Genomic DNA, 144179 nt, shown 5'->3' with positions numbered 1-144179 from the left:
TGATTCTTGAGTTTGCTGTGGATTTCTTGTTACTCTTGGGTGTTTCCCGACGCCCTAGACGGCTTGGAGCAGCGGTGGTGTTGAGCTCGTGATTGGAGATTGTTTCGAGCCTCACCAAGTGATTTGTGAGGGGTTCTTGAGCCTTCCCCGCGGGAGATCGCAATTGGCTACTCTAGTGGATTGCTCGTGGCTTGGAGGATCCCCATCTTGTGAGTGGATGTGCGGCACTCGCTGAGGGTTTGGCTTTGGATTGCCAATTAGCTCGTGATCCATCAAGTGGGTGTATCGCCACAACGAGGAGTAGCTTGCCGGGAAGCAAGTGAACCTCGGTAAAAAATCTTGTGTCATCTCTTGCTGAGGTCTCTCTTGTGATTGTGCACGTGATTGATTGAATATATTTCTACTCTACAACGTCGGTATAACAATCACTCCCCTCTTCTTTACCTTTGTGCATACATTGCTAGTTGTGTAGCTTGTTTAGCTTAGCTATCTTGTTTAGGAGTGTAGCAAGCTTCTAGTTGTGCTTTCTTGTTGTAACTAGTGTTTAGCTTTCTTGCTAGACTTGTGTAGGTGGCTTGCATAGCTTAGTTGTGCTAGTGCTAGAATAGCTTCGCCTTTTGTTTTACTAATCAACTTCTCTAGTTGAAGTTTGTAGAATTTTTTAAATAGGCTATTCACCCCCCCCCTCTAGCCATTTGGACCTTTCAAGTGGTATCGGAGCAGAGGCACCGTTTATTTGAGTCTTAACAACCTACGGTGAAGAAATGGCTCTTAGTTTGCATATCAACAACACAAAGAAGGCACCTTACTTTGATGGCACCAATTATGCATATTGGAAGTCCAAGATGACCGCTCATCTCAGGTCAATCAATAGAGAGGTTTGGAAGGTGACCGAAACAAAGTTTGAGGTTGCAAATGAAAATGCACCAACACCGGTCGAAGAAAAGAAGCTACAATGCAATGATATTGCCATTAGTGCTCTTCATGAAGCTCTTGATGACAAGACCTTTGAGCAAATTAAGAACATTGAGATTGCTCATGATGCATGGGCAAAATTAGAAGAAACATTTGAGGGCACCAAGGGAACCAAGACCGCCAAAGCATACATCCTCCAAGAAAAGTTCTCAAGCTTCAAGATGCAAGAAGATGAAAGTGTGCCGGAGATGTTTCACCAGTTGCAAGTCATTGTGAATGAGCTCAAGGCACTTGGGGAAGAAGTGAAAGATAGTCAATTCTCTATGAAATTCTTGAGAAGTTTGCCCAAGAGATTTGACACATTGATCACCGTGCTAGTCAAGACAACACTTAGTGAATCAACTCCCCAACAAGTGTTCCAAGAAGTAATGACCGATGATGCTTATAGAGAAGATGATGAGAAGGATGAGTTGGTCAAGAAAAGGAAGAAGGAAGGTGAAAAGAGGGATGATGAGAAGAAGAAGAGCGTGGCATTCAAGGCCTCCACATCCAAGGGCAAAGCTAAGCAAGAATCATCAAGTGAAGAAGAAGCAAGCTCTTATGATAGTGATGATGATGAGGAGATGGCTCTTCTTGTCAAAAGATTTGGAAAGTTCATGAAGAAGAAGGGCTATCGGGCAAGGAGAAAGAAGAACTCCTCTAAGAAGAATGATTACTCCATGAGGTGCTTTAGATGCCATAGCAAGGATCATCTCATCGCCAAGTGTCCTTATGATAGTGATGATGAAGATGCTATCAAGAAGGAAAGAAAGAAGCAAAAGAAGAAGCAAGAAAAGAAGGAAGGATCAAACAAGAAGAAGGGTGATGCCCATGTTGCAACTTGGGATAGTGATGACTCCTCAAGTGATGATGAGAGCACCAAGAAGAAGGCGCATGCTAGCATTGCAATTCAAGAAAAGAGCTCCATCTTTGACACTCCATCATGCTTCATGACTAAGGCCACTAAGGTATCATCTGATGATGAGAGTGACCATGCTAGTGATAGTGATAGTGATAGTGATAGTGATAGTGATAGTGATGATGATGAACCAACTAAAGATGAACTAATCACTATGCTAGAAGATTGCACTCATCACTATAAAGAAACTAGAATGGAGTGCAAGGCCTTGCTTAAGGATAAGAAAACCCTTGAGCAAGAACTTGATGAGCTTAGAGCATCTTATGAGAGTCTAAAGGAAGACCATAAGAAGCTTCAAAAGGCTCACACTAAGCTTGAAGAAGCTCGTTCCTCTCTAGTTAACAAGTGTGAAAATGAGCCTTCTAAAATGGTGAAAGCTAAAACTTGCAACATAGGCCTAACATGTGATATCTTAAGTAAGCCTATTGTTGTTGCTTCTACTAACCCTTCATGTAGCACATCTACATCATCCTCATCTAGTAGTGATGGTTTCACATGTGACACCACACTAAAAGTTGAGAATGAAATTCTCAAGAAGGAGGTGAAGGAGCTCAATCACACCTTAGCCAAGGCTTATGGTGGTGAGGACCGCTTGCTTATGTGCTTGGGTAGCCAATGAGCTTCTCTCTATAAAGAGGGATTAGGCTATAAGCCCAAGAAAGGCAAGGCCGCTTTTGCTCCTCACAAGACTAGTTTTGTGAAGAACAATGGCCGGTATTGCAAAGCTTGCAAGCAAGTTGGTCACCTAGAGCAACAATGCATGAACAAGAAACCCAAAGCTCATGTATCCTCAATTAAGCTAAATTCTTTTTATGTGCTTACCAAGGATACAAAAGGTGTTCATGCTAAGTTCATTGGTGCACCATGGATGGGCTCAAAGAAGAAAGCCATTTGGGTACCAAAGAGCTTAGTTGCTAACCTTGGAGGACCCAATCAAGTTTGGGTACCTAAAAGGAATTGATCTTGTTTTGTAGGTCAATTACAAAGTCGGAGAAAGGCATTGGGTGCTTGATAGTGGGTGCACTCAACATATGACCGGAGAGTCTTGTATGTTCAAATCAATTGATACAAATCAAAATGGTGGCTTTGATTCTATCACTTTCGGCAACAACAAGAAAGGCAAGGTCAAAGGACTTGGTAAAATTGCTATCTCAAATGACATGAGCATATCAAATGTGTTGCTAGTTGAGAGCCTTGATTTCAATCTCTTGTCAATTCACAACTTTGTGACCTTGGTTTCAAGTGCATCTTTGGTAGTGATGATGTTGAGGTGGTTAGTGTTGATGGATCAAACTTGATATTCAAAGGATTTAGGCATGGTAGCTTATACTTGGTTGATTTCAATGATAGTGACACTCAATTGACATCGTGCCTAATTAGCAAATCAAGTTTGGGTTGGTTGTGGCATAGAAGGCTTGGTCATGTTGGAATGAAATAATTAAACAAACTTTTGAGGCATGACTTAGTTAGAGGTTTGAAGGATGTCACCTTTGAGAAGGATAAACCATGTAGTGCTTGTCAAGCCGGAAAGCAAGTTGGAAATGCACATCCTAAGAAAAGTGAAATGAGCACATCAAAGGCATTTGAGCTATTACACATGGATTTATTTGGGCCAACAACATACACTAGCATTGGTGGCAACAAGTATGGATTTGTGATAGTAGATGACTACACTAGATACACTTGGGTGTTCTTCCTCTATGACAAGAGTGATGTTTGTGATCTATTCAAGTCTTTTGTCAAGAGGGTGCAAAATGAGTTTGAAACCACTATCAAGAAGATTAGAAGTGACAATGGTAGTGAATTCAAGAACACAAGAATTGAGGAATTGTGTGATGATCTTGGCATTGGACATCAATTCTCTCCAACATATACTCCTCAATCCAATGGTGTAGTTGAAAGGAAGAACAGAACCTTGATTGATATGGATAGATCAATGCTTAGTGAATACAATGTTAGTCATTCATTTTGGAGTGAAGCTATCAACACGGCTTGCTATTGTAGCAACCGTCTCTATTGCCATGGGAAGCTTGGGAAGACACCATATGAGCTATTAAATGGAAGAAAGCCCAACATTGCATACTTTAGAGTGTTTGGTTGCAAATGCTACATTCTCAAGAAAGGCACTAGATTGAGCAAGTTTGAGAAGAAATGTGATGAAGGGTTGGTTATTCCACCACAAGCAAGGCATATAGAGTTTGGAACTTGGCAAGTGGCATATTGGAAGAAGTCCATGATGTAGAGTTTGATGAAACCGAAGGATCTCAAAGTGAAGCTCAAAATCTTGATGATGTGAGAGGAGATCAATTGGCTAATGCAATGAAAAACATGGATGTTGGTGACATAAGGCCGATGCAAGTTGATGATGACAATGACATTCACATGATCAATCAAGAAGTGCAAATTGATACAAATCAAGCAAGTACTAGTGGCTCTCATGATGATGATCAAAATCAAAATCAAGCTAGTGGAAGCAATCAACTCCCAATACTCCAACCTACAAGCATAGCAAGAGATCATCCATTGGATCAAGTCATTGGTGGTATTCAAAGTGGTGTTCAAACAAGATCAAGACTAGCATCCTTTTGTGAGCACTACTCATTTGTCTCATTTGAGGAACCAAAGAAGATAGAAGATGCATTGAGAGATTCTGATTGGGTAAATGCCATGCATGAAGAATTGAACAACTTCACAAGAAATCAAGTGTGGGAGCTTGTTGAGAGGCCAAAGAACTACAATGTGATTGGTACCAAGTGGGTCTTTAGAAACAAGCAAGATCAAGATGGTGTGGTTGTGAGAAACAAAGCAAGATTAGTAGCACAAGGCTACACTCAAGTTGAAGGTCTTGACTTTGGAGAAACATACGCACCGGTTGCAAGATTGGAGGCAATTAGAATATTATTAGCCTATTCTTGTGCCCACAACATCAAGCTCTATCAAATGGATGTGAAGAGTGCATTTCTCAATGGATACATAAATGAGTTGGTTTATGTTGAACAACCTCCCGGTTTTGAAGATGACAAGAAACCCAACCATGTTTACAAGCTCAAGAAGGCATTGTATGGTTTGAAGCAAGCACCTAGAGCATGGTACGAGAGATTGAGAGATTTCCTTCTCTCTAAAGGGTTCAAGATGGGAAAGGTTGACACTACCCTCTTCACCAAAAAGCTAGGCAATGACTTGTTTGTGTTGCAAATCTATGTTGATGATATCATCTTTGGATCAACCAATCAAGACTTTTGTGAAGAGTTTGGAAAAATGATGGCAAATGAATTTGAGATGTCCATGATTGGAGAGCTTAGTTACTTCCTTGGTCTTCAAATCAAGCAAATGAAGAATGGCACTTTAGTGAGTCAAGGAAAGTACATCAAGGACATGATCAAGAAGTTTGGGTTGCAAGAAGCTAAACCAATGAGCACACCTATGGACACAAATGATCAATTAGGTAGTGATGCAAGTGGCAACATGGTAGATCAAAAGCTATACCGATCTATGATTGGAAGTTTGCTCTATGTCACCGCATCAAGGCCGGATGTGATGTTTAGTGTGTGCAAGTGTGCAAGATACCAAGCTTCACCTAGAGAGAGTCACTTGAAGGCAACCAAGAGGATATTGAGGTATCTTAAGGGCACTCATGATGTTGGATTATGGTATCCCAAGGGGTCTAACTTTGAATTGATTGGATATTCAGACTCCGACTATGGTGGATGCAATATTGATAGAATGAGCACAAGTGGCACTTGTCAATTGCTAGGAAGGTCTCTAGTTTCATGGTCATCAAAGAAACAAAATAGTGTTGCACTATCAACCACCGAAGCCGAATACATTAGTGCCGGTAGTTGTTGTGCACAATCTCTTTGGATGAAAGCTACCTTGAATGACTTTGGAATCAAATTCAAGAATGTGCCATTGCTATGTGACAATGAGAGTGCAATCAAGATGACACAAAATCCGGTTCAACATTCAAGAACCAAGCACATTGACATAAGGCACCATTTCATAAGAGATCATCAACAAAAGGGTGATATTAGCATTGAAAGCATTGGCACCGAAGATCAACTAGCCGACACCTTCACAAAGCCACTTGATGAGAAGAGATTTTGCAAGTTGAGGAATGAATTGAACATACTTGACTTCTCCAACTTGAGATGAGTGCACCCCACATTTCTATATGACATGCCTCTCCTCCAACAAAGCAAGGTAAAGTTGGTTGACATAGCATTCATCCTTTGCTAAGGACATGATTAGAACATATAGACATGTTTGCATGACAATAGGCTCATTCATGAAAATTAAAAGAATTTGATGTATGTATGGTACCACTATTGTTTCTATGATTGATTGATCTAGTGGTAGCATATGACATGTTGGTGAGCTTGCAAGCCTAGTGTTGAATCTAGAATATGAGCTTATGATGTGTAATTCAACATGGTCAAGATAACCCTTATACTTCATGAGGTGTGAAAAAGCTTGTCCTTGGATCAAACCAAATTACATGATCTAGGCAAGTGATCTAGATTGAACCATAATTTGACCCTTGTTGACAGTCCTTAAGTATCAAATTTAATTATCAAATAAATAAAGAAAAGGATCCAAATGAAATCAACATCTAGACTTAGGGTTTTATCTGACAGAATTCCACGAGTTTTGGTGTTTGTCTATTTCTGCAGGGGGTTATCAGGAAATACGGAAGAAAGGCCCACACGTCGGGATTACATAGAGATATTAACAAGCCGCACAATTATCTTACATCTAGAAGACTCCAGAAGCCACGAGACCGAAGCGGAGGCAAAACGGGGCCAGAGGCAGGGCGCCCGCCCTCCTGCCCTGGGCGCCCGCCCCCTCTGAGAGTCCAATCAGGACTCTGCTTCGTGGGAGATCTCCACCGACCTAAAGGATCAAGGATAACCGTTCAATCAAAGTCGGTTTGATCCAACGGCCCATATTCACTTGAAGGGACTATAAAACCAGACCCCCTGGCCCCTGGAGGAGAGAGCCTCTCAACCCTAATTCATTATTCCTCAAGGGAGAAGAAGCCTCTGATCAAGATTAGAGCCACCACATCAATTAGATATCTAGATTAGCATAGCTACATAGGATTAGAACTAGAAGGAGTCAATCTTCGATTGGTTTCCGGATCTGTCAAGAGGATTCTTGGTAATTCTCTAATTGTGCTTCTAATTGCTTTCTAATTATCTTTGTTCTTCAATATTATGAATATGACTTTGTTCTACTTCAATATATTGCTTATGACTTTGCTCTACTTGCTTATATTCAAGATTATATTGTTCTTAGTTTATCATAGTTATGTACTTGGCTTAGTTAGATTGGATCTATATACATGTTTAGGATCGTATAGCGTTTATCCATCGGATCCATGGGTAAATGATAGATATTGTGTAGGCGTGGTGCTTATATCGTATTTATCTGCGATTGTACCCAATATGCCAGATCGTGGGGTAGTTCGTGATAATGACAGCTTCATTGATTCTTATATAGTCCCCCTCTCGTGTATTGGGATGGCAGAGCAACATTATTACAGGGGAGTGATTGCTATGTTTCTTATTTACCTTGCTAATATCACTATGCATGGGCGTAGTCTTGTCTCGCAATGATTGCTAAGTATGCTTGCACTAATTATGATAATGCTAAACTATATAGTTGAGAATAACTTAGGAAATATTCTTGTAGTTTGTTCTAATTCCATGCTAATGACTTTCTAGAGTATCTAATTGAGGTGCTTATCATATTTATATGTGCCTGATCAGATTAATTATCTTTGTCACTATTCATTATTTCATATATCTTTTATGTGACACTTACCCCTGTATGAAAGAGTTAGATAAATGTTCTCAATTATACATGCAATGATAGATACTCAATCTCATATTCTATTCTGTAATCAATAGTGATGATTGTTAATCCCTTCCCAGTGGTAAAAATATAAATAACGATACTGGAATACTTCCCGGTTAAAATGCTACATCGGTATTAATCTGTGCGCTTGCAGATCCCATTCATTATTTATTTAGAAGAGCAATTGCATATTTCAATACCGTGTCTCTCATATCATGCTAGGGATGACAACTTGGCTTAAGTGGTGTCAGGGATAGGTTTGGCATTTTTGGCACCGTTACTAGATTTAGAGAACTTAGTCTACTTTTGGTAATGATGTTAAGAATACCCAACAACCCTCATATTGATTGACTTAATTCTCACTAAAATTTGAACCTTTGTGGTCATTGATGACAAAGGGGGAGAGAAACAAAGATAAAGTCATAAAGAGGGAGAAAAGTGCTTAAGGGGGAGAGATAACTTTTGGAAAATTAAATTAAAACTTGAGCACACAAAAAGGGGGAGCAAGCTCATGAACCATTTGTTGCATTTGAATGTGCACTAACATAATGAAGTGTTGCATTGCAAACTTAAAAATACTACTCTTGTTTGTTTGGTGCTTGCTAGAAATAAGAACTTGAATGGTGCTTTGAATTCTAGCATAAAGTTTTATTTTCTTGTACTATCTAGACATATAATGTGATCTCATGAGGTATCTTGAGTTTTTGATGTATGTCTAGCTACATTGGTGCTAAGGATGGTTTATTGGCAACTCTGATTAGTATCACGCTTCAAAGGTCCATTCTATATACCTTAGCATCATTTTGGTAGTAATAAATCTCCCAAAACTCTAATTCATGCATATGTGCAAACTTGAACCAAACTCTTGGAAGCACATATGTAGGGGAAGCTAGTACTACCAAAACCGAAATTGAAATGTTTGTCCAACCTTGTCTCATGATAAAAATGTTTTGGACAAGCAATTCAAGTTCATTATGATTTCATTTCATATCTTTGTGATGGTTGTCATCAATTACCAAAAAGGGGGAGATTGAAAGCCCAAGTTTGGTTTTGGTAATTAATGACACCAAGTTGCTAATGCCTTGTGTTTAAGTGATGTGAGTTAGGCATAGCAACACATGTGATGAAGGTGCATGGTGGCATGGAAAGGTGGCCACATGACTATAAAGAGATGAAGCTTGATGTGGAGATCATGATGATAGACGAGGAGCAAAGTTATCAAGGCAAAGGTATAAACATAGGGTTTTACTTTTGCCGGTCTAAGATGAGTAGAGAAGTGATTGACCGGGTTTAGGATAGATAGCCGACTATCAAGAGGGGAAATCATGGTCATCTCTCGAATCAAGTGATACTAGGTCCATATCTTGAGCATATGCATTAGGATCTAGTAAAGTGCTAACTTAACTCCTTTGGGAAAATGTTTGTGAAAAGCTAACACACATGCACTTTGGTGGTGGACACTTGTTGGTGTTAGCACATTTGCAAAGGAGGTGGAGTTCCTAGGGTTGAGAAGGATTCGGCGCTTTTGAGAAAAATAAGTGTATATTTTCTATTGCGCCGGTGGGAAATTTAGAGAAGTCGCGGGAGTGTTTTCTCGCTAAGAAACACTCACCGGACGCTGAGTGCAGAGGCACCGGACACTGGCCTCAGAGTCCTGTGTGCTTGACCCTGCTAGGGTTAAGCACCGGACGCTCTCTGAGTGCGTCCGGTGGTTAGCGTCCGGTGTGAGGGGTTTTTGCAACCCTCTCTGCGCACGAGTCTGGTGAGCACCGGACCGTCTGGTGACCAGCGTCCGGTGAGGTCGCGAGTTTAACAAACTCTCTGCGCATGAGTCCGGTGTGGACCTGCAGAGCGTCCGGTGATCCGTAGGTGACCGTTAGGATCTGACACGCGAGATTCAGGATGGACACGTGGCCTACCCCTGAGCACCGGACGTTGGGGGTCGAGCGTCCGGTGACCACTTAGTAGCGTCCGGTGCCCCCGATTTCAGCCCAGTGAAAACAGCCAACGGCTAGTTTCTTTGAGGGGCTTATAAATAGAAGGTGGCCAGCTTTGGGAGGCTCTCTCTTGCACATTTGATTATTTGAGACATACATTGAGCTAGAGAACACTCCTTCCACTCATCTCCTTGCTTGATTGCTCATCGTAGTGAGATTGAGTGAGATTCAAGTGCATTGCTTTGAGAGTTGCATTTAGTGGCACTTGATTCTTGAGTTTGCTGTGGATTTCTTGTTACTCTTGGGTGTTTCCCGACGCCCTAGATGGCTTGGAGCAGCGGTGGTGTTGAGCTCGTGATTGGAGATTGTTTCGAGCCTCACCAAGTGATTTGTGAGGGTTCTTGAGCCTTCCCCGCGGGAGATCGCAATTGGCTACTCTAGTGGATTGCTCGTGGCTTGGAGGATCCCCATCTTGTGAGTGGATGTGCGGCACCCGCTGAGGGTTTGGCTTTGGATTGCCAATTAGCTCGTGATCCATCAAGTGGGTGTATCGCCACAACGAGGAGTAGCTTGCTGGGAAGCAAGTGAACCTCGGTAAAAAATCTTGTGTTATATCTTGCCGAAGTCTCTCTTATGATTGTGCACGTGATTGATTGAATATATTTCTACTCTACAACGTCGGTATAACAATCACTCCCCTCTCCTCTACCTTTGTGCATACCTTGCTAGTTGTGTAGCTTGTTTAGCTTAGCTATCTTGTTTAGGAGTGTAGCAAGCTTCTAGTTGTGCTTTCTTGTTGTAACTAGTGTTTAGCTTTCTTGCTAGACTTGTGTAGGTGGCTTGCATAGCTTAGTTGTGCTAGTGCTAAAATAGCTTCGCCTTTTGTTTTACTAATCAACTTGTCTAGTTGAAGTTTGTAGAATTTTTTAAATAGGCTATTCACCCCCCACCCCCTCTAGCCATTTGGACGTTTCAATAACTTTTGCTCCTCATCTATCACCATGATCTTCACTTTATGCTTCACCCCTTTGTGATCATGTGGCCACCTTTCCATGCCACCATGCACCTTCATCACATTTGTTGCTATGCCTAACTCAAATCACTTAACCAAAAGGCATTAGCAACTTGGTGTCATTAATTACCAAAACCAAACTCGGGCTTTCACTTGGCTATGTGCCGACCAAGAGTGTACTCCTTGTATGAAATCACGTTTGGAATTAGGCCAGTTTGCAATGCATATGGACAATACCACAGTCCCTTCAGCTCTAAAAAGTTTTACATAGGATTTGGCTGCTACCTCACATTTAGGTTACTCCAAGCTGATCAGGTTTCGTTCTCGTCTTCAACGATGATACCCAGGTAGGCTAGCGTATGCAACTCTTTTGCGTTGAGTTAACACAGGACCATGAAAGCATTGGAATGTCACTTCACTAAAAGCGATGACATATCAAGACAGCACCAGATATAAAAAAGCCATTTACCCCTAATTTTAGAGACCTTTGCCGTAAAGAACTGTAAATAAAAAAATATTGTATGTAAATTAATATGCCTAAGACAAAGGCAGAGAGTTCACTTGACAACTGGATCTTCTAGACCAATCCGATTGAATAATAGTACATAAGATTTTATGAAGCCTAGTACATCATAGGAACTCTTTTTATAATGGTTGTAAAAGTACCATTGGTACTTTAAGTACTTTTAATTTTCTATTTGCTAGCTTATTCCGGAGGCTATATTGGTAACTCTCTCTTGGTCTCTCTCATAGTAGGCAGTTAGGCACCACCACACGGAGTCCACAGCATGGGGCACGTCAGTTTTTTCAGATTTCTGAACCCGATCACCAAACTTAAGCATGTCATCGATCAGAACCCATTGAATCAATCAAGGTGAGAGGTCAAGAATAATTTTTATTTCTAAATGAACCAAAGTTGCTAATTATAACTTCAAAAATATTTACTACAAAAATATATTTTATAATTAATCGATTGACTTATTTGATATCATAAATCTTTGCAATTTTTATATATTTTGATTCAATTTGAAACTATTTGACTCATTTGAAAAGTGAGGATTACTTTTTTGGACTGAGAGAATATGCGTGGAGTGTAGATGACTAGACGTCACTCCGCTAGTTGTTTAGGCATCGTCTCTTAGACAAACAAATTAAAAAAATGTAACATGTCATCTCAAACGTCACCCACTCCTTCGCAAAGTGCACAAGAGCCTTGGTATGCTGGTGCGTGGGGACAGGCTACTCGTGCAGGACGAGTACGTGCACAACACTTGGGGACCAAGCAATGGACATGTCAGTTAGTCTATGACCACGCCATTAGCATAGACCTCCACTTAAGGGTGGGCATAATTAAGCAAATCCTCAAAACCGAACCAAAAGAATAGGAAGCAACGTTTAATTTCAGAAAACTGAAACCAGACTTTTTTTGGTTATTTGGGTTCATATTCTCGGTTAACTAAATTAATTGAAATAATCAAATTACATGAATTGTACTTCGGTTATTTGCATTTTGTAAGACTATTTGATTTATATGTGATGTCTCATATTTGAACTATAAGTACATGAGTACAAACATAAACAATCTTTTAAGAAATAAACTTTCAAACTATAAGTACAAAGCTCTCAACTCCCAAACTTTTGTGTTAATGGCAAATTCAAATTGATGCAAACAATCCAACTTTTAAGAGACAAACTTTCAGATTATAAGTACAAAGCTCTCAACGATTTATACTTTTTTTGACTAAAAAGACTATGGGGGAGATCCCCATGGTACTGCAAAATTTTATAAATTATAAGGAAAAAGGAGTTCTTACATGGGAGTTAACTGAAGGCATCAATCCAAGCACAAAAGGATGATCTCAGGTCTCCTTTGAGGTGGTTGTGTCTGAGGTGCTATCAGCCCACCACCTTATCAGTCCAAACGCGTGCACATGACATCCCGAATAAACCTCATTAAAATAACTTTTGTAGTTTGGTAATGATACAATAAGGATCTCCGTCACGTGACTCTCCCCCAGACGCCCTTGAAAAAAGGGGGGAAATCCCTGTGCTCGTTCCACTCCCTGCGACACCTCCATCACGTGCATCTCCCGCAGCGCCTCCACGTGCAATCAGTCGCTGTGCCTACCACCGACCCCTTTTCCTACACCCACTTGGCTAGTGGCAGTCGCCTGCACATATAGCTAGCCCTTCCTCTAGCCAGAGCCTGGTGATGGCCTATGCCATCATTGGCCCGTCCCTCTCCCTTCCCCTCCGCCCACCGACGGTGGCGATAACCCGCATTCCAGACAAAGCTCGTCAATGGCATGTCCCCGCCACCCCTCCGCTCGCCTCCAGAAGGGGCCACGATGGCATTGCCCTCCGCCTACCATCTCCCGCTTGTGCTACTGCTGCATCGTACGGAAGAAGGGTGGAAAACACATGTTGCAAACCTATGTTTTAGGTGTCTCAGATGTTTCGTTGATATATGTTGCAATGTTTCATAAGGATGTTGTAAAAGTATATCGAGATATGCTACAATGGTTGTACACATATGTTGCAAGCTTCTGTTCCCAATGTGTTTCATCTGTTTTTCAAATGTATGTGCAAGTGTGTTTATTTGGATGTTGCATATGTTTCACACATATATTACAAGTGTTTTATTTGGATGTTACGTATGTTTTACAATGGTTTTGAGGTGTTTTTGCAAGTGTTTTAGATATATATTTCAAGTGTTTCATCTATCTTCAAATGTATGTTGTAAATGTTACATTTGGATGTTTCAACAACAGATGGAGTGTTGCATCTCACTCCTTCCTCGCCTTCGGCTGCCTTTGAATCGGTGTCTCCACCTTTTGTCGTGCTGGTTGGGCACCCGAACCAAAGGCGCAGGCGAGTGCTGCCCCCCCCTTCTTCTCGATGCTAGCGACGCAGCGTGGCATGGCAGGCGCTCCTTCTGTTATGCTATTTCCATGGTTCCATAGATGATCTGAACGGTAATTACGTCGGCTAACAAACCCTCTAACCCATGAGGATGAGAGTATATAAATCAGGGGCATGTGCATCATTTTCATTAGCTCGAGGTTACCCAACCTAGAAACTTGAGTGACAATTAAGTAATAATATGGTAGCACTAGAAATAGAAAAAGAAATGTGTTAGCTAGATGATATTCCCTATGTCCCAAGTATAAGTCATTTGAAGAATCTTGGAGAGTCAAAGCATCTAAAGTTTAACCAAAATTATACAGAGAACTACAAAGATTTATGGGTATTACTATGAAAATATAATTAATGAAGAATTTAATGATATTTAGTTGGTATCATAAATTTTATTATTTTATTATATAAATTTAGTCAAACTTGAGATGTTTTAACTCTCTAATTAGATAGTTGGTTATAATTTGGGGTGGATGGAGTAGGAGAGAGAAACCAGATGATTAGGCAAAAATAATCCATTTTAAAAATTGTTCATTGAGTGTAATACCCTATTAGGGACAAAATCAGATATGCACCATAGGTGAGTTTTAGAAGTCAAACCTCACATATGCTACAAATAAGGGGTAATATCAAAAGACAATGCATAAATATATAACGTACTTAGTATAAAAGAGATAACCTTTGATAGCAAACAGCGGATAGACAACTTCAAACTTCGGGTATTAACTTCACTCTACAGGACCCAACTGACTGGTTGATCACAAGCCTAAACTTCTCCTGAGATTTGGGGGAAATAGCAAGAGTGAGTCCATGTCGAACTCCACAAGTATAGCAACTAGATTGTATAGATCCCACAATCTCATGATCAATATGACATAAATAACGTAAAGCATTAAACAATAAATAATGAGTATTTTAACACAACAAAAATCATCACCTTTAATGCAAGAATCCCCAAGGCCGCTCTTGACTGTGAGCACGGCTAGTATACCAGTTTTAACACTCTGCCGAGGTTGCACATCTTTACCCATGAGTCATGATTTACCCTTTCGCCCGAGGTCGCGAGTCTCTTAACCCCCTTCATAGGGAGGCCGCAAGGATCACTATGAAGCCTTTCAAAAGTTCGTCTAACATATTAGGGCCGCAAGGTTTCCTGGGCGAGCAGATGTAGATAACCCCCGTTCCGAATGGCACAATGACGCGCAACCTATACACATAGGGACAGGGGCTCGCACTATACCCGTGTCGGTTAAGCCCCTCTAGCGCCCTTACAGGTAACCTCTAACAAGCTAGAAAAGGTCTTCATACTGAGCTAAAGCCAGAGCCATTATAGCCCTCATGGTTGCACTATTGTTCCAGTTATCACTTACAGATAAATCATCAAGTTGCTAAAAATTATTTTTATCATTTATTACTTAACATTAATCTAGTCACAGGATTATGATCACAGAATTAAAACTCAAATGTTATACTTGCCTTGATCCAAATGCTCTTGTTGATCTTGCTAGTCTTACTAGATGTCCAAGGCTCTGATCTTGATCACTGAAGTACTCTTGTTCACCACGAATTATTCACCGTCTAAACTCGATCACCAATCATCGACACACAAGCAATCGACACCAAACATATACGAAGCAAACAAAGCTACAATTAGAATAGTACACCACCAATAAAAACAGTATGAAAAGTTTATAAAATGATTCTACGCGTCGCTACGATTCCACGAACGTAAAGATCACGAAAATCGGAGCTAAAACGTAGAAGATATGAGTTTTCTAAGATTTTCTTTAGAAAAGTAATTAATTAAATAGGGTCTTGAAAAATAAAAAGTTTCAAACTGAAGAACCAAGTTTACTAACGCGTAGATCTTTCAAATACGAAACCAAACGGGTCAAATCGGAGTTAAAACGAATATTTTATGAGCAAAAGAAAGTCAGTGGCAATTTTATAAATATAGAAAACGTATTTTGTATTTAACCCGGGAGCTTTTACGTTTTTAGCAGGAGAAAGCGTAACCTTGGAATCTGCTTTGGATCGCGGGTTTAAATCCCAGAAAACCGAGGGACTCTTTAGAAAAGAGGAGAGGTGAGGGGGTATGGTATTCTGGACCTTTGGATTAGGTTTGTGTGGCTTAGATTAGAAACAAGAGGGGAGAGAAGAAGCTGCTGTACAGAACAGGAGTTAGCGCCGCCGAGCTCCATGAACGGCGAGAGCTCACCGGAGCTTCGCCAAACAGCGTTTTTGGCCTCGGTTTAACTCGGTAAAGGCATGGAATGAAAGAGGGGATGGAAGCGGACTCACTAAGGGGTTCTATGCGGACGATGAAGCCTCGGCGGTGTCGTGGGATTCAGCAGGCTAGCTCCGGCTTCCTGCGTACGTTCGGTAGCAGCATGTGAACAGGAGAGAGAGAGAGAGAGAGAGAGAGAGAGAGAGAGAGAGAGAGAGAGAGAGCAAGAGAGACGGAGAGCGTTGGGAGCTTCGTCACCTCGACGTAGTGCTCGACAATGGGTCTCCAATGGTGGCAAAGAGGCAGAGGGTGCTCAGAACGACGACGACCTCCTCTGTTTTTTTTGGCGAGATCCAAACGGGACCGGGCGAAGCAGAGACGATTCGAGGCAGACCTAGATGGAAACCATGGACGGAGCTAGCGGTGGGGCTAGGGGGGCTCCAGCCCCCCCTACCGCTGCTGCGCCAGTGGAGTTTCTAGTGATTTCCTTCCAATTTTAAACATAAATGTATAAGATAGGGTAGGCTGAGATCTTTATTTTTTATGATATATTTTGTGAATCTCATCCTTCATTGATATTTTTAATATAAAACTAATTCAAATTATTATATTTTTTCTATTGTGAAGGATTATAGTAGAGCTAAGTCGATATAGTATTTTTGTTGAGCCCCTCCTATTTTTTTTCCTAGCTTCGTCCCCGATGGAAACTAAATCACGGAGAAGCCCTACGCTCGTTCGGAGCAACGGATCCCGTGAAACCCGGGATTTTGGTTCCCTTCGGTAGTGTCGAGTTCAGCAACGGGAAGAAGAAAGGAAGGAAAGAGAGGACACCGACGAGCGGGCCCAGGGTGCCAGTGACTGGTGGGAGGGAGCTGCGCACGACTTGGGCCAAGTGATATGCTGGGCTGGGCGTTGCCACTGCTCTGTTGGGCCGGCCGTTAAGAGGAAGCAGGCCGAGAGGGAAGGGGTTGGCCTTAACCTGGAGCTGGCCATTGGGCCGAGGCGAGAAGGGAAATGGGAAGGTGCCGAGATGGACCTTAACTGGCTACCAGGCCAAAACAAGGAGGAGAAACTTTCTTCTATTCATTGTTTTTTTTCAAAAGCCTATTTCCAAATCCATTTAAAAATCAATTTGAAATATTTTTAAGTTTTTGTCAAATCCACACATCTCAAAAAAATTAAATGCAAAGGCATGCATGCTCAAACACATTGCTAGCTCCTATGATTATTTTTAACTTAATGAAAAATATTATTTTTCCTATATTTTCATGAGCACAAAAATGCAGAATTAAATTATTTTAGCTCTATTTCCAGGAAACAATTTTAGGGTGTTACATTGAGAATATGATTTTTTTGTGTATTGCCTGTGTATATGACTTTGTAAATATAAAAATTATCTCATACTCCCTCCGTCCCTTTAAATGTGTCGTCCTAGCGTTTGCATTGGTTCATCAAGCATTCAATGAACCTAGCCAGAGAATGAGAGCAGGTGCATGAGCAAGCGAGTGAAGAATCTGGACACTTAACTCACCAGTCCCGGCGACACTTTTCATGGGACAGAGCGAGTAGTTTTAGGTTTGGACTACCCCGAGAATTCCAATGATTTTTTTCTATGACAATCTGGACACTTAACTCACCAGCCCCGGCGACACTTTTCATGGGACAGAGCGAGTAGTTTCAGGTTTGGGCTACCCCGAGAATTCCAATGATTTTTTTCTATGACAAGAGCAGTTTTTAGTGTCAAAATACTTTGAATATGAATGGATTAGTTCTACAAAACGATTAGTTCGAAGGGAAGTTTACGTTCAACATAATTCATGCAGTTCGTGCTCTTAAAAAAACTTGATATGACACATGCAGGAGCCAATGCAAGAAAGCAGCAACACACACATTGCACTTTGTTTGTATTCATTTAATTCCCATTGCTCATACGAAACTCCCACAAATAGGAATTAATTACTCCATACAATATTTCAAGTAACATTAATTCATTTTCTGGCCGGAGCAACGGCTTTTGCACTCACTTAGCTGGGGAGAGCAAAGGGTTTGATCACCGATACAGCAATAACATGGAGAATGATCACCAGGATATTGTCCGTAGGGGTTGCAATCATCAGTTTGCATGCACTGTTCATGTGCACCGAAATTCTGGTCATCCATTTCATCCATGACTACTCGGCCTATTTTTCACATTGGAAAAGCAAATTTGTTAAGTACATGAATAAATACAATGACATTGGAAGCGACATTTCTATTTATATTTCACTTACATTCCGCATGAATGGAAAAGCATCCAAGGAGAAGTAGCAACGAAAGACACACTAGTATGTTATTGTGCAATGTGTGTTTCTCCATGCTCTAAGTTAAAGAATGAATGTTTCGTCTTATATGTTCCTGGCAGACGTGTTCGTATAAATAGACTCTACGTATGCATGATATTTAGCAAAAATTGATCACTGCCATGAATATTGTCCTTTTAAAGTTAATGGAGGAGCCATATTGCCAAATAATTCTATTGCTCTAGTGGATTGATTTCCTTGATATGTGCTTATTTGTTTGGCTGATAAGTCATGACTTGCTAATTTGTTGTGAGATAAAAGTATCTCCAAGAGACTAGATAAATTATATTCTAAACTACAAGATTTAGCCATTGTATAAAATAAAAAAGTCACTCAAAGCATAGAGTTCCAGCTAGTGAGGACGACATGCTATATATAACAAACAAAAGTTTAGGAATAACAAACTTAATATTTTAGCAAACCACATAGCACATCTGTTGGACTTTAAGTTTTGTTTTAAAAATATAAAAATAGTCTAGATAACATGGATAATATATCTGTTAGAGTTGCTCTAAAAACACTGCTGAATAGCTGGTACATTCGGCAGAAAGCTCAAGCGAACATGAAAGTTTGATTATTATTATTATTAAGGCATTGCTGATACTAGAAAACTTTGATATTTAAGTAGATCGACTACTGCGAGAATATGTTTGTTAGTCTTTAATGGGCTAATCAATTTCCTTCTCTCTTACATCTGCCAGAATATAGAATTGATTACTGCATGATATTTTATTTACACCTGCAGGCTGCAGTCTCTTCCATGGAAAAAAAAAATTGCGTGCAGTCTAGCTACACCCACGCTCACTGCAGTCCCTATCCCGATGCTTGCCACGTGGAGATCGGACGCCGCCTAGTTCACCTCGGCACACACGTGGCTCGGTTCGGGAAATGCGACTCGAGCCTTTGGTTTGAGTTTATCATCCGAATCTATCAGTCATTCAGTAATATTTTTCTCTTACAGTAAATCAGAAAATAATATTTTCTAACATGTTTTATCAGTCAAATGAATAGGGTTATGACGACAATGATATCAGAGTGGGTGCAGCCAGACTGCATGTAATTTTTTCCATCCCTCTAGGCGTGGCATGGCGGCCGATGGCGTCCCGTCTCTCAGTTTCCAAGAGAAAACCGGTGTCAAAAGACCATGCATACCACGCACATACAAATGAAGGACTACCTATTTCTTTAACACAGTGATATATACTGCATTCGTGAGTCCTCCTAAGCACCGTAACAAAGCTCTTAAGTTCAACGTAATCCATGCAGTTGCCCTCTTTAAAAATAGATATGAGTATATGACACATTCATGAGCCAATGCAACAATTAAAAAGCAGCAACACACATTGCACTGCGTTTTTATTCATTCATGTAATTCCCATTGCTCATACGCAACTCCCATATAGGAATTAATTACCCCGTACATTATTTCAAGTAACATTAATTCGTTTTCTGCCGCGAGCACATTTTTTCGCACTGGCTTAAGAAGCCAGAGCAACGAGTTCTATCATTGGCACAGCAATAGCACAAAACAACAGGTCCGTGGCAACGTCTTATGTCACTTTGGATGCACCGTCCAGATGCATAGATATTCTGGTTGTCCATTTCGTCCATGACTGCTCGGCCTATTTTCATGCATGAAAAAAAATATATGTTAAGTACCTCCTCTATCGTGTAATATAGTGCATTCTAAAAATTTTAAGATAAATTAAGAGAAAGCATAAAAGACGTATGTATACCCATTTTATTTCCTAAGTACTAGATGCCATCAACGCGATTAATGGTGATTGGTTGATAAACATAAAGTATTTACTACAAAATTGGTTTTATCCTCTATAATGTATTATATTTGACAACGAATTTTAAATGCCAGAATGCAATGTATTACGGGACAGAGGAAGTATATGCATAAACACACAAAATTAATGGCCCTAGAACAGCGTGAAACCGATGTCATGAATCTATGCATTCATCTCTTGGTCAATCTTACAAGAAAGAAAATTAATAGATTGTAGAAATATGTATTTTTGGAAGAATGAGAAAAAATAATAGTTGTTTTATACTAGTAATGAACATTGGAATACATCGACATTCTTGTTTATTCCACTTACATTCCGCATGAATGGAAAAGCATCCGAGGAGTAGAACCAAAAGAAACACTAGTACATCATTGTCCAGCGTGTGTTTCTCCATGCTCTAAAGAATGAATGAATGCTTCGTCTTGTATATGTGTTCTTGGCAGATGTGTTCTGCTCGAATGTGATGCATTAGTCCATAAATTGTTCCTATAAATAGACTCTACACATCCATGATATTTAGCAAAAAATTATGGTTACCAAACAAATCATGAATACTGTCCTTTTTAAGTTAATGAAGGAACCATATTGCCAAAATAATTCCATTGCTCTTGTGGGTTGATTTCCTTGACCCAATTAAGTTTGACAATTATTAAGGCATTCCTAATACTAGAAACTTTGGTATTTAAGCATGAGTCGATTACTGCCAGAATATATTAATTAGTTAGTCTTTATTGAGCTAACCAATTTTCTCCTCTCTTGGCACAATCTTTTCTCGAATACGCAAAAGATTTTAGTATCATTGTAATTAAGAAGAAGAGCTTAACCATATAAACGGCGTGCTTCTAATGAGCGTCCTAAAAAGTCCATGAGATTACAGCTGTAGGCTGGGCTGGCACAATCATCTTAACATGCTAGCAAAACTGGCTGGTTCTAGTTAGGCACCTTAAAAATCTAGAACTATCGCCATCAAAGGCTGCATACTTATGATGGCCAACACATAGCAATGAGAAATTGGTAAATCAGTACATAATTTGTAACCAAGAAAAAATACAAAATTTTGTGTAACTTGCTAGAAATAATAGCTAAAAACAAACAACACGCAATGTAATGGTATATCTATATCTACAACCTAGTTTAATAAAAATGATGAATAGTTGTTATGTTAATCCCTTCTGATGTATGCAACTTGACACTCACACGTGGGTGTGGGGGTATAAACCCCTATACCCTCATGGGCCTATATGGGCCGCACCATCAGAGGTGGCTCGGCCCACAAGATGAAGACGTGCGGCGCACGACTGGTCGGCGTGCACCGCAAGGCTACAAGATTTTGTACCAAATAGGATACTTTGCTTGTAACTCTGTCCCTTCAGGATATATAAGGAGGGACAGGGGTCCCCTAGAGGACAGATCATACATCATATTCTCTCAACACAAATCAATACAACCAGACGCAGGACGTAGGTATTACGCCAACTCGGCGGCCGAACCTGGATAAAAAGCTTGTCCGTGTCTTGCGTCACCATCGAGTTCGTAGTTTGCGCACCGTCTACCGATAAACTACTACCGTGGGTATACCCCAAGGTAGACTGCCGACTAGCTTTCGTCGACAGTGGCGCGCCAGGTAGGGGGTGTGCGTACAGCTCTTCCGACGAACAAGATGGTCATCATCCCTGACTTCGCGGCCATGGCGGGCGACTTCACGTTCACCGTCAGCTTCAACAACTTCACCGCCATGACCACGGAGGAGGTGTAGATCCGATCTGCGCCAACCACTTCTTCATCGACGTCGGCGGCGGCTTCAACCACGCTGGCTACGACTCCGACTACTCCAGCAACGTCTCCGACCACGCCGACAACGCGTCACCCGCTTCCCTGCTACAAAGGGAGGCAGATCGACAACACCGACCTGCTCGGGCCATCGACCAAATTGTTTAGCCTACTTGCTCTGACCACCAGTCGCAATAATAATCGCCGCGAAGAACGACGCTACGACAACAACGACCACCGTCATGACAAGTCGAAAAGCTCGAGGGTCGGACAATTTTGTCGTCACCGACTAGACTTTCATCCAAAGATAAGTACACTTCTAATATCTTATTTATTTTTGGCATAATATTTTTTATTATCCTTCAAAAACAACTTTTTGTTTAGCCACACTAGTTTTTTCTCCTACACGAGCTTTCCAGAGCCGGTACTGTCTCCGACTCCTCCCTACACGTGCACGAGATCCGCCCTCTGCGTTCCGGGTGGTCGGCAGTAGCTCTCTGGCGAGGCTGGCAATCCCACGCGTGTCTAGGTTCCGCACCTCATGCTGATTGTTGGCTAGACCAGAGCTGGTACAAGCTCTAGGATGAATTAACTACTTGTGCTAATTTTATAACAAAAAATCTAAAACTTATCTCAGTACTGATTTTTATCTAAAGTTTATTTATACATCATGTACTACCTATTATTTATATTTCAGGGGTTTGGCCCAGTCGACAAGCTACGCTCGGGGACTCGTCGACTATTCTCTACGCTGTGCCCGGGGACTGCTCCGACCACCGAGCACGTTTACGTTCCCAACCACGCTCGGGGACTTGTCGACTACTCTCTATGCTATGCTCGAAGACTGTGCCGACCACCGAGCACGTTTACGTTCCCAACCACGCTCGGGGACTTGTCCGTCGGTCCCTACGCCGTGCTCGAGGACTGTGCCGACCACCGAGCACTATACGCTCGGGGACTGGTCGACCAGCCCACCAATTTAAGAACTTGGGGACTGCACCGACCACCGAGCACTACATGCTCGGGGACTGGTCGACCAGCCCACCAATTTGAGAATTCGGGGACTGCACCGACCACCGAGCACTATACGCTCAGGGACTGGTCGACCAGCCCACCATGAGAATTCGGTGACTGTACCGACCACCGAGCGTTATATGCTCGGAGACTGGTCGATTAGTCTATTCAATTGCAGACGAGCATGATATGCTCGGGGACTGGTAAATTCAATTTTTTAGACCTTGCTAAAAGGCTCATACTTCGCCTTCCAGCAAGCTCGGGGACTACATCGGTACGATGCATCTGGCGATGCATCTCAGTTTCAGAATTTCTTTAAGAACTTTTCTTTTGACCCTGGCACCACGTGTCTACGTCACCTACTACCAGGCTTGGGGACTAAGTGGGCACACTTCACCTTGCGGTAAATATGCTTGCTATTTTGAGGTCTATACTTTTCAGAAAAGTAAAGTGGGCACACTTCACCAGGAAAGAAATCTTTTTTAATTAAGAGCACCATGCATTCTTCGAACAACCTGCTTCTTCGATGTCAATGTTGATCAACTGTCTTTTGAGTTTGTCAAAATACCGTTGCAACTGTTTGGGCGACTTTCCTACTTATTGAAGACGTCAAGCCTCACTAATTGAAGAAGCTCAAGACGGCGTGTTACATCATAATACATGGTGCTCGGGGACTAGCTGTGGGGTATAAACCCCTATACCCTCATGGGCCTATATGGGCCGCACCATCAGAGGTGGCTCGGCCCACAAGATGAAGACGTGCGGCGCACGACTGGTCGGCGTGCACCACAAGGCTACAAGATTTTGTACCAAATAGGATACTTTGCTTGTAACTCTGTCCCTTCAGGATATATAAGGAGGGGCAGGGGTCCCCTAGAGGACAGATCATACATCATATTCTCTCAACACAAATCAATACAACCAGACGCAGGACGTAGGTATTACGCCAACTCGGCGGCCGAACCTGGATAAAAAGCTTGTCCGTGTCTTGCGTCACCATCGAGTTCGTAGTTTGCGCACCGTCTACCGATAAACTACTACCGTGGGTATACCCCAAGGTAGACTGCCGACTAGCTTTCGTCGACAGTGGGTAGTTGTAATATTCCGCAAATAAACTCCAAATGCAAAATGTGAATTTTTCAAAATTTTCTTCTATTGCTTGATGTTGTGTACATATGGTAACGAAGTAGGTCAAATGTAGTAAAAATTTCAAAACAAATCCACTTGTTTAAAAGGATAAAACATGCACAATTTAAATTAGGATAATATTTTGACTATTCATACACCATAATTATCGTATTCAAGCATTCATGAGTTTGTTCTGCTTCTGTTTCTGTGCTTTTTTGCTAATTTTGAAAGCTTTGAATTAAATTCAATTTCTATTTTAAACCCTAAACCAAATTCTAAGCACAAAAAAAGAAAATAAAGGAAACAAACAAGCCAAAACCAACTCCTCGGCATGGTCCCTCCTACCCCGCACATGCGAGATTGGATAATCGTGGTAACAATCCATCTTTATTTTGAAATTTTAGTTAATATATATAGTGATGTTTTTTCGTCTTGGAATGAACATGACGACTCTTTTTTTTAGTCACATATGAGCCTCCAGACATCTTGTTATTGACATATCGCTTACTATTGAGAAAATAGCGTCATTAAAATCTAAATAAATTTAGAAAAATGTGAGGATCTGTCGTGCCAATGACTTGGATCAGATGAACACATTTTTATCAAAATGTGCATAGCACACGTTTTATTAAGAAGAAGTTAGAAGTTTTACACGTCCAACGTCACATCACCACGAGGTGCCATGAGCGAACCAATTCTATGGTACATGTCAACTATTAGGTAGATCACTTGTCTCATGGTCATCCAAGAAACAAAATAGTGTTGCACTATCAACCGCCGAAGCGGAATACATTGCGGCCGGTAGTTGTTGTGCACAAATTCTATGGATGAAGGCAACATTGAAGGATTTTGGAATCAAATTCAAAGAAGTGCCATTGCTATGTGACAATGAAAGTGCCATGAAGCTCACCAACAATCCGGTTCAACACTCAAGAACAAAGCACATAGATGTCCGCCATCACTTCATAAGAGATCACCAACAAAAAGGGGACATTTGCATTGAGAGTATAGGCACCGATGATCAACTTGCCGATATATTCACCAAGCCACTTGATGAGAAGAGGTTTTGCAAGCTAAGGAATGAATTGAACATACTTGACTTCTCAAATATGTGTTGATGCACCCCCACTTTATGACATGCCTCTCCTTCGAGCAAAGCAAGGTGAAATTGTTTGACATGTCATCCATCTTTGCTAAGGACTTGTTTAGTGCATCTAGTCATTCCTTACATGTCTTAGGATCATTCATAAAAATCAAATGAATTTGATGCTTGTATGGTACCACTATTGCTTCTATATTTGACTTGATCTAGTGGTAGCATATGACATGTTTGTGGGCTTGCAATCCTAGTGTTTGATCTAGAATATGAGCTATAAGTGTTTAACTCAACATGGTACAAGATAACTCTTATTTGGAGGTGTGAAGAAGCTTGTCCTTGGATCAAACCGAGTTAAATATCTTAGGCAAGTAATCTAGATTGAACCAATATAATTTGGGAAAATGATCTCACTTCACATGGTTTCACACTAACCTATCTACAAATTTGAGCTCACCTTTTGTGGTCATTGATGACAAAGGAGGAGAAAATTTTACAAAGATTTAAGATAGGGGAGTAACATGATAAAAGAAGGGGATCAATTAAAATTTTGAAGCACACAAGTAGGGGGAGCAAACTCATAAACTTGTATGTTGCATTTGTATGTGCATCACATATGGTTGATTGCATTTGCATTAGCTTTAGAAGCTTTCTCTCCGATGCCTTGCTTGTGTGGTGTATGCTAGTTGTAGGCTTGATTGATGAAATGAAGAACTAGCATGCATAGATAGTGTAACTAGACTTTTAGTTGTTTCACAAGTGGTACTAGAACCTTGTTTATAATGTTGATCTCATGGGGTGTTCTAGTTTTGTGAATGTCTAGTTACTAATGGTGCTAAGGATGGTATACATTGGCAACTCCGATTGGTATCATGCTTCAAAGGTCCATCCTTTACACCTTAGCATCATTTGGTAGAAATTGACTCCTATGTTTCCTATTCAAAGCATATGTGCAAGCTTTCAAATCCAAACTCTTAGCACATATGTAGGGGGAGCAATTGCTACCAATTTGGGTTTATGAAACTTGTCCATAACCTTTGCACATGGTAAAATGCTTGGGCAAGCAACATGAATCCAAGAAATTTTTTTTGAAAATCTTTGTAAAAAGGGTTATCATCAATTACCAAAAAGGGGGAGATTGAAAGCCCTAGTTTGGTTTTGGATAATTGATGAAACCCTAGTACTAACCTCTTTACTAAGTGTGTGTAGACTTAATGAGGTTGGTACATGCCAAGTGTTGGAGCAAGTGATGATCATGGTGATGATGGTGTTGACCACAAGATGATCAAATGCTCAACTTGGAAAAGAAGAAAGAGAAAAACAAAACCCTATGGAGATCAAGGCAAAGGTATTGCTTAGGGTTTTGGTTTTGGTGATCAAGACACCATAGAGGGTGTGATCATATTTAGGATAGATAGCCGTACTATAAAGAGGGGAATTCTTTGGCTAAGCGGTTATCAAGTGCCACTAGGTGTCATTGTTTATGTGCATGCATTTAGAACCTAGTGAGCTAACTTAACTCCTTCAAAGAAAATGATTGTGAAAATGCTAACACACGTGCACATGTTGGTTTACACATTGTGGTGTTGGCACACTTTGAGAAGGAGGTGGAGTTTGAAGAGTATAGAGAGGATGGGTTCCTCTCTCCCTCCCGCTGAGCTTCGGGAAATTCTCTCCTATCTTTTATCATGTTACTCCCCTATCTTTAATCTTTGGGAAATTCTCTCCCCCTTTGTCATCAAAGACCACAAAAGGTGAGCTCAAATTTTAGAAAGGTTAGTGTGAAACCATGTGAAGTGAGATCATTTCCCCAAATTGGTCCAATCTAGATTACTTGCCTAAGATATTTAACTCGGTTTGATCCAAGGACAAGCTTCTTCACACCTCCAAATAAGAGTTATCTTGTACCATGTTGAGTTAAACACTTATAGCTCATATTCTAGATCAAACACTAGGATTGCAAGCCCACAAACATGTCATATGCTACCACTAGATCAAGTCAAATATAGAAGCAATAGTGGTATCATACAAGCATCAAATTCATTTGATTTTCATGAATGATCCTAAGACATGTAAGGAATGACTAGATGCACTAAACAAGTCCTTAGCAAAGCTGGATGACATGTCAAACAATTTCACCTTGCTTTGCTCGAAGGAGAGGCATGTCATAAAGTGGGGGTGCATCAACACATATTTGAGAAGTCAAGTATGTTCAATTCATTCCTCAGCTTGCAAAACCTCTTCTCATCAAGTGGCTTGGTGAATATATCGGCAAGTTGATCATCGGTGCCTATACTCTCAATGCAAATGTCCCCTTTTTGTTGGTGATCTCTTATGAAATGATGGCGGACATCTATATGCTTTGTTCTTGAGTGTTGAACCGGATGGTTGGTGAGCTTCACGGCACTTTCATTGTCACATAGCAATGGCACTTCTTTGAAATTGATTCCAAAGTCCTTCAATGTTGCCTTCATCCATAGGATTTGTGCACAACAACTACCGGCCGCAATGTACTCCGCTTCGGCGGTTGATAGTGCAACACTATTTTGCTTCTTAGATGACCATGAGACAAGTGATCTTCCCAATAGTTGACATGTGCCTGATGTGCTTCTTCTTTCAACTTTGCATCCCGCATAGTCCGAATCGGAATATCCAACAAGTTCAAACTTTGCACCTTTGGGATACCACAAACCAACATTTTGTGTATGCTTCAAGTACCTCAATATTCTCTTTGTTACTTTCAAGTGACTTTCTCTTGGTGAGGCTTGAAATCTTGCACACATGCATACACTAAACATGACATCCGGTCTTGATGCGGTCACATAGAGTAGGCTTCCAATCATAGACCGATATAACTTTTGATCCACCATATTTCCACTTGTATCATTATCTGGGCTTCCATTTGTTCCCATTGGAGTACTAATTGATTTTGCATCATCCATACCAAACTTCTTGGGCATGTCTTTTATGTACTTGCCTTGACTCACAAATGTGCCATTCTTCAATTGCTTGATTTGAAGCCAAGGAAGTAACTAAGCTCTCCAATCATTGACATCTCAAACTCATTAGCCATCATGTTTCCAAACTCCTCACAAAATTCTTGATTGGTTGAACCAAATATGATATCATCAACATATATTTGCAACACAAACAAGTCCTTGCCAATCTTCTTGGTGAAGAGAGTGGTGTCAACCTTGCCCATCTTGAAACCTTTAGAGAGTAAGAAATCTCTCAATCTCTCATACCATGCTCTTGGTGCTTGCTTCAAACCATACAATGCCTTTCTTAGCTTGTAAACATGGTTGGGTTTCTTGTCATCTTCAAAACCGGGAGGTTGCTCAACATAGACTTCTTCATTGATATAGCCATTGAGAAATGCACTCTTGACATCCATTTGGTATAGCTTGATGTTATGAGCACAAGCATAGGCCAACAAGATCCTAATTGCTTCCAATCTTGCAACCGGGGCATATGTTTCACCAAAGTCAAGACCTTCAACTTGAGTATAGCCTTGTGCTACCAATCTTGCTTTGTTTCTTACAACTATCCCATCTTGATCTTGTTTGTTGCGAAAGACCCATCTAGTACCAATGACATTATGATCACTAGGCCTCTCAACTAATTCCCATACTTGATTTCTTTTGAAGTTGTTAAGCTCTTCATGCATAGCATTAACCCAATCAACATCTCTCAATGCTTCTTCAATCTTCTTTGGATCAATGTGAGACACAAAGGAGAAATGCTCACAAAATGATGCTAATCTTGATCTAGTTTGCACTCCTCTTTGAATGTCACCTATGATATGATCCAATAGATGATCTCTTGCAATATTTGTTGGTTGGAGTATTTGCACTTGATTGCTTGCACTTGGTTGATCATGAGATGATGTACTAGCTTGTTGATCTTGCACTTGTGTACTGTTGATATTTGGTAACGCAATAAGGAATTGATCCGCAAGCGCACAGATATCGGTGAGCATTTCACCCGGGAGGTTTTCCAGAGTATCGTATTTATATTTTTACCACTGGGAGAAAGGGTGCATCTGACTAACCAAATCTATTGCTACTACCCCTTTAGGCTACAAAGAATGATTCTCGATGTGAGTGATGTATGGAGAAGACTGCAACCGTAGTCTCGTTCTAACCTTGGTAAGGATGATCTACTGTTCTATTGGGGAAGCTTACGGAATCTAGACACCACAAAGGATGTTCGACCCGCACCTATAAACCTACCCGTCCTGCTAACAAGATATGGGATACAAAGGTAACTCGGAAATGTCACGTTCCTTGCTACTACCATGGTCCAGCTAGTCAGGGGATATCTATGAGTACCCTAGCCTAAACACCACGTTTATGCTAGCAATGATTACTCTAATACTCAACCGGAAGAGGATTAAAGTAAACTCATAAACCAAAGAACAATAAAACAAGAACTTACTAGAATTAGAAGTCGAATTACTGAAGAATCTTAGAAGCAAGCCTCGAGTTAGGAGACTTGATCCCGCAGGTACAACTCGGAGTAGACACCGACAGGCTGGCCTTCCTCCGATCTACACCTCCACTCTATCTCTCTCAATCTAGTAGAAACTAGAAGATCTATTTCTACTTACATTGGTTGCTAAGCCTAAAAAGAAATATTATTTAGAGAAGAGGTTTTCCTTTGAGGGCACCCCTCAACTCTATGATAACTTCTTGTCTTCTCCAGGGGCCAGGGGGTCTCCTTATATAGTCCTCCTTCTCTATGCGTTTTTGGGTCGGTAGGCGATGTGGTACTACGTTATCCTTGATCCTTTAGGTCGATGGAACATCGTGTGCGAAGAGAGTCCCGAACGGAGTCCAGGTTAGGGCAGGCGCCCAGGGAAGGAGGGCGGGCGCCCTGGGCCTGGCCCCTTTCGGCCTCTGCTTTCTTCCCGTGGCTTCTGGAGTCTTCTAGATGGTAGAAAATTGCGCGGTGCGTTGATATCTCTATGTAATCCCGACATGTGGGCCTTTCTTCCGTATTTCCTGATAACCCCCTGCAGAAATAGACAAACACCAAAACTCGTGGAATTCTGTCAGATAAAACCCTAAGTCTAGGTGTTGGTTGCATTTGGATCCTTTTCTTTATTTATTTGATGATTATATTTGGTACTTAAGGAACGTCAACAACTCCCCCAAGCTTACCTCTTGCTCGTCCCTGAGCAAGGATGAACTCAAGAGTTTCTGCAGTGGTTTCATGCCTTAAAAGTACACACGTATTCAAGCAAGATCTCATCTCTGAGTTAGAATAAACTGTTAAGACTTAAAACTTACTCATTTTACCTTTCACCATGGGGCTTGTAACCGTCACTTGTGTCTTGAGCAGTTAAAAGATAGAACGGTCAAGTTAAGCGCCATGTCTCTTGTTCTTGATCACCTATAGCTCTGGAGTTTTTGCAGATTTTCAAATAAAACTCAGAGATTCCTTATATGACTCTCTCAAATCTCTCTTTTGTGGTATTTCTGGATCCTTACCAGGATAGTAATGATATATGCCTTCTCTCAAAGTATGTAGTATTTGTGGTATGAGGCATAGTGATATTGCCTTCTCTCTCACCCTACTCTAATAAGGTTTTGATATCTGGAGCTCATAGGTGGGAGACAGCTAATACATATTTACAAGACATTTATTGCATAGTCAAACCATGGATCCAGAGAAACAAGTCAATAAGTCAAATCAAGATGTGCATGTGTGGCGAATGAATGGTGTATGGTGATGATGGTGATAATAATGGTGAAAGTCTAATTCTACTTTTGCTCTTTTGAGAGGATACATACCTTTCTTGCACTTTAAAGCTTTTTGGGGAGAATGAGATGCTCTATATTTTCTTTTTCTTTCCTCTCAGGTGGGTATCTTGTACCCCTAATTCTACTGTCGGACACTTGTCCATTTTTACCTCTCGTCTCACTTTTTTTTTCTTCGAGGTTCCGGACACTTGCCCCTTTTTATTTCCTCGTATCCTTTCTCTCTTCTCTTTTTTTTCTTTTTTTTTACTAGAGCACTCATCTCTTGAACTAATATAGCAAGTGGTAGTAACCAAAATAACTGGAGCATTTATTTCACAGGGAATAATCGGGATAGGAAAATGTTTTTGGCTATTCTCTCCCGGATTAGGAGTAGAATAATTTTGGGTGAATCTGGAGATGGAAATGAGTGGATGTATGTGGATGCGTACTTCCAGAGTAGAAGCAGCATGTATGAGTGAACGTGCAAGTGAATCTTGATTTTAACCACATGACAAGCTCCTAAGGGTCTACACAGGTTGACCACACTCAATGCTCATAAGCAGTAAAAAGTAAATGTGTGGCTCAAAGTCTAATAAGCATGTATATATGGCTGTGGTAGGATTTTAAACTCTCATCATACAGGAACTCATCATGTGATATTTTAAAAATTTTTCAAAGATAAAATTCTCCAGAATTCTAGCATCTCTAGGAAGAGATAAACAGCAGCTCAACCTTCCCATATCATATCCATTAACAACTTAGACTTTAGATCAAGTACTCTTCCCACAAGTTCAGGTTTAGAGCAAATCTTACTTGATAACAGTCATGCCTAAACTTGAGAGAGATTTTAATTTTAAGAACTAATCATGGCAGAGCAACTGTTCATCATTTCCATGTGAGAGCTTATCATGAGGGTTCATAGCAAACTTTATTTATTTATTTATTTAGCAAACTAAGCAAAGATATATATATATATAAGCACAAAATCTTTATTTTGGTTTTCATGATTATGCATCTTTTATTATTTGAGTAAAGTATAAACGTGAGTAGAAACACTTAGCTGGATAAATGGGGGTGCTCTCCCCCAAGCTGGATTTTGACGTAATTTCTTCTGATGTAGCTAGCAGGTGGTGGAGGTGTATTTGAAAGTCGGCAGCACCCTGACAGCGATTAGGATGTCCTCCGTCTGCTAGTCTTCTTTGATCCTTGAATTCTGTGGAGCTCAAATAGACAACAAAGCTTTGTGGAACTGGTTAAGTGTTAGCATATAATCTAGCCTTTATCATGTTCAGCCTCCTCAATAAATGTTACTTATTTAGCAGGATCATGCACTTATTATTTTTATATTTTTATTGTAAGATGAAAACTTATTTATTTTATGTCACCACAGTGAATGTACCTATGGGTTTTATGCCATGAGCATACTCACATGGGGCTTACTATTTTTAACATTTTTATTTTCTTTTTAAGATAGCATGAACCTGATTAACTAAGCAAACTATAATTGAATAATTGAAAGGAAAAGGATAACTAACAAGTTTACCTCTTGGCAAGGCGTTCGGTATTTTTAAGTCCTCCGAACGGGACTCTCCGTTTTCTCAGTCGTCCTGGGATTCGCTAGGTGGCGTAGTCGGTGATTCCGGCGGCGCCTCCTCTTCGTGTATAACTATCTTCTCTCTCCACACCTGACTCGGTGCTAAGGTCTCCTCAGGACAGTTCTGTTCAAGCTGTATGTCTTCAGATCTTACCACTTCTCCTTTGTAGTCTGCCCATCCGTCCTTGATGATTTGCCTCCTCTGGTTGCGGTTGCGTTGTCTACTTCTTGTCCTGACCTGCTTAGAGTCTTCAACTATATAGTTAAGGTCAGTAAAATAGCGGCGTACCTTCTGAGAAGGGAAGTACATGTGGACTTCTCCGGTTCCAATATAGATGATGGTTTTGATAGTGTTGAGGAACGGTCTTCCAAGGATGGTGGGTGGATCATACTCGTCTTCTCCCATGTCAATGATCTGAAAATTATCTGGAGCTGAATATATATTGGTTGTAGGGGCATGGTTCCATGCAGGAGCTGATAAGTGACTACGGCCATTATGTTGACGTCAGATCTGGTGTCATAGAGTGTCTTCTGAAAAGAGTATCCATTGATTGTGCACTCGATGCTTGGAACACCAAGATCGTCCTTCTTAATCAAGAAAGGTGACTTGAGTCGACGATCTTGACCTCCTTGAGCTGCAGTGACCATCTTAGCTGACTCAGTCCACATTTGCTTATTCCTGTTCCTCCTGTTGGTCCTCTTCCTGGGTTCATGTCGGGATTGCTCTGAAGTTTGTGTAGTCTTGTTCTTGAAGGAAAGTCTCCTTCTTCCCCTTGATGTAGAAACTGATCTTGGTATCATTAGCGTAGATGACAGCTCTGGTGTTTAGGAATGGCCTCCCTAGGATGATGGGTGCCCTCTCCTCAGTACCAGTCTCTATCACCACGAAGTTTGCTGGAGCGTACAAGGTACCAACAGAGGTTCTTCAATATTTCCTTTAGGAAACTAAGTGTCTGATCTCCATTGTGTTTGTGTTCGTAGATCCTGGTCCTTCACTTGGTGGAGTCTGGGAGTTGTAAAACTCTTCCATGTTTTGTTCGAAGTGTATCTGCTCATAGAGACAAGGCAGAGATCAAGTGCATGGGCCCTGTTGGTGGAAAACACCAACAGAACCAAAAGTGTATTTGTTCTTCTCTAACCTTAAGCATAGTGAGCAAGACAAAGTTGATGCGTGTAGCATTTGTCAGATCAGATGGCTCAACCTAATGGAAAGATAATCTATTTATATTTATGTTTTGTTTATATCTTCCAAAGATTGAATGTGTAACATTTTAGCTTATATGATTAGGAGTGTGGGATCACGAAGGTAGTACTAAGAACAAAGATTAAAGGACTAAACATGTTGAATTAATTGAGTTGGTTAATTTGGAGTTACAGATCATACATGTTTGTCTCTTTATTTTATGTGAACGCCAGAACCAAGGAGAAGCTTATAAAAGTGATAGTCAAGTGCCTAAAAATGTTACCTTAACTGAAGAGTAATGGTATAGTATCACCTTGTGGAAGCTTTCCTTTCTTAGCGGTTGTGCATCGTGTTTGTGGCACCCTCCATAGATCATCTCTTTATGATGAATGAGCTATGTCCTTCTTGTGCAAATTATTAAACTTTATATGTCCCCTTTGTCTCTAATGAGTTTGTATCTCAGGACTTCCCAGGTTGATATTGAAAGTTTTCCTGCAGGGGTTAGTCCGACAAAATATACCAATGTCTACTCAAGCAGTTTTTAGTTCAGTAACCAAACTAGACTCCATGTCTAATCAGATTAAGGAAGGCTATTTAACCTAAGCACCATGCTTAATTTAAATGCCAATGGAAGTATGTCGAGTACTTCCAAACCAACACTTGCTAGTAAATAGACAAAGGTAGCATGACAGCATTTATAGAGATCTACTCAAGTGGAGATGAAGTAGTGTGATTAGTACTTAACAAATTGAGCATCTCTCAAAGGTAGGGACAACCAACATAGCAACATGGCAAAGGATGTTTTTATGTAAAGTACTCCCCCAAGCTTGAATTTTGCGAAATTCAAGTTTGGATGAATTTAATTCAATGTTGTATGATGGTTGGTTGGACATACCTTGTGCTTGTCATTCATCCGATCTTCTTGCTCCAATCCTAGAAAGGTTAGTGGCAAGAATACCCGAAGGAATATTTCTACGATTATCTCAATATGCTCAATACACAAGGCAATGTTGCAAATAATTAGAAGTTCATGTTACGATCTGATAAGTGCTTGTTTAAGGACGCTAAGCTTATCCTTGGGAAACCATCAAGTTATGTTGGTGAAGTGATTTCCCCTCCAACACCTACCTATATCAAGATCAACTCAATGAGATCTGCAATATTTATTATAGACATATGCATCGACAACCGCCCTTTTAAAGTTTTTATAAATAGAAAGGAAGAGGGGGTTGGAGATCTCAAATGTGGTAAGGATGGAGAGACCAATTGATTGGGGAGATGTTTTATATGAGCAAGGACTTGGTAAGGTATTTATGAAATAACTTTCATGCTCACTGTTGTTTCTCTCATTCTCAAACTCCAAGGATGATTCTTCATGAATGCTTAAAATTCCTCTAGGATTGTCTCTCAAGTTTGTTTTATCTATCCATTCAATGGTGATAGCACATGGATTTTTAATGCCCTCTAGCCATTGATGTTGCTCTTCTCGATCCTCCTTCTTATGCATGGGATGTCTAGAGAGATTCATAGGATTATGAGGAGGTTCAAGAGAAAGAGCATAGTAGAAACTATTAAGCTCAAGGATGGGATGGATAGCCGAATCATGGGATTGAAATGTTTGGAAATTGGCTATTGAAACTTCCTTTCCTTGTCTGGGAGATGATTCCTTCTCTATCTCTACGGATTTTTTATGAAGACTAGTGCAAGAAGGATGTCCACAAATGAAGACATACCTTCCTTTACTAACAGATAAAGAAAGAAAGACTCTACCAAAGGTTATATGATTAAGACCAACGTGAAAATATCGAGAAAAAACATGGTCTTGTAGGGCTAGGTGTAAACCAGAATTTATAGAAAGATTAACAGATTCCCTAGGTGTAGCTAAAAGTGCATTATCTTTTTGATTAAAAGATAGGACCTCAGCTATAGAAAAGGGTTGGTTTTGACCTATTGCAATCAACTCCGGACACAGATCATAATTAGGGGTAGGACTTGTTGACTTCCATGGTCTATGGCTGGTCTCCGAAGGTGCAAAGAATTCAATAATAGGTATGGAATTTAAGTTATCCATAAGGATAAAAATAAAAAGATAAAAGAATAAAAGTATAAAAGTATAATACAAGATAATAGCAAGACTTAAAGTTATCTCAGCAAACCGTCTTTCTCCCCAGCAACGGCGCCAGAAATGCTTGTTGATATTTGGTAACGCAATAAGGAATTGATCCGCAAGCGCACGGATATCGGTGAGCATTTCACCCGGGAGGTTTTCTAGAGTATCGTATTTATATTTTTACCACTGGGAGAAAGGGTGCATCTGACTAACCAAATCTATTGCCTAGGGCGTGAGTGAGCTCATCCACCTCTCTCTTGAGAGTCTCATTCTCAACCTTTAGTGATGTATCACAAGTGACACTAACACTAGAAGTAGAGGTAGAGTTGGTGGTGGTGGATGAAGACCTACAAGAAGAGTTAGTGGCAACTACAATAGGTAGGTTGGGTGATTCTTTAATTAAGTCACATGTTGTGCCCACATCACATGATACAACAACCTTTTCCTTGTTCTCTTCTAACAACAAGGAGTGAGCTTTCTCAAGCTTAGTGTGAGCCTTGCCAAGCTTCTCATGGGCTTCCACTAGCCTCTCATGATTAGCATTGAGCTCATCAAAGGATTGCTCAAGAGCTTTTAACTTCTTGGCTAATTCTTTGCACTTCTTGTTTTTAGATTGAATAAGTGAATCAGCTTGTTCTAGCATGTCCATGAGTTGTTCATTAGTGAATTCATTTTCATCATCACTATCACTATCATGTTCATCTTCACTTTCACTTTCACTCTCATCATATTGTACCTTGTGGCCCTTGGCCATGAAGCATGAAGGAGTGTTGAAGAGTGATGGCTTGTTGATAGCAATGCTTGCAAGCGCCTTCTTCTTGGATGACTTGTCATCATCACTTGAATCATCATCCGAAGAGGCATCACTATCCCATGTCACAACATAGGATCCACCCTTCTTCTTCTTCTTCTTCTTGAAGACCATCTTCTTGTCCTTCTTTTCTTTCTTCTCCTTCTTGTTCTTCTTTTCATGCTCATCATGATCACTATTATATGGACAATCTGCCACAATATGATCGGGGCTCTTGCACTTGTAGCATAGCCTCACATATTCCTTGTTCTTGGAGTTGTCCCTTCTCTTTCTTGTATGGTAGCCCTTCTTCTTCAGCATATTGCCAAACTTGCGGACAAAGAGTGCTAATGCTTCATCATCACTATCATCATTGGAGCACTCCTCATCACTTGATTCTTCTTTCTTGGCCTTGCCCTTGTTCTTGCTCTTGGATGAAGAGCTAGCTTTGAATGCTACACTCTTCTTCTTGTCATCCTCATCCTTCTTCATGACCTCATCATCATCATTATCATTGTATTGATCTTCGGTCATGACATCTCCAAGTACCTCATTTGGAGATACACCCATCAATCCACCTCTAAAGATGATTGTTCTCAATGTCTTAAACCTCTTGGGCAAGCACATCAAGAACTTGTGAATGAAGTCCTCATCCTTTACTTTCTCACCAAGGCCCTTGAGATCATTGATGATGACTTGGAGCCTATAGAACATCTCCGGGATTGACTCATCATCCTTCATCTTGAAGTTGGATAGCTTGTCCTTGAGCATGTACAACTTGGCACTTTTTACCGTTGTAGTGCCCTCATATGTTTCTTCTAATCTTGTCCATACTTCACTAGCCTTCTCAAGATCTTTGACTTGTTCAAACACCTTTGAATCAATGCCATTATAGATTGTGTTGAGAGCCATAGTATTGCATTGCTTGTTGGCTCTCTCATTGTCGGTGGGGTTAGCCAGATCAAGAATCACAAAGTCATTTTCGGTGACTTCCCATACTCTATCATTTATTCATCCAAGGTACATTTTCATCTTTCTCTTCCAATAGTCAAAGGAACTTGTGCCATCAAAGAACGGTGGTTTGCCCCCAACATGGTTGAACACTATTTGAGCCATAATTTGAGCACCAAGGTTGTTAAGCCTTCACAAAATGGTGACCACGGCTCTGATACCACTTGAAAGGTCCTAATATGGCTAGAGGGGGGTGAATAGCCTATAAAAAAATCTACAAACTCACTAGAGCAAGAGGTTAGTAAATAACAAAGTGTAGCTTTTTGCTCTAGCTCTAAAAGGGGTGTTTGCAAGCCACCTATCCAACAATTCTAGTTGCTATGATCACTATGCACACAAGTTCTAGGTCTTCTACAAGTTACACTAGTGAGCTTAACTACACAAGTCAAAACTAGCAACTAAAACTAGTTACACAACTTTGCGGTAAGTGAAAGGAGAGGAAAAGATATTTATACCGCCGTGTAGGGGATGAACCAATCATCAAATATATCAACAATCAAGCACCGGGAGAATGCCAATCAATCACAATTGAGACACCGATTTTTCTCCTGAGGTTCACGTGCTTGCCGACACGCTACGTCCCCGTTGTGTCGACCAACACTTGGTGGTTGGGTGGCTAAGAGGTGTAGCATGAACCTCGTCCTCACTAGGACACCACAAGAACCTACCCACAAGTGAGGTAGCTCAATGACACGAGCAATCCACTAATGTTGCCTTTGGCTCTCCGCAGAGGTAGGCACAAACCTCTCACAATCACCGGGAGATGGCCACGAACAATCACCAACTCGTGCCAAAGCTCCTCCGCAGCTCCAAGCCGTCTAGGTGGCGGCAACCACCAAGAGTAACAAGCAAACCCGCTGCTCAACGATCACTAGTGCCACTAGATGCTCAAACTCTAAGCAAATGCAACTAGGATCTCTCCCAATCTCACTTTGGATGAACAAATCTTGAACAAGGTGAGTGGGAAGTGTGGGAGTATGCTCACAAGGTGTATCAACAAGTAAGAGAGTCAAGAGGGTGAGCAAGAACCAGCCAAGGCATATAAATACAAGTCCCAAGCTTCAACTAGCCGTTGGCAGGAAATCCCACTGTCTGTGTTCACACCGGACGTGTCCTAGTTCACACCGGACGCGTCCGGTATGAGCCAGACCAACGTCCGGTGCTCCTGACCGTTAAAAAAGTAGTCGTTGCCTCTGACACTGACAAGGCACCGGACGCTTGCTTTTGAAATACCGGACCCAAACTCAGGGAGCGTCGCAAACTTGAGCCAACACCGGTCGCCACACCGGACGCACACACCGGACGCGTCCGGTGTGCACCGGACTCACACCCAGAGAGCTCTGCAGGAGGAGTTTGCACCGGACGCTAACTCGGACGCGTCCTAGTTCACACCGAACGCGTCCGGTGTGCACCGGACGCAAACTCAGAGAGTTTCACCGAGAAACGAACTCACCGGACGAGGCACACCGGACTCTACGCGAAAACTGTTTCCGCGTCTGGTGCCTCAACTTGGACGCGTCCGACCTCATACCGGACGCGTCCGGCCTGAAAGCACTGCGCGAAAAGTTTCTCAACTTCTACCCTTGCTTCCATGTGCCAACACCAAAGTGTCTCCACACTTGTGCACGTGTGTTAGCATATTTCAAAAACATTTTCTTTGAAGGAGTTAAGTTAGCTCACTAGGTTCTAAATGCATGCACATGAACAATGACACCTAGTGGCACTTGATAACCGCTTAGCCAAAGAATTCCCCTCTTTATAGTACGGCTATCTATCCTAAATGTGATCACACCCTCTATGGTGTCTTAATCACCAAAACTAAAACCCTAAGCAATACCTTTGCCTTGATCTCCATAGGGTTTTGTTTTTCTCTTTCTTCTTTTCTAAGTTGAGCACTTGATCATCTTGTGGTCATCACCATCATCACCATGATCATCACTTGCTCCATCACTTGGCATGTACCAACCTCATTAAGTCTACACACATTTAGTATAGAGGTTAGTACAAGGGTTTCATCAATTATCCAAAACCAAACTAGGGCTTTCAACGCACCACGGAGGGGGCACCACCGGGAGCCGCATTCACGACGTGGAGTTCACCTGCTAGTAGCATCCGCAACGGGGAGCTAGCTTTGGGGAGCAGCTGGTTGTGGAAGCTGGATGCACTACTCCGTGGAGGGCCGACCTGGGAGCTGCGTCGGACAGGGTGGTGGAGGAGGGATACGTCGAAGAAACCACACCAGTCTAACCACGCTACTCCATGGAGGCCGTGGAGGTTGGCTGCGTTACTCTGTGCATAACCCACATCGGACACGGCGGTGGTAGAGAGGTACGCTGGGGAGGCGAACCAATGGCCGAAGATGCGGAGGTCGCACGGAGGTGCGCCGTCGGCTCAGCATGGAGGTGGACGATGGCCAGAGTGGCGGGGAAATATTTGTCCGATGTTGTTACAAGAAAAAAGGAGTAGACAGTGGCAGATATAAGCCTAGGGGCTAGTATGGCCATGGCCCTAGGTGTGAGAAAAAACACTAGAGTAATCCTTTTATTTTTTCCAGATAAATCTGTATATTATCATTACTTTTGTTTATTAACATGTGACCTGATGTTAATAGTTCATAGTGTTGGCCCTAGTCATGAAAGTTTTCCAGCTCCACCACTAGAAGTAGAGTAGGGGACAAATAGAAATAGGGGTGAAAGACAAAAAAAATAAGACAACAAATATGAGGGTGTAGTATAGTATGTACTGCTAGCGCCTCGACGTCCGATCCAGGCGCTAGTGTCCGGACGTTGGTCCTTCGTACACGTCTCCGCCCATCCTTCACACGGACAAGAAAAAAAGTAGAGACGTGAATCTAATCTCGTCAGCCTTTGTACGAAGAAGAAAGGAAACTGGCTCTTCCCCCGCTCGCCACGCCAAGGACACACCCCTGCCCCCCACGCGCACAGATCCGTCCGCCCTCAACCTCGCCAACCCCGAGCACCTCCACCGCCCCTATACAAAGAAGAAATGAAGTTGGCCCTTTCCCTCGCTCGCCACACCAAGGACATGCCACTACCCCCACACGCACAGATCTGCCCGCCCTCAACCTCGCCTACCCTCAGCACCTCCATTTGCCACCAGCTCGTCCCTCATAGCCCATCCACCCGTTGCAACAACGAAAAAAAACTATTTCAACATCGAAAAACATCTAATGCAACAAATGAAAAAAATATGGTGCAACAACAACAAAAAACTGTTGCTACAAACAAAAAAAAGCTATTGCAACATCAAAATAACATCTAATGCAACAACCAAAAAGTATGAACTGCAACATCAAAAAATGCCCACTGCAACATTTAAAAACATCCACTGCAACATCGAAAAATGATGTTGCAACAACGGCAACATCTCAAGCATCACTAGCATAACATCAGAAATCTTCTGTTGCAAAAATTTAAAAGAAAAGTTAAACACCGAAAGCTCACTAGAATCTTAGCCACCATCATATCACTTAAAATCCAAACAAGAGAGGAGGAGGAGGAGGAAGGAGGAGCAACAGGAGAAGGATGAGGAAGGAGGGGCAGGGCTCAAATCTAGATCTAGAGGAGGAAGGAGGTCTCACATCTAGATCCAGAGAAGGAAGGAGACCTCAGATCCAAATCTCTCTGCCACCTACCTCGTCGGAGCCGCCACCATCGTCCTCGTCTCTGGTGTGGTATGTGGAGAGCGCGGTGGCACGAGGAAAGAAGGAAAAAGGCAGCACATGCGACAAGGTTGTGGGAGAGTGCGGTGGCACAAGGGAAGAAGAAGGGGGAAGGCAGCGCAGGCGGCGAGGTTGTGTTTCCAAGCTTGCTAGCGCACGAGCACGGTGACCCTCCATCCTAACGACCAGCGAGTGCGAAGAAGAAAGCGAAGCGCCATACTCGATCGAGTCAGTGGTCCGTCCGACGCGGCCGGACGTCTTAATAGTAGCATTGCCGTTGATGGTACATTTTTTTGGCGCAGCCATGGTCCACGGCCACCGGCCGAGGCCGGGCATGCGCGCACGGCCGACGACGGGCGCTCCGCCCTCAGCTGCTAGTTTTGCGCCGACATGGCATGCAGGCCGCGTTGGCGTGCAGTCCCACCCACGTGCTGGACTCGAGATTTTGCCACTCGGTCCTAGGACGTTGGAGCTTTGGCTTGCCTCCAGAATTTAAAAACTTTTAAGATTTTACGTCAAATCTTTCGGTAAATATAAGAGATACTAGAATTGCACCTTGTTCAAAAACTTCCTTTAATTTGTTCTCCTATACCTAGTGCCCGCATCACACCATATATACGTACGGAGTAAGCAAGTCTCATACGGTGTGAAATGACCATGCATACCATGCGCATAAGCAAATGAAGGACTACCTGTTTTTTTAACACAAAGATAAAAAGGGGTTGAAAACGTAGAGAGTAGAAACGGGAGAAGTTTGGCCAAAAACTTAGTATTCACTGAACGACCAAATTACACCCTTAATTACGTTTAATTTATTCTTCCCACATCATGAGGAATGTAAAAAAAAAATCCACGGGTTCCTTCAAAGCACCGTATCCATGCAGTCGTGCTCTCTTATGAAAAAACAGATATATATGAGTATATATATATATGACACATTCATGAGCCAATGCAAGAAAGCAGCAACACATTGCACTGCGTTTTTATTCATTTAATTCCTATTGTTCATACGCAACTTCCACATAGGAATTATACTCCGTACATTATTTCAAGTAACATTAATTCATCTTGTGGGGCACAATATTTGGCACTCAGGCCTTGTTTAGTTTTAAAATTTTTGGCTTGTTTGCATTTGACAAATATTGTCCAATCATAGACTAACTAGGTTCAAAAGATTCGTCTCGCAAATTACAGACAAACTGTGCAATTAGTTATTTATTTTATCTATATTTAATGTTTCATGCACTACTATAGAATGAGGCATTGGTCGATGCCCAAAATCGCTAAAAACCTCGTCTTTTTGCGGCCCGGGGCTAAAGGCCCCTTTAACATCGATTCGTAACACGAACCGGTGCTAAAGGGTCCTGCCCAACGGCTATTGACAGGTGCTAGCACTGGTTGGTAACACGAACCGGTGCTTAAGGGTCCCCTTTAGCACCGGCCAGTGCCATGAGCCGAGGCAAAGCCTTTAGCACCGGTTTGTAACACGAACCGGTGCTAAAGGGTGACCCTTTAGCATCGGTTTGTGCCCTGAACCGGTGCTAAAGGTCCGGTTTATAGGCCGGCTACCTTCTCCTCTCTGCCCATTCGAAACCGAGAGCACCATTGTTGTTCTTAGAGCTTCCATTTTGTTGTTCTTGCATGGTTCCTTTGTTCTTCATCTTTGACGCCCATCGTTGATCTTCTTCGACTCCGTCATCGTCTCTTCGTGCTTGGAGGTGACTAACTGCATCCTTTCTTGTCTTTGTCATTTTGTTTTTGGCTTGTGATTTTTCCATTATTTTTAGCTCAAATTCACTTTGTTATTTTGAATCATTCACTTGAATTAGTATCCATATATATATCATATTTCATGGTTGACCTAGTATTAATGTAGTTTGCAAGAATAAATTATAGTATCTTTTTATGATCTTAGAAAGTGGGATAGTTCAAATTAATTGGTTTGTTAATATCACTTGATAAGTTTTTATTACTACATAATGTTCATTGTATAATTTAAAAGATTTGTTGAAGTAACTAGACAAATAAAGGATATTATTAGGTTCTTCTTTAATCATACATGTTTACTAGTAAATGTGGAATTTATAATTGTTTAAAAATTGAGTATGGATAGTAGATGGCAACTGTGACCGGGTCTTCGGTCTCTCAACGGGTTCAAAAGCGATACCGGCCGGAACTCCCTCTCATTACTTGTGGCAAGTGTGGGCAGAAGATTGTGATGGAGTACAAAGTGTCGAAAGAGGGAGTAAACAAGGGTCGTATATTCTACAAGTGTCCGGATCATAATGTGAGTTATTTCCAGACATTTGCTTATATATGTGCTTATTTTTTTAATGATATTAATTAAACTTTTGATTCTATCTTTTAATTTCAGTGGGACGGTACCGGTGGATGTACAAGTTGGTACTGGGAGGAAGAATACATTCAACACATCAAGAAATCTTTTGCACAGGTGGTTGAGGCTGAAGGTGATGAGGCAGTGAGCCGGCGAAAGGAGTTCAATGATGTTGATCAAGCGAATGATCTATCTATTATAGTTGGGATCGGATGCGAACTAATTATGTTGATTAAGTGCATTTTAGTTTTGGTTTTTTTAGTGCTAGTTGCGATTGTATTTGTTGTAGCCAAGCTTGCTTGAATTAATCAACTATGTGTGTTAGACATGTTGTGCAATAAGATGAGAAACTATATGTGTGCATGGTTTTCATAATATATATGTTATATTTAATGCAGATGGTAACACGTAATTGGATGTATAATGCCGATCGGCGCTCCGAAGAGTTAATTAATGGTGTGCACTATTTCTTAAGTGTGGCCGAGACAAACAAGAGGGACGGTTTCATGTGTTGTCCATGTGCTGTGTGCAAGAATTTGACGGAATATTCTAACTCAAGAACTCTTCATTTGCACTTATTAAAGTCTAGTTTCGTACCAAATATAGATTTGTTGGACCAAGCATGGAGAAAGCGGGATTATAATGGATGAAGGTGAAGAAGAAGAAGAAGAAGAAGAATTGGACCATGCCAACATTATTGCTCAGTACGGTGGCTTCAATGATGTTGCAATGGGGGGAGATAATGAAGAAGAGGTAGCGGCAGAAGATGATCGGGACGATGATGCTTTTGGTGATGCCATCCGTGATGCACAAAGAGAATGTGAAAGTGATAAAGAGAAAGCCAAGTTCGAGCGCATGCTAGAGGACCACAGGAAATCGCTATATCCGACCGCTGAAGAGGGGCAAAAAAAGCTAGGTACCACACTGGAATTGCTGCAATGGAAGGCAAAGAATGGTACATCTGACAAGGCATTTGGGAAGTTATTGAAGATCATAAAAAAGATGCTTCCGAAAGGCAACAAATTGCCCACCACTACATATGAAGCAAAACAGGTTGTCTGCCCTTTGGGATTAGAAATCCAGAAGATACACGCATGTCCTAATGACTGCATCCTCTACCGTGGGGAGGAATACGAGAATTTGGATGCATGTCTAGTATGTAAGGCATCACGGTATAAGATCAGGTGAGATGATCCTGGCGATGTTGAGGGTGAAGAACGTCATAGGAAGAAAATTCCTGCCAAGGTTATGTGGTATGCTCCGATAATACCATGATTAAAACATCTGTTCAGAAACAAGGATAATGCAAAGTTGTTGCAGTGGCATAAAGAAGACCGTAAGATAGACAATATGCTGAGACACCGTGCCGATGGATCCCAGTGGAGAGCGATAGACACAGAATTCCCAGATTTTGCAAATGATGCTAGAAACTTGCGGTTCACCTTAAGTACAGATGGTATGAATCCTTTCGATGAGCAGAGAAGTAGTCACAGCACTTGGTCAATTACTCTATGTATCTACAACCTTCCTCCATAGCTATGCATGAAGCAGAAGTTTATTATGATGTCGGTGCTTATCCAAGGACCGAAGCAACCTGGCAACGACATAGATGTCTACCTTAGGCCATTAGTTGAGGAACTTCAACTTTTATGGAGCAAACCAGGAGTTCGCGTGTGGGATGAGTACAAACAAGAGCACTTTGACCTGCGAGCATTGCTATTTGTAACAATCAATGATTGGTCAGCTCTGAGTAATCTTTCAGGCCAGTCAAACAAGGGATATAATGCATGCACACATTGTTATAAAGACCTTGACTATGTATTTTTGAAAAAATGTCAAAAGGTCGTGTACCTTGGCCACCGTCGGTTTCTTCCTGTGAACCACCCAGTACGAAAGAAAGGCAAGCATTTCAAAGGCAAAGCAGACCACCGGACCAAGCCTCTCAATCGAACCGGGATGATGTACTCGAAATGGTCAAGGATATAAAAGTGGTATTTGAAAAGAGACGAGGCAGCGAACCTATTCCCAAGGATGCTAAGGGACACGTACCCATGTGGAAGAAGAAATCCATATTTTGGGAGCTACCTTACTGGAATGTCCTAGAGGTCCGCAACGCGATCGACGTGATGCATCTGACAAAGAATCTTTGTGTGAACTTGCTCGGATTCATGGATGTCTATGGGAAGTCTAAGGATTCACTTGAAGCACGGCTAGACTTGCGGCGTATGAAAGAACAAGACAACCTGCATCCAGAAAAGACAGATGATGGACGTCATTACTTAAGCCCTGCTAGCTACACTCTGAGCAAAGAAGAGAACGAAAGCATGTTTGAATGTCTTAGCAGCATCAAGGTCCCATCTGGATTCTCCTCCAATATCAAGGGAATAATTAATGTGCCAGAGAAGAAATTCCTGAACTTAAAGTCCCATGACTGTCACGTTCTAATGACGCAATTGTTGCGGTGGTTTTAAGAGGAATTTTACCTCCACACGTACGTCCAGCCACCGTAAAGCTATGTGCATTCCTCAATACAATTTCTCAGAAGGCAATCAATCCAGAGCAACTAGCTACTCTACAGAATGATGTCGTTCAATGTCTCGTCAGCTTTGAGTTGGTGTTCCCTCCATCCTTCTTCGATATCATGACACACCTCCTAGTTCATCTGATCAAAGAGATTCGTACTCTCGGTCCTGTGTTCCTACACAACATGTTCCCCTTCGAGAGATTCATGGGTGTCCTAAAGAAATATGTTCATAGTCGTTCCCGGCAAGAAGGAAGCATTGCCAAGGGCTACGGAATAGAGGAGGTCATAGAGTTCTGTGTTGACTTTATTCTAGACCTTGACCCAATTGGCATTCCTGAATCTCGACACGAGGGCAGACTCAGCGGAAAGGGAACACTTGGGAAGAAAACATACATTGGTACGGGAGATGATTACTTCAATAGAGCACACTATACACAGTTCTCCAGAACTCCTCATTGGTGGAACCATATGTTGAGGTACACAAAGATTTCCTACGGTCCCAGTGGCCCGGGAAGAATGAAGCTTGGATAATGCGTCAGCACATGGAAACTTTTGGCGATTGGTTGCGCAAAAGATGTCAGGGTGATGAAAACATTGATGAGCAGCTTTATTGGTTGGCTAAGCAACTATCGTGGCATGTCCTCACGTACAAAGGGTATGAGATAAATGGTAACACATTTTACACAGTTGGCCAAGATAAAAGGAGCACCAACCAAAACAGTGGTGTACGCGTGGATGCCACGGATCCAAATGGGAATAGACAAACATATTATGGACACATAGAAGACATATGGGAACTAGAATATGCAGCTAATTTTAAAGTTCCTTTGTTCTGGTGCCAATGGGTGAAGATGACCGGAGGTGGGGTAACAGTCAACAAGGAGTATCGGATGACAACCGTGGACCTTAACAATAGTGGGTTCAAAGACGGACCATTCGTCCTTGCTGCAGATATGAGTCAGGTGTTCTATGTGAAAGACATGTCTATGAAACCAAAGAGAGGAAAAAATGATGACCACTCAATCGTCAATGAGCCAAAGCGCCACATTGTCCTTTCTGGGAAAAGAAACATTGTCGGAATTGAGGACAAGTCAGACATGTCAGGCGATTACGAAAGGGATGATCGAATTCCGCCCTTCATAGTCAACAAAGACCCAAGCATTCTGTTAAACAATGAGGATACTCCATGGTTACGGCAGGATCATAACCAAGGGTCATACGTTAAGAAGAAGTTCACTGTTGTGTCGGCTTAATATAAAGTCATGTTTAATAGTATGTGTTATAAAATGTACGAATTCTCAGAATTATATGAAACTATATTTGAGAATTGTGAATTTTGATGAGTGTAACAAACTATATTCAAAGGGTGTTTTTGTAAAAACCAATGCTTTGACTTTGGTCAAACTTGGTCAAATGACCCATTTGATGACTTCAAATGAAAAACATTTGAATACAAAGTTGTTAGATATCATTAAGATCCACATTTGATATATTGTCCATTTTTCCATTTGGATAAATTTGAGCCAATCCTAAGCACATTTCTTTAAAATCCAATACGGGTTTTGGTCAAACTTGGTCAAATGACAAAATAATTACTTAAAATAAAAAAATTTTGAATACCAAGTTGTTAGATATCATCAAGATCTAAACTTTTTATATACACAATTTTTCCATTTAAGAAAGTTTAAGTTAACAATACCCACCAAATCTTGAATCTCACACAAACTATATGAAACTATATGTGTCAATTGTGGATTTTCAACTACACCTTCCCAAAACTTTGTCAAATGCAAAAATAGTCTATATATTAAATGTAGATTTTGATTAATGGAACAATATTGGTATTCATGACTTTTCTATTCAAGACCATCTAGGGTTCCGAAACCGATGTGTGGCTATGAATTCTTTCAAAATTCAAAATTGAGTGGTTCAAACTTTTCCAAATGAAAAGTTTACCATTAGACCAAATGTAGAACTTGATGAGTGTAACAAACTTTGTATTCATGACTTTTCCATTTGGGACCATCTAGGGTTCGGTCAAAAGGTGTATTCATCAAGATATACATTTTTATATGATAAATAGATTTTTTTTTTATTTGATAAAAACTATACCCTACTAGCATTCTAAGTAATAAATGATAAAAATAAAAAGTTTAACGTCAATATGATGTGAAAATGGATTTCCAGTTGATTGGATATAGTTTTTGTAAATTTATTGGAATAATATATTTTTGCATTAACAAAATACTAAACATTACTTACAAAATTATTGCAAATTAAAAAAATACAGTAAGATATTTAAGGTTAAAAATTTTCATGTGTACATTAAAAAAATTACAATACATATCACTATTTAAAAAATATTATGCAAAATATTTAATTTACTATACAATTTATAGTGTCAAGTGTATATATAAACACTTTAAAAACCATAAACTAAAAAACAAGCCCTTTAGCACCGGCTCATGGTTGGAACCGGTGCTAAAGGGTCCTGAAAATTTCAGGACCCCACCCGAGCCCGCCTAAGGCCCTTTAGCATCGGCCGGTGGTTGGAACCGGTGCTAAAGGGTCCCTTTGCACCGGCTGGTAACACGAGCCCGGTACTAAAGACCCTTTAGCACCGGTTCCAACCACGAATCGGTGCTAAAGGGTCCGCCCCTATATAAGTCATGGGCGCTCTGGATCTGAGCAGTTCATCTTCGTCTTCGTCGAGTAACCATCGTCTCCAACGCCGCTGTCTCCAGCGCCACCGCGGCCACCATCTCCACCAGCGCCGCCATCTAGGCCTCTCCACAGCCCGGCCGCGTCCACACCGTCCTCTACACATGTATATTCCAAAACCGATATATATATATATATATAAACACATTCATGAGCCAATGAAAGAAAGCAGCAACACGTTGCACTGCGTTTTTATTCATTTAATTCCTATTGTTCATACGCAACTTCCACATAGGAATTATACTCTTTACATTATTTCAAGTAATATTAAATTGATCTTGTGGGGCACAATAGTTGGCACTCACTTTTAAAGACAGAGCAAGGAGTTTTATTATGGACTTTATGGACACAGCAATAGCACTTAGGGTCAGAATATGGTCCCTGGCAAACAGTATAGATGCATTGTCCATGTGCAGGAACAATCTTTTTATCCATTTTGACAGCTCGGCCTATTTTTCACACGGGAAAAGAAAATATGTTCAGTACATGCATAAATACACAGAATTAATGGCCCTAGAACAAGCGTAAAATTAAACCAACATCATCTATACATAAATCAGTGTCCCTCTTGGTTAATCTTACAAGAAAGAAAATTAGGTCTTTGTTTAGACGTTATAGTATTCACCTTTCATCCACATGTGTTGAGGTAGAATTTAATTTAAGTTTCACTCTAATTCACTACAATATATGTGGATTTATGCAAATTTGACTGTAACTAAACAAGACCTAACAGATTGTAGAGATAGCAACTATATTTTTATTTATGTCACTTACATTCCGCATGAATGGAAAAGGATCCGATAAAGAGTAGCAACGAGAGAAACAGTAGTACATCATTGCGCAGTGTGTGTTTCTCCATGCTCTGAAAGAATGAATGCTTCGTCCTGTATGTTCTTGGCAGATGTGTTCCGCTCAAATGTACGTGATGCGTTGATCCATAAACTATTCGTATAAATAGACTCTACACATGCATGATATTTAGCAAAAGTTGGTCACTGCCAGGCAAATCATGAATAATGTCCTTTATTAAAAGTTAATGGAGGAGACATATTGCCAGAATAATCCTATTGCTCTTGTGGATTGATTTTCTTGATCCAATTAAGTTTGACAATTATTAAGGCATTGTTGATACTAGAACCTTTGATATTTTAGCATGAATCGATTACTGCCAGAATATGCTGGTTAGTCTTTACTAGGCTAATCAATTTTCTCCTCTCTTGGCACAATCGTCTTAATGCCATCAAAATTGGCTCGTTCTATTTAGGCACTTTAAAAATATAGAATTATATTCATCGAAGGCCACATCTTATGTTGGTTAGAGCATCTCTAAGAATTCTCATATTTTGTTCCTCAAAATATGGTGTTTGTCAACTCTCAAATTAGTATAAGAAGAAAAAAAAATCATCTGCAAGAGTTTTATATATTTTTATCCTTTTTTCTCGACTTTTTCCTCACAAACCAGTCATCAGGAATATGAACTTATTTCTATAGATGTTTAAACCCTTCCACCAGATCTTTCTCTCGTGCATTTCTCATTTGGAACTTTGTCTTTCCTTCTTTTTCTTTTTCCACCTCCTAATTCTCCGGATGCGCGCTCCCAGACCATATGTATATATTGCACGCAGGTGATGACGATTTGCTAAGTGTGGAAAGATGGGAAGATATATGAAAAACTCTTGGAGATGATTTTTTTTCTTCTTTTTCCTAAAAAACATGGATGGGAAAAGAATATGAAGCACTCTTGGAGATGCTCTTACAACGATGAGAAATTGGCAATCAGTACGTCATTTATAAACAAGAAAATCTCACAAATTTGTCACTAGTAGAAATTTATCACTTCTAGAAAACTCACAAATCAATGACAAATTTGGCAGTTGGTATGCCATTTATCCAACCGCAACATGACACCTGTGCTCATAGAAAACTAGCATTTGGAACAATAGGAACTCAACACACAGTGCAGTAAAAACCTGAAACATGCAAGCTTTATTTTTAATTATTGTAGTAATTTCTTTTGCCTTGGACTGAACATGACGAATCTTTTTAAGTCACACTAGCAAAAATGTCCGTGCGTTGCAACGGGAGAAAAAATTATTAAATATTAATAGAAAATAAAGATAGAATATTACATATTTACTTATATTTTACCCTTTCTATAAACATTAAAAGCTACAATTTATCTTACGATGACTATATTACGTGTGCACCTCAAACTAATTGCACAATTTTACTGTAAATTGTAAGACGATTTTTTAAGCTTAATTAGTCTATGATTAGACATAATTGCTATAGTAACCTACATGTACTAATGGCAGATTAATTAGGTTTAATGAATTTATCTCCTATATATATATATATATATATACACAAAATTATCATATATATATATATATAATAATTTTTTTTACTCCCAGTAGTAGTTACTCCCATGTGTATATCTCTAGATTTAGGGCGTATATGATCCGATGAAGTGTATGTAGACGAAGTATATGATCATACTAAACCATCTAAGGTACTATACATGTTAAGTATGCATGCATACATAGAGTATGTGGTTATACTTATTATATATACTACAGTAGTGACATTTTAGTAATATGTTAAAAATATAAATTCCTTTGAAAATTTTTCACATGTTAAGACCTAGAGTATCTTAATATAAATACTCAAACCGATAAACAAGTATGAATACATACGTAATTTGGTTATATATATATATGTATATATATAGAGAGAGAGAATTAGGCCTTGTTTAGTTCGCAAAAATTTTCAAGATTTCCCGTCACATCGAATCTTTGATCGCATGCATGGAGCATTAAATATAGACGAAAATAAAAACTAATTGCACAGTTTACCTGTAATTTGTGAGATGAATCTTTTGAGCCTAGTTACTCTATAATTGGACAATGTTTGTCAAATAAAAACAAAAGTGCTACAGTAGCCAAAAACCTAAATTTTTGCCAACTAAACAAGGCCTAATAGATCTCATTTTGTTGATGCCCACTATAGATCCTGGTCGTTCGATCGATGCCGGCATAGACTGGATGCTTGCCACGCCCACACCCAGAAGCGACCCCGCCGACCATAGCCAGCCTCTGTGGACCCATCAAAGGCTCAAACCACATCCGTCTCCTCTGCCGTCGCTGCACGCGCAGGTGTGTCGCATCGCCACCTCGCATCCTTCGCCTGCCCTTCTTCTCTCTGTCTACAACCTCCACCGCCTGCGATGCCCCGCCGGAGCTCTGCATGACGCCCCCGCATGCGCCCTCCGCCGGCCGCGACGTGGCCCGCAGGACGCCGCTGCGCCGCACCGCACCGGCGCCGCCGGGTACGCTGCAGTCCCCGTACCAGTGTTGGCCTGCCTCCCGTCGCAATGCCCCTCAGCAGCGCAGCCGCGACATGCTCCGGCAACAGCGTGGACCCGCTCCCTGCCATCTCTGGATCTCCTTTCTTTTTGGTTCCTCAAGGTCGCCCATGCTGCTTTCTACCAGCGGCTCCATCCGCGCGCGTTGGAATCCAGCCAATGTCGGATGGGACCACGACCGACGGCGCACAGCGGCGGCGCCCGTTCTAGAGGTGAGATTGATTCTCGGCGAGGTCGCGTAGGTACCGGTCAGTTCTGGGCGCGGGCGACCCGTTCCCGGGTCGTGATCTATTCGATTTCGGATCGAGATGGCTGGGCAGACGAAGATTTGATCCAAACAAAATTTGTGGGCTGAAATTTTGCCTCTCTAGTATTAGATATAGAGGTATAGATTAGGTATAGATTTGATTTAGATTTAGACTTTGATTGAATTGGCTGTATTTGATTTCATGTCTGATTTGGAAGTGATTTCGTGTCTGATTTGAAAGAGGAGATTTTTTTTCGGTCTATGTTGCGTCCGTAGTCCGAATCGAGGCCAGGCGGACTGGTGGTAGAAGAAATCTATAGGGCAGACTGAAATTTTGGCTCTTTATAGATAGGTATAGATATGAGCCTTCAGACGTCTTGTTATTGATAGTCGTATCGCTTGTCGAGAAAATAGTGTCAATAAAATATAAAATAAATTTAGAAATGAGCCTTCAGCGTTGTGGGCCTTGAAACTGGCGAATGCAAAACGTCGTAGCCCATGGCCATGACCATGAGCCGCCGGCCCAGCTGACAACCTTGGCAACAAAAAAATCCCCAAATTCCCAATCCCACCACATCGGATTCCCAGTATCCCACCGACCTGCCAGGCCCAGGCTCGGAGCTCAGGAAATCTTGTGCTCTTTGGGCAACCAACCGAGCAAGCCCACGTGGCGCAGAGAAGAAAAATGGAGAGAGCAGCCGACGACAGCCTCAGGTCAGGCTTCCCTTCCCACGAGGCCACACGTCGAGGCAGATCGCTTGTCTGAAAAAATCGTGGCTACAAATACTGTTTGTTTATTTAGAGCAAATATTATAGTGTGCTGTAAACCGGCTAAATGCTAAGATGGAGAAGAAAAAGGAGGAAAGAGAAGAGAAGCAGACTCACATAAACAAAAAACTTTGTGAGAGAGATAAGTGAGCCATGTATTAACAGTGAATAACTAACTATTATATTGGTGGGCTGCAAGAAGACTATAAGAAACTTTACAGCCAACAAGTAAGCTGTATTATTAAACTTACTCTGTGAAAGAAAAATATTGTTAGCTGATAAAAAAATACGGTTTATAAGATAAACGAACAAACATATCGTTTTGATCTTTGATGGTCTTCATGTCCCCATAGAGAGGTGGCGGCGCATGAGCTATTGTCGGTGGCGGCATCGGTAACCACCTCTGAAAATACTATTTCACTAATTTATTATTAAATTCGACTGATAAACTCAAACAAAACGTGCTAGCCACCGGCTACGGCCGGGTGCTCGTTTCGCACGAGCTACATGTTCGCAAACATGGGTCTTGTTTAGTTCTAAAATATTTTGGGCCAAATGCAAAAATTTTTGCTATTTTGCATTTTGGAAGTAAACATGTCCAAAATATTTTGGCTCTAAACTTTTTGCAAAATTAAATAGGGACATTGGTCTTGTTTAGTTCCAAAAATTTTTGCAAAATGGACAGTGTAGAACTTTCGTTTTGTATTTGACAAATATTATCCAATAATAGAATAATTAGGCTCAAAAAGATTTGTCTCGTAAATTACATATAGACTGTGCAATTAGTTATTTTTTATCTATATTAATACTCTATACATGTGCCACAAGATTCAATATGAAGGGAATCTGAAAAGTTTTGTAAAATTTTTTTGGAAAGTGAACATCAAAACCAAAAAATTTTGGTGTTAAAATTTTGGTGCGAGTCTCAAAATTTTTGTTTTTTGAGCTTTTTGTAAAATACTTCGTGAAGGCCATGGCATGGCAGCCGTTTGGCGTCCCGCACGTCCCACCCCCCATGTGCTGGACTCGAGATTTTGTCACTCGGTCCTAGGACGTTGGAGCTTTGGTTCCTCGGTGTCGTGGCCGTGCACGACCAGGACAATTGCCGGGTGATCTGCAGCTGCGAGTAGTGGTTGAGACCCCCACAGCAAAATCGGCGCACATGCAAATGCAGGAAGCACTCCTAACTGTTGTAGCACAGAGATATGGGGTACCACTAGTAAAAACGGCCGGATTACAAAGCTCGTGTCAATGCAATACTCGCTCCCTTTGTTCTTGCCAAATACCCACAGCACGCACCAAATATACGCACGCACGGGCAAAGGAAGTACTAATCAGTTTGAAGAGAATGTCAGTGTGATTTGTGAAATGGACATCCATATATACCGTACAAGTATAGTATTGTTTTTTTTAGACACAAAGATAAAAACGTGTTGGACAAGCAGTCATGTTCAGTACTCCTACTTCGTTGGACGATCTGTCAACATAGGAGGAAGCCTTCTCCGAAATAGATCAGGAGTTTTCTTTCCATGGAGCTTTAGATAACAAAAAAAAAAGTGAATCTTACTAAATCCCAAAGGTCCACTCATGTCTGCTACTAGTCAAGGTGGATAGAGATGAGTTTGGTCTTGCCTAGACGAAGAAAATTAAACAAATACTCATGCATGTTCATAGTGCCACACCTTAGCTAGGGAGTGTTTGGTTTCACCCCGCCACGCCTTATGCCTTGTTTAGTTCGCAAAAATTTTCAAGATTTCCCGTCACATCGGATCTTTGGTCACATGCATGGAGCATTAAATAAAGATGAAAATAAAAACTAATTACACAGTTTAACTGAAATTTGTGAGATAAATCTTTTGAGCCTAGTTACTCCGTGATTGGACAATATTTGTCAAATAAAAACGAAAGTGCTACAGTAGCCAAAAATCCAAAATTTTGCGAACTAAACAAGGCCTTAGCTATGGAGTATTTGGTTCCACACGTCTTATTTTGCCATGTCATACATGCCGCTCCCCAAAAAGACAATATCTTGTTTGGTCCGCAAGTAAAAACTATGGCACACCATAAGATCCTCAGTTTATTCACGCGTAAAATCTCGCCACAATTGTGGCATCCATTTTCTCTGTGTCGGCGCCACACAATACCAAGGCTGAGAGGGCAGCAGTCACCAAAGCCCTTCTTTCATCGAGAGTAAGGCTAGATAACAATCCGAGTTGGCTCGGCTCACATCAGATCCTTTTGGCTTGTTAGGATAACGAGCCAGGTCAGCTCGTTTCATTATCTTTAATGAGTTAGAAAATTAGCTCGGCTCGGCTCAGCTTGTTACGAGCTCGAGCTGCCTCGTTAAGCACGTGAGCCAGGTATAAAAAGTATATAAAATATATTATTTGCATTTATCTAAAGCTTAATAATAATAATAATAATAATAATAATAATAATAATAATAATAATAATAATAATAATAATAATAATATAAAAATAATATATCCAATAGTCTTAAGTCGAACAAAATATTCATATATCTAACATATCAATCATTTATAAAGTATAAGACATGAAGTAATACAAAACTAATATAAGTTCTATGACTTTTTTTCTGAAATTGTAGCTCGTTTGGCTCGCGAATATAAGTTATATGACTTATTCTGAAATATAAGTTTGGTCATTATAGCTAACGAGCTAAATTTTGAGCTTGTTATGATAACGAGCCGAGCTTAGAGCTGAGCCGAGGTAGTCACGAGCCGAGCGAGCTAACGAGCTTCGAATTTTTCGTCTGCCCTTAATTGAGAGTCATATGGGTTGAGACGAATTAAGTTTTTTGAAAAGAGTAAATCTACATTTCTCTTTTTGAAGTTGTGGTTCACATATTGCTAAGAGCTCTATGTTACGTATGCACTTGATAAATCGTCACGCAATGCTGGAACCGCTCCTACAAAATTGATTTTCTCAGACAACTTAAGTGTTGTTTAGTTCACCCAACACAAAAAACTTTTCAAGATTTCACGTCACATCGAATCTTACGGCACATGCATGCATGAAGCATTAAATATAGATGAAAACAAAAAACTATTTGTATAGTTTGCCTGTAAATCACGAGATAAATCTTTTAAGCATAGTTACTCTATAATTAGACAATATTTGTCAAATAAAAACAAAAATACTACAGTATCAGAATTCTATTTTTTTTTAATCTAAACAAGGCCTTAGTCTATATTCACATGCAGACGCATAACTGGTCTGGCCAAGACCATGCATAGAGGCATAACCCAAATATAATCACCTTGGTAAATCTAGTCTGACACGTTCATAACCCTAGCAGTGTGCTAATGGTAACACCAGCTTCTTTCCATGCGGGAGGACAGAGGCGCTCCCCCTCGTGGGCTTGCACAATGGCGGAGGAGACATTATTCAGTGATGAGCACGCTTAAGCAAGAGTATCAACTACTATCTTCGTTCTAAATTATAATATAATTTGCTTTTCAACATATATTATAGACATATTATATATTTAAATACATAATAAAATTATATATCTAGAAAAACCAAAATGTATTATAATTTAAAATAAAGGAGTAGATTCTACCCGAATTGCCTCGCAGAGGTGAGACACAATTAAGTGAATGTCGTCGTGCTATGTCTTTGTTCTATCAAGGTAATTAGGAAAGAAAAGAGTCAAAATATTAAAATAACTGCTTTTTAAATTAAAATTCTTAATGGACAACGTGAAATGCATCTCGTGATGCCTTAACAATCAAAACAAAACGGAGGGAGTGGTTATCTCATTGTTCTCATGGCCGAACAAGTAAGTAAATTTTGAAATTCTTTAGGTTCTTTTTTCTAAAAAAAAATACATAGGTTCCCTAAAAGGTCGGAACAAGATTTTCTACCCTTAATATTATAGATAGGCACATTTTTATAAAAAAAATTAATGTATCTCAATGTCGTAAAATTCACTGGCTGATTGTTTAGTTCAAAAAAAATTTATAATTTTTTTTTCAGATTCTCCGTCACATCAAATCTTGCAGCACATGTATAAAACATTAAATATAATTTTAAAAAATAATTAATTGTAGAATCTTTTAAACCTAATTAATTTATGGTTGGACAATATTTATCAAATACAAACGAAAGTGCTACTATATACATTTTGGTAAAATTTTTGCATCAAGCAAGGGCCTAGACCAAACCTATCCAACCGTATAGGAAAATAAATAAATTCAAACCCGGAGGCTTTCTGAGACCAGATCCAAAGGACTTTCCGAGACGGAGCAGCAGCGTTTACCAAAGCGGCCAAGCCCGGGCCGCGTCGAAACCGGGCTTTTGACCGGCCCGACCCGGCTTTTGATGATGAGTTGGCGAAACCGCCTTTTTACTGGTCTGCGCGGCTGCGGCCATCCACTTTCCAGAGCGGCAGCTTGAGCTACCGCACGGTCCGGTCCACCACACGCACTGCCCGGAAATGGTAAAGGTCAACAGCGAACAGAGTTTCACCGCCAGTCTCCACCCTCCGGCCCTCCCCCACACAGTCTTCCCCCGGTCTATGCGAGGACTACTACGATTGGGCCCCACACGGTAAAAACGGAGCAGTAGCACCACAGTAAGGCCTTGTTTAGTTCCGAAAAATTTTGGAAATGGATACCGTAGCACTTTCGTTTGTATTTGACAAATATTGTCCAATCATGGACTAACTAGACTTAAAAGATTCGTCTCGTCAATTTCGACCAAACTGTGTAATTAGTTTTTATTTTCGTCTATATTTAATACTTCATACATGCGTCTAAAGATTCGATGTGACGGGAAATGTGAAAAATTTTGCAGAATTTTCTGGGAAGTAAACAAGGCCTTAGTTCCTTCCCGAAATGTTTTCGGGATACTGTAGTATTTTCGTTTGTTTGTGGTAATTATTGTCCAATTATAGACTAACTAGGCTCAAAAGATTCGTCTCGTAAATTTTAACCAAACTGTGCAATTAATTTTTATTTTCGTTTATATTTAATACTCCATGCATACATCTAAAGATTTGATGTGACGGAGAATCTTGAAAAGTTTTTGGATTTTGGGTGGAAGTAAACAAGTCCTAACAAAAAACCAACCACCCCTCCTCCTCCTCCTGCTCCTGGCCTCTCCCATCTTCTCCTTCCTTCTTGACCCGAGCGGAGCCGTGCGGGCGTGCGACTGCGAAACGCAGCAGCAGCAGCAGCTCACGCGCGCGCTCGGCACGGCACACCACCCTCTCGTCTCGCCTCAGCGCCGGCCCACCCCCTATAAATAACGGCGCCACTCTCCCCTTCCCCCGCCTCCGCCTCCGCTCCCGTGTCCTCCTCCTCCTCCCTCCGCCGCTCCCTTCCTCCAGGACGCCTCCGCCGCGCCAATGCGCCACGCCTCGCCGCCGCAGGAGCTCCCCGCCGCCGCCGCCGGGGGCGAGATCCAGGCGGCGCTGTCCCCCGCCACCGCCTCCTCCTCCGCCGCGCGCGCCCGCGGAGGCGGGGGCGGAGGCGGAGGCTCCTTCACGGCGCTGCTGGGACTCCCCACCTCGCAGGCCATGGAGCTGCTCCTCCCCCGCACGGCGCCGCCGCCCGCCCTAGCCCCATCCCCAGCCCCAGCCGCAGCAGCGCCCGCGCCAACCTTCCCCTCCGACCCGCACCTCGTGGACCGCGCCGCGCGCTTCTCCACGTTCGCGCCCCCGTCTCCGTCCCCGTCCTCCCCGTCCCCAGCGCCGCCTCCACCACCCCCTCCCGCCGCCGCTAACGCAGGCAAGCGCAAGGCGGAACCCGTCGACCGCGCCTCCAAGGTAGAGTGCTACTACATCACGCGTCTGCATTTTCCACGAGCTACCTTAGTTCTGATTGCTCCCGTGGCCGTCTGCAGGGGAAGGCGGCGAAGAAGGGGAAGACGGCGGCGGCGGAGGAGAAGCCCACGGGCGGCGACGGCGACGGCGACGACGAGAAGCCGGCGTACGTGCACGTGCGGGCCAGGCGGGGCCAGGCCACGGACAGCCACAGCCTCGCCGAGCGGGTGAGTTCCGCTTCGCCGCGCCGCTAATCGCAGCGCCTCGCTCAGCTTAAGCCAACCTCATGGGAGGATTAGATTCGGTGGTCCGTGAGGGTTTATGCCAATGATTGGGTGATTAGGACGCGGTGACGTCGCCCTTTTCAGGGTCGCTTTCGCCGCTAATCACTTAATTATTCGCTTCCATTCTTTGCTCTCACAGTCTCATCAAAAAGCTGATTATCTTTTCTGTCATTATTATTATTAAAAAAATGTCCACTCATCAGGCGAGACGCGAGAAGATCAATGCGAGGATGGAGCTGCTCAAGGAGCTGGTCCCCGGCTGCAGTAAGGTGCGCCTGCCCTGCCTGCATTTTTTCACCCCGCTCATCTTCGCACGCCCCACCTTCAATTTCAGTCCTGAGCATCGCCTTTGGAAGGAAGCCTAAACAACGCAATATGTCGCCTAGTGTGAGCCGTGTAAAATAAAATTCCGGTTCTACGCCGCCCCCAAGTACACTGCGTTTCCTGCTTTCGGTGGTCTTTTTACTGCTTTTTGATGAGAGGCCATCTCCGAATGGTCCTCCTCCCTTTGCCTCCCTTGTGCAACGCACTGCAGTCGAAAATGCTAGACCCCTCGGTTCGTTGCCGTGGACGTGCAGCATTAGTAGTCCGCCGTCTGCTTGCCTCGCTGGTTGCGAAAAGAACCCATGTATCAACGCGGGAAAGACCTTAAATGCAGCGCGTTCCGAAACGTGGCGGTGCCTGATTATTCCGGCACCGTGCGCCCGACACGTCCATATGGGTCGTGTTGCACGACGGGGTGTGGGATGGGAAAGGGAAATGTGGGGTTGTCGTGGCCGGCCGGCCGCGCCTTCGTCCCCGCGCGCTTGTGGATGATAGATAAGGGATGCATCGTGATCCGGCGCACCTAACTGGGTCTTGGGTGTGATTGTCTGGGCGGAATGTAGCAGCGGCTTTGAAAGGTGCCGGGGGCGGGTAGCTTAATGGGGGGCCGGGCTGGCTTGGTCGAGGCCATGACACTTCCATCCTCCTATCCTGATGGAATGTTGCTATCCTCTTTTGATGCTGCGTTGCGCTCGCAATAATGTTATGGATTATGGGTCGGCATCTTTGGATGTGGAGGCAAGGCTGCGTGCGTGGAGGTGGCTGAATAGAGGCGGCATTGGGGGAGGAATGGCCGATGGTTGTGTTTTCGGTGGTGTGTGGAGTTTATGGGGAATGGTTGGCGTGTGCCATTGCTGCTGCCGTGGTTTGACCATTAGTTTCGTTGCAAGGACAGCAGCAGCTTTTGGTCTCCACTATGGAAGAGTGGTGGTGTAGGTCAAGGTCAATTCCCTGTGAGGTTTCGTGTTGCCTTCAACAAACGTGCAGGGGTTGCCAATGTTGACTGGTAGCTTTGTTGTACTACAATAGTATCTCGACTTTTTATATTCCAACTACTGTTTGTAGCTGGACTGGCTACAAAATAGAACAGTAATTCACTGTTATGAAGCAATGAACAATGTTCTGCTGTCAAAGCTTGTTACTGCTTATTCATGCACGAATTGGTTTAGGCCCTGTTTAGATTGTAGATAAAAAAATTTTGGGTGTCACATCGGATACGTCGGAATGATGTCGGGAGAAGTTTTTAGAAACTAATAAAAAAAACAAATTTCATAGCTCGTATGGAAACTGCAAGACAAATCTATTAAGCATAATTAATCTGTCATTAGCACATGTAGGTTACTGTAGCACTTAGGGCTAATCATGGACTAACTAGGATTAAAAGATTCGTATCGTGATTTTCAACCAAACTGTGTAATTAGTTTATTTTTATATATATATTTAATGTTCCATGCATGTGCCAAAGATTCGATGTGATGGATGAAATTTTTTTGGGTGAGAAACTAAACAGGGCCTTAGAACAAACAGTAATTCCTTTTTATGAAGCAATGAACAATGTTCAGCGGTCAAGCTTGCTTATACATTCATGAATTGGTCTTGTTGATGATGCTACCCACACTCCCAACCTTTTCAATTGTTCTTGCGAAATAGTGTTTACTTCCTTGTCAAAAAAAAAAGTGTTTACTTCCAATTTCTATTTCCAAATTTGGAATGAAGCTTTAGGACGTTTTCCTTTTGATTTTGCTTTCTTTCAAATCTCGAAATGAGATGGAAGAACTGAGGAAAATGAATTAGTTAATTAATGGCTGCTGTTTGCTTTCTGGGCTGTATCAGGTATCAGGAACAGCACTGGTGCTAGATGAGATCATCAATCATGTTCAGTCTCTCCAAAGGCAAGTTGAGGTAACTGTTGATATCCCTTGCACAACCTGAAAAGCTGAAAAGCCCTTTTCGTTTTTAGCCAACATTGCACGCATTATCTTTCTCCTAATCTCACTACTGTTCTGCCATGTCCAGTATTTGTCAATGAGGCTCGCAGCTGTAAACCCAAGGGTCGATTTTGGTGGGCTAGACAGCTTTCTGACCACGGAGGTACTTATGCTGCCATCCTTTTTGTCAGCTTTCTACAAGTTGGGCCTCGTTGATTTACAGAAAAGCTTTCTCCTCAAGCACAATGCCTGATTAATGAAAACCATATTGGGCGTTGTTTAGTTCACCCCGAAATCCAAAAACTTTTCAAGATTCTCCGTCACATCGAATCTTGGGGCACATGCATGAAGCATTAAATATAGATGAAAACAAAAACTAATTACACAGTTTATCTGTAAATCGCGAGATGAATCTTTTGAGCCTAGTTAGTCTATGATTTGATAATATTTGACACAAACAAACGAAAGTGCTACAGTACCGAAATCCGAAATCCGAAATCTTTTCGGAACTAAACAAGGCCTTGATTTATTTTTGAAAAGTTTTCTATCTGTATAGCTTGGTTTCCGCAGAACCTCTGTTAAAACTAGTAGGATACGTCATGCATACTCAAATATGCTGCTGTTATTTCAGGATCTAGCCAAGTTGGGTGCTGTTCTTTCTGGTTCTACCCTACTCCCTCCATTCCAAAAAGAATGTAAATCTTGTTTGTTGACAAGTAAAAAATCTTAAAGTTTGACTAGATTTATAAGGAAAAAATATATATCAATATTTAAAATTTCAGATATACTATTTATTATAAAATATATTCCATGCTTAGTCTATATGCATCATATATATATATATATATATATATATATATATATATATATATATATATATATATATATATTAAATTTGATATTATTTGACTCCTCAGGGAACGAGAGTTATATTCCTTTTGGGATGGAGGGAATAGTTGGAAACAGCTAGTATGAACTGAACCTAGCTGTTGTAAGCAGCCAAACCACTGTAACATGTATGTGTGCAGGTAGAAAGTTTAGTTATACAGGGAAGAAATGGCAAAATGTGTCATTTTCTGATTAATGAGGTTTCCATTTCTCAGAGCTTCTTTGAGTTCTGCCAATGGGAACTTTGATGAAAGTCTACCTTGCAGCCTGTTGGTTTACCATTACTACTCCAGGGTCCCAACTTTAGATTCTCCTTTATAGAGAAAGAACTCTCTGCTAGTAATTAGACAGCTGAACCAAGGTCGATTGCAGATGTGCCCTGAAGTTACTTCAGATTGAAGGATATAGTTTGAACTAACCATATCAATAATGATCAAAAGCTTGCTCTTGTAGATAAATGCATCATTAGAGTATCATGGCTGGCCCACATATAACTTTCAGAACGCTTTGACAATGTTCAAATATGCACACTTGCTGATTTTTAAGCCTTTCATAGGTAGCAAATTCTTTGGAAGAAAATCTGATACCCACCTTGGCTCGATTCAATCCTTTATGCAGTTTAAAGTGTGTAACTTTGTTGCTGGAGAACTCAGTGCTTGACTGCTTGTTCTATTTTAATATTCAAACTGCTAATTGTATGTTACCTACTACTTTTACAGTGTGGAAGGATAGCAGGCTTCAACTGCAAGAACGGAATCGACTTGGAGCAGGTAACCTGGCCAGAAATGGGTGTTCATGGAACAAGGCAGCTGATGCAACTTCAACAGCACTTCTGGCATGGTGATTTAGCACATCCACACCAAGTGGCTTCACAGTGGGAAAAGCGGGGGGATGGCCATCCTCCCGTCTTTGGCAACCCCAGTCCCTCTCTCTTCGGCTATGATCTAACAAGCTCTGGTAAACTTGCACGCATTCCTATATTGCCTTCCTGATTGAATTTAGCTGTTTGTCGCTTACTTAATATATCTCAGCCTGGCTTGCCCCCACAACTTTTGTCTCTTACTTTGTCCCGCTCTCTTGAGAAGAAAATGTACAAATAGGTAAATTTTTAAATATATGGTGTTCCTCAAAACTTGAGGTGAATAGTTACTAGCTAAGGGATATTTCTGAAGTATACCTGCTATTTACAGCCATGACTAAATCTTTGAATATGCTACCATTGCTGTTACATTGGCCCATATAGTAAATAGCATCTATATATTATTGAAGATTATTGAGGAAACACAGGTGAAGCAAAAGACATACAAAAGCATGTGGTGCTACAGTGACCAGGTGTTTTGCATTAGCTAATCAACGTGAAAGCTAGCCACATATCCCAGTAGAAACTCTGCTGTTTGGTTATGGAATTTGGAAACAACATAGATGTCTAATTTGAATTGCTGCGCCGTTTTTGGGAGGAAAACTATTTTTTCCACTGCTTCAGAACTATTTAGCATTAGCTATTTTTCATACTAGCAAAAACCAGATGAGCCCAGGACTTTGCTAGAAAGATGACCAGATTAGAGTGCCATTTCCTGGATCTTGGCCCCTTTTATTTTGTTTGTTCAATCATTATTGGCATCATCGCCATTCTTTGGGGCTGGTAAAGCTAAGGGGCCATGGCGTGTGTTGGTCTGGTGGATCTGTTCTCTCTGGCACAGGCGGACCCAACCGGTTGGTGCTGATGGCCCGAACCAATAAATGCATGTCCAGAACCAGAAACCATATCACCCCCGTCTTTCTGTTTGGGCTTGGCTGCATAAGGCCTTTAGATGCAGATCTGGTCCCTTGGGCCCTTCTGCCCACTCGTACAACTGTGAACGGGCCCACCGTTTCTGTAAGTTGTCCACTACTTGTCTGGGTCTCTCGTGTCCAATTTTTCGTGTTGGAGCTAATAGCCAGCTGGAAACTACTTCAGCCTGAATGCCACTATGTTCAGCCAGTATCAATACTAAGGCCTTGTTTACTTCCGAAAAGATTTCGGATTTCGGTACTGTAGCACTTTCGTTTGTTTGTGATAAATATAATTTAATTATGGACTAACTAGGATCAAAAGATTTGTCTCACGATTTCCAGCTAAACTGTGTAATTAGTTTTTACTTTCGTCTATATTTAATACTTCATGCATGTGCCACAAGATTCGATGTGACGGGGAATCTTGAAAACTTAAGCAAACGCATGAAGTGAGCTACTAGTATTACTTTAATGCTGCCATTTCCACAATGATACACCACGACAAGACCTGCCATTCTACATTTTTATTGCCCTTGTAATAACTAAGGATGTAGGTCAGCACTGGATATGTTGTAGCTAGTATGTATAGTGGAAAAATGGTTGGAGTGTTTGCCTGGTCAGCCTAATTAAGCGTTTTCATAGCTTGTAAAGATGTGTTATAAATGATTGTTAGATCCTAACTAGCTCCATTGATCTATACCTTAGGCTTAGAACACCGCTCCAGCTTTTGCTGCACCAATGAGAGAAACCAAAGAAAAGGCGTAATAAGAGCCGGTGATCTGCCGTTCGGATCTGGGCAACCGATCTGTGCTACGGCCCTGGATCCAAGCAGAGTGCGTTGTGGAGACAGGAGCTATTGGAGGTACAGGCCTAATCATGCAAAGCGTTCAGGAATCATTAAACACCCTGGGGACCCCCTTCTCCTTCCTGACGAGATGAGATATCTGTACTGCATTACGGCTGGCAGAATCTGTTTTTGCCCAGAAATAATTGACAGCTTCTTGCCTGCTCAGCGCTGAGTGGCATACCAGCAGCGCTGTCCGGCAATCCGTCCAGCATCTTTATCACGCGGCCCCCTTCGCAGCTCGCGGTAGCTCTGGAGTCTGGACATGCAGACCTCTTGCTCATGAGCTTGCGTTGAATGACATAAATTGTGTTCAACTGTTCTTTGAATTTTGTGTTCATGAGCTGTGTACAGATGGAAAGTTATTGAAATTCCACACTGACTTTGGCCTCCGTTTTCATGAATTTTCTGCAGGAACGCAACAAACCCCGGCGAGCAAGCTAAAGACCGAGCTTTGAGCGACGATGGTAGATAGCATGTCAGGACAGCAAGCTAAACATTTGCTGTGAGGCGGCAGCAGCGACAGAATTTCATCAATTTGATCAAGCTACAGACGAGCTGCGAATGAATGGCGGCTGTGGCTGTGGTTGTGGATGGTTGATGTCAAGCGCAGCGAAATCAATCAACATTTTCAGAGGGGGGATGTGTACATATAGTGATAGGGATACTATTGGCGTTGAGCTGAAAACGGGGGATGCATGATGGGCCAGGATACCAGCTTTCCTGCCGCTGTCGTTGTAGAGATGGGCAAGCCCTGCTGCTATCGTTGAAGAGATGGGCAAGCGATACTCTGGTTTCGTTGCTGATATTCTTGGTGTATTTCTGATTATAATGGCCCAATCTTAAGGTTATCTGAGCAGCATTTTTTTTTATGAACGAAAACAGAAAGAAATATCATGGGTCATGTACCCTTCTCGATTGCATTTCAACAAGCATTGCAAAAGCTGACATTTTTCTCTTTCTATAAACACGAATGTAACTATATATAAAACATGTGCTTATTACAATCATGCTGTTCCAAGTCATTCTGCGTTTTTTAAGGTACGTAGCTTCTGTCACGCATTTGGATATGTAGTATGTTTAAAACAACTTATCGACCTTGGTTCAATTAAGCTATGTATCTAGAAAATACAAAATGATTTTATAATTTGGAACGAAGGAAGTACTTCAAAGAAAACAAATATACCATAATAAACAAAATAAAATGACGAAAGAAAGATGTGATCAGGCTCACGAGAAAAGTTTTTATCGACCTTGGTTCTTGTTTATGATTTATCACATCTGATTCTCAGGATGTACGGGATTTCGAACAGAGCACAAGATGACTGAATGACAACAAACTGAAGTGGCGGTAAAACCACAAGCTTTGTGTTCTCGCTGAATGCATACTAACCAAGTTGCCAAAAAATTTTGCAAATTTTTTAATTCCCCGTCACATTGAATCTTTAAATGCATGCATAGAGTATTAAATATAGACAAAAATAAAAACTAATTGTACAGTTTGGTCGAAATTAATAAGACGAATCTTTTGAGTTCAGTTAGTCTATGATTGGATAATATTTGTCAAATATAAACGAAAGTGCTGCAGTATCGATTTTCCAAAATTTTTTGGAACTAAACAAGGCCACGAGAGGAGAAGAGGAACTCAATGAATGATCTTCCAGAAATCCCCAACAATTTCACATTTCCCGCGGCCAACTTTAGTTTGCTGTAACAAGTTCTACATTAAACAGCCAAAAAGCGGTGTAAGCGCTCAAAAAATTTGATCCTCAGTTGAACTACTTGTGGAATGCTGCTTCTGCTAAATCTGGGGGTAACCTAATGGGCATTAACATTTTTTTTTTTGGACATTGGTTCCTTTGTTCAGGAACAGTTCTTGTTACAGATGAATTGATGGGATAAGAAGAACAAAGTAAAATGGAACCTTTTAGTAGTCTATGGAGCGGCTCAAGAAAACAAACTGAATTTCCTTTGTGAGTCAAGATTTTGCCCAAATGATGAACCAATCTTAATTGGCTCCTTCCGCCTTCCGAGGGCCTTGTTTAGTTTGCAAAAATTTTGGTTTTTGGCCACTGTAGCACTTTTGTTTTTATTTGACAAACATTATCCAATCACGAAGTAAGTAGGCTCACAAATTACAGGTAAACTGTGCAATTAGTTTTTATTTTCGTTTATATTTAATGCTCCATGCATGCGACCAAATATTCGATGTGACGGAGAATCTTGAAAATTTTTGCGAACTAAACAGGCCTCCAGTTGGATTTGTTTCTGCTCCGTGACCAGGTCACAGTGAAATGGTGACTGGGAAACAATATGAACCATTCTTTTAGGGCGGTTGCACCCTGAGTTAAGGGAGCAATGCAACCTAATATGTGAGAAAGTCAATAGTATGTTTCAATTTTCTCCAGACAGAGATACTATTCACTGAAAATGGGGGAAAATGGCGTGTTCTCCATAAAGTCAACATATAATGCAATAGCAGTGAATGGATCTGTTTTTTCATACAAATATATCTGGAGAAGGAAGCCCCCCCCCCCCCCCACCCACCCACACACAAAGATTTTCTTATGGCTTGTAGAGAATAATGCCATTCTAACAAAGGATAATCTAGTTAAAACAGGCTGGTGATCCCAAATGTACCTTTTGTGACAATGATGAATCCATTTCTCATTCGTTCTTTGAATATTCAGTTGCCAAGGTTATTTGGGGAATAATTGCTACTTGCTTTGGAGCAAATAATGTTCCAACTTCCAAGAAACCTGAATCGAGTTTGGGAGTGGGTTAAAGTTTGGATTCTTAATGGAATTAATGTTCACTCTCTTGGCATTTGCTGGGCTATTTGGAAAGCTAGGAATAGAGTTTGCTTTGAAGATAAATTTGTGCAAAGCCCAGTTGAAATCATGTGCTATGCTTGCGCTCATGCAATTTTGGTCAGGGCTATACATGGAGGACATGCAGGAGCTGATTGCAGATGAGGTTTGCCTTATGTTGCAGGCAGTGTCAACATCAAGATCAGGAAGCCAGGTAGTTCTGGAGATGGAATCACTAGGCTAGATGGTGCAAGCAAAGATCCACAGGATGGGGAAGCCTAAAGTTGACTGGTCGTTGATGGATCGAGAGGCAACTGTTGTGGAACTTGAGAGGCTCTGTAACCCCTCATGAATTCTCTGAGACAGGGGGGTCCCAAAAACTCTAAATGCTTGTATTTCTGTTATCTTGGTAATGGAAATGGGATGATCTCGTGTCAAAAAAGAAGAAAAGCTCTGTAAACAACTGAATATACTGATGTAAATTGCAAACAGCTGAAAGAATGAACATAATAAGTATAACAGTACAAGGCCAGAGGTTTTGCTGTTGATGTACGCTGTTATTCAGATGTCTCCTTTACATTTAAAAAAAAAAAGGAGAACTGCTTTCCAATGGTAGGTGGTTCACTACAAAATGGTCAACTTGATGAATCCACAAAAGGCAATAGCTGACACTGCATTCTATCTTAAACATATTGACAGTAGCTACTGCCTACCATCAATCTTAATCACACGATGATCACTTCCCCAACTTTAGCAGAAAATACAATTTATTGTAGACATCGCTACAATATGTTGGGGTGACCGAGGACATGCATTAAGGTTTCCTGCTACTTCATGTACTGCTACATTTCTGATTCAAAACCAATGTTCCAAAACCCTTCCGGTGTCAAAGGCGGCGCGTACCTGTACCGATGCCTTGATACACCATCGTGGTGCTCACATCTTAAGCTTGTAGAGCCAGCACCATTGTCATTTGCATGGCCACCAGGAAGAACAGCATCATAAAACTTCTTGCACTGCTTGCACTCAACACCTTTTAGGTTCTCCCGATCAGCTTTCTTTCTCACTGATTCTCTATATTTGAAATCTTTCTTTGGTGGCTGTACTGATATTGTGTTTTGCTGTCTGGGAACTGGCATATTGGAGATGTTCCGGAGGGCTTGAGTTGCAATATTCATATCTTGGGTTTCATCATCTGAATTGTTGAATTCCATGTCTTGAGGAGGAGAGGCGGCAAGAGCCTGTGCTTCTTCTGGAGTTGTAGGGTTCCTGATGGTATTCTTGACAGCTTCCAGAGGTGTATCAAGGAAATCATCATGTGGATCAGCAACACCTGGTTCTTTGCGTGCACGGGTCTCCCTCCAATTTAGACTTGGGGCAGCGACGCTGGTTGAAGCATGTAGTTTTGAATTATTGGCAGCATGATTTGGCAATGGATTAGTTGGGCGAGATGGCAGGGCATGGTGTGAGTTTCTGAATGGACTCCTCACTGAACTAGCATGTTGGGCAGCTTCACCTTTGGCACCTAGAGCAGAGTCATTCTTCAGGTCTCTTGTGTTGGAAAGAACCTGGATGCCCTCCTTGTTTATGTGCTCCAAATCTGAAAACCAAGCAGGTAAGAAAATGTAAAGGCATAGATCTAATCAGTAATTCAAAACATATTTAGGGGATAGGCATTTGGGAGTCAAAGTGTCCAAGAATGGCAGATCAATCAGAGCCAATTAACAATGATTTACTTAAGATTTTCATTTGAGGACATTGATCAGAATATCACACATAATTTACATGGGACAAGAATAGAAATCCCCAGAATTATTCCAGGTAGAGTAAATCATGAACAAAGATTGGTGATTCAGAAAAATTGAAGTAGCTCAAAGAAATTGATTTGCTAACAAATTCGGATACCTTTGAACTTCCTCTTACTTGGAGGACCTTCAGTATTTCTTGTATCTACAGGAATGTCCCCAGGAGGCTTGGAGCCTTCATGATGGTCAATCTTCCCAAGAAGAAAGGTGTACTGAGACTTCAAATGCTTGTAGTTTGTCTTCAGCTGAGTGTAATCCTCAATCAAGTCCCTCCGCTTGCTCTGCTCCAGAAGTAGACCCTTATCCTTCAGGTCAACCTGCTGCAGCAGCAGGTGATGTGCCTCTCTCACCCTGACCACCTCAGCGGCCTTCTCCTCAATCTCCCTCTGGAGCTGAGGTACCACCTCACCATTCCTGATCTCATCCTCTAACCTCCCCAGAAGCTGTTTCTTCTCAGCCTCATGCCTCGCAGCCAATTGCTCAACCTGCTGCTGCAACTGCTGATGTGCCTCTCTCTCCCTGACCACCTCAGCGGCCTTCTCCTCAATCTCCCTCTGGAGCTGACGTACCACCTCACCTTTCCTCATCTCATCCTCCAACCTCCCCAGAAGCTGTTTCTTCTCGGCCTCATGCATTGCAGCCAATTGCACAACCTGCTGCTGCAGCTTCTGATGTGCCTCTCTTTCCCTGACCACCTCAGCGTCCTTCTCCTCAATCTCCCTCTGGAGCTGATGTACCCCCTCACCTTTCTTCATCGCATCCTCCAACCTCCCCAGAAGCTGTTTCTTCTCAGCCTCATGCCTTGCAGCCAATTGCTCTGAATCCGCAAGCTTCCCCTTCATCTCCTCAAGAGAGGTGCCCAGTTGCAGTAACCTCTCCTCCGCGAGCATCTTACCACGGCTGGCCTCCTCCAGCTGGTTCACCAGGCCAGCCTCCCTCTTCCTCCACTCAGCCTCACCAGCCTTCACCGCGTCAGCGAGACGCGCCTGGACGAGCTTCGACTTGGCCTGGATGTGCGGGAAGAGCTGGCTGCAGAAGATGAACTCCATCTGGGAGACCTGGTCCTTCACTTCCTGGATGGTGGCCACGAGAATGGTGCTCAGCCCGGAGATGTACTTGAGATCATCCGCCGCGTCGACGCCAGCGCCACCGCAATCGACGGCCAGCGCCTTCCCCTCCATCTACACACCCAAGAACAGAATCGCAAACTCAGATTCGTGCGCTTGGCTAAACCCTAGAACTTAAAAATCGCCCAATCCGGCCAGAACTCCACGAGGGAGCACGTGAAATGCCGGTTCGAGAAGGAGATTAGGGGGCGGAGCTCACCTCGGGGACCCGATTTCACAGCGGGTTGATCCTAGCAGTAGCCTTCCTCGCCGCCGGCCGCCGCCCGCGCTCGCCTCAGTGCCTCACTCCGAAATGTGAAAATGATTTTCAAATGTTTCCCTCGCTGCTACTGCTCGCTTTGGCCGGTGCGGGTAATTTACAATTAGGACCCTGCTTTCAATCTATATTCGCCCTATACTTTGTAATATTTCCAAAATAGCACCTGCACTGTAATGCGATCAGAACCGTCCATTGATGATCTGGCGGCGAATCAGCGTTTTTAGTCTCAATAGTGGGGCCCCGTGAGCAGGGACAGGACGCCAACCTCGTCTCGAGGACGGCAGAGGCGGCGGCGGCGGCGGGGCGCGCGCGAAGTGGTCAGTGAAATGCCCGCGCGTGAGCTCTCGGATACGACGCCACGCTTCCCATGCTCACCGCGCGCGGCCTTCGTCGGCTCGCGGCGGCGGTCTGCCTCGCACGCCGCTCCGCGTCGGCTGTGGCGGCGCTCCCCGGTGCCGGCGCCGCGCGGTTCCACGACTACGACGACGCCATCACGGAGTGTGTCGAGAGGCGGGCGCTCCGCGAGGGGCGGCAGGTGCACGCGCGCATGGTGGCCGCGGGGTACCGCCCGGCGCTGTACCTGGCGACGCGGCTGGTGATCATGTACGCCAGGTGCGGCGCGCTGGAGGACGCGCGGAACGTGCTCGATGGGATGCCCGAGCGGAACGTGGTCTCGTGGACGGCAATGATCTCGGGTTATTCTCAGAACGAACGGCCTGACCAGGCCTGGGAGCTGTTCATCATGATGCTCAGAGCTGGTAGATCACTTAAATTATCATTTTGTCTAATGCTCTCATAGAGGTCTTCATTTCCAATGCTACTGGTCTGATGCTCTAATGGGCAAGTATGATGAATAAAACCATCTGATCTGCTTGTATCTAAACAAACTTTGATTTCCATGATGTCTCTAATGGATGCATGATCTGCTTGGCCAGAGGCTAAAGTCATTCTCTATGAAAATTTGTTGGTTATATACTTCTTCTGTTGATGCCTTATTGTTTTCCCCGTAGGCATGAATGTCGCACCACTATCTTTGAATTAAGTTATATAGCTTTGCCATCATAATTGTATCTAACAAAATATGTTAAGCCTGTCCTAGTAATCTGTTAGGTCTGTCCTTTTTCTTCTGCAACATGATATCCACTGGCCATCAAGTTTGCCAGTTTGTTCATTGGTATAGGATGCACCAAAATTTTGACATCCTTTCAGGATGGTATATGCAATGCTATTTTGTAACTCATGTCATATGTGTAATAAACTTTACTTGGCAGGATGTGAGCCTAATGAATTCACTTTGGCATCTGTCCTTACCTCCTGTACTGGCTCTCAAGGCATACACCAGGTCAAGCAAGTCCATGCTTTTGCCGTCAAGACAAATTTTGAGTTACACATGTTTGTAGGGAGTTCCCTTCTTGACATGTATGCCAAGTCAGAGAATATCCAAGAAGCTCGTAGGGTGTTTGATATGCTTCCTGCAAGGGACGTTGTTTCCTATACCGCCATTTTATCTGGCTACACCCAACTGGGCCTTGATGAGGAAGCCCTGGACTTGTTCAGGCTGCTGTACAATGAGGGGATGCAATGCAATCAAGTTACGTTCACAGCCCTTCTCAATGCATTGTCTGGACTTTCTTCCATGGATTATGGCAAGCAGGTTCATGGGCTAATCCTTCGTAGAGAGTTGCCATTTTTCATGGCTTTGCAGAATTCTTTGATTGATATGTACTCTAAGTGTGGCAAGCTGTTATACTCACGAAGGGTATTTGACAGTATGCCTGAGAGATCAGTGGTTAGTTGGAATGCTATGCTTATGGGATATGGAAGGCATGGCTTAGCACATGAAGTTGTTCAGCTCTTCAGATCTATGTGTGACGAAGTGAAGCCTGACAGTGTTACTCTGTTGGCTGTTTTGTCTGGCTATAGTCATGGTGGTCTGGTTGATGAGGGCCTTGATATGTTTGATCATATAGTTAAAGAGCAGAGCACGCTCCTCAATACTGAACATTATGGATGTGTTATTGATCTTCTTGGACGTTCTGGACAACTTCAGAAGGCATTAAATTTGATAGAAAAGATGCCATTTCAACCGACTCGAGCAATTTGGGGTTCATTGCTTGGTGCTTGTAGAGTTCATACTAATGTTCATGTCGGCGAGTTTGTTGCTCAGAAGCTTCTTGACATTGAACCGGAAAATGCTGGCAACTATGTGATCCTTTCTAACATTTATGCTGCTGCTGGGATGTGGAAAGATGTTTTCAGAGTGAGGAAGTTAATGTTAAAGAAGACTGTGATAAAGGAACCTGGGCGGAGCTGGATGATTCTTGACAAGGTTATTCATACCTTCCACTCCTGTGAGCGTTTCCACCCCAGGAAGGAAGATATAAATGCTAAGATTAAGGAGATATATGTTGCTATTAAAGCGGCTGGTTTTGTTCCTGATCTGAGCTGTGTACTTCATGATGTTGATGATGAGCAGAAAGAGCGCATGCTTCTTGGCCACAGTGAGAAGCTGGCCATAACTTTTGGACTGATGAGTACTCCTTCAGACTTGACCATCCAGGTTATGAAGAATCTTCGCATCTGTGTTGACTGCCACAATTTTGCAAAGTTTGTCTCAAAAGTTTATGGAAGGGAAATATCCCTCAGAGACAAAAACCGCTTTCATCTAATTACAGAAGGAGCTTGCACCTGTGGAGATTACTGGTGAAAGATACAATGCTGATAGGGCGAAGCTGTCCTTGTTGTGATTGTAGTGCAGATAATGATATGCAATGGTCCACTGAACACACTGAGATTAAATGATGGAAATGTATCATGTGCTGTACATTTTGATTTCAGATCACCACAGTACTTCCGTTTTGCTGAAAAACCATGGCTGAAAGTACTGTTTGTTGATTTGCTGTGAGAGAAAAACATTGTTGAATAGCTGGCTGATTTAGCTAATAAGCTCAAGTGAACTGCAGCGTAAGTAATTCTACTTAGCTCTCTTGTATGTTCAGTCTACTTTAATAACCTCAATATGCTTATACTTCACAAGATATACCACCGTGGTATTAAAAAAAACTGGGTGTTATTTCTCTTGTAGATACCTTACCTAAATCATTCTAATACTAATTTCACAGTTTATGCTTGCACACTCCCAGGGCTATGTGAAAGGTTTTGGAGCTTTGCAGATGTCAGCTGCCAGATATTTGAGCTCCCAGGGCTATTTCCACATGCAAAGCATAGTGTAAGCTATTGTCTACTTAGTCACTTGCCTTCTAGGCAGTATATCCATAGCAAACACAGAACAAAGCTTCTTCTATCATGAAGCAGTTCAAACATCCATGCAACAGTCAACATTTCTAAAGAGGTAGTTTTCAGAGCAAATGCCTTCAGTTGCATCTCGCTGTAGTTAACTTTTGTGTTATTTGTTTGCAAATGACATAAAAGTTTTATTTCATGCTATATACAAAAATTTCACCTTGGAACAGCCTGTGCTTGAATTTTAAAAGCTAAACCAGGTAGCTCCATGCATTTTTTCTAATCGAGCATATTTGTATCTTGTGCTTGCCAAAATGGAGATGTTTAAGTGTTTGACAAACATGGCAATCTGAAACCTTTTTTTGTTACAGGCACCATTGGCCATGCGCTCCTTGCAACCTTGTAGACCAGTGTAACCTTGCATCCTATTGAGCGGTAGAGCTCCTGCCATTGAGCGGTAGAGCTCCTGCCATTGTTTCAAAAAAAAAAAGACATTAGCAATCATTGGCCCCTGTGGTTTGTCTTGTCATGAAGCTACAGCAATAACAATGCCCCTAAGAATTTATCATTGTTGTCGATAGCTATTTGAGGAAGCATTTTCTGCATATAATTGGTTCTTCTTGTCTGTATTACTATTAACCTACAAGAATTCTGACAAGGTCCAAAAAATCTAGAATTACTGGGATTACCAATTGTGAAGATCTTTGTCCATATTACTCCTACACATATCGCAATAATTTATTCTTATCAGTATCTTTGTATGAATCTGGGAAAATGACAAGTAGTCAGGAAAGGTCACCATGGTTAGCTTTAGCTGTCACTGAAGCCATTTCTGTCTATTTTGCGAAAAGATGGTGAGCTGATTATTGGTACTGCCTTGCCAAGAATGAGAAAGCTACAAACAGAACTGAGCAGACTGTTTGCCTCCCTACAGAATCTGTATCCATTCAGTGCAAAAGACAAGTTGTAGGAGATAAACTTGGTGCAAGTTTACGTATGCCAGCCGTGTGGGCTACTATCTCCGAATTTTGGTATCTTATATAGGAAAAATGCATAGCTTTGGAATTATGTGGAACTCATGATCATCAAAAATAGATTTAATTGTTAAAGAATATTTTGGTTTTGTATTTTTATATTATTATTAGGAGGACGGAGGAGGATAGTTATCCCAAATGGTAATGTACTCCTAGCTGACAGCCTGACACCAAATTGTTTACAGTCCTTTGCATATGGATGAGCTCGTACATCAACCCAGCATAGTTGATACTCTGTTAACGTAACACTATTTTCAGATTTCTATTGCATTTTGACTGAGGCCCGTCCGTCCTGATTTTGGCCCAGGAGCGATAGAGGCTCAGTGGACGGGCCTGGGCACTGGTTCAAGCTCGACACGCAGACGAGATGACAAAGGAGGGAGTTCTGCCACCAAGGTTCCGAGGACGAGCTGATCGGGCGGCGCGGCGGTTGCGGAGGAGCGAGGGCAGTGGGCACGACGAGCTCGGGAAACGTGGCGACTATGCTGGGTGCGCGTGCGCCCAAACCCAGCCGGATCCAAGGTTTATCCATCTGGCCGTTTCTTCCACCATGCAGAGCTGCAGCAGACCCCGCGCACACTCCCGAGTTCGTCTCCCTTGACGCTTATCGACCCCCGTCTTCTGACACTTGACTCACTCGCCAGTCGCCACCTTCGCCGGCGGCCTATATATATATATGCGCGCGTTCCTCGGAGTTGTTGTTGTTGGATCATCATCCCTCAAACGAACTCGAACCGATGGCTCGAGCTCGGCCGGCATTAGCCATGGTGTCGACGGCGGCGGCTCTGCTGCTGCTGCTGCTGTGCGCGGCGGCGTTCGTGGAGCGCGGCGCGGCGCTGCAACTGTGCACGGACCGCCTCTTCAACAACACGCAGGGGCGGCACAACGACGGCCTGCCGCACCTCACCCCGACGGAGGAGGCCACGTGGATGGCGCTCCTCCCGCGCAGGCTCCGCGGCGGTGGTGGTGGCGGCGCCCGGGCCCGGGCCGAGTTCGACTGGCTGGCGCTCTACCGCAGCCTCACGCGCGGCGGTGGCCCGGACGACGACGCCGACGCCGGCAAGCCGGGCCCGGGGGAGCTGCTGACGCCGGCGTCCCTGCACGACGTCCGCCTCCACGGCGACGACGACGACGACGACCGCGTCCTCACCGGCTCGTCCTCCTCCTCCGCCGCCATGTACTGGCAGGCGCAGCAGACCAACCTCGAGTACCTGCTCTACCTCGACCCGGACCGCCTCACCTGGACCTTCCGCCGGCAGGCTGGCCTGCCCACCGTCGGGGACCCCTACGGCGGCTGGGAGGCGCCCGGCGGCCAGCTCCGTGGCCATTTCACAGGTTCGTTGTCCATCTTTAAATTCCGTTGCCGCTTCGTTCTGCTCGTGCGTCGATTGCTCATCGGTGGACTCTGCTCTTGTGTGTCTCCGCAGGGCACTACCTGAGCGCGAGCGCGCACATGTGGGCGGCCACGCACAACAGCACCCTCAGGGAGAGGATGACGAGGGTGGTGGACATTCTCTACGACTGCCAGAAGAAGATGGGCACGGGATACCTGGCGGCGTATCCCGAGACCATGTTCGACTTGTACGAGCAGCTGGACGAGGCATGGTCGCCATACTACACCATCCACAAGGTACGTGCAAAGATCAGACGTTTGTCCTTCCTTCTTTTTTTTTTTGGGTTGCATCCATGGTCCAATGCAACCTGTGTGTGATGTCAGTGGCGGATCTAGAGAAATTTAGAGGGGGTGCGACCATACATAATGCACCTAGCCACCGATCACATGTTTATTTTTTCATAGCGTGGTGTGTTGCTACTTGCCACCGATCACATATTTTTAGACCATATTAGGAGTTTGCTAAAAAAACTTTTTTTCTTTTATACAGTGATCCGATACATTAGAATAAATGCCTCATAATATATAAAGGAGCTATGAAGTTGCGATCATGCTTGTAGTTTTTCTTCATGGTCTTTTAGTGATGGTGCTTGTACCAATTTTGGTGCCTCGCCCAAACTAATATATGCATTACTTTTATATATTAATTCTACATCGTTATCTAGCTCCATCAGTTTTCCTATATTAAAATCATGAAATGGATCTCTTGGATGGAAAGTGGGCTGAGCAAACAAGCAATCGAAACCAATTTATTTGCTTCATATTTTTCATAAATATCAATTATCAAACATCAGAGAAAGAAAAAAAAAGTCTAATCCTAGAATCTGGACAAACTAGTAAGAAAAAAAGAACCACAAAATTGAAGACAATTTGGATGCTCATAATGACTGAAATTGGAAGAATAGAGAACTTTGAAAGTTGCTTACTTTGACTTTTGAAATATGAACATAATAGAGGAGATCACAGCTAGGGCAATGGGGCGGACTATGATGTGCTTTTGGTGCTCTTGACTCTAAGGCTACATGCTTGGCCAGCGCACAACAATGCCCATGGCTGATCAGCCACGGTCGACGACCATTGGCAGTAGGTCACCATCCACCGGAGTTCGCGCTGTCGCCAAGGGGAGATGATGCGTCGCCAATTTCGCATGAGTTGAAGTGATGGCCGAGTTGCCAATGATTCCATGTGGACAGGGGGCCTGACTGATATTGGGCTATGTGTTGGGGATTTGTGGGCTGTTGTGGCATCTCTCGGTCGACTCAGCAGAGTTGTGGGTGCAGACGTTTGGATTTAGAGGGTGCGAATACCGTATAAACATGCATACTATAGTGTATTTCGTATTTTAGTCTGGGTGCGGCCGCACCCGGTATCTCCTACATGGATCCGCCCATGTGTGATGTGATCTCATCCATGGAAGCAGCAGCGTTGTGTATTAGGAACTGATGAAACCCCAGATCATGTTTTGTCTGACGCTTTGGTGTCCTGACAGATCATGCAGGGACTTCTTGATCAGTATATGTTGGCCAGTAACAAGAAAGGTCTGGACGTGGTGGTGTGGATGACTGACTACTTCAGCAACCGTGTGAAGAATCTGATACAGAAGTACACTATTCAGAGACATTGGGAGGCAATGAACGAGGAGACCGGTGGATTCAACGACGTCATGTATCAGCTGTATACTATAACGGTAACCTTAGTGTCATTACAGTTGGTAGTATTCAGGAGTATCTTCACATGGATTGTGCATCTCTCTGCAAACTTTCTGGTATTATGTTGTTCTTACAGCATTGCTTCTTACTCCCTACAGAAAAACCAGAAACATCTGACAATGGCTCATCTTTTCGACAAACCATGCTTCCTTGGACCACTTGGTCTTCATGTCAGTACTTGGGATTTTTCCTTTTACATTTCCAGTCTGGTCTACCAACAATTAAGCGATGTTGATTTCTGTCTTTCAGAAAGATGACATATCAGGCTTGCATGTAAATACGCATCTCCCTGTCATCATTGGTACACAGAAGAGATATGAGGTTGTTGGTGATCATCTTTACAAGGTAAACGAAAAATTGTTTCTACTTTACCAGCATGATTGGTATTGTGCACTCTCCTGTTTGACTGTTCAGGCAGTAGAGAAATTGATACGAAATGTCTTGTTCCTTTACAATTTGAGTTATTGAACACAAAACTAATCCATGGCACAGGACATCTCAACTTACTTGTTTGATGTGGTGAATTCTTCCCATACATTCGCAACTGGAGGTACATCTACCATGGAACACTGGTGAGTCATAACACTTGCATTCATCATACATTTTTTTTCAAAGAGTTCATGACTTCATGGTAATCTCCTTGCTCCAAATTCTTTGATTATGCCAGGCATGACCCAAAGCGTCTGGTGGACGAAATCAAAATCAGCTCGAATGAGGAAACCTGCGCCACCTACAACTTCCTCAAGGTGGGCAGCCTCATTCCTTGTTCCCAAACGCATTGCACAAGACATAATCCTGAGACTTGCTTGCCTGCAGGTGTCACGGAACCTGTTCCGGTGGACAAAGGAGGCCAAGTACGCAGACCACTACGAGAGGCTGCTCATCAACGGGATCATGGGCAACCAGAGGGGAACACAGCCTGGTGTCATGCTCTACTTTCTTCCCATGGGGCCTGGGCGATCGAAGAGTGTCAGTGGCCTTTCCCCCTCTGGCCTTCCGCCGAAGAATCCAGGGGGATGGGGAGGTCCGAACGACACGTTTTGGTGCTGCTATGGCACTGGTATTCTCTTCTTAGATACTTGTGATTGTGAAAGTTATTTTGTTTGTTGTTTTTTTTTGATGGAATATTTTGTTTGTTGTTGTTGCCGCTGCCTGAATCTTCTGATTTGTGTTGACAGGGATAGAATCATTCTCAAAGCTAGGTGATTCCATATATTTCCTGGAGGAGGGTGAAGCACCAGGGCTCTACATCATCCAGTACATACCGAGCACCTTCGATTGGAAAGCCACAGGCCTCACTGTCAATCAGCAGGCCAAACCCCTGTTATCAACAGACCCCTTTTTCAAAGTTTCGCTCACCTTTTCTGCAAAGGTAGATTCTCAATAACACTTAAATTTGCAGTCATGATCTGCAGGCTCAGGATTGTATTGATTGTATTGTTATTTCTTTCACATTTAAATGTTCAGGGAGATGCCCAACTAGCAAAGGTTAGTGTCAGGATCCCGTCATGGACATCAACTGATGGCACAACGGCAACTCTGAATGGCCAGAAGCTCAACCTGACATCCACTGGCAACTCGACTAATGGTATATGAAAATCTTGATTTAAAACTATCAAATTTGATACTGTTCCATGCGAGTATATGAGAGTGATTCTGCTCCTTCAAGAAAAATTGTGATGCCTGCAGCCTGCTTCATGTTTTGTTTTGTTTTGTTTTGTTAAGGTGGTTTCCTGACGGTGACCAAGCTCTGGGCCGAAGATACCTTGACCCTCCAATTTCCCATTACCCTTAGGACTGAGGCAATCAAAGGTATGAAATCAATGAAGAAACACAAATTTAAGTGTTTAAACTCTGGGCTAGAGGCTGAAATGGAGCTTTCGTTTCAGATGACCGGCCGGAGTACGCGTCCATCCAAGCGGTGCTGTTCGGGCCGCATCTCCTCGCCGGCCTGACACACGGCAAGCTGCCAGTGACCGACAGCAACCACTCCAACGACGGCCTGACCCCGAGCATCTGGGAAGTGAACGCCACAAGCGCCACCGCCGTCACCGACTGGGTCACTCCGCTCCCCTCCGAGACGCTCAACTCACAGCTCGTCACCCTGACGCAGACCGCCGGCGGACGGACCCTCGTCCTGTCGGTGTCGATCGCCGACGCGAAGCTGGAGATGCAGGAGCAGCCGGCCCCCGGGACCGACGCGTGCGTGCACGCCACGTTCCGCGTCTACGGCCAGGCGGGCAGCAGCAGCAGCGAGTCGCTGCTGCCGATGCAAGGGCCGAACGTGACGATCGAGCCGTTCGACAGGCCGGGCATGGCGGTCACCAACGGCCTCCTCGCCGTCGGCCGCCCTGCTGGAGGCCGCGACACGCTCTTCAACGCCGTGCCGGGGCTGGACGGCGCGCCGGGCTCCGTGTCCCTGGAGCTCGCCACCAGGCCGGGGTGTTTCGTGGCGACGGCCCCCGCAGCGGGCGCGAACGCCGCCACGCAAGTCGTCTGCCGGGGCAACAAGAACAATGGCGGCAGCGCGAGCGGCGACGGCGCGGCGCTCCGGCGCGCGGCGAGCTTTGTCCGCGCCGCGCCGCTGAGGCGGTACAACCCGCTGAGCTTCGCGGCGCGCGGGACGGCGCGGAACTTCCTGCTGGAGCCGCTGCGGAGCCTGCAGGACGAGTTCTATACCGTCTACTTCAGCCTCGTCGTCTCCGACGCCGGGAGCTGATTGATCGGTGTGCACGTGAGCCAACTGGAGGACTGGATACTGATCACGCTAGTTTCGCTGTACCATTGACGCACTGTATCCCCTATGAACAATGAGCAATGAGCAATGTGGAGTAAAAGGGATAATATTGGCGCCAAATGCCATAGCCCATCGATGCTCGTGTTCCATACTTGCATGATGGAGTTGAGCTTCCTCGTGGCGTTCAGGGGCCTTTTTTAGAACTCGAGAATCCTACACGAACACAGGATAGTGGTTGATTTGCCAGAGACACGGGAAACTGGAACTGGATCAAATCATTGGGAAAAGTCCAGGTCCCAGCGCATGACACACTGTACGGCCGCTTTCCTCTTTTCAGCATTGTTGGACGTCACGTGGAAAAAGGAGTACTTGAAAGTGATTCTGGCAATTTACTCCGAGGAAGTTTCTTCGAAATTTAAAAAGTTTTGCTCGAAAAGGTTCTTCCTCTGACAAGTTCGACAAGTTCTGTAGAAAAAGTTGTCTACAAAAATTTTCATAAAAATAAAACATTACATGGAAGGAGAAAACTTACTACACGTTTTCACATAACTATTAACACTTACTACAGTATAGGGATATCGTTAATGCACGGCCAACCATAAATTAGGCTAGTTGCACGGCCACTTTTCTCCTCACGCCCCACCCCTGCCTTCCTCACGCCCCACCTCCGTCTTCCTTGCCCCTGATGCTGCCCACCTCCTTGTGGAAGGGATCATAAAATGCAAGTTGAGGCCATTGCCTTGTTAAGTGGCAGGAGGTGATAAAGCCAAAAGATAGGGGGACTGAGCATATTTGATTTTTGATCGATTTAGTCCTGTGCTTCTCTTAGATGGCTCTGCTTGAAAGGGACGAGTCTGATTGACCTGGATTGCCACAAAACGGTTGTGTGGTAACACATATAAAGCATTGTTCTGGGCGAGCATGAGTGTGCATGTTGGAGAAGGAGATAAAGCTAAGTTATGGCATTGACCTTGGGTAAATGGGAGGAGCCATATGAATCTTGCACCTAATCTCTATCCATTGGCATGGAGAGAACCAGTTGGTAAAATGATGGTCTAACTAATATGAACTAGAATTTGAAGAATGAATTCAGTACAACAAATGCTAAAGTTTGTTCACCTTTGGGATTTGGTGGAAAATTGATAGCTCAATGCTCTTGACATGATCATATATGGAAGCAGACTATAGATGGTCTTATAGCGCCACGCTAACATACTTAGCCAAGTTCAAAGGGTCTTACTACAATTTAAGTCGGGATCAATTTGGAAGGCTCATGCTAAGGGGAAGCACAAGTTCTTCGCATAGCTGTTGGTACAAGCAAAGAAACTGATGGTGTTGACAAACCTGAAACCCAAAACTAGCTGTGTAATCTGACATGCGCGCTATGCGATCAAGAGCCAGTGGCAGAGCTAGGATTTTTCAAGTTGGGTAGTCCCAACATGTAAAAGGCGCATACACAATAATCTCCAAATACTGTTGGCTACATCGCCCGTTGCTCCGCACACCTCTAACTATATTGTTGACAATTTGCTACCGCGCTTGATGTAGATTCTTCCTTTTTTGGAAAACCTTTGTTAAAGACATGTATGTAAAAACATGTATTGTTTCACGCCTCCAAACTAAATTGCTCATGAAATAAAATTAGAGATAACAAATTTGAGTATGGATTGTGCTCATAAGTGGTGCCTGTAATCCTGCTTGTTTCGATGTGGTATTGCCATCTTGTCGGGATTGGCGTTGCCCCAAGCCGCCAAACTTTTAAGTTCCTTCTAACTTTGCCCGGCTTGGGCAAAACATGATGTGCGGTAGCACATGACAAGCCTTGGCAAACTCCCTTTTGGCATGTGTCGTCATCAGTTTTCCTCTGTTCGCTAGTCTAAAAAGTAATGGCTGAAATGACTATTGGCGTAATTTATTATGAGAGAAAAACACTGTTGGCTGGCAGAAAAAGTATGGCTGGTAAGAGAAGCGAACGGGCTCGGGTCTTAAGATCAAAAAAGGACAGAGACACAAGAAAGAACCATGACAAATTAGTGTTGAATGCTGATGCTGCACGAGAGCAATAAGAGAGATGAGTCGGGAAAGAGTAATGGGCTATTATCTTACTTGTCTATTTGTTTGTTTGATGTGAAATTATTAGGACGATATTTGGACTAAGATAAGAAAGACCGGAAAGAATGTTTTTGACCTAATATAAACTGCACACACATATCTATCTCTCCTCCTTTTCATTAATTAATTTACATCACATAGTTTTTACTCATCCTTGATCTTCGAGAGTTCAGAGGTAGAATGTCAAGGGAGAACATGCTCAAGGATCATATATTGAAAGTGTGAGCCGGGCATGCCCATCCTCGAGATCGAATTCGTCACATGTCCCCCCGGCCCTGGGTGATGACAAATATAATGGCCATAAATATGTGCGGCCCAATTAGGTGCCTGTTAGAACATGGTTGGTTGCCCTTCTTCAAATGTCCGATTCTACGATCACTCGTCCTTCCGCCTATTCTAGTGGCACTATCCTTTTGGCCCCCACAGTATAACGACGGTGGTGATTTGTCACCACTCACCAGTCACCCACTCACCACCACCGACGGGATGACGACCAGAAGGCAGATTTTAACAGCAACGGAGGCCACAAGATAACGCGTGTAGTAGCTAGAATTTCACTGGTGCTCCTATCTCCGCGCGCGGCTCCTCCCCATCTCCCAAGAATCTCTCCAACAGCTAGCCGTCCCTCTCTGACGCCGATCGATCCAGCGTCGTCGTCGCCGCCGCCGTCGACAATGCTTGCTTGGACGACGACGACGACGACGGACCAGAGGTCGGATAAAGACGGAAGCGCCCCGTTCTCCGCTACCACCAGTAGGCAGTACCAGCCAGCCGCCGCGCGGCGCTCCCATCCCATTCTCCGGCCGGCAGGCCGTCACGGGACGCAACGTGAGTACGTGACAAAGGAAACTGGCCGGCGTTGCGACAAAGGCCCAGCTCCTGCTGTCCTGTGGCGACATGTGATCGACGATCGAATGCACGCACGAGAGGGCCTGATGAGACTGAGAGGGGGTGGTGGTCAGCAGAGTTGCGCGCCTTAGCTTCTAGCTAGCTAGCTCGTGTCCTCTGCCGACGGCATGCCGTGGCATTCCGTGCGGTGCCCTAGCTAGCTCGCCGTGGTCACGTCACCCACGCACGAACACCGCTTTGACATGATGCCGTCCCGTGTGCTCTGACAGCTCCTGAGAGTTAAAAACAACAACGCCTGTCTTGTTTACTTGTCAAATAAACCGTATTTTTTCTACCGGCCAACAGCGTTTTTCTCGATTTCTGGCTGTCCGTTTCTCCGGCGGCGCAGGGATAAAAGTCTCGGCGTTAACTCTCGGCCAGTCTTTTGCTGTTGCCATATCCGCGCGCACTGCCGCTGCTGGCCGGCTGCGGCGCGCGCGTGTCGCGGAGAGGGCCGCTAGCTAGCGTAGTACTTAGTGGCGGTGACCAGTGCCGCCGGCCGCCGGGGCGCGGGTTGTGTTGGAATGGCGGCGGCGCCGTGGCGTTCGGCATCGGCGTGGGCGGTGCTTGTGGCGGTGGCGGTGGCGGGAGTAGTGACGACGATGGCGAAGGAGTGCACGAACATCCCGACGGAGCTGTCGTCGCACACGGTGCGGGCGCGGCTGCAGGCGTCGCCGGGAGCGGCGGAGTGGCGGTGGCGCGAGCTGTTCCACGAGCACCTCAACCCAACCGACGAGGCCGCGTGGATGGACCTCATGCCGCCGCCGCCGCGGGGAGGCCTCCAGACCGCCGCCGCCGCCGACGCGGGGCACCACCACCACCAGGAGGAGGAGGAGCTCGACTGGGTGATGCTCTACCGCTCGCTCAAGGGCCAGCAGGTGGTGGTGGGCGGCGCCGTGCCGGCCTCGGGCGCCGCGGCGGCCGGGCCGTTCCTGGAGGAGGTGTCGCTGCACGACGTGCGGCTGGACCCCGACGGCGACGACGCGGCGTACGGGCGTGCGCAGCGGACGAACCTCGAGTACCTGCTGCTGCTGGACGTGGACCGCCTCGTCTGGAGCTTCCGCTCCCAGGCGGCGCTGCCGGCGCCGGGAGAGCCCTACGGCGGCTGGGAGAAGCCCGACAGCGAGCTCAGGGGCCACTTCGTCGGTACGTACGTACACGCTCGGACGCTCCCTCCCTCTGTCCTCTGTCTCTCTCTCTCTCTCTCTCGTTCCCCTGTCCACGCATGCACATGCAGAGATGCCCCGGCGTCACGTTCCCCGGCCGGACACGGCCATTACTGTGCGCCATTACATTACTTTGGTGGTGCTAGCTAGCTCCGGACGCCAGCTGAGCTGAGCTGAGCAGATCATTCACGGATGATTTATTTGTTTTCCCCCTAGCTAGCTAGCTAGTGTGAGATCATATCGACACTCTATTTGGTGAAGCTACATGGGATGGGCCGGGAGTTGATGCTGGCACGCGCTCTTGTCCAAATAGCACGACAGTGCGATCGACATGGGAGTGGAAAAAGGCTGATTATTGTAGTTGTAGGGTATGCCACTCTCATCTCTTGCCCCGTTGTGGCATGGCATGTGACCTGCCCTCGTGAAAATATTGACAACGCCGACACCGGAGTATATATAGAAGATTGGACGCCTTACAAATGCTTTGTGGCTAAACCACTCGTTTGGTTGCGCGGCAATATGTGTTTTTAAATTTTTTTTCCATCAAAATTACAGTATCTTAGGGGGGGGGGGGGCTTAGTTCTCCTTCTATTCCAAAAACTTTTAAGTTTTGGTCCATCACTTTGCATAATGGAATTAAACACCATGTAGTTTTTTTTAGTAAAAAAGGTGGTTATTCTTCATTTTGGATTTTGGCCTCAAGAGGCAAAAGAAAAAACGAAAAGAGCCTCAAAAGACCCTCATAAGGACAATAAATTCTATATTTTAGATGGAACTAAACATAACCCTAAAATTTTTGGTATTTTATGTTCCATCATTCCAAATTAATTGACATTTTGTATTTTGCATTTTATGGAAAACTAAACATCCCCTTCGGCCAATTTTTGTTAGCCCTTGCCTTGCCTATGTGTAGAGGTCGTGAACTACTAGCGAATATATATAACTAGTAAAATATGCACGTGCGACACGCACGTGTTTGTAAAAACTATTTCAAATGCAATGGAAATATTAATTGATTTGTCTGCATACAGTAAAGTTAGATGGCTAGTACTTGATTGATTTGATCGGGTCGTGTAGAACAAGGTTTAAATCATTTGTTCGTAGGATGCCTCAGCTGCATATATTGTTGTACTTTCATCGGCTAGTAGCGCCATGTTTTTCTTCCTCATCACTCATTCCTCGCCATGGCATCGTCGTCGGTACCTCGCTTTTGCGTCCTCAGCAGCCGAAATCCGGAAATAGGGAAGAAGAGGGGGTCCAAGAGTATGGGGTGCCGCCCCAGCCCCTAGGCCAGCTTCGTCGTTGTCTCATCATTTTCCTCATGCTCACGCTAAGATTTTAAATCTCTTGTATTTTGGGTATACCGTGAGACAAAGGTAGCATTGTAGTATAATGCTAAAAATTTATAATTCAAAAAATAATTATTCTCATCATCAAAAGATATGAAAACTACATATCCATACAACTATTAATGTGATACAAATAAACTAAAATCTCTTGTAAATAGAGCACAAATAATATACAAAGAGTCGTCAATTTGAACTAACTGGAGAGTTTCTTTTCATTTGGATTAATGTATATAACCCGTACTCAAATAAGTTAGAATAACTTTAGTATAGACATAGTTAGGAATCCCAATCTAAATTATCCTAGAATCCTAATCCAAATAGAAAAAGGAGTAAAAGTATGTTCCTAATATAATAGCTATAATTCACGGCAAGTTTTTTTATTTAGGTTTTACTTATTTTCTTCAAGTTTTTTAAGAATGACCGAGCTCATTTTTTTTGGCCGGAGAAGACCAACAAGCGGACGGGAACGGGAGAGCTAACTCCTTGTCGGCCATGAAATTTTTTCCTTATTCTTTTTAAGTTACGTTTCCTTATTTATCACGTTTACATGTTTAACTAAATATAGAAACATGTAGAGAGCCAACTCCTTGTCGGCCATAATTTTTTTTTCTTATTCTTTTCAAGTTATGCTTCCTTATTTATCATATTTACACGTAATAAAAATAAATAGTATGATATTATTTTCTGTTTTGGAGTCTAGGAGGAATCTTGGGTTAGGAAGAGTCTTACATCTTATATCATATAAGATCTCGTGTGATGGAGGGCTTATATAGCATGACGTTTAGATCGAACGGTTATTAGAGATGGAGAACTCCCTCAAAAAAAACTCGCTCTTTTATAGTGTGGTGATGATAGGGACCAGCAAAAAAATGTCCTAATTTTTCTTCTAAAAATATTATGATTACATTTGGAAAATAAAGATGCGTAAAGTCTGATAAGAAATGGGCCGGGGTGCATGTAATCACTCTATTTAATTTAGTCCCTGGGCCGCCCACCGCCGCATATTGGGTTGTATTGAGCCCGGTCCAAGTTGTACGAGCAGTTTAGCCAGCAAAGATAAGGCAAGGGACTCATCACGCATGTTTGTTGCCTTGTTGGGGCTTCGTTCTATCATGAAATTATGGAGGCATGGCCTGACATCGGATTTAATGCTTCAAAAATTCAGGACGGTTTATGATAATATCATAGTTATTAGAAATATATGAGGCAAAAGCTTTGTACCTTATATGGTCATGTAATTCAAGAGATCAAGGCATGAGGAGGAAGTTTCACTTTAGTTGAGTTTGTTCATGAAGGTTGGATGGAATGTTTATAGGCTAGCAAGAGGCTCTATGTATGAGGTAGTTGGTAGACATGTTTGGTTTATCAGTCCGTCGGAAGATGTGTGTACTTATTATTTTTAGACCAGGTAATAAAGTTTGAGATTCTAAAAGGAAAAAAAACAAGGTAAGGCAACTATTTGGCGGCATTCTGCTAAAAAAAATAATATTTGGCGTCATTTGCTCAGAAAAAAAAAACTATTTGGTGTCAAGTTACGCATTTTGTACTAAACTGGTTAAACGAGTTCAGACAACAGGTATCAATATGAAATGCTGTAAGAAAATGTACTATAGGCCCTGTTTAGTTTTCCACCCAAAATTTTTTCATCCATTCCATCGAATCTTTAGACATATGCATGGAACATTAAATATACATAAAAAAATAAACTAATTACACAGTTTGGTTGAAAATCGCGAGACGAATCTTTTAAGCCTAGTAACTCCATGATTAGCCATAAGTGCTACAATAACTCCATAGATTTGTCTTGCAGTTTTCTGACGAGCTATGTAATTTGTTTTTTTATTAGTTTCTAAAAACTCCTCCCGACATACTTTCGACATATCCGATGTGACACCAAAAAATTTTCACATGCTAGGTGGCCTGAAATTACTGCAAACTGGAACTTTACGCACTGAACCCCGGTCGTTCTCGTGCACGCGCAGGTCACTACCTGAGCGCGACGGCCAAGATGTGGGCGAGCACGCACAACGGCACGCTCGCCGGCAAGATGTCGGCGGTGGTGGACGCGCTCGACGAGTGCCAGCGCGCCGCCGGCACGGGCTACCTCTCCGCCTTCCCCGCCGAGTTCTTCGACCGCTTCGAGGCCATCAAGCCCGTCTGGGCGCCCTACTACACCATCCACAAGGCACGCCGTCGTCGTCGCCGATCAGCACCCGACCATTCTTCTGCAATTTTACGTTTGCACACATCGCCGGCCGTGCTGAGCAATAGTAACTCATCTGCATGCTGCGCTTCCTGCAGATCATGCAGGGCCTCCTGGACCAGCACGTGGTGGCCGGCAACGGCAAGGCGCTGGGGATGGTGGTCGCCATGGCCGACTACTTCGCCGGCAGGGTCAGGAACGTCATCCGGAGGTACAGCATCGAGCGCCACTGGACGTCGCTCAACGAGGAGACCGGAGGGATGAACGACGTGCTCTACCAGCTCTACACCATCACGGTATACAGCCTTACTTTCTTTGGTGTTCATTTCATTCATTCGTTTCCTGAATCCTGAGTGTGTTTGGTAGCTGCTAATGCAGTTGTCTTGAATATTTGCGCAGCACGATCAGAGGCATCTGGTGTTGGCCCATCTTTTCGACAAGCCATGCTTCCTGGGGTTGCTTGCAGTGCAGGTCTGAAACTCTGAACCCTGATGAACTCAACTCCTTCCTGCCTGGTCCTCTGCGTTTTGCTGATGCATTTTTGGCTCCGATTTTGTCTGAATCTTAGTTAGTTAATAAACACCATCTACATTAGCTGATTAAAACCACAATAGCATGTTCCATTGTTCTCTCTATGATAATTTTGGCAGGAAAATATATTTCTGAACGGTAGATGACGTTTCCCCATCGTTTTTCCTTTCAGGCTGACAGTCTTTCGAATTTCCATGCCAACACACATATTCCGGTTGTCATTGGCGGGCAGATGAGATATGAAGTTACAGGTGATCCTCTTTACAAGGTAATTCAAATTTTGGTAGGGTAAAATTAGTTTCCTCAGGCATAGTAATTCCAATTCTAAAAAGAGTGTTATTTTTCCTCCTTCCATTCAGTAGTCGCCCTCTTTGATCTCACACAACTTGTATAGGTAAAGCTGACCATAGCCTAACTTTTGAACCAGGAAATTGCAACATTCTTCATGGACACAGTGAATTCTTCTCACGCATATGCGACTGGCGGCACATCTGTCAGTGAATTCTGGTAGTGCATCATAGATGGCTGAAGTTCACCTTTTTTTTCTCTCTCAGAAATGCCATGTCTGAGATTCTGAAATGGCTTATGTCAGGTCCGATCCAAAGCGTTTAGCTGAAGCTCTGACCACTGAGACCGAGGAGTCATGCACAACTTACAACATGCTCAAGGTGGGTGTGGGTATACCTGCTCATGTTCACCAAACTTGTACTATATTTTTCATGGCTAGAGACAAGCAGTTACAATTTGCACAACAAAGCTTGCAGGTCTCACGCCATCTGTTCAGATGGACGAAGGAGGTCGCATACGCTGACTACTATGAACGAGCGCTGATCAATGGCGTGCTGAGCATCCAGAGAGGCAGAGATCCTGGAGTGATGATCTACATGCTGCCCCAGGGCCCTGGGAGATCAAAGGCAAAGAGCTACCATGGTTGGGGAACTCAGAATGAATCATTCTGGTGTTGCTATGGCACTGGTAATTAAGTTAAAATCCCAACTTTTCAGACCAGACAATAGGGATGTCAACTTCTGAACTATGTGGGTTGTGTATGCAGGGATAGAATCCTTCTCCAAGCTGGGGGATTCCATTTACTTTGAGGAGAAAGGTCAAAAACCAGCACTATATATTGTTCAGTTCATACCGAGCACGTTCAACTGGAGGACTACAGGCCTTACTGTCACACAGAAACTGATGCCCCTCAGCTCATGGGATCAGTATCTTCAGGTCTCATTCTCCATATCTGCAAAGGTAAAATTTGCATAACACAAAACTTGGAAGGTCCTTCCTAGAATCAGCATTTAGTCAGTTTGTTTACTGCATGTAGACAGACGGTCAGTTTGCGACATTGAACGTGAGAATACCATCTTGGACATCTTTGAATGGTGCAAAGGCAACACTGAATGACAAGGATTTGCAATTAGCATCTCCAGGTATGCTCATCAGCATGGCAGAAACACAAGGAGAAAATCGAAGGGCAAAAAAGAATCCACAAAAAGCTTGATGAATATATTTACAGGGATGATTGTTCTAACAAAATCTTGATTTCTGCCAGGGACTTTCCTCACTGTCAGCAAGCAGTGGGGTAGTGGTGATCAGTTGTTACTCCAATTACCTATCCACCTAAGGACTGAAGCAATAAAAGGTCTGAAATTTCGAGTTCTGTTGATGATTAAATTGTGTTGAGTTAATTTTTCAAATGATGCACTCATTATAGGATAATTACTTATTTTCCACTTATAATTTTCACTCTTAAGCATCGAAATCTCTGATAATTTTATGACAATTGACAACACTGTAACTGAAACGTTCAGATGATCGTCCGGAGTACGCATCTATACAAGCAGTCCTGTTCGGGCCGTTCCTCCTCGCCGGTCTCACTACCGGAGAATGGGACGCCAAGACCGGCGCCGCCGCCGCCGCGGCCACCGACTGGATCACCCCCGTCCCTCCGGGGTCCAACTCCCAGCTGGTGACGCTCGCGCAAGAGTCCGGCGGCAAGGCCTTCGTCCTCTCCGCCGTGAACGGCTCCCTGACGATGCAGGAGCGGCCCAAGGACAGCGGCGGCACCGACGCCGCCGTCCACGCGACGTTCAGACTCGTCCCGCAGGGCACGAACTCGACGGCCGCTGCGACGCTCGAGCCGTTGGACATGCCGGGGATGGTGGTCACGGACACGCTCACGGTGTCCGCGGAGAAGAGCTCGGGTGCTCTCTTCAACGTCGTGCCGGGACTCGCCGGCGCGCCCGGCTCGGTGTCCCTGGAGCTAGGGTCCAGGCCAGGGTGCTTCTTGGTCGCCGGCGGCAGCGGCGAGAAGGTCCAGGTTGGCTGTACCGGTGGTGTAAAGAAGCACGGCAACGGCGGCGGCGACTGGTTCCGGCAGGCGGCGAGCTTCGCGCGGGCCGAGCCGATGCGACGGTACCACCCGATGAGCTTCGCCGCGAGGGGCGTGAGGAGGAGCTTCCTCCTGGAGCCATTGTTCACCTTGAGGGACGAGTTCTACACCATCTACTTCAACCTTGTAGCGTGACAGGAGACGGGAAAAAAAATGTTGGATTGGAGGTCGAGTGGCGGACAATAATGTTTAGAGAAAAGAAAATGGTTTCCTTATACACCGAATGAAACGATCCGTGCCCTCTCTGCTTCAACTCTCATCATCGTCGCCATAGTTCTAAGCAATTCTTGTTCTTGGGTCCTTCTAACTCGCTGCTTCGAAACACAGTTTATTTCTCGGTTTCTAAATCAACCATAACGTAGCAGCCTAGCAGAACTAAACATATTTTTACTAAATTATCGCCCTATTTGCTTGGCTGAAAAGCTATGAGTGAAAGTAGAAAAAAAACACTGTTGAATGACTAACAGATTCGGTAGATAAGATTTTGGCTAAAATAAAGAGCCACCATTTAGTCACGGACTCAAGTGAGTCCCAGCATGTTTATCACTAAGATCATAAATAACTCGCTAGGTTAACTTTGCCACACAACAATTACAGAAAAGATGGTTAGCGTTCTCTTGTTCATGTCAAGTCACTAGTGCAATTAGATTACAGAAACTCTTTGTTTGTTTTTTTTGGAAGAGTTTGTGACTTGATGGTGACCACTTGTCTCAAACTCTTGTGCGTAACAAGGTCCATGTATGATCATAAACGATCAATTCAACTCTTTTGATATGCTTGAGTTGAAACCATTATTTCAATGGAATGGAACCACTTACCATCATCATCTTGACTGAGAATTAGTCACTTGCGCATCCACATGCTCTCATTTTAACTCCATCAAGATGAATGCTTTAGAACCCTATTAATAGTAGGGGCAAAGAAAAACAAAGCCCTGATACATATTACAACGAATGTCTCCACACACACACACAACCTACATTCATTCTATAGTGTCCATAGTCTTCATGAATATCATTTGTGCCATATGCCAAACATCAATCCAAATTTTTGGGGGTCAAGACACTTGTGGCTATTTACTTTGCGACTAAGTCAAATGTGTGCCCAACTGCAAAATACATGCAAGTCACAACACTTGTGTTTGTCAAACACAAAAAAATCCAAATCACCAAATTAGGACCTATATGTGTTCAATTGTTCCACTTGGCCGGGGCAAACACGTTGGGCACATGTGTGGGCGCATGAGAGGAAGCATCACGTGAAGAAGAAGCTTTGATGTTGGTGCGGGCATGCTAGCCGGATTTGACAATGGCAGTGAGCAAGGCGGAAGAGGATCCTGTTGGCTAGATCTGAGGTGAAGTCACAAATGAGCTAAATATTGGGTTGGTGATGTGGCTACGTGTGGTGAACTTGAACACCGGTGGTTAGCGTGTGGTGATGATTGTTCGGCACAGCTAAGGGAAGACCGAACAACGATGGCGGAGTGACATTGATGGAATGATGAGTGAGCTTGACTCGGCGGTGTTGCTACTATGGAGAAGAGAAAAGTGGAGAAGGAGAGGTGCACAGTACCAACGGTGGTTGCAGAGGATGAGGACAGTGTGGAGAGCCAAGGGTGTTGACTGTTGAGAGTGGGGGAAACTTTCTGAGCTGAGGGTGTGGAAGCACTACAGATGAGCTAAGTAAGAAGGAAAGGAAGAAGAAAGAGAATGACATGTTGGTCTCATGAGTCAAGTGTGTAGTCCCACTTTTTAGCATTCCCATCACTAAACATAAAACAGGAACATTCCAATTCCTTCAATCATGTACAAAACCAATCATTACATCCAAAAACTAGGATAGGGCTATCCTATCCTACTATTGCCTACGTTTCAAATTCCAAGTTGTTTTTATCCTTTTAATATGTTGTGTATTTAGAAAAACCAAAACGACCTATAATTCTAAAAATAGAGGGAGTACATACTTCCTCCGGATTTAGAAGTCGTTTAAGACAGCGAAACGGCCTTCGAAACATAACTTTGACCTCTTATTTTTATAAAAATATTTAGAAAAATATGATATATGTATACTTTTATGAAAGTATTTTTCAAGGCAAATCTATTCATACAATTTTCACATTTGCAAACTCAACAATTTAAAAGTTATTGATGATTTATGCTCTTAATATTTGACTCAAATCTTGTCCAAAATAACTTCTAAATCTTTTTTTTAGAATCTTCTAAATCTTATATGGAGGGAGTACATCTCCAAACTAAACACACATTAGACTGCCCAAACACCTTTAACATAGGATTCTAGAGTGGGCTTCGGAGTGGAGTCCTAAAATCTAGGGTGGGACAATTCTAGGCGGGCCCTTGCACGAAGCTCTTTTTCATCAACGGCATACATGGATGTATGTTGAAACAAAATACGACATGGTTCTAGAGGTGTAAAGCATTCGAAGTAAACGAAATAAGATGCCCCGGATGTGCTCACTATGCAGAAACTGGTGGTCTTTTGTTAGAGGTGGCACTGGGCTATTGAAAGGTGACCCAACATACTACTGATGAATCTACTAAAGTCGACTCAACTGATGGGTGCAAATTGCCCATTGCATGAATTTGACATGAGATTCGAGAGCTGGGGAGAATTCTTCCTTCTTTAAATTTTATACCTTTGTACGGCAATACTGTTGCACATGGTTGGCTAAGCTCCGGACTGGCCTAGGGAGTTGGCAATTATAGGAATTAAAATAAACTGCGTGAGTTAATAAAGCTCTCAAGTTTGTCTAAAAAAATATACATCGAAATCCCTGTGCAAAGGCATGGTTTGGGCAGCTGGCAATGGCATGCCATGCCATCATGGGGACACCATGGACACCTATCTCGCACGTCAATAATTCTCAAATGTTGCGGTTGATCCGGAGTTAAGATTGCAGATCATCTTTGGATCGGCAATACGGGTACTTGTGATTGGTACAACGGTAACCATCAAACAGGAATCTGCATCTGGCGCTGCACAGACATGAGAAATCTGAATGAGATCCAAGATCCAAGCAGAGTACTCTTGACAGCGAGGAGACCATTCATCACATTCAATAGCAGATCTCTATTTTTTTCTCTTAACTCTTCCATAGCAGGTCTTGTGAGACATGGGAGTCGTTTTCTTCACAGCACGTTGACGCAGATCATGTGGGAAAAGAAAAAAGAACTCAGGATCTCAAAGTTGAAACCTAGGATGACAAATGCTCGGCGTGCTTATGTCTTTCTAAGTCCTTTCAAGTTGCATAAAGGATGTAGAAGCGTCGGCACAACAAAAGCAGTGCGATGAACATCCAATCCAACTGAATTTGCAATTTTGCAGAGGGTTAAAAATGGAACGGTAAAATAATAAAGCCATGAATGACATTCATTTAGTTTCAACTTTACTATCTGATGCTCGAATAAAGAGTTGATGTTTAGAAAGGCTTTATTGAGTTGCATTATGACCAACTCCTTGTAGAGAAACTCTACCTCATAATCAATCTTCCAGCTACTCCAATAAGCTGTTCGATCTTCTTTCAAACTTTATATACTAGTTTAAGTTCAAGCAAGGATTTCAACAGATACTGTAGTGAGACACGACTGCTCCAAGATCGCAGGTACAACAATGTTTGATATGCAAAGTCATTCAAATTTGCTATTCAACCAAAAAAACTTATGAACAAAAAAGAGTATAGTGCCATGAGACTACCACCTATATATAGAGTAAAATAACTGAGAATGCAAATGGTCATCAGTACCACTTAACGGACAGTTGCAGATTACTATTACTGGTTGCAGTGTAACACACCAGGGACAATAGTACATCACATAGCTAGCTAAATGCGAAGCCAAATACCGTCTGAGCGAGACGACCATAAATAAAAGCTTACACAACATAGCCAACATGCAAATCATTTGAACTGACCAGATGCAGAGGCGAGAATTCTTGAGGCAGGCTGCGGAAGTGCGCACCATGCACTGCAATGCCGAACAACAAGATTGTAGCAGCAAACATGAAAGGGAAAGGCATGGGCAATGCAGCAATTCCGCATGATGAAGTACCACAGGTTGCAATCTTCCTTGAGCCAACCGTAGGAAACCCTAGATCTTGTCGAGCTTGTCCGCCTTCACCACTGGATTAGCCTTGGCAATGGCATCCCTAGCAGCAGTCCGATAGTCGAACTTGCAGTCGTGCTTGTCGGAGTAGCGGTGCAGTGCACAGTACAAGTTCCCACACCGGCAGTTGAATCCTGTAAGTCCAACCCTCTTCCTGCAAGTGCTGCACCGGTTCGGCCCTACCTTCCCTTTGGAGATCACCGCCGCCCCCTCGCTAGGTCCAGCAACATCAGCGGGCTGCACGTTCATTGTTTGCAACTCGATTGGAGCAGCAGCGACCACTGTGTTGCCAGCAACAACTGGTTCCATGACAGCATCGTTGCCATTGACGATGCTGTCGATAGAGGAGGCAGCCAGCTTGGCCTGCTCCTGCTTCATTATCATCTCCTTGTGGCACTTGGAGCACATGTTCATGGTAGCTGCGCTGCCGAAGAAGCCGCAGTTATTGATGCAAAGGATGGGTCCCTCAGGTGCCTGGCATCCAGTCTCCTTGTGCTCCATGGCTTCCTTAACTAGAAATGATACGAAACAATGTATCAATACCACAAGCGTAGTTGACAGAATGTATCACACACAGCTTCCTAAAAGTTGCTACTAGTAGTAAAAAAACAATCACAAATTCGAAGTGAAAGTTGGTTCTGCCTTGATTCAGTAAGACTTGCCGCAGCTTAATGAATTAAAACCCTCAAATAGGCTAAATTTACTTTAAGAAGCATCTTACAAAGGGTAACTGTACCTTGGTCAAACACCCAAAATGAAGGTACTATCAAACGGAACCAGCACTATCATTTGGCTAACAACCGAATCACCTAACGGCAACACAACACCAGGGGTGGAATTAATTCTAGAAAGAGGCCGCAACTTTTCGCCCGCTTTACGCAACAAATCTACAAAGTAGCAACCATATCTGCTCACTAACTTTGGGCAAAGCACCCAAAGAGGCCGGCATCAACTAGCCGCACCAACCCCACCCAATACGTGGAAAGGAGTCGCCTTTACAACAAACAGATGAACAGAACGCTCCCCCGAGTTTTTCTCTGGCTGTTCTTCGCTGTTTGCTACAGCGAATCGAGACCAAATCAAATAAATCGGAGCGGCTCAATTGGTTCCGCATCGACCCTTTCAACCAGCACAGAAAAAATATATAATTCACAGCTTTTGACCGGGACAACACAAACAAAAAAATTTAAAAAACAAATCGGAAAAAATTAATTGGGTGCAGAGTGGCCAGATACACGAACCTTGGATGAGACGGCCCTCTTTGCGATTCCTCTCCGGCGATCCCTGCGTGAACGAGGCATAGAAACCGATCAAATATTTGCCAATCAATCAAGGGAGAAAAAGAGAGAGAACAGAAACAAGAACGGGCCGGATCGGGCGCGCGAGGGCGAGCCAAAGCCCCGAAATCTACAGATCGAAGGGAGAAGAGACGGTAATCGGATTGAATCGGCGGGGTAGCGAGGTGCTAACCCTAGGGGAAGACGAGGAGGCGAGGGGAGAGGAATCGCAGGCAGGGAATTCGGTGGGCTTCGAAATGGGGGCGAAACGTGGGGAGGTGGGGGAGAGATAAAGGGAGGGGAAGCAGGAGGGCGCGGGAAATGACGAGATTGCCCCCCCACCCCTCGTCGGCCCCGCCGCGATTTTTCTATGCCGGGGGCGGGGCCGTTGGATTGACGCATACTACCCTTTTATTTTTCCCTCCCTCGTTTTTTTTTCACCCGCTGGGAGTAGAAAATATCATCGTTTCTTTTTCCAGAAGCTGGGAAATAGTATTCTGGTTTTGGCAGCAGACGAACTGGAGTTTTCTTAGTATAGTGACAGAAAATTTGGGGATTTTATGTTGTCGTAAAATGAAAATTCAATTCGTGAAAATATGTTTCATGAACATTTAATGTGATTTTAGCTGATAGCATTAATTTGTTTGTGACAAAAATAGTGTATATATATGTATATGTACAAGCACAACAGAAGTTGCTTTTGAATTTCGAAAGAACATGACGTTAAGTCATTCTTAAAAAGTTGGCACTTCGTGACCAAGTTATTTCATATTCCCGACCGCAATAAATTTGGTTAGGAAAATGTAATACATTTGAAAGAAGAATTAGTACAACCTAATTGTAATTTTTTTTGAACAAATTTTGTAAATTTATGTGATGGTCTAAAGTAGTTATAAGTGGTGTTTTCATGGCTGAAGTTAAAAGATAGTCGAACTTAACTTGAAAAAAGAAGTATGGTCCTACTATGTTAATTTGCTGACTAATTTGCTTATAGTTATCCAAAGTATCTTCCTCAGCAGCGCAGATACAGATATTAAATGATTATTAAGCCTTTTTATTATAAAAAATAAAAGTTCAAATTATATCATAATCGGAAACTCGGACCACAAAATAAATTCACCACGGAATCGTTAGTCCTTTTTCTCTTTTAGAATTTCAACTTATAAGTTATTATACCATGGGGGCATGGTAGTTCCTTTTATTTACAAAGTATTTCCAATTTTTCATAACTCAAACCATTTAAGTTGAACTAAATTTATAGATAAAATAATAATATTGTCATAATAATAAGTTTCATTACGTTTGCGATATATGAAATATGTTTTATAGTTTCCCTTTAAAGTGATATATGCTAATATCTTTATCTATAAATTCAATTAGACTACAACTAATTTGAGCATACAATAAAGTTAGAAATGCTAAGAATCTATTTACAAAGTATTTAATGCTCCATGCATATGCTCCCAAGATTCATTGTGACGAGAAATCTTAAAAAGATTTAGATTTTGGGTGTAACTAAAGAGGCCACACATGTATGGCAAATTGAGCACAAGTTATTTGGATAATAATTTCTTTTGGTGGCAAATTGAGCATTTCTGTTGTGTACTCCTACTCCAGCAACACGTATGAACTATTTTCTTGTTTTGTGTATGATTGTTTTTAGTCTCATATTTGTAGGTATTCTTTCAATTACAAAATTCAAGGCGTAATATAAGAAAAAAAAAGTCAATTAACCATCAGTTAGCTAGTCAAAATGTGTACACAGAAGATATGTCAATGGATTCATACTTTGCATGTTTTTGGGCGAGATGTTGGTTTATAGTAATTGTCAATATATTGTATTGTAAGAGAAACTAATGTTCACAAACTATGTCGTCAATGACTTTCTCAAACCCGGATACTCTTCCCATTGTAAATTGTAGCTCACCTTTACGTTGTCCTTAGGTAAATTTCTTTTTATTCTAACTAATTTATTAGAAAAACAATATTAGGGTCTATAAGTTCAAAAAACCGCTACCAAAATATGTTCCACGGAGAATTTATTGAAAATAATTAGATATTATAGATATTAGTTTATTTTCTATAAATTTAGTTAAAATGTTTTTCCCCTCATAGTACAAATTTAAATTTTAACGGAGGGAAATGGAGAGAGTGAAATTCAAAGTTCAGAGAAAATATGATTGCACGTACATATATCAAAAAATTATGTGTATTCATGGATCAGCATGTCCCATTGAAAAGAGAAAAGAGAAAAAAAGAAAAAAGAAAAAGCTAAAACGTTGAACAAAGAGAACTGTGCCACTGCCACATATAGATATCAGCTCTGTTCATGAGCATGACATGACAAGAGGAAGTGCAAACAGCAAACTGCAAAGAGATTGCAGTCAGGAAATGCAAACAGCTTTTGTGTTGCTGGAGTGTACACAACAGAAAAGCTGATACCGCCTATCCACGCCGGTTCTGATAGGGACCTGGAGGCCGATATTTCCGTCCAAAGAGAGCATCACATACGGTTCAACTAAAACAGTAGTACTAGCATATTGCAAACTGCAATGGAAAATACGAGCAGTCAAGAAAGGACCGGTGGTAGGGGTGAATGGTTGGGTTCTTAGAATTTAATAAGTATGGTAGTATTTTTATTTTATTTAATAATTAATATCTAATCATGTGCTAGTTACACTTAAAAGATTCGTCTTACAAATTACTTTCTAACTATGGTTTTTAGTTTTATAAGTAATTTATATTTAAAACTTCATATATGTGTACAAATATTCGATGTGATATTAAAACTTGCGCCTTCTTTCTTTGCCTATGTACTTACTATATGAGCGTATTCAACACCGTATATACAGGATAAAAAGAGAAAAATAATATACATGGGTTTGGACATACTGTATTTTCCATAAGGACATCTGGCTATATGTCTCTTCTTTTGAGCTTGTCAGCTAAATCAGTTAGTCATAAAATAATTTTTTTCTTATAATAAATTAGCATAAGCGTCCGTTAAGAAAAAACAGCTTGCCGGAAGAGCTGGCCGCGCAGGTGCAACATGCACAATGCGGTTGAGGGATCGTTTAGTTAGGTATGTTAAAGTTTAATACGTACGATAGTATTTTATTTTATTTTATTTTATAATTAGTATTTAATTATAGACTAATTAAATGTAACAATTTTGTTTTATAAAGTATTATTTAGCTATATTTTAAATTTTGTAAATAATCTATATTTAATAATTTATATATGTGTCTAAATAGCTAATGTAACGGAGCGTGAGTACGTAATTTATTTAATAATTTGAGAGGCCCAGCCAAACAGCAGGTTAGTACGAGCGTGACTGCGTGAGTTGGGCTGGGGCCAGGGTGCTGACGCGGCATGAGAGTAGCCTCGCGTGGCGGCGTGGCGCTGGTGCCGGCCCCGGCCTTGCCTATGCGCGCGCGCGTGGGTGTGGTGGCGTGGGCGCGTGGCTCAGCCGTCGACGACGACGACTGGACTGGACTGGACTGGCGCCGCGCGCATATACGACGCGACGCCGAGCCACACAAATTGTGGACACAATCTCTTGCTCTTCTTCCGCATTATATTATTATTCTTCTTCTTCCGTGTATATATATATATATATATACTAGGAAAAACATGCCCGTGCGTTGCAACAGAATGTGCATCTTGCGTGGTCAAATTAAAAGAAATTCATAGCTTAGAGATTTAACGACAACATCATACATTTTAGTTAGTTATATAGTTTTTTTCCATATCGTAGTTGAACACGTGCTAATCGTGTGTTTAATTCTACACTTTCCTATGGGTATGAGTTGTTGAAATTCTTCTTTTGTGCATATGACATGTGATTCCATTATCCATCTCTAAGATGTGGGCGTCATGAGAGATGTTTATCAAATCTGACGGAAAAATTCGTTGACGTACAATTACTATATTTCAAACACCTGAAACATAGCAGATCCTTTAAATCTATATTAGCAACTTCATGGCCATGACATGTCTGTGGCTATATGCTAGTGTGGCTTGAAGTAAATAAACTGACAATTAAAATATAGTCGATCCCTTAATGTTATATTAGTGACCATGCTGGGCTTGAACGAAAATAAACAAATTGTTGTAGACGTAGTTTTTGATTCAGCAATCAAGAAAAAAAATCATGTGTGAGTTGGGAAAAATAAAATCTTCTATGACCGTGCCATTCTCTCATTCTATATTAGTGACCACGCTGGTAATATTGGCTTGAATGAAATAAACAAATTGTTGTAGACGTCTTTTTTTGATTCAGCAATTTATACCTAATAATAAAAAGACAAATTTCTCATTCCTAATACATTGTATTCTATAGAGTATGTAACAATTTGTTTTGTCAGCGGTCACCATAATAAAAATAAATATTACCGTAATATGATAGTATCTTATTAGTTCTTTATTGAATTAAAATATAATGGTGATGTCTTCTTTTTTTCTTTCTTTGCAAGGAATAAAATATTTACTCGTAAATATATCATAACTTTAGTTTTCATACTATTCATGTGTTGCTGGAGTTAGATATCAAGTTCCGTGGCTTTATTTGAGGATCCATATAAGTATATAATTTAAATATTTTATTACAGTCAGCAAGGATTAGTTATCGTCATGTCAATAATTGGTCTCTTTATTAATGAGTACAAAGTATGACTCAGATCTCTCCAGATTTTCACATATTATCTCTTAGGCTATCCTCAATGGGAGTTTCATTACACAGTTTCCAACATATCAATATTTTAGAAACAGTGCATAGGAGATTCATGGGGATGAAACTCTCTCTACTCCCATAAAACTTTTATCATCTCTCTCTTCATTAATATAGCGCCACATCAGCATATTTAATGTGCATGAAACTCTAATGAAACCCTATTGAGACTGGCCTTATTGAGAGTTGTATTGGTATACATGAACAATATGTATATTTGCACCAATATATGCAGATAACTTAAAGAAACATTTGATTTAATTTGATTTGATTGGATGACAAGCAGACGAATATTTTAGTTTACAGTATGATTAGTTAGGTCATACTTCCTTAAGGATATTTATAATCAAATTACATTGTCAGCTTAAGGATAGAAATATTTATGTTTACATTTTATTAGGTAATTGCTTGAAGGGCCTAATACTGTGTTTACTACTTATTTTTATTGTTATTATAAGAAAAAGGTAGACGTATATATATTAAAAAATCATGAAAAGAATGGCACATTGAGCCACAATTCGGCTGGAGAGGCAGCAAGAAACGACTACGGAGCATCTCCCAACCAACGGAAATAAAAAAAATAAAACTGGAGATGAAAACCAGAAAAAAGCGCGGATGGACGGTTTATTCTATTTTAGGCCTGCTGAACACCCGGGCTTTACCTCCGGCTTCCTGGGCCTAGGCCACGCAAGTGTGTTGGTGCATGCTGCCCGCAGGCCCATTTAGCTATTGGCTTGATCCGAATCGTTGATTGTAATCTGACGGATGAGGACACTCGTGCCGGAAATAAAATCCATCAGCCGCTGCGGTAAAAAACCCTAGCTTCACTCTCTCTTCCTCCTCCTCCTTTCTCAAGCCGCGTAGATGACAAAGCAAAGCATACATACATGGGCAAAGAGCCAAGTTGAGGGCACCGCCAGCGGGAGCGAGCGCTGCTAGCTGACCTACGCCGCCACCAGGCTGCTCGGCAGAGCTCACATGAAGCGTTGGCCGTGCGAGGCTTCGTCGAGCCGGACTGCAGTGGCGCTCAGGCGTCCAGGCATTCGCGAGCGGCGACCCCAAGCACCCTGGCACTACCGCGTGGCCCATGTCCCTATCAGCCGCACGCGCGGCTCCATGGAACCGCCCTGCAGCGGTGCTCAGGCGTTCTAGCGATATGTTTGTGTTTCCCATAATTTATTTGTATATATAGTAAATAAAGACAGTTTTAATCTCGTACATGGTAAATCTTGCTGCTTTTCTATTCGACTTGGAGCTCCTTTTCAATTTAATTTAGATCATTGGACGATTTTTCCTTTCGAGCGAGTTGGAGTCGGTCGATCTAGGGGAGAAGTCCCAGACGAAAATTTTGGCTGAATCTTTAGTATTAGGTTATATAGGTATAGATATAGATATAGATATAGATTTGATTTAGATTTGGAGTTCGATTGAATTGGCTGCATTTGATTTCGTGTCTGATTTGGAAGTGATTTCGTGTCTGATTTGGAAGAGGAGATTTAGAGCGCTATGCATACGGTACACGTGTACGGTCTCGCGCCTCTCTACGTGTCGTTACGATGGCACGGGAAAGAAGCACACTACTCCATTTCGGTTTCGGATCGGATCTATTCCGATGTACTGTACGTAAATCGGTAACTCCCTTCTTTTTTTTTCTTTAAAAAAAACTTCACTAAAACAAACAAGAAAAAGCGTAGGAGGAGTATATACTGGTACCCGAAGGGGACGGCAGCATAGTGGGCTGGCTGCCAAGTTTGGCAACGTACGTAGAGGATCCGTTCGTCCTCTGCTCCTGATCCTGTCTGACGCCGCCGTGGACACAGCAGCCCCCAGACGACCGCGAAACGGCAAAAAAGGCTGCCGTCTTCCGTGCCACCGCCAGAGCGCAGTCCGCCAGGGTTGCTGCGTGGGCGTGGCAGTCGGCACGGCAGCCTTCTCTTTTCTTTTTTTCTTTTTTTTTTTTTTTGAGCAAAGTGGCACGTCGGCAGCTGTGAGGTGCGAATGGTCATAGGCCTGCTTAGCTCAGCACAGGATGGGGCCCGGTGAACATGGGCCCTCTTCACAGCCCACGTCCGTCCGCCCGTCTGGGCTCACTTTTCCGTGTCGCGTAGCCCACCTGATCTGGCCGGGCCTTAGCCCGCTACCAAATTTCCCAATCACTCACTCGCGAGCACCTCCTCGCCGACGTGGGCCTCGCTCCTCGAACTAAGCCCAACCAACGGAGTGAGCGTCGAATCGAAAAAATGTTTTTTTTCACAAGAACATTCTTATCAACGTCTAAAAATGTTTCAGAAACTTTTCATAATAAAAATACGAGATGCATCCAGCATGAATACAACATACATTTATATTGAATGCATTCATGCTTGTTACATCTCGCGTTTTTCATCACAAAAAGTTTTTTTTAAAAAAATGAACATAGAAATTTATTATAAATTTTTGGAATTTTTGTTTGACTTCCCTTGATGTTTTCCCATTTTCTTATAGAGTTCAATATACTTTCAATGTTTCCTAGTGCGTGCATGGCTATAGAGAGTTTGCGCTGGTTAGTTTAAATTTGACCAAGTTTATCATGAATGGTATTAACATTTGTGTGTCTGATAAAGTTTACTGTGAAAATATATTACATAATTAATCTAATGGTATTTATTTTGTACCATTAATACTATTATATTTTTATGTAACTTTAGTCAATGTTCAATTTGTTTCACTTCTTGAAACTTTTGTTAAACGGAGGGAGTATATATTTGAGTTGTTTTATGTGTTTATTAACTCGCGAGCTTAATGATGAGCCAATTGAGTATTCCTTTTTTACAGAGCTAAATTACATTGATATATATATATATAAGCGATCTAGACTTTGTCTCGTTTGTCTATAACGAGTAGAGCCACATTCTTAAGCGTCGCCGGAACTGCCGCTCCACCATGCACATGCATCGATCGTTCTTGGCTCTCCAGCAGCCAGCCATTTTACCTCTGAAAAAAAAACCACACCACCAATTTCATCGGTCGTCCCAAATTAACAGCCATTTTCTAAATTAATCACATTCTATCTATGGTAATTACCGCCCCTAATTCACTCGTAACCACACTTACCCATCCTCCCCCTGGGTATAAAACCCTCGGCCCTCCCCTCCTCCAAGAATCAGAGCAGAAAGGCAATCGAGAGGTGAACCAGCAGCCTCCTCCAAATAAGAGCCAGCCAAAAGAAACTAATAAACTCTCGCCGTCGTCGCCGCTCCACCGAGAGAGAGAAACAAGCCCGCCAGCCAGCCAGCCGACCGACCTCAGGTAAGCCGCCGCCGCCGCCGCCGCCGTACCAGTACCGCCACCACCACCGCAAGAGCGAGATGGAGATGAAGATGAGGATCCTCTTCGCCCTGTTCGTCGCCGCCGCGTCTGTCACCGCGGTGCTGGCCTCCACCGAGGCCGCCGCCGGTGCCGCCGCCAGTGGCGCCGCCCCGACTGCCTCCGAAGTGTCCGCCGCCGGCGCCGAGGCCCCCGGTGGTGCCGCCGCAGCAGGTGGCGCCACCGCCGCCGCGGGGCCCGGCGCAGCCAGCGGCGCGCCCGCCCTCGCCGCCGCCACCCCCGCCGCCGCGCTCCTCTTCTCCCTCCTCGCCTACTACCTCCACTAAGCGCTCGCGGATGATGGATGGACGGATCGACCCACCGTTGCCTTGCCTCGGTGTTGCTGCGGTGGTCGGTCGGTCGAGTTGGAAGAAGACGTCACGCATGCAACGCTGTTTCCCATATATTATTGAATCATCAGATATGAAAAATATATATATATATATATATGCATGGTGACGGGTTATGTTAGACATATGATTAATTAATTTATGTGTTTGTGTCAATGTCGTTCTGTAATCATTTTATGATGAAATATATCAATTGTTTTTTTCCCATTCGTTTCAAATACAATGTGTCATCTTTTTTTGATCACTACAATGTGTCATCTACTCCTCCTCTCAAACTTTTTTTTTTACCTTTTCATTATTAATTAAACGTGTTGTCACTGCATGCGGATTCTTGTAATCTGAATCTGAGTTCCTTTTCGGTCTCGGTCCGGCCCATCTCTTTGGACCTGGCCCAATATTTTGCCTAGGAAGCCTGGAAGCATATAACATGGCCATTTTTCTGGTCCTTTGGAAAAGCCCAAACCTCAGATACTCAGTGGGGGCCTCCTCGTGGTCTCTCTCCATGCTCTCCATGCTTTGCATGCGTGGATGGCGTTTACCATTCTGCGGAGCGGAGCCGATGATCGACGAGCGCGCCTCCATCTCCGTGCATGCATGGCATACTGGCATGGCGATGGCGTCGATCGGACGATCGGTCATCAGTAACCTTCCCTGCGTGCCACTGAGGCACTGACACAGACGCGTCGGCGACGGCGCCAGCGCCATATCGCCGACGGCCAACCCCAGCATGCATGCCTTTTTAGACGACACAACAAATCAATGCAAGAACACGAGCAGGGAGCAAGGCAAGAAGCTCCACATGTGGGACCCGCAAGCCAGGGCAAAACTCTCTGGTCCCAGCAATAAATTCTCCTTAGGCCATCGTGAAAGTTATATTTTAGAAAGAGTGCAGGAAAGTTTCATGTGGATAAAACTCTCTTTACTCTCATGAAACTTTTATCATCTCTCTCTTCATTAATACAGTGTCACATCAGTATATGAAATGCGCATGAAACTCTAATAAAACTCTATGGAAACTGGCCTAGAAGGCTTCATTCAAGATGAGGCAGTATTCCTCTATATCTGAGAAAAAAACATACACCCACCAGACCTAATTGAATAAATCAATATACAGAATTATCTTAAGTCAATTTTTTAGGCCCTGTTTAGATTAGAAATAAAAAAATTTTAGGTGTCACATCGGATGTGTCAGAAGGATGTCGGGAGGGGTTTTTAGAAACTAATAAAAAAACAAATTACATAGCTCGTCAGGAAACTGCAAGACAAATCTATTAAGCATAATTAATTTATCATTAGCACATGTGGGTTACTGTAGCACTTAAGGCTAATTATGGAGTATCTAGGCTTAAAAAATTCATCTCGCGATTTTTAACCAAACTGTGTAATTAGTTTATTTTTTTATGTACATTTAATATTTCATGCATGTGTCTAAAGATTCGATGGGATGGATGAAAAAATTTTGGATGGGGAACTAAACAGGGCCTTAGTGTGATTGAATTGTAGAAAAGAGCAAAGATTTATGAAACCAAATTGCTATCATTAGGTACTCCACAAAATATAGGCCTTGTTTAGTTCCCAAAATTTTTCAAGATTCCCCGTCACATCGAATCTTGCGGCACACGCATGAAGTATTAAATATAGACGAAAACAAAAACTAATTACACAGTTTGCCTGTAAATCAGGAAACAAATATTTTGGTCCTAGTTAGTCTATAATTGGACAATATTTGCCACAAACAAACGAAAGTGCTACAGTAGCGAAATCCAAAAAAATTCACCAACTAAACCAGGCCATATTTTTATTATTATATCATTTGGTGTCATAAACATTAGTTAATGGTTTAGAATAAATTAAACTTTCTTAAATTTTGCTAAGTGTATAGAAAATAATATAATCATTTATGTCTCAAAATAGGTTTGCTATATAAATATATTTCATAATTAATAATCTAAGAATATTTATTTAGTGTCATAGTTGTTAATATTTTTATACAAATTTGGTCAAAATTTAAATTGTTTGACTCCTTGAAAAATGAGGATTGCATTTTTTTGTGGGATGTTAGGGTTGAGACCTTCAAAGATGCCACCTTTTTTTGTCCATTGACTATTTAAGGGTACACTAAGTTCTACATCCATACAGGTAGCTCCAAGGCTGGCAAGGTAGAATCAAGGCAAGAGAGAAAACATCAAAGTGAATAGCAACTTTGAAAGGGCGATAAGACATAGATTTACGCAAAGATTCTAAATGTACACTACGAGCGTGAGGGAGAAAAAAAATCTTTGGAAAGCCCAAAGGTTAGAAGGTTCAAGACACCTCTTGGGTGAGAGACACAAGGGCAAATGAGGAGCACAAAGATGGCAAATCTGCGCAAAGGACCATTGCGCCCTCGGAACAGGTAGAATTGGGTTAGTTTGTAATTTTGGAAGCTGTCATTCGCCTTCCCTATAAATATGTTGTTTGTAACCGTTGAAAAGAAAATGTAAATACAATATCAAATGAGTCATGTGAATAGATGACAATCTACCAAGCAAGATTAGTGCAGGTGCTTCTTTGGTGCATGCTTATGGACGCTCTACTAGAGCAAGACTCTCTAGGTTGCCCTTTGGTGTCTCTTAGGTTTATTGACAAGTGGTTAATTTGGAGAGGTTTAGGGTGTCAATGATGTAGCCCTTTATCATGTCACAGTCACTATGGAGATGCCTAATGGGGCCACCATGGAGAGAACATGGGCTCTCAAGCAACTTCTCGAAGTAGTTGGCTCGCTAACCTTTCCGCTTCGTTGGGACCGACCGACTCACTCGAGTGCTGCGACCATTGTCTCCCCTTGGCACTTCTTGTTGTTCCTCTTCATGTTGTCCTAGTGTCAAGATGAAGCCTTAGCATTGTCGTTGTTAGTTGTTATCTTCGTCGCCGCACTGGTGCGTAGTGGTCTTGCCCTTGCCATCGAAGTTGGTGAGGACAACCTCCTTTACCATGGCGTACTTGATGGTGGCGATGTCCAAGAGCTGACACATGGTTTGGAGCGCGTGGTAGTGTGTGCTTGGTGACAATGTCCAAGAGTCAGTATTGGTGATGTTGGGTAGCTCATTGCACTTTCAAATAAAAGGGTTGGATGTGCTCTAGGAGTCTTGCTAGATTTCAGTTTGCAGTTGTACAGGTCCCATGGGTTCCCAAGGTGGGCCATGGTGCCCTAGAAGTGCCTGACAAAGATAGTGTGCATGTTTGCCCAATCGTTGGTGCTATCAACATTGAGCTTCTCGAGCCAAGCCCTAGCAGAGCTAGACAGAAGCAGGGGGAGGTACTGGACCATGTGAAGTCGTCATTCACCCCTCTAGCTCTCATCGTGAGCCAGTAGTCCTTGAGCTAGTTACTCGGGGCATCTCACCATTGTACTTGTTGATGTGGCTTGGGGGCGGAACCGCTTAGGATAATGGGCTACCCAAATTGTGGCACCTTAGGACCAATGTGATCAATGTTCGAGCTCCTCTCCCACTGCTTGGGCCATCAGTCGTTCCGACAATCCCCTTGGCTGTCAGGACGTCGGAATTTTTCATAACGTGGTGGGATTCGGCTTGAGTGTGCCTCCTCGTCTTAATGGTATGTCCTGGATGTTTTAATGCTCCTCAACCCAATCGTAGAGGTGGAGCCAACATGGGGTGAACTATTGAAAGGTTATAATATGGCTAAAAGGGGGTGAATAACCTATTTAAAATTCTACAAACTCACTAGAGCAAGAGGTTAGTAAATAACAAAGCGAAGCTTTTTGCTCTAGCTCTAAAGGAGTGTTTGCAAGCCACCTAACCAACAATTCTAGTTGCTAAAATCATTAAGCATACAAGAACTAAGTCTCTACAAGTTACACTTGTGAGCTTAACTTACACAAAACAAAACTAGCAACTAAACTAGTTACACTACTTTGCGGTAAGTAGATGGAGAGGATAAGATATTTATATCACTGTATAGGGGATGAACTAATCACCAATATATGAACAATCAAGCACCGGGAGAATGCTAATCAAACACAATTGAGACACCGATTTTTCTCTTGAGGTTCACGTGCTTGCCGGCACGCTACGTCTCCGTTGTGTCGACCAACACTTGGTGATTCAGTGGCTAAGAGGTGTAGCACGAACCTCGTCCTCACTAGGACACTGCAAGAATTGACCCACAAGTGAGATAGCTTAGTGGCACAAGCAATCCACTAGAGTTACCTTTTGTCTCTCCACCAGGGAAGATACAAATCCCTTCACAATCACCGAGAGATGGCTACGAAGAATCACCAACTCATGCCAATGCTCCTTCGCTACTCCAAGTCATCTAGGTGGTGCAACCATCAAGAATAACAAGAAAACTGCAGCCAAATCGATCCCCAAGTGCCACTAGATGCAATCACTCAAGAAAATATACTTGAAATCACTCCCAATCTCACAAAGATGGTTAATCTATGAAGGTGATAAGTGTGAGGTGTTTGTTTAGGCTCACAAGGATGTCAAGTATGCTAGAATGCCAAGAGAGTGAGCCCCAAGCCGACCAACAACTGTTTATAAGCCCCCTCAACAAATAGAGCCGTTGGCTCTCTCACTGCACACAAATCGAGGGCGTCGGATGCTCCGACGGTTACCCATCGGACGCTGGAACCCAACGTCCGACGCTCAAATGACAGCCAATGTCCTCAATGAAATATGATTCGTTGAACCCAACGATCACATAAACGTTCAAATTATCAGAGACAACACGTCGGATGTGTTAGGTGCAACGCACCGGACGCACCCCTCAGCACCGGACGCTACTCAGGGAGCCCTGCAAACCGCATAGGCGTCGGACGCGTCCAGTGGCGGAGGACAGGTAAAAAACAAGGTGTGGCAAAGAGTGACAAAGATTAATTACTTGCACAAAAATTAAGAACTAACACATGACACAACCTGAATAAAGAAGAGTAAAACAAATTTGAGGTATGGCAGCTGCCACACCTAGCCCTACCGAGTGCTCCGCCACTGGACGCGTCCACACCGGACGCTCCTTGGTGTCTGACACTCACTGCTAGAGACGCTCGCTTGCTCGTTTGCTTGCTGTCGTTAGTACTCACCGGACGCGGGAACAATGTTTGGCCTGTGTCCGACGCTCACCCGTGGACGGTGACACACACTTTCCACCCACGCCAGAAACCGAGAGTACACCGGACGCTGGGCTAGCGTCCGACGCTTTTGCTGAGTCTAGCGTCCGATGAGTAGGGATGAAAACGGTATGGATATTTTCCGATTGTATTCGAGACTGAATTCGTTTAGAGAGGTTCAGATCTGTCCGTATCCGAGTCCGAATATTCAACATCCGATATCGTATCCGTATCTGAATACTTATATTTGTGATGTCGTCATCCAATCGTATCTTATCCGACATAATTGACATTATCCGTATTCGAATCCGAATCCGACCAGAAATATGAAAACAAATATGATATCGGTGATATCCGTCCATATCCGATCCGTTTTCATCTCTACCGATGAGTGAAAAATACTCGTGCGACTTCTCCAAATTTTTCACCGGCGCAATAGAAAATATGCATTTCATTTTCTCAAGAGCGCCCAAACCCCTCTCTAACCTTCAAACTCCACCTCCTTCTCAAAGTATGCCAACACCACCATGTGTGCACCAACATGTGCAAGTGTGTTAGCATTTTCTCAAATATTTTCTTTGAAGAAGTTAAGTTAGCTCACTAGATTCTAAATGCATGCACATGAACAATGTTACCTAGTGGCACTCGATAACCGCTTAGCCAAAAAATTCTCCTCTTTATAGTACGACTATCTATCCTAAATATGATCACACCCTTATGGTGTCTTAATCACCAAAACCAAAACCCTAAGCAATACCTTTGTCTTGATCTTCATGGGGTTTTGTTTTTCTCTTTGTTCTTTTCAAGTTGAGCACTTGATCATCTTGTGGTCATCACCATCAACACCATGATCATCTCTTGCTCCATCACTTAGCATGTACCAACCTCATCTAATCTCTACACACATTTAGTATAGATGTTAGTACTTTGAGTTTTATTAATTATCCAAAACCAAACTAAGACTTTCAACTGTCTCTAGAAATATGTTTGTAGAGCTTCCTCTAACAATACGGGTATTTGTAGAGGCAGCTAAAAATATTAGTTGCCCCTATAAATATATAAATATATTTCTAGAGATGGTTTATTTTAGCGGCTATTTTTAGAGATGGCTGTAGATTGCGCCACCTCTATTAAAAAATAAGTCTCCACGGATGATTTTTGTAGAAGTGACAGCTGCTGCTAGTCGATAAAGATAGGATATGAATGATACCCCTATGAAGCCGCGCCCTATCTCCCCGGACCCTCGGAAATGAGAAGAGACAGAGAGTACTTGTAACCCACCTCTTCTAATTGTAAAATTTGATACATGCATGCAAAGCTATAATTATTAGCTCGCTGAAAACGCACAAATACACCGACATACGTATCACATCCGAAAGTCATATGTATCCCACTAGCTGGCTGATGAGGTCTTTTCAAAGATGCCGGTATTGCTTTTGCTTTTAACATGACATGGGGGCCGGCCGGCCGGATGGCTTTGGAGGATACGACGCCCCCAGGCATATATAAGCCTCGATGGTTTCCTTTTGGTGGCCTCTCCGATCCATGCATGTCTGACGATGTCTCTGCAAGTAGGCAGCAGCTACTGGTACTACATGTTATCCTACGCTATCTGTCTAGAGGATCCCCATGATTTGATATGCTATGAGAAGGGATCCCGGCCGTGTGCGCCACGTACCTTGGCTATCTTTGTTTCCCTCCAATTCATGGTGCTTGATAAAGTGGGCAGCAAAGGGAGGGCAAGGAATGCTCTCCACATCTTTCTCTTTTTTTTTCCAATTATCTTTTGCTTTTGTCTTTGATCAATCCCGGCCACCTTGTCGTCTGCTGCCCTTTCTTCTCCCTCAAGCCTCTTGTTAAAATCATCAAACATCTCATTAAGGAAAAAAAACCCAACTCAGTGCATATACTCCTACAACTGTACTAAAAAAACAAATAAACCTCATGTGTGGCGCCCCGGTTTGTTTAGGGTAATGTAATGGCAGTAACATAAACAATTTCACTCTTCATAGTTTTCAAAAAAAATTTGGTGTATATAGTGTCCAATTTTGTACGAACTAGACCATCAACCATGCTCCTACATTGAAAGTAACTTTAAGAGACACAATGTTAGATGTTTGAAGAAATATATAGCAAATAATAAAAATTGTATATCCGAGTTCTCTCTCATTTGGTACATACATGTGTTTTCCCATCCGGTTTTATACCTTTTTCTTTTGCATCATACGTTGATGTGTGTGTTTGGCATAGCTTGAGCTTTATGTGTTTATTAATATGGAAATTGGTATGGCCACCGCTTCATGCATACATATATACATGGTGTCGCACATCATGCACATATTTATGCCTTGTTTAGTTCGCAAAAATTTTGGTTTTTGGCTACTGTAGCAATTTCGTTTTTATTTGACAAACATTATCCAATCACGGAGTAACTAGACTCAAAAGATTCATCTCACAAATTACAGGTAAACTGTGTAATTAGTTTTTATTTTCGTCTATATTTAATGCTCCATGTATGCGACTAAAGATTCGATGTGACGGGGAATCTTGAAAATTTTTGCGAACTAAACAAGGCCTTACTTGAGTTAGTTTTATTTAATTAGCAATGGCAACAGTAGGCTTTAGAAGCCACCACCCGGCCCGGCCCTAAGCTTCAAACCGCCTCCTCCATCTAGGGCACCTCGCTGCTGCCATCTAGGGGTCCTCTTTCTTCCTCTCTGGTGAGTCGATCAATCTGTGGAAAAGGAGCCTGGACCCATCTACAGTTAAGCAATTTTTAGGTTTAGCGAGCTTAGATTTGGTCCAAAGAGATATATCGGTGAAATTATCACCACGGCGAAGATGAAATCATACGTCTAGATGAATCAATTAATTGTTTGGATGTGTTGAATCTAAGGTCTATGTTGTACCTAGATTCAAACATGTTTTGATGTGGTTTGAAACGTTGAAAATTTACATGCAAATATATATAGGGTTCTGTGTAGTTTATAGTTTTAGTAACAACAAAGGTTAGTAATAATTTAGATGCAAATTTAAAGGTAACTTTAGATTATTACTCTAGGTTATTTTTATTTATACATAAGCTAAGGGCATGCCAATTTAGATATGCATAGTTTTCAGCGATCAAATGGAATACTCCCTCCGTACCTATTTTAGTTGACGTTATGGACAACTCAAGCGTTTTCACAAAACTTGACGTTTTAGCCAGGGGGGGGGGATCAAACCTGAGACCCAATGCTCTAGTCTGTGCACAACTAGCCAGCTGAACTGGTTTATTTTCATGTATAGAGAGCACTCGTAACCATATTTATTAGGGACAGACATGGAAAACTAACCTCTAATTTATCACGCATTGGTTACCACAATCATGTCCTAAACGTCAAGAATTACGGGTACGAAAGGAATACATTTCTCACTTTTTAAACAAAGGTCGTGTGATGAGACGTCTTTTCGCAATTGAAAACATTCTTCGAAAAAAGATTAGGGACACGGAAGGATTATTCATTACCGAGTAGGAATGGAAACGGATCGGATACGGACGGACATCATCGATATCATATTTGTTTTCGTATTTCTAGTCGAATTCAGATTCGAATACGGATAATGTTAACTATGTCGGATAAGATACGATTGAATGTCAACATCATAAATATACGATTTAAGTACTTAGATACGGATACGGTATCGGACGTTGAACATTCGGACTCATACAGACTGAATCACTCTAAACAAATTCGATCTCGAATACAGTCGGAAAATATCAATACCATTGTCATCCCTATTACCGAGCGAGCTATATACGAGGACTACTACACTGGAAATGTCAATATCGCACTTGCGCCGCGCCATCCATGCATGCATGCATCCATCTGGAACGACTGGGGATCGCAACGGCGTGTTCCGGGCGGGTTGCTGTGACATCGGCCGCGGTGACCACCAACACGGCAGCGGGACGGGGAAGCAAAAGCTTATTGGCTCCGTGTGGCGTGTGCGGTTGCGGTGTGTGTGCCCGCGCGCCATGGATCTCGCGTTCCTGCTGCTGCAATGCGCGGCGCCCGCTGGCCCTGCGCATGCATGCATGTCTACCGGCGGCCGGTGCCCTGCGCATGTCTGCCGCTGCCTGGCCTGGCGCATGTTTCTCGAGGACGCATGCGTCGATCCCGCCGCGCGCGAGCGTGCGGTTTTGCTCCTTCTCCTCCTCATTCTTCGAGAGACATCCCTCAGTCTCCAATGTCGATCGTGTGGCCGGTGACAATATATATAGTAATGATGATTGTGACCCCAGCTGGTTCCCTCGCTCGCGCTCCCTTTGAACTTTGAAGAGACGATAGCCTATGTCCGTTCCCCTGGCCCTCTTGCTGGCTGTCCTCTCCCCTCTCTCCCTTTTATTCAAGCTTGATACTCAAGTGAAAAAACAGTCGGTGATATTTTTCCCATCCACGACGACGTTTGGCTATGGTCTCTGTCGGGAATAATATTGTCTGGGGCTCTCTAAAGGGGAAAAAATTTCTAGATTCTGCATACTTTATATATGGTTTGGTTCCTCAATGTCCATGCCATGTTATTAGTGGCCTTGTACCTCAGGGAAGGTCTGTCATTAGCATGCAAATCTCGCAAAAGAAAACCTCAAAAGGGATTTTGTTGCTTCAAAACACAGTATGGGAAACCTAAGATGGGAAAAATGATGGTCTATTTTTTTTTTCTACTAACCTTTGATCTCAAATATATACTATAATACCCTTAGTCTATTGGACTATTCGTAATGCATTGTATCATGTCCCTGTTGCTAACTAACGTTGTCATGGCAATTACCATATAACGTCGTCATGCTAATTAATCTCTCTTTTAATTTACATATTACTTGCAATATGTTTAAATTTGTCCTGTCACTACAGGATTCGGAGACTTTGCCGAGTGCTCAGGCACTCGGCAAAGGCCCCTCTCGCACTCGGCAAAGGCTTTGCCGAGCGCCCACTCGGCAAAGAATTAATCGGCAAAGGGATTATTTACCGAGTGCCACATCAGCACTTGGCAAAGACAAAAATAAACAAAACCCCAAAAAATAGAAAAAAAAACTTTTTTGGGGGGAGGGCTGCCATCCAGCTAGCACCTCCCCACTTTTTTTCAACGTTTTTCCAACAAAATTGGCAACTTTGCCGCAGCCAAGATTCAAACCTAGGACCTCTCTCACAAGCACCTTACTCCTTATCCATTGCACTACACCATCACTTGTGTCTATATTCCGTTTTGGTTCCTCATATATTATACCAAGTCACATATAAATTGATTATTTGAGCCTCTAAACGATTTCAAATCAAAAAGTTGTCAACTATAAAGTTTTATAACTTTTTGAGATCTATAATTTTCATTTAGGGAGTTTCTCAATCCGAGGTCGTTTACATAATTTGAATTTCAAATTTGAGAAATTTAAACGTAGTTTTTGCATGACAAGATGATTTCAAATCAAAAAGTTATCAACTACAAAGTTTCATAACTTTTCAAGACCTACAAAGTTTATTTAGGCAATTTTTTCATCTGAGGTAATTTCAGAAAATCAAATTTAAAAATTTTTAAATAAAGACGCAGTTTGGAATGACAAGATAAACTCAAATCAAAAAGTTGTTAACTATAAAATTTCATAACTTGTCAAGATCCTCAAAGTTTATTTTTGTTGTTTGGTTATTTGCTCATCTGACACGGTAATTCTAACATTTTTGACAAATCTTATATATCTCTCTTATAGTTCTAGGAACTAGAACTATAAGAGATATAAAATTTGTGAACAAATTTATTTTTATTTTGTCAAATGAAGAAATGACCAAAATAAATATTATAGATCTTGAGAATTTATACAACTTTGTAGTTCAAAACTTTTTGATTTGAATTTGTTTAGGGCTTTAAATTTTGATTTGAAATTTTCTTTGTCAACTATTTTTTTGGCACTCGGCAAAGGTCTTTGCCGAGTGTAAAAAAACACTTGGCAAAGAGGGTTCTTTGCCGAGTGCAAAAAAAAACACTCAGGCGAGTGTTTGACGTGTCACTTGGCAAAGGTCAGTCTTTACCGAGTGCCTGTCCCTGGCACTCGGCAAAGGGTCGAGCGCTCGGCAAAGCACGAGTTTCCTAGGAGGCTCAAAAGCTAATAACAAAAGTATATTCTAATGGAACCAGATCACTCTAAGTCCCATTAAACATACTGAACTATTAAGATTCCCTCTATTTTAAATTACAAGTTTTTAGTTTTGTCCTAAATAAAACTTTTTTAGTTTGACCGAGTTTATAGAAATATGCACAAACATTTACAACATCACTAGTTTTGTTAGGTACACCATAAAATATATCTTAGTATAGTATATTTATTGATATCATAGATGTTAATATATTTTTATATGACTTAATCCAAATTAGAAAAAAATGACTTAGGACAAAACTACAGCAACTTAAAGGAAGAAGAAGTATGCAATAAGCATATAATTGAAAAACAATCATTTTTTCCTGGTACAACACTATGCCGTGTGTGTTTGATATAAATTTGATGAAATTTATAATACTTTGACTTAGGATAATTTTAAATTTGATTTATTTTGAGATGAAGGAAGTAATGGTTAAGGAGAAAGGTGTGAAATAACTTGCACTACTTCTATCCAGACACAAATGGCACTGCCCTACAGAAGTCTTACTACTATAGAACACTCCATCACTGTCGGCGATATCACTGCTGGAAATGACAGAACCGACAGTGATGAGTCATATCCCATTGCACGAGCCTAAACCTACAAGGACAAATTTGGGTGGCTCCCTAGACTCTTGTAATTTCTTTTTTTTTTAATTTTAGTGATCGAGGTCTTGTATACCACTTGAATTGTAGTGTACCAGATATTTGTAATGTTTATCGTTATTTTGATCTTTTTTTAGAATATTTGAATTAAAATGGCCAATTAGAACCCAAAATATTATAAAACCAATTTTTTTTAAAAAAAAACTAAAACATACGTGTCATCACTGCCAGCTAGAGTGAACCAGCAAATTGATGACCAAGAGCAGTGCTGGATAGCAACTAGAACCAACAGTGTTGGCTCAAGCTAACACTGTCGGTTCTTGTGATAGCCGACAGTATTGATAACCAAGACACTGCTGGATAGCTACCAGAACCGGTAGTGTTGGCTGTCGCTAACACTACCGGTTCTTGTGACAACTGGCAGTGTTGGTGAAGGATAAAACTGTCGGTTTATTGTGCGCTTCGGCAGTGTTTTGGATGATCACTGTCTGTTCATAGAAACCAACAGTGTTTTGGTCTCCACATCATTGCCGCTTTGGTACCGCCGGTTCAAAATCTGGCGGTGATAGGAGTTATGAACCGGCAGTGATCGGATCGACTGCAATAGTGTCTACGAGCCCTAATGATTCTGGTCTGATTAGACTTGTCCGAAGAATGCTAGGCCTTGTTTAGTTCCAAAATTTTTTGGCAAATCAACATTGTAGCACTTTCGTTTGTATTTGACAAATATTGTCCAATTATAAACTAACTAGGCTCAAAAGATTCGTCTCGTCAATTTCGACCAAATTGTGCAATTAGTTTTTATTTTTATCTATATTTAATACTTTATGCATGCATCTAAAGATTTGATGTGACGGGAAATGTGAAAATTTTACAAAATTTTCTGGGAACTAAACAAGGCCCCAGTTGAGTCTGAGCAGCAGCAGAAGCAGCAGCACAAGTGATAGCCTCTCAGCCTCTCCTTTGTACGGTAAAAAGTCGGAATGGTCCTATTCACTTAAGCTTATATCTGTCAGTATTTAGTAGTGTTTTTTTTTCATAGTAAATCAACGATAAGTACTTTTAGTCATAACTTTTTAATTTTTTATTTTAAGCGAACCGGCTCTAAAATTCCAGAACATCTACGACAATCAAAATTTTACCACAAAGGCCAGGATGTAATATCAGCTTCTGTACAAGTTGGAGACAGAACGCTACAGTTTAGCCAGCGAATAGTGAAACGGCTGAATATTTCAGCTAGCATTTACTAAAGACCCACACCCTCCAACACTAGTGAACAGTAAGCTGCTGAGCATTAGAGGTATACAGTATACTAGTACCCCCTATTCCTATACTACTTGGTCGTACAGTACCAAATAGTTGATCCTCATGTTCTGTCCATGTGAATTATATATTTATTTCTCACCATTTCCGGCTCTTTCAAGCAAAAGGTAATCATTTGGTTTTTAATATTCCATGACTGCTATGCTAGCTGATCTACATGCATTCTTACAGCCATTGCCCATTGCCTTGCATCAATGCTGCGCGAGGCAGAAGGGCTCAAAAGCCGCAGTCACCTGCTTCGATCTGCTGTGCTGGGCATCTACTACTCCTACATACTGTAGGGCGTGGATGCATGGCTGACCATGGCAGAAACAAGAAGCATAGGAACAGAAGGCAGAGCAGGGTGAAAATGCTATTATGCTCAAGAAAAGAAATGGGACAGAGAAATGAGTATGGACTGGAGGGTAATAGCTTTCTCTGTGTATTGTGAAATAAAGTTTCTCCGTCTGTGCTCCGGTAATTATGACATGTACTAGCTTGGCCTTGTCTGAAAGAATCTAGTGACTGATCATAGCAGAGGGACGAAGAGGATGGTAAATAGAACTGTGGTGAAAGGTCTCAAAGTTCAGTACTAGTCCCGGGTCCTGAAAGAATAAGTACTATTTTTATTTTCAAGGAGTCAAACCATTTATAATATTAAATAAGTAATATCAATTAATTAGTTATAGAATAAATTTTTATTTTATATTGTTTAGAGTCATAACTAAATAATATCTAAAATTTAGTTAAATTTAATTAAAAAATTGAACCAAATCATAATCACTTTTTTTTGGACCGAGGTAGTACTACCCAAAAGGTCAGTTGGACAGGCCATGAGCATATATATTTTTTTGAGCGGCTAGTTTATACCCTCTCTCTTTAGAAAAGAATGTAATTATGGGACCTGTCAGTCAAAATAACTCAAGTTTAACTGAGTTTATAATAAATAATATTAGCATTTATGTCTCTAAAAAGTTACTATATAAATATATTCTATAAATAATTTAATGGTACTTATTTTATATCATGAATGAGAGTAGTTATATATATAAATTTAGTGAAAGTTTAAACTCGGAAAACAAAAATTCGATGGGAGTCTCTCCCTCTCTCACGTTAAATCAGATGTCAGCGGGATTGTTTTTTTTAAAGAACTCCCAAACATAGGAATGCTATTTCTCATGCAATTTGTTCTCAGACTCTCTTCATTTGACTTGCAACTGTTGATAATTGTGACATTTGGTTTACCGATACTTTTTTGGCAGTTTCTGTTCTGAAATTATAAATAAAAAAAAGAAGTTTCAAATCAGTTATATAATCTCACCTCAATTACATTGTAGGTTGTATAGTTTTGCCTTTTGTTTATCTTTCAGCATTTCAAGTATTGGTAGATGTACTCTGAATTAATTCTAAGTACTTCTAGATATAAAAGTACAAACCATATATCTAAAGGCTTATTTCACCCTCTCGTACTCATCTCAATCAACATGTATTAGGGTGAATTAATTTTTCACCTATACACATATAGATTGAAGTGGTTGTAAGTGCAGCCAAATAAGACCTACTTCAGGATTTAGTGGCAAAATAGATGGAAGCTCCAAAATACATTGGATTATTTAGATACATAATTTTAATTAAATTGTACTTAAAGGTTGTACGAATATATTTAAGGTTTGTTTGGTTGAGCTGTGAAAAAACTATTGTGAGCTGTTAAAAAGTTATTGTGAGCTATATATGTGCTATGGAAAAACTATAAGTTGTTTGGTTGAAACAACTATACCAAATATATACGCCCTTTGTTTGTATCCCTTGAAATAGTTGTAAAATATCTCTTTTTCTATCCATTTGGATAAATAGAAAGTTGAAAACCAAAATGCAGGGTGCAAGGTGTTGCAAAAATTATACTACGTGAAAGCAACTGCTTCTGGAAAAAGAGTTTTAGATTCCACCTGTTTAGTTGTTATTCTATTTTTTTAGTAGCAGAAGCACTTTTCTAGAAACAGGACCTTTCATGGAGTGGCAAATCAAGATTCTTCAATGGCACCGAGATAAAGGAAAACTTACTAGTAACCTGCTCATATTATTTATGACCATATAAAATCGTATATATGTATAATATGAGATGTATAATGAAGTGCACAACACCATAATCTCAACTCTAGTTTGGGCATAGCCTATTATACGACTGCAACAATGCCTTATAGGAGTTTCCATGTTTACTCGAATCATAATGTTTTTTGGGTGGGTGGGTGGGTGGGGGGGGGGGGGTCTTGTTTGATGTAAAAATATCACACTAATAAATTAAGAGCAATTTGTAGTAAAAATAGCATTAGGCTTCTTATTTGAATAGAAAATGGCTTGATTGTTGTAGGGACAATAATTTGCTGAACCTTAAGTTAAAGTGACGTCGTAAATAATATCTAACTTTTTCCAATATAAACTTTCGAAAAAAAGTAAGGATGAATACCATGTATGCAACAAGGATAATGAACGATATGTGAGCACAACGTGCTGAATTGAATTTCCTGATTACTGCATGAACATATACTGTGTGTGTGTGTGTGTGTGTGTGTATATATATATATATATATATATATATATATATATATATATATATATATCACATGGCCATGTTGATAAAATGGTTAATTAATCCTTTTGCGAGGTAAATGTGTTTGTAAATAATCCATACATATGACAACGTTTCCATGACAGCAAGAACAAAATTGCTGCTCAAGAATAATTTCAGCCTGATTTGTTTGAATTTATAACTTTGTTTAGCTTTGGCTTCGCCTACTAGTCTCTCTTCATACAAACATGTACGTGCCTAGAGATATATAATGCCTACTCTCTCTAGATTTCATTATTTGATCGTACAAGAAGGCTACAACGTAGCATATATATATGTAGATATATAGAGCAGTAGAGAGTTATATATGCAGCCAGGCAAGCAATGTGAGTCATAATAGAGAAAACTAAGCTAGCAACCAAATGCCATCTTTTAAAAAATTTATAAGAACATGCTATACACTGGCATTTCATACGTCATCTGATAACCGACAAGTCAACAGGTTATCACAGTTGGTTCAGTACATTGCTTTGGAATACCATAGTAACGCGCGCGGCAAGTACTACCCCTCTGGTTATAAATATATGGCATTTTTTAATTAATATCTGGACAAGCTTTTGAAACTCGGACGACCATTGATAGCTATCAAAATATTTTGTTTTAAAAAATGAAAATCACATATGTAATTATATTTGTCTTGAATAATATTATCATAAACCTATACAATTATTAGGCACTAAAAAAATATAGGTCACAGAACACTTGTGGTCAAATTTACACCTTCAATACTATAAAAAATAGTGGTCAAAGTTACACCTTCAAGACCATAAAAAATAAACAATGTCGTATTTTGTCTAGAGGGAGCATATATATATTAAGGTCTATATATTTCTAAAATCATGTTTGGAAGCACTAATAATGTATCCACATATACCACTAGTAACATGGTCTGGTAATAAAACTTGCAATGAATTTATTACTGTAGATCCATGAAAACTCAAAAGTAGCATCCATATAGAAACTAATTTTCAGCTGATAAACATGAGAAAGGTACGTAGCAAAGCTAAATTAAAGGCGACGTAAAGAACCAAAGGCTAAGGTTTCAGGCAATAGCAAAAGGGCAAACTTTAAGCCTTCTTTTCCTACTTTGATCATTGCCTGGTGTACGTAATCAGGGATAGGAAGACTGCAAATGAAAGAAACTTAAACTGTAGGATCGACAAACATAGTTCACCAAGATATCGCCCGTTAGATTTCGTATAATCATTCCACCTTTACCTTTTTCATGCTCCTTTTTTCAGTTAAATCCATGAACATATAATTGGACACGGATATATTCAGAGATCGACCCAACTATCTCTCTCGTGATTCTTAACAGGCTGAAAAGCACAGTGCATTTGCCATTGGGGCAAAGCATGCATGGGCTTCACATTCTTGAAAGCTAGGGTTATCCAGGCATAGGGAGGAGGTTGCTCAAAGGTATAAACTTTAGCAAAGCACATATCTTTGTGCAAAAGATGAGAGGATTAAAGCAGAACTAGCTAGAGATTCCCATGCATTGGGATCCACCAGGTGTGCTGCATGTTCCAGACAATTTCTTCCCGCATGCATGGAATCACCAAGTTAAACTGAAATAGAGCTGCTACACATCCGTGTAAAACTCAAGTAGAAGTGAAATCAAACAGTTCAAACGACCAAGATGGAAATTCATCAAGGCATCTACTACATGCATGGCCGTACTTGAATTCTAAAAGAATGGTTGGATACTTGGATGTGAAGCATTTTACACTGAAATAATGATTTATTTAGTCACACATCCATTTAAATTTCATCTTTCATGCATGTCTAGTTATTACTTGATTCAGTTTCAAGTGTACTATATATGCTGTGGTTTGGATTGGTATGCGTGGCAATATTGGGTTCACATATGTATGGAAGATAAATATAAAATGCCAAATTCTAAGCTAAACATAATTTCTTTTAAAGAATGTAATATGTGATCTCCTTATTGATACATAAGCTGGCCTCACTTCATCAAAAGATAAAAATGTAAGCTAACCACAACTTTCATTATTAAAGGCATATTCTATTATTTGACCGAACTTCAGAGGACAAACACAAAAATTAGTCCTATATATTGACTTTCCACAAGAAATACCTTACATTCCAAGGAGAGAAAAATCATACATTGCGGTGTTGGTAAAGACGTTCTATGTTTATACTTTTTTTAGAAATAATATTTCAAAAAATATCTTCACTTTGATTGATTAATATAATTCTCCCAACAGTCACAAATTGGATACTGATATGGCCCAAAAGAAAACTTTGAAAAAAAATTTCCATTTGGTCGGGAAAGTAAATCAAAGTCCATTGTAATTTGTTTGTTAAAATCTGGAACAACAAAATACTAAAAGTAATTATGGACTCTAATATACATATATTGTAGTTTTCATGCTCTGGACACAAGTATTTCTCAAAGATACTGAAAATCAGTTAGTAACCTATTTCTTATCAAAAACTTTGACTTTTCAAAAAGCAGTAATTAGGAGAGGTTTTATTCTTTCTGTATAGTTCATATCAATAAAAATGCCATAATTTCTTAGAAAAGTCTTTTATTTAATTGCATGAAAAAAAATAGAATTCTAGGGACCAAACTAGCTAATTAAGTGCACTTGCAGTAGTCATGCACAAGTTTAAAACACCTGCTTGACAAATATCTGCAATTTGTCTGCATGGATTTTTTTTACAAGCTGTACCTCAATTTAACATCTTGCATCAAATCCGTACACATTATGTTGACAAAAAAAAGTAAAATATCAGGAAAGGAGAAATGTGCAGCGCTCATATGGAGTGCTACTAAGTGCCGGTTTCTGGGAAAATAATTTGCTAAGTAGGATAAAACCCAATCTATCTATTCCAGAACCCAAAATGTATTATCCCCAATCATCATTATCAAACCATCATACAACACTCTTTAAAAAGAATAAATTAGCATGCTAACAACACAAAACAAGAAAAATCACAAACCCTAACCACATAAAAAAAAGGTACAGAGTCTGTAAGATTAATATGTACAGTGTATATATCTTCACAACTTGCATGCATATGCATGATGCACTGCACGATTATTTTCTCAAGTTAACATTAACAATCTGTATATGTGCACCGTTCACCATATATATACCAGAGATGGATCAAAGAGTCTACACACATACAATGAAGCTAGCTAGCTAGGCTACGGGCTACTCATCAGACGTCGTACAATTAGATCCTTTATAGTATTGACCATGCATACACAACAAACCCTTCCTGCATGCTTATGTATACGTTCGTTCATCGATTAATGGAACCCCTGCGTACGTGCTACGGAGTAGTAGTATATATCTTGCACTAAATCGATCATCAGCTCTCGAATCGATCTCTTCGGCAACACCTCAAGACTCACATGGATGATGCATGGTTTCACACACAACACACGCACAAGTATAAATACGTTTGCATTTGGCTTGCTACAGATTGCATGCTGTAGTACCGCGTACCGTACGTACTCACCCTGGTGCATGGTTGATCTATAGCAGTGGGTCGCCGGAGCCTCTGCTCGACGACGACAGTGGCGGCGGCGGCGGCGGCTTCCACACGCTGTGGTGGTGATGATGTTGAGCTTGAGCATTGGCGGCGGCGGCGGACGATGTAGTAGTAGTGGTATTGTTGGCGGCCGCCGCCGCGGCGTGGTCGACCTCGGAGGACGGGTCGCGGTCGTCGTCGTCGAGGTCGTCGAAGCAGTCGATGCCGCAGGCGGCGTGTCCCCTGCCGAAGGCGCGGATGTGGTCCTTGAGGGAGCGCTTGTGCTTGAAGTCGGAGCCGCAGGCGCAGTACCAGAGCTTGCCGCAGTTCTTCTCGTGGGTGCGCCAGTCGCCGCGCACGGCGAAGGCCTTGCCGCACTTGCGGCACATGAAGGGCTTGATGCCGTGCTTCCGGCGGTAGTGCGTCTGCAGCGTGCGGAAGTCCTTGAGCGGCCGCGCCCGCGGGTGGTCGATGTTGTTCCGGCACCCCGCCGCGCAGCAGTAGCACGGCAGCCGCAGCATCGCCGTCGGCTGCGTGCCCCGCAGCGACTCCGGGCCCTTGCGGTACTGCGACCCGTGGCCCCACATGTGCATCTGTGCATCCAAGCCATAGCTAACATCAGTGGACAGTGGAGTTGGAGTGGATCGATCGTCGTCGTCGCGATAGACAGACACAGATTAATTACTGCACACGCCATCGATCGCCATGCGAGTTATTAAGCAATAGTGTAAGCTAGTAGAAATTAAGAGATCAATCGATCGATATGCAGCATGCATGATCGATGTGGCGGCCGTATTGCCGCCGTGTGAATGAGCTAGGATATGTAGCTGGCTGTAGCTAAGCAGTTGGTTAGCTGCATGCATGAACACTGACCAAACAGCCGTGTGGGTACTGGCCGAGGAGTACTACTGGGCTAGACGATGGCTAGGAGGACCGGAGGAGGGAGAGAGGGCTCAGAGCTGCAAGTGTGTAAAGTGGAGTGACGCTCTTCACGTGCTGGAGCAAGGCGACGCAGAGGCAGGTGGTTTTAAGTTGCAGAGCGCCATCGAGATGAGGGACCAGCTAGCTAGCTCCTCTGATCATCATTGATCCTCCTTGAGTTCTTGGATACTGGACTACCACCCATGGCTAGCTACCTTGGAGTACGCAACGCACATTCAATCTACTTGGAGTATGCTGAGATAATAGAGAGAGAGAGAAGGGAGGGAGAAGATCGAGCAAGGCAGCAAAAGGGATGTTACGGAAGGGGTCTGAGCGAATGGACTGTGGAACACTGATGAAGGGCACTGCTCGTGGTGGGGTTTGTTGTTGCGATGACAGAGAAGAGGGGGGGTAGAGATCTAGAGGGAGAGAGAGAGAGAGCGCGCTCGAGAAGAGGGGCCTTGAGACCCTTGTTTGTTTGCTTGAGATGCACATCTGTGTAAGCCTGAAGGAACTGATCAGGCAAAGATAAAGATGCCTTTTTGCCAGATCTTTCTTCTCGATCAGATCTCTCTCTCTCTCTCTCTCTCTCTCTCTCTCTCTCTCTCTGCCCCTCTTTCTCTCTGCATCCACACACACTCCGGCTCCAATTGAAAAAGGCACAATAAGCGCAGACTCCAACAACACTGTATACTACTACTCCTCCTCCTCTAGCGCAGGCTCGTCAGAGTCCTTCCTTCCCCATGTCAATGGCCGTTTGGCACGGCAGCCATTAGCCCATTACTGCATGCCTCTGTGTCGCTCCTGCTTCTCCCTTCTGCCTTCTGCTGCTGCCGCTGCTCGGTTCAATCACATCAAAGATATGGCTCTCACCGTACGTACACGGCCGGGATCGATCAGAGAGAGGGAGAGCACGAGAGAGAGACAGAGAGATAGACAGAGCTAGCACTCCTACAGCAGCGGCACTCCCTCCTAGATTCGCCACTCCACGGGACACATGTAGCTGTGATCGATGCAGCATGCACATCTCTTCTGATGGTCTAATCCATGCAGCAAGGAAGAGGAGGAAGCACAAAAAGATTCAGAGAAGGAATGAAATTCACATAGATCAATCAGAACACCAAGAAAGGCAGCAGGTGATAATCACGCACAAGCAAGCAAGAGGGGAACCCAGCAGAGCAGCAGATCGATTAAAATCAGGCACACCAAGAACAAGAAGAAGAGCATGCAGAGATCGATCGATGAGACTGAAGTCTCGAGCTGAGCTGACCTGCATGTTGTTGTATCGGTTGAAGGTCTTGTAGCAGACGGGGCAGGAGAACTGGGTGGGCCCAATGAGGATCTGCGACGGGGTGGGGATCCAGTACTGCCCTTTCGTCAGCCTCCCGATCCCGATGGACGCGCAGCCCACCGCCATGGCGGCGTCCTCCTCCCCTTCCTCCTCCTCTTCTTCTTCTCCTCCTCCTCCTTCTTGCTGCTGCAGCTGGCTCCTCCCTTCCGCTGCAGCTGGCTCCTGGCTGTCGCCACCGTCCGCCGCCGAATCGGAGGGGCTGGGGCTGGGCAGGCCGATGTGCAAGGCCACCGTGACCTCCCCGGCGGCGGCCTGATCGGCCGCCTCTTGGTCGTCGCTGCACGAGGTGGCGCGCTTGCAGCAGTCCTTGTGATCCTGGACGTCGCCGCCGCCGTGGTGGTGGTGGTGGTTGGTTGCTGACGACGACGACGGCGTGAGGTTGCTGAGGAGGGGGAGGGCTTCCCTGATGGGAGGGGACGGCGGGGGAGGCGGGTGGTGGAGGTAGGAGGAGGCGTAGCTGCTGGGGAAGGAGGTGACCGGGGGAGCGTTGGAGGGAGGGAAGTGGGAGTAGTAGCCTCTGAGAAAATTGGTGTAGGGGTCTCCCATGGTGGAGTGGAGGTGGAGGGTTGGGCTGGTGCTGGAGTGGAGCTGAAGATAGAAGAAGGGGAAGAGGTGTGGATGGGAGGGAGATGGGGAACTATTATAGAGAGAGAAGGCTGGGATTGCTGGTTGCAGCTGCTAGTAGCTACCTAGAGAGAGAGAGAGAGAGAGAGAGAGAGAGAGAGAGAGAGGCGTGTGCTTGCAGCCCTAAAGGTGTAAATGAGGTTGTAGTGGATGAAAGGGAAGTTCACTAGAGAGAGGAAGAGAGGAAATGTGTGTGTGTGTGTGGGAGAGAGAGAGAGGTGAGGATCACCTGGCTAGAGAGAGAGAGAGTAGGAACAAAAGCAAAGGTTTGGAAAGGGGAGGAGTTCATATACTGAAGCTGAAGTAGTAGTATGCTGTATACTGAATGCATGGTGAAAATCTTGGGACTTGGAAGCATGAATTCTCCAATTCCCATAGAAGTATAGTAGCATGGGAACCAAATATTCCACCTACAATGCAACAGACAATTTATTCCACTCATTGAAATAGACAGAAACCCTCTACAGCTATATGTCCCTAAATAACTATCGTTTTTAGTTTTTATATCGTAATTTTAACTAGATTTATAAAAAATACGTACAAAATTTATATCTCTAAATAGATTTATTATAAAAATAAATTCAACAATTTATCTAATTATATGTATTATGTATCATAAATATTAATATTTGTATTTATAATATTTATATCTGTAATGATAAATATTAATTTTTATATAAAATTAGCCAAAATTATTTCTCGAGAGGCCAAGGCAAATAGAGCATACTATTACCGCTTAGACCAGTCAATATAGGTTATAAAGAAACCAGTCAAAATTCAATGCATGGTTTTATTTGTTGTGAAAATAGCAAGGTGGAAAAAAAATTTCAAGTGTGTAATCATATGTGTTACTACTAAGATTTTGCTCCGTGACAAAAACAATAAGTTAGATGAGTACTATGAGGTGCACATGCGCGTGTCAAGTCCTAAACAAGCTCAAACAGAGATAATCGCAGAGAAGGAGATAGACTAGATGGCACCGTGACAAGCTTGCATGCATCATGCATGCTAGCGTTGTTACATGCATGCATGTTGCTGCTGTGTGTCCCACCTAGAGAGAGAAAATCTAGAGAGAGAGAGAGAGAGAGAGAGAGAGAGAGAGAGGCAGCTAGCTAGGACGACTCGGATCGGAGGTGGTGTGCCAAGAAGTAACACAGCTCGATCGGCCAGCCCACGCATATAATTACAAAAAGAGCGTTGTTTTGGAGGACACCGTCACTAGCATACAATTATCATATACTGTACAAAATATGCACAAAATAGTAGATGATTATAGTATATATGAATGTATGAATTTTTTCCATGATTTCCTTGGGTTATATATATTATTTGTATGAAGTAATAATGTTGCAAAAAGGAAAAATAAATGGAAAGAAAAGGGGAAATTAAACAAGTTGCGATCGGTGCATATGTATGTGTATCTGTAGCTACGCCACTTTTGCTTTGTGTAGTGGAATCCTAAAGCAGACCTTTTGGGCCCATCAGCTTTTATTTCCAAGGTCATATAGATTGCATTCGCTTGGTGATTAAGGCCTTGTTTAGTTCGCAAAAATTTTCAAGATTTCTCGTCACATCGAATCTTTGGTCGCATACATGGAGCATTAAATATAAACGAAAATAAAAACTAATTGTACAGTTTACCTGTAATTCGTGAGATGAATCTTTTGAGCCTAGTTACTCCGTGATTGGACAATATTTGTCAAATAAAAACGAAAGTGCTACAGTAGCCAAAAACAAAAAATTTGCAAACTAAACAAGACCTAAATAATAACTGTGCGTGGTTGTTGCCTTGTTCATTTGTTTGAATGCTTTGAATATGCTTAACGAGTCCTTGTTTGCTTTGATCAGTTAATTATTTCTTTATTTGCGACAGGGAAACAGTTCACCTTGACAGGCGAGCTACCTGTTGCCACAGCCTGAGACAGGGCTTTGGCTTCAGCTAGCGAGCAGAATTTCTGTAGTGCAATCTGTGCTTGGAAACTGTACGTGGATTGCTCTCCTTTGCTGGTAAAATTCAGGCTTTGACTAGCTAGTGCGTGGGACCGAGTGGCTGCTAGTTCGGGAGGTTCGATGCACATACACACGAATGAACCAATACTATACTGGCTCGGTTTGATACTCCCAACATGTATTATCACAGTTTAATATGATATGGTCCTTTACACTGTATTTTATTATTTAGTTAGTTATTTTGTATTAAATTGTTTATATTTATAAATTTATTAGAATAGTAAGATAGTATAATTAATTATAAATCTAACTGTATCAAGTTTTAATTATATATAATAATTTAAAATATTAGTTAAATTGTTGATCAAAGATTTTAAAGTTCGAATCTTAATACTCCCTCTATATCGGATTTAAAAAGTCATTTAGGATAGTGACACGGTCTCCAAAACATAACTTTAACATCTTATTTTTATAAAAATATTTAGGAAAAATGATAAATGTATATTTGAAAGTATTTTTCAAGACAAATCTATTCATATAATTTTCAGATTTGCAAATTCAACAATTTAAAAGTTATTGATGATTTATATTCATAATGTTTGACCCAAACCTTGTCTAAAACGACTTCTAAATCCTATATAGAGGGAGTATATATACGTACTTAATTATGAAAGGAAACAGAGGGGGTAATACTAGCTTCAAGCTTTATCTCAAATGAGTTTATATATGTTATAAGATAATGAAACATGGGATTTTGTTTCTTTTTCTCCATAATAGAAAGAAAATATCTTTTTGATAGCGCTCCACCTCTACTAAACATTTGGACTTCTTGGAGTTGGCCATGTAGCTCCAAAATACTCCCTCCGTCCCTAAATAACTGTCGTTTATGCTTTTCGAGAAACAACTTTAATTACATATAAATTTAAAAATATTAATATTTATGATACATAATTAGTATCATTAGAAAGATTTTTGAATCTAGTTTTTTAATAAATTTACTTAAAATATAAATATTGCACATATTTTCTACAGATCGAGTCAAACTTATGGCTATTGGTATAAATTAACTGCACTCCTTTAAATAAGATTTAAGTAAAATTATCCGCAAGCGTACAGATATCGTACCAATGTCACATTTTACCCGGAGGGGGGGGGTTTAAATATCGTATCCACAAGGAAGATATATATGTAGGACTTATAACTATAATTTATACTATTGATGTGAACAGTAAATTACTAGAATCCTACTCAAAACAAGGATAAGTCACTTGATAAAAGATATAAGATAAATAATGATCAGTCATCATAAATAGTTAAATATCAGAGCTCTTCTAGTCATAGTAATAGCTAGCCAATGGATAAACTCAGAAAGAAATACTAAGGTAATTCTATAACTACGTCAATGAATAACTCTAATTAGTGCAATTACATCTAGAAATCATTGTTAAGTCAACCCTATATCATAATCACATGTAAAGAGACATCAACTAATGAGGGTTTTAAGACACAACCGTCACCTCCTTCGCGACCACGCCCAAGCTTGCCCTACGTACGGGGGGTGGACTACAGAGGAACCAACGCAGCTGTCACCTACGCGGACTACCACACGACCCGGCACGTCAGGGTGCCCTCACAGATAAACAAGATATCTTGACACTACGTCTACATATTGTCTACCATCTACCCACCAATTGATTGGGTAATCGCTATATGAGCAATTACATGGATTCAATAAGATCAAACCAACTATCCTAGACATATAATCAAAGTCGACAATGACTATTGCAATTAAGAATATATAAGAGATTAAGAACAATGTTACCTGAATCAGAATATTGAATACAATAAGAGAAAAGTACTAGAGCTATACCGAACTTTGCGCTCCAAACAGACGCCAGGGGCTGCGGATCCTGCTGAAGAACTAGAACTCTTCTACTTCTAATCTAACTAGGCTAATATAAAACTATAAACTAGAGAGGCTCTCATGAACTAGAGAAGGCTCTTAATGAATGAATCTCCAAATGACTTGATGCCTTCAGGGAGGGGGTCATACACTGCTGATAGTACGTCTTCGGGTTTCCAAACGTCCTACTGGGTAAGCCAGCAAATCGAACAGATATAGGTACCAAGGTTTTATGCATGAAGTTGTTGTTAATTAACAAAGTACTTAGGGCGTCCTCAATGGTCTAACTTAAAGCTAGCTGAATCAATCTTTTTATTCGTTGAATAGTGCAAAATACAAGAAATTAGCATGAACTTAAGAGATAGTCTTGCATGTTTCATGATGCCCTCTCACTAACAATTCACAACAATGATGTAATTGATGTTATCTCTCCTCCACGTTTACCAACTTAGAGCTAGTATTATCTTATATTGTTGGAGACGCCAATTGATTTCCTCAATTTCATATATATAGCTAAGAGACTTCCTATATATCCAATGGAAAACTTATGCGCAACCCTTAAATTCAAATTAAACATCACACATATATAGTGGATGTCTGAAATTAGTTTGTCGCAGACACCCTCCCCCAAATATACATGATGTACGAACACGTCGTGGATCGGATTGGAGTGGGATCTTTGAAAGCTGAAACTTGATTCGAAATTTAGCCACACCAACGTGAGCTAGGCAACAAAATTCTAGACATGGTGGCGAACTAGTCATGCAAAGAGGGGCAAGAAAGTCTTCCATGTCATGAGTATGCATGTCGGTGCACCAACATGCGGGCCCGTGTGCTAATGAGATGGATCTATCTCTATCTCCGTCAAACACTCTAATCGTTTCATATCATATCACATATATACCCGTCACATAAATCTTGACTTAATCTCAAATCTTAGTCCATCGATCAAGAGTAGCTATCTTATATACAGATAATCCTCTTTAATCTAGTCAAATCATACATGTAGAAACAAAGAGGTTCTTTATTATTTAGGATATCACGAAATCTACCTAATGTATAGTACCAGGTATGCTGTCATGGCGTCAAGCGTGCTATATATCGCATGTTGAATTGACCATGAACTTGAACTCATCACTTCATGTACTGACTATATATACGTAAGAGACACCAGGTCGTCTAGATGTAGCACACCAAGTCCATGTACAGTACGAGCCTGTTTGGCCTTGGGTCGTTGATCGCTAAAACATACTCCCTGCATACTTATAAAGAAAGTCGTTTAGACAACGATATATACGGTCTCCAAAGCCTAACTTTGATTCCTTGTTTTTATAAAGTGGTAGGTATATTTTTACGAAAGTATTTTTCAAGATAAAATCTATTCATATAGTTTTCACATTTTTAAACATAACAACTTAAAAGTTATTCATGATTTATATTTCCAATGTTGAACCCAAACCTTCCAAAAAGACTTTCTCTATGGGTATGGAGGAAGTATACAAATGGGCATGTTATAAAACTTCCAATAAATCACCCAATAGTTAATTATGGATCATCACCCCCTGAAGACGCCGTCAAAAGAAAAGATACTAGGGTTTCTTTTGGACCCTAAACTTCAAGAGGAAAAAGGTTGGGATTCCATTTGGAGCATCAGTTGTGTATACATAGTTATGTTGTCAAGATTTTCCTTGGAAAAAGGTGGTCCATGCGTGACATGGTCGCCTTGAGTTGAAATTGCCTGGCGCACAGTGCCGTACGAGTGAGTCAATCCAAAAGGTATAAATGGACAAGGTCAGAAGATCCTTATTTTATTTGGGATTAATTACTGCGCTTACCTGCCCGATTAACCTTTAACAACGTTGTCATGCATTTCTTGTAGAGGCTCCCGTACATTAGCTGATTATGCCGATAGTTTAGTACTTTAGTCCCCCCAAAGTCTCTGAAAACATCACTTTCAGAGGACATGCATGACTCTTCTTCAGAAATTGCATCCGGGAATCTTTGAGTTTTATTATGACATGATTAAAGTAGGCTCTGGCGCTACAAAGGTCATTAAACTTGTCGATTTTTTCCATATAGGATAATACATTAGACTCGTTAAAACTACTTTAACAGGTAGGAGTAGGATATTCGATCTAAAGCCATGAAGCAAAATCAGCTCTTGCAAATCAAAAGAGCTTAGCGTGTGTATTGATTTCTCTGACCCAGATGAACAGTAGGCGACAATGAGACTGACAAGGTAGACTAGACCTACTAGGAGCCAGAAGCTAGTGCAAAAGGGCAGGCGTACCGGTACCCCAACGACACCCCAGCGCTTTGCATGCATGCATGCTAGACCTAACCAAGCCCAAACGACAGGCCACTCCAACTTTGGGCCCCCATCCAGGCCCAGCAGTGCCTCAGTCTTGTGGGCCCGTGATCCCATTCATGGGGGAGGCAATGAAGTTGCAGGGTAAACCCTAGCTTAGGCCTGCACAGTAGGTTTTTAGGTTTTTACCGGACCCCTTGGTCTTGAATGCCAAACAGTGCCTGTTTGTTCATCTTGCTTGCTGATACGTACAAGCTGCTCTTTCATAATATAGCAATAGAGGATTAACAGTACTATCATACGCTCTCCATTTTAATTTACAAGTCATCCTTGTTTTCCTATTCTAAATAATATTCGCTTGAACTTATCTGCTGAATCTACCAGCCATTCAGCAGCGGTTCTCTCACAATAAATTAACGAACAGTACTTTCAGCTATGGCTTTTCTAAGATATATATTATAGACCTGTTTAATATACACATATAGTTACTAGTTGATGCTAAAAACTAGCTTAAATTAGTTGTTGTCCGCTAGCTAGTTGGCTAATAGCTAGTTGATGAAGACTTGGCTAAAAATTAGTTCACCTATTAGCTCTCCTGTTTAAATACACTAGAGCTAGCTTTGGCTAATTTTTAGTTTGCTAGTAATTAGCCCTTTATCCAAATATGTTATATGTCTAGATACATAATAAAAGATATATATTAAAAAAGAAGAACAACTTATATACTCAGTGGCGAAGCCACGTTCATGGTTATGGGTGCAGATGCACCCACAAAAATTTAAAAAACTATTATTATAATTAAATTTTCACCATTATTGTAGCTCAAATTTTCATATCTATCGTAGAGCTACACCACCCTCTAATTTGCTAGAGCTTTGCCACTGTATATACTCCCTCTGTACATAATAATAGTCATGCATTCTAGCCTTGTACATTTTTTCAAAATATTTGCCATTATCAGTTTTCAATATACATTTCTCTTGTCTCACTACATCTCTCTATTTCTACCTCTCATTCTCGTTTCTTGCTCTCACCATAACATTTTCAATCTTCCTTAATTATCGTGCCCAACGCTAAAAGCAAGTATAATAGCAGGCTATAAGGATTTGAATGCTAAGGTGGAGAAAAGATGAGAAGAGAGAATGAAAATAGGTTGTAAATTTACAGCCACTAAGAAAATGTTTGTGAGAGGAAAAAGTGAGATCATATATCAATAGTGAAGAGATAACTACTGTATAGGTGGTCTAAGTGAGATGAGATGTACGTAAAAGTTTATATGACCAACGACAGGTTAGATTATTAGCCTCACTCTTAGACGATAAATACATGGTGATACTTTGAGAGTAGGAATATATGCATGGTGGTACCTACTTTCTCTATCCCTAAATATCTACCGTTTACGCTTCTCAAGAAACAACTTTGACTAAATATATATTGAAAGATATTAATATTTATAGTATATAGTTAATATCATTAGAAAAAATCTTTAAATGTAGTTTTCTAATCAATTTATTTGGAAATACAAATGTTATATATATATATATATATATTTATAAATCAAGTCAAATTTACGATATGCACATATTTAGAGACAGATGGATAGCTAGTAGACTCTACAACCCTTCAATACGTAATCACTAGTCTAGCTAGCAGTGTACTATGCAGCTTGGCAGCAGTGACACGTACTATGTACTGCGTGGTAATGAAATGCATTGTAACGGTGCACAGTAACTTGGAACCGACAAGCGAGGTTCAAGGTATAATGGGAAGCAGATGAACAGTGGAGAGCTTCAATGGGGAACAGTGTGACGCTGATGCAGGCCGGAACGAAGAAGGGTGCAGTGGCACGTTCAATAGATTATGCTCCGGACGCGGCTGCTGCTCGGCCATCGGTCGATGGAGCATGCATTGATGGGCTTGATTGGGACGGCTCGCCCTCTTCTGCTGTTCATCCCATCCGTGCCGCGACGCCATATATGGTGCATTGCATGCGTATACGCCTACTGGAGCCATCTGGTCATCTCTCTCTCTTTCTCAGCCATCTGCAGGTCATCTCTCTCCCCATTTCGTTGCAGATTTTAATTTCGTGGACTAGCCATATAGGCCTTGTTCAGTTCCTAAAATTTTTGGTTTTCGGTCACCGTAGCATTTTCGTTTTTATTTGATAAATATTGTCAAATTATGGACTAACTAAGCTCAAAAGATTCATCTCATGATTTATAGTTTTTATTTTCATTTATATTTAATATTTCATACATGTACTGATGCGACGGGGAATTAGTTTTTTTTTCTTCGGCTGCTGTGTGGACGACGCAGACCTGAGCAGAGAAACGGGCCGCCGTGCAATGATCAGTGCGTGCGACAAAAGGGATATTTTTCTTTAATCTTGAGAGTAGACAAAGGGGTATTTTGTCCTACGCACTTTGGTGCTTCTTAAATTCATATGTATATGCACATGCATACTCGTACATGGATACTGCTTCTGTAGCAGGAAATTTAAATCCTGAGTCCTCAGCCTTGCAAGTTTAATTTGCTGCTAATTCTTTTTGTGAATGCTCTTGCTACGCCAAAACTAATAATCACTACGAGTTCCAAACCCATTACAACATTGCTGGGTCAAAGCATCACCCGATAGGGGTAATCATAGCTATCACTGCCGAGTTGGATTATCAACCATAAGTGATATAGTGAGTGTGCACCACTATCGGAACAGTGCACACCCGATAATGAATTTGAGGTGCCATTGCTTATTACACAAGCTATTATTATAGCACATCTATAGAATTTTCATTGCAGTCACATTCTCATACATCATATATAACTCGAAAGCTCAAACTTAACATGTAGAGATAATAAAGTCATTACAAACCAAGTCCCCATATTGTGGATTCGAGCACATCATTTAAGTATATCAATGCGAGTACATCATTATTGAAAAAGTAGATAGAGATTAAAACATACTAGAACAGAAATCATGATGATTTCAGATACTAGCATGTAAAGTCCTAACATACTAATTGATCCGAGCAACATGAACAACACCAGTGCGAGCACCATTGTGATCAAAATAGTACGCATACTGAAATTATATATATATATATATATATATATATATATATATATATATATATATATATATATATATATATATATATATATATATATATATATATATATATATATATAAGATCACGGTGTGTGTACTAAGTATCGATGAATGGTGGAAGAAGAGCTCGAAGCAACTCATGATCGATGCACACAATGGTACTTAGCACTGCATAACCTGGATGGAAGATGTTGACATGTCATAGAGGTTGGGAGCAGTCGCACGAAGAGCGCTTCCCTAAAAACCTTATTTGTCCTCTCTTTGTGCAAGATCATAAGGACAAGGGTTCCACATAGACGTCAGGATGGAGAAGCTACGATGCTAGATATGCAAACGCAATTACATGCTACTGACTTTAGTGACTTCTCCAGGATTTGTATGTCGACCAAAAGCGCCGACCATTGTGCTTTCCATGCGCATGGATGGTTTTCTGCTTTCCCCCTTTCCTTTTGAGCCAGCTTGCTGTGCACAAGATAGCCAGCCGCATATGTGTCCACGGTAGCCTTTGGTCGTGCTTTCGGCTAGAGTCGATGCCGGGGTCGATGGTGTCTCCAAAGAGACTCAGCAGCTGGTTGCAGAAGTTAGGATATTAATATATTCTGTTTTTCTAAAAAAAAAAGACTCGATCAGCTGGTGGTAACACATAATGACAAAGCAGCGTCGCATGCATGCAGATGCTGTAAAATGCTTGCTAGTACGTGCTGTGCCCCGTTGCGTTGATCTTCTTGTAACTCTCATCAATGCGTCAATGGTGAGGAGGCCGGGAGGAGTCGTGTCATTTTCTGCCATCTCTCAATCAAGTACGTACGGATCGCCATGGCCCTCCCGTTCTTCTCCCTTTCACCTTTTATATGTGGCTCGAATTCAATGGCGATACTGTTCTCCAAGCTGCTCGATCGGGAAGGGCAGACGTACATGTCGATGGCGATGGATATTGGAGTAAAAGAGTATACAATAAATTCAGAGAAGAATCCTTGCAGCAGCACCACCAATGCAGGGCCGGGACAGCCGGCCTAGCGGCAGTCGTGATCAGCGTCATATTCACTATAACACAGACCCTCGGCGTCCTTGGTATATACTCCCTCTATTTTAAATTATATGTCGCTTTAACTTTTTTATATATCAAATTTGCTATGTATCTAGATATAAACGACATCTAGATACATAGGGTGTGTTTGGTTCCCTGGCTTCTTTCTAGCCTGGCTAGGAAATAAGCCAGGCTAACCTAAGCTTAACTCCAGTAAGCCAATATGAGTTGTTTGGTTGTCTACACTATCTAAACCTGGTTAGCATCTAGTTGTGGTTGGTTGGTTGGTTTGGTTGGGGGTAGAGTCACCTCTTCTTTACACGGGTAACTTCACCATCTTTTGCGGCAATTCATCGAGCACACGATGAGCGTCACTCCGGCGTGAACCAGAGCATGGGACGAGCCTCGTCCTGGTCGAGGGAGAGGGAGGGGAGGGGAGGGGAGTGGGGGCTCGCCGGCGAGCAGCTAGGAGGAGGTGGGGGCTCACCGTCTTCATCTTGTACCTCGAGAGATGTGGAGGTGGCGACATGACAGAGGCCGTGATGGAGGCCAGCAGCGCGCTGAAGCAGCTTCGCCGCGACCGGACCTCCGCTGCTCCCGGCCAGCAGTGCGCTCCGGCGAGCCGCGACGCCGACGAGCTGGATCCCCTCGCCCTCGCGCGCTGGATCCCGACCCGCTCCGCCGCTAGACTCGCGCGCTCCGGCGAGCGCGACGCCACCAGGCTCGCGCGCTCCGGCGAGCCGCGACGCGGATCCCGACCCGCTCCGCCGCCAGGCTCGCGAGCTCCGGCGAATCTCGGCCTTCCGCTCCACCTCGCCCACCTCCCATCCTCGGCCATCTCGGGGGCGGCGGGGCGGGCCCGGTGGGAGCGAGAGCGGCGGGTGCTTGTCGGCGCTGGAGAGAAGGATGTAGAGCGGGGGCTCGTCGGTGCTGGAGAGCGGGAGCGGCGGGGTCCCGGCGTTGCTAGACGAAGGATGTAGATGCGGGCGGTGACAAGAGCTTAGTTCGGGGCTTAGCCAAGCCTGGCCCCCAAAGAACGATCAGCCCATGCGTTTTTCCAGAGCCAGGCTAAGGGGTGGTCGGTGGCTTTCTGAAGCCTGGCTTAAGCCTCTAAACAGATAACCAAACAGCATGAAGGTGGCTTACTGAAGCCTGGCTGGGACTTAGCCAGCCAACCAAACATACCCATTGTAAATTTGATGTACCAAAAAAATCAAAGTGACTTATAATTTAGAATGGAGGTAATATACTAGTATGACCAAAGAAAAGCTGATACCTAATTCGAATCACACTCTCTTTACTCCGCAATGCTCTATCAATTGGTGGATGATCAATAGGGATGAAAACAGTACGGATATTTTCCGACCGTATTCGAGACCGAATTCGTTTAGAAGGGTTCAGATCTGTCTGTATTCGAGTCCGAATATTCAACATCCGATACTGTATCCGTATCCGAATACTTAAATCGTATATTTATGATGTCGACATCTAATCGTATCTTATCCGACATGATTGACATAATCCGTATTCGAATCCGAATCCGACCAGAAATATGAAAACAAATATTTTTTTTCGAAAGATCCGTTGCCGGCTTTCATTTATAAGAAGTGTTTACAACAAATATGATATTGGTGATATCCGTTTGTATCCGATCCGTTTTCATCCCTAATGATCAATGTTGCCTACTGTGGTGGATTATTCATGTTCACCAAACATCGAAAAAATGCCAAACAACATTTTGGAAAAGAGCTTCCTTTCTTGTGTGTGTGTTAATTTGATTGTAGTAACCTTATGGCTTGCATCAGTTTCTCCCCATGCATGCATGTTGTGTCATCAGTATCTCCGTAACTAAAACACCATCAGTAGTTGTTTGATGACGTGTTAGCTCAGCAAACAGCCACACCATGTCGATACCTGAGCTTGGAACGAATGCACATGGCACATGCTATGCATGGCTACTGGCACGCATGAACAATGGACGTCTACAGCGCATGCAATGCAATACATACATACAATAGTTCATGACTCGTCGTTTTTCAGTATGAAGAAGCAAACAGTATCCCCGAGAGCCCCACAACAGCACTGAATTTTGGGTATGTTTGCATTGGGCGCAACAATTTCTGAGCAAACAACCAACATAAATTTGTGCACATATTCAGTGACGAGACCTACAGGACAAACATGTTCGGAGACCTCGATCTTTGCTCCTATTGCCTGTAGTTGTTGCTACGTTCAGTTGGTCGATCGATCATGGAGATTCAGAGAACCATGGCAAATATATATTTCCTCCTTACCTAAGATGCTTGCGCAGTTGGTTCGGAGCTCGATCGCCCAACAGCAAAGCGTGCCGCATATGCATGAATACATGGCGCATGCCATGGCATGGCATGCATGACTTGCAGGAGAGATGGACACACACGCTGCACACGGCTGGACCAGAGAGAATAGAGATCGATAGAGATGGAGGCGCCGTACAGCGATGTGATGCTTTCAAGTGGCTTGGAATGAAGGAAGAAAACGATATGGGGCAGGAGCGTGGTCCTCCCATACAAAAGGAATCTTATGATCGAGGCCACTGTTGTGCCGGCCGGGCTCGTACATCTATCGTGCAGTGCAGCAGTGGAGGTGTAGTGTAGCCCGGGCTAGCTAATAAGCCAGCAGCACCCATACTGTCTCGGTTCCATTTGGCTTCCCCTCATCAATCAGCTGCATCCATGCATGCCGCTCTTTCTCTTTGAGAGTGCACATGCTACAGTGAAATTGTTTTTTTTCCCTCTCTTTAAGTCCTGTTGGAATTATTGCTCGTCCTTGGCGGCCTTGCTCTCTGATCGCTGATGACCATCAGACAACCAACAGTGTCGATCGAGTAGGCTGAAGAAAAAACATGTGACAGGGTATAATGGAAACCCAAGCGCTCGGCAATGCTATATATATATATAAGGGAATTGGTTTATCCAAAGGCTTCTACTCGATCTGGTCATACATGCTTAGCCTAGTTTTTACCTTATCAGAAAGCGTGCTTATACATATTAGGCTTTTAAGTAGCGAATTTTTGGTTTCTGAGACCAGCACACATGGACTTATATATTACACCAACACACAGTTAAGTGTCTGAACCAGCGCGCGCCTTCTCTTCCAAGCACGACATTGCACCACGGCATGACCAAGTACCCTCATCGACTCAGCCTATATGCATATGGGCCATCGCAGTGTCGGCGTGCCGTGTCAAATTGGATCATTGTCGTTACACATTCATCGATCCATCACCTCAGGCTAAGTCGGCAGAGAGCTATCGTCATCTTGACCAAATTAAATTGCCGCCTTCCGCACTCTATCGTCATCATAGTTTTCTCATAAGGCCTTGTTTAGTTCACCCTAAAAATCAAAAAAATTTCAAGATTCCCCGTCACATCGAATCTTGCGGCACGTGCATGTAACACCCGATTTTAAGAACAAAATCAGATATGCACCATATGTGAGTTTTAGAAGACAAGCCTCACATATAGCTACAAATAAGGGGTAATATCAAAGGACAATGCATAAATTATATAGCGTAGATAATAAATTAGAAACAACCTTGGGCAGCAAACATGGAAGAGAACTCCAAACTTCGGGTGTTAACCTCACTCTACAGGATCCAACTGACTGGTTGATCACAAGTCCAATACTTCTCCTGAGGTGTGGGGGAGATAGCAAGAGTGAGTCCAAGACGAACTCCGCAAGTATAACAACTAGATTGTATAGATCCCACAATCTCATGATCAATGTGATATAAATAATATAGAGCATTAAACAATAATCAATGAGTTTCTTAACACAAGATTCATCACCCTTAATGTAAGAGTTCCCAAGGCCGCTCGTGACCGTGAGCACGGCTAGTATACCAGTTGTTAACACTCTGCAGAGGTTGTACATCTTTACCCATGAGTCATGATTTACCATTTCGCCTGAGGTGATCAGCCTCGTAACCCACTACCAAGGTAGGTCGGCAGGGATCACTATGAAGTCTTTCAAAGGTTCGTCTAACAAGTTAGGGCCGCTTGGTTTCGGTAGTCAGTCCGTGTGATTCTACCACTCGCAGGGAATCCATGGTCTGCTATCCCCCATTTGCGCCACGCAGGTAACCTCTAACAAGCTAGAAAAATTACTCATACTTGACTAAAGCCAGAGCCATTATAGCCCTCATGGTTGCACTTTCATCCCGGTTATCACTTACGAATAAATCCTCAAGTTGCTAAAAAGTCATTATTATCATTTGTTGCTTTATATTAATCTAGTCACAAGATCATAGTTATAGAATTAAAACCCAAATGCTATACTTGCCTTGATCCAATTGCTCCTGCTGATCTTACTTGTTTCCAAGGCTCTGATCTTGATGCCCGAAGTAATGCCCACTGTCTAATCCCGATCATCGATTATCAACACGCAAACAATCGGAGACAGACATACACGAAGCAAACAAGATTATAATTAGAACAGTACACCAGCAGTAAATAAATTTAAATAAAGGTTTTCCAAAATCATCTACACACTGCTACGATCACGTCAACATTCACAGAAAACGGAGTTACGATGTGAAATCTACGCATTAAACGGGACTGCAAAGGCTATCTACGGACTTGTAATTATCTAGGAAACCTAACAGTAGTGAACCTAGGCAACAGTGGTACCAACATGACGCTTATGAAATTACGAAACTAACGCAACTTGAACGGATCGAATCGGAGCTAAAACAGAGAAGATATGAATTTTCTAAGATTGTCTTTAGAAAAGTAATTAATTAAATAGGGTCACAAAATTAAAATGTTTCAAATTGTTAAACCAAGTTTACTAACACGCAGATCTCGTGATTACGAATCTAACGCAATTTGAACGGGTCAAATCGGAGTTAAAATGAATATTTTATAGCCAAAACAAGTTCAGTGGCAATTTAGTAAATACTGAAAACGTATTTTGAAGCAAGCCGCGATAGTTTACGTTTTCAACACAGCAAGGCGTATTTTTTTTCGAATGCGCAAGTGACCGCGGGTTCAATATTTAAAAATTTGAGGGGCTCTTTAACAAAATTTCAGGCCGAAAGGGTATTGGCCATCTTGAGCCGTTGGATCTCAGATGAACGCGCAGGATTAAAAGAAAAAAAAAAGAAAAAAGAAAAAACAAAAAGAAGAGAGAGGGAGGGGTGGTGCCTGCTGCCGGAAGTGGGCAAGAAAGCGACGGCCACCATGGCCGGCCGGGCTGAGGGCTCGCCGGAGCAAGCGGATGGGAAGCTACGGTGCACGGTTTTTGATTCCGAAAGCACTAGGAGAGAGAGGAGAGCGATGCGAGTCCGTTCCTAGCCATAAACACGGTAGGGGAGGTGGTTTCCGCGGAGGTTCACGGCGGCACCATGAACGGCCCGTCGGAGCTCGTGGAGCTGGGACTCCGGGCCACGATTGACCAAACCGAGTGCACGCGGAGGAAGAGGACGGCCAGGCGAACTCGCCGGGACACTTGGCGCGGCCAGGGAAGGTCCCGAGCGGCACACGCCATGGCCGACGGCCATGGAGCTCGCCGGAGCTCCGTGGTCGGCATGGAGGAGTGCCCCGTTTCGCGAGAAAAATAGACGGGGAGGATGCGGGAGAGGAGGGGAGCTCACCAGCGCGAAGAACGGAGGCGAAGAAGGCTCGAATCGGCGGGTTGAATGCGGCAAAAGTCACGGCGTTCTCCGACGGCGTTCCCTGCGGTTGCAGCGCATTCCAAGAGAGAGTGAGAGTGGAAATAGGGGCGAAATGCAAGCGGGGAGGGGGCTCGGGTGCGGGTGCTGCTCAAAAGGGGCGAGGAGCGGGCAAAGGGGGAGAACGTGGGAGTGGGAGCGGGAGCGGTTTCGGCACCCAGCAACAGAGAGAGACGGTTGCAGGAGGTGGGTGATGACAAGCGGACCCCGCCTGGCAGTGAGAGAGAGGAAGGGGAAGAGAGGTGGATTTCTTCTTTTTTTTTCAAACAAATTTTCAAAGCTTCTTTCAAATGGAATATGAATTCAAAACACTTTTGCTAAAAATCACACTTCACAAAAATAAAATGCTGCAGCATGAATGCATCAATATGTTTCTAAACTTATATTAAATTTCAATTTCCCAAAATTTATTATTATTATTTTTCTATATTTTAGGAGCACAAAATAGCAAATTAAATTATTTTTCATCAATTTCCAAAAGAGCAAAATTTAGGGTGTTACAATTCTACCCCC

The 144179-nt window shown here is 42.4% G+C and overlaps 6 protein-coding genes and 1 long non-coding RNA gene across 13 annotated transcripts; 3 read left to right on the top strand and 4 right to left on the bottom strand.

Annotated features, from left to right (window-relative positions):
- Positions 19476–20412, bottom strand: LOC110430807. Its single transcript, XR_002448192.1, has 2 exons — positions 20269–20412; positions 19476–19782 (listed from the first exon to the last, which is right to left on the bottom strand). It is a non-coding gene; the product is annotated as an uncharacterized LOC110430807 (long non-coding RNA).
- On the top strand, positions 58165–65795 carry LOC8082443 (transcription factor bHLH48). Of its 2 annotated transcripts, XM_021448733.1 has the most exons (8): positions 58165–58828; positions 58906–59052; positions 59313–59378; positions 61267–61335; positions 61450–61524; positions 62969–63206; positions 64728–64884; positions 65281–65795. In XM_021448733.1, the coding sequence occupies exons 1-8, from the start codon at positions 58409–58411 to the stop codon at positions 65339–65341; spliced, it is 1233 nt and encodes a 410-aa protein (XP_021304408.1). In that variant the 5' UTR covers positions 58165–58408; the 3' UTR covers positions 65342–65795. The 2 variants fall into 2 exon arrangements, with proteins under 2 accessions (XP_021304408.1, XP_002438674.2); XM_002438629.2 differs by lacking the exon at positions 64728–64884.
- On the bottom strand, positions 68134–70946 carry LOC8067645 (protein gamma response 1). The gene is made up of 3 exons (XM_021448980.1): positions 70808–70946; positions 69582–70662; positions 68134–69276 (listed from the first exon to the last, which is right to left on the bottom strand). Exons 2-3 carry the CDS (start codon positions 70660–70662, stop codon positions 68519–68521), a joined length of 1839 nt encoding a protein of 612 aa, XP_021304655.1. The 5' UTR covers positions 70808–70946; the 3' UTR covers positions 68134–68518.
- On the top strand, positions 71118–81375 carry LOC8067643. 6 transcript variants are annotated; one of them, XM_021449473.1, is made up of 14 exons: positions 73577–73831; positions 74011–74096; positions 75452–76479; positions 76572–76774; positions 78027–78224; positions 78345–78416; positions 78496–78591; positions 78739–78818; positions 78914–78992; positions 79063–79306; positions 79425–79618; positions 79714–79834; positions 79972–80058; positions 80136–81375. In XM_021449473.1, the coding sequence occupies exons 3-14, from the start codon at positions 75882–75884 to the stop codon at positions 80963–80965; spliced, it is 2802 nt and encodes a 933-aa protein (XP_021305148.1). In that variant the 5' UTR covers positions 73577–73831; positions 74011–74096; positions 75452–75881; the 3' UTR covers positions 80966–81375. The 6 variants fall into 6 exon arrangements, 3 of the variants coding, with proteins under 3 accessions (XP_021305148.1, XP_002438672.1, XP_021305149.1); XM_002438627.2 differs by having other exon boundaries at positions 74011–74219; XM_021449474.1 differs by having other exon boundaries at positions 73990–74219.
- Positions 84130–91924, top strand: LOC8082442. The gene is made up of 12 exons (XM_002438626.2): positions 84130–85129; positions 88481–88683; positions 88800–88997; positions 89101–89172; positions 89405–89500; positions 89660–89739; positions 89825–89900; positions 89997–90207; positions 90287–90480; positions 90557–90662; positions 90785–90874; positions 91044–91924. Exons 1-12 carry the CDS (start codon positions 84508–84510, stop codon positions 91757–91759), a joined length of 2664 nt encoding a protein of 887 aa, XP_002438671.1. The 5' UTR covers positions 84130–84507; the 3' UTR covers positions 91760–91924.
- LOC110430848 (zinc finger A20 and AN1 domain-containing stress-associated protein 8) lies at positions 95351–97382 on the bottom strand. Its single transcript, XM_021448944.1, has 3 exons — positions 97213–97382; positions 96984–97026; positions 95351–96254 (listed from the first exon to the last, which is right to left on the bottom strand). Exon 3 carries the CDS (start codon positions 96241–96243, stop codon positions 95728–95730), a length of 516 nt encoding a protein of 171 aa, XP_021304619.1. The 5' UTR covers positions 96244–96254; positions 96984–97026; positions 97213–97382; the 3' UTR covers positions 95351–95727.
- On the bottom strand, positions 124112–127756 carry LOC8067642 (zinc finger protein WIP2). The gene is made up of 2 exons (XM_002437232.2): positions 126955–127756; positions 124112–125356 (listed from the first exon to the last, which is right to left on the bottom strand). The coding sequence occupies exons 1-2, from the start codon at positions 127579–127581 to the stop codon at positions 124769–124771; spliced, it is 1215 nt and encodes a 404-aa protein (XP_002437277.1). The 5' UTR covers positions 127582–127756; the 3' UTR covers positions 124112–124768.

This window comes from Sorghum bicolor, chromosome 10 (assembly GCF_000003195.3).
Source record: "Sorghum bicolor cultivar BTx623 chromosome 10, Sorghum_bicolor_NCBIv3, whole genome shotgun sequence".
In the NCBI taxonomy this organism is placed as follows: Eukaryota; Viridiplantae; Streptophyta; class Magnoliopsida; order Poales; family Poaceae; genus Sorghum; species Sorghum bicolor.
The sequence above is the reverse complement of the archived record's forward strand: the minus strand, read 5'-3'. Positions and strand labels throughout refer to the sequence as shown.

Bases quoted from the DNA above. Each gene is read 5' to 3' on its own strand.
- LOC8082442 (XM_002438626.2), top strand. From the start codon at position 84,508: ATGGCGGCGGCGCCGTGGCGTTCGGCATCGGCGTGGGCGGTGCTTGTG. The intron at 85,130-88,480 runs GTACGTACGTAC...GTGCACGCGCAG, and splicing joins GCTCAGGGGCCACTTCGTCG to GTCACTACCTGAGCGCGACG. The intron at 89,740-89,824 runs GTAGTGCATCAT...GGCTTATGTCAG, and splicing joins ACATCTGTCAGTGAATTCTG to GTCCGATCCAAAGCGTTTAG.
- LOC8082443 (XM_021448733.1), top strand. From the start codon at position 58,409: ATGCGCCACGCCTCGCCGCCGCAGGAGCTCCCCGCCGCCGCCGCCGGG. The intron at 61,336-61,449 runs GTAACTGTTGAT...TGCCATGTCCAG, and splicing joins CTCTCCAAAGGCAAGTTGAG to TATTTGTCAATGAGGCTCGC. The intron at 63,207-64,727 runs GTAAACTTGCAC...TCTATACCTTAG, and splicing joins CTATGATCTAACAAGCTCTG to GCTTAGAACACCGCTCCAGC.
- LOC8067643 (XM_021449473.1), top strand. From the start codon at position 75,882: ATGGCTCGAGCTCGGCCGGCATTAGCCATGGTGTCGACGGCGGCGGCT. The intron at 78,993-79,062 runs GTGGGCAGCCTC...GCTTGCCTGCAG, and splicing joins CCACCTACAACTTCCTCAAG to GTGTCACGGAACCTGTTCCG. The intron at 79,619-79,713 runs GTAGATTCTCAA...TTAAATGTTCAG, and splicing joins CGCTCACCTTTTCTGCAAAG to GGAGATGCCCAACTAGCAAA.
- LOC8067642 (XM_002437232.2), bottom strand. From the start codon at position 127,581: ATGGGAGACCCCTACACCAATTTTCTCAGAGGCTACTACTCCCACTTC. The intron at 125,357-126,954 runs GTCAGCTCAGCT...TTGGATGCACAG, and splicing joins ACCGATACAACAACATGCAG to ATGCACATGTGGGGCCACGG.
- LOC110430848 (XM_021448944.1), bottom strand. From the start codon at position 96,243: ATGGAGCACAAGGAGACTGGATGCCAGGCACCTGAGGGACCCATCCTT.
- LOC8067645 (XM_021448980.1), bottom strand. From the start codon at position 70,662: ATGGAGGGGAAGGCGCTGGCCGTCGATTGCGGTGGCGCTGGCGTCGAC. The intron at 69,277-69,581 runs GTATCCGAATTT...CTTGGTTTTCAG, and splicing joins AAGTAAGAGGAAGTTCAAAG to ATTTGGAGCACATAAACAAG.